The following is a 144,179-nucleotide window of genomic DNA, read 5'->3' as shown; positions in this document are numbered from 1 at the left end:
TGTCACTTCCAGTTTTAGTAGAAAAGTTAGTGTGGGGTTAGTAAATATATTTTGGACAATTCGTTGATTACAGGAAAACACTTCTCGCTATTTATTGTGGTTTCTAACCTAATGGGATCAGCACTAAAACCGGAAGTACTTGGTTTGAAAAACCAGAAGATAATAGTAATGATAGACAAGACCAATGAGTGAATAATTTGAAGCCAGAATTTATTTCTACTACCTCCGGTTTTACTAGGATGTTACTGATGAAGATGAAAGTTCTCCTTGACACACTTTATTGATTGCCAAACGTTGCTTCTATCTATTATCGTTTTCGCTTTACAGTGATCAGCAATAAAACCGGAAATGACTCATGTATACCACTTCCGGCTTTATTAGAATGTTAAGGCTGAAGATGAGAATTGTCCTTGAAACGCATAATCGATAGCTGAAAACCCTTTTACGCTATCTGTTACAGTTTTTGCTCTACGGTGATCAACGTTGAAACCGGAAATGACTCATTTCTACCACTTCTAGTCAGCAAAATCACCTGACTAACAAACTCCCTCTAGATAATTACTCTATTTATCTATTGCAAAAAATAGAATTAAAAATTTCCGCATTAGTTCAAAATTTACCGCCCGGGTACGGAATATTACGATATTATCATTTCAATAAGTGATCCTAATAAATACTTCGTACCCCCCGCCACACACACACACACACACACACACACTAATATTTGTACAGAAGGAAATATACCTGCTAGTTTCCACACGCTTACGTCAGTAGCTAGAAACTAGATACATGATGCAAGCAAAACAGATTACACACATATCATCTTGGGATGCGTTTGTTGATCATGCGCCATGATGTTGTTGGAAATTTTACCAAAAAAAAAAAAACGGAATAGAATACGTGAATATCTTACCTCAAATTCTGCAAGCGTGGTTTCCGCTCGTAGTCTTGGATAACAGGGAAAAAAAACTTCTCTTATAAGTAATGCTCCCCTTGATCTTCCTATCTTCTAGAAGATTCGACGTGATTTTCACACTGTCAGTCAGTCCTGTGCACAGGCTGGAGTCCAATGTTATACACGTCCCAATTTCCTGCAGCACTAACTTCCAGTAGGTATAAAAATCACACCGGAGCACGTAATTATACTCACTTCACTTACTATTAAACTCACTTATGTGTTAGACAGTTACGCGATCTGTGTTGACCGCAGTCTACGATAGTTGCATACGACTGCTTCCTACCGAGCAGCAAGTTCCAGCTCACAGCACTCATACAAAACACGAACTGTAACTGTGTGTGTGCATATTCGTAGTCTCCCGCTTGCTACTACAACTGCACTTACGTATTGTCAGTAGAGGGCGTAAGGTAATACACGTCACTCACTCTGACGTCACTAAACGAAAACTTGATAATCAAAAGCACATAAAAAGGTCTGTATGTACAACAGATGTAACCTTTTTTCCGCTCCACACTTGCTGCTCTAGATTTTTACCATCCCGAGAAATATAACCACGTTTCAGTCTACTAATAAACATATCCAATGAATAATACAAATCCTACTCCAAACTGCAAAATTACGGAAATATGAAGGAAAATTGAAATCCCGCAAAAAAGTTTATAAAAATATCACGGGTTGCATTTGCTATTTTTATTCCCTAAGCAGAGCACCATCTCTGGGAAACAAAAATAGTGGCTTATTTCGTCCTAATTTTCATGTAAAATTTTAAATTCGTACCCTCAAACACCACTTGCGCAGATTGTCTGGCTAGTTGGCTATCAAACTGAGCAGTCTATCTGACTAAGGATAATATTTTCTGTAGTAAAAATATGGTGATTTCGGAATAAGATAATTTAATAATGACGACACCTGAAATATTGCAGAGTATTAACTTATCTCTACACATCAGCTGTCTGTGCAGAAACGGATCCAACACTGACAAGACAACCAACAAATACAGTTTCTTTTGACCTCGCTTATCGACCTGAAGTCAATGTACATCAAATCCATTATTCTAATGTATCATTCAAATGTATACGGGTTGCGATCTTTCAATATCTCTGGATAGTAGTCAACTCAAGTGGCATTCATCACACAACTTCATACCAATTTATATAAAAAAATAATTTGTCAAGCTAGCAAAGACTTAATAAGTTTTGTTGATAATATTAACTAACTTTAATCACTCTTTTTAGAACTTTTCCATTGTTTTCGGCTTTTGCACGATTTTATTATGTCCTGTCCTGGTAGGACTGAGGGAAATCCTAGAAAACCTCAGTCAGAATTGTAGGCAGCGGGATTCGAAGCCACAACCTCCCGAATGCGAAGCCAACGCTCTACCACTTCAGCTATTAGTGTCGAATTCATATTTTCGCGGTCGTTGAAATCAATGGTGAAACTCCAGTCGCATTAACTTCCAAATTCACGCTATTAGGCTCCGGGCCGGGGATCACCGGAGGGGGGTGAGATACCAAGATATTTAAAAGTAATCCTAATGACCGATATTAGTGTCAAATTAATTTTTTTGTTTGGTTTGTTTCGTTTTTGTATATTTTCCCTCTTTTTTGGTCTCTTTTCCTCCCCTATCCTTTCCCTCCCAAATTTTCCTCTTGTCTTTTTTCACTTATGGAAAGAAAGAAAATAAAAACAAAACTACCATAGAAATCATTCGCAATGATACTAACTCGTCGGTTTTCGAATGCTCTAGGTTACCGACTAAGAGTAACGCGACTGAGCGAATGTAAAAAAAAAAAAAAAAAAAAGTTTTCGCGGTCGCTGAAATCAATGGTGACACTTCCATTAGCGATGACTTTCAAGTATGTGGGCCGGGTGTCAGCGGGGGGTGGATACCGAGACATGTAAAAAAAAACAGCACAAAATTACCCATATTAGAATCAAATCTATACTTTTCGCGGTCGCTGAGATCAATGGTGATATTCCCACAGGCGTTGACTTGCAAATACAGCCCCTGTGCGAAGCATGTGTATATTCAACTAGTTTTACAATATATGCGTTCTTTTCTCTGTTGAATCAAATGCTAACAGAACTTTCTTTCAACATATTTTTTTTATTATTATTCCGTCAACTACTGTCGGTTCTAAATGACAGGTTAAAGGAGCAACAGAATATTGTCCTTGAAATAGCATGTTTGATACTGCAAGGATGCGGTGACGAAAAGTTATGATTAAAAATTTCCAAGCTATTACACAACGTCACTTATGCTTTCGAAAACTTGAAATCTCCCCTCACTAATAGCAGGAATTCTGAGAATCCCATAACTTTTCTTGAAATTTTAAATTCCCTGATTCTTCCAGAATACCTCACGTACCTCGCCACCGTGTTGCAAGTAATACAAATCTCCTCATAAGAAAGAATAAGCAAAAGCTTCCTGTAGTTTTCTTGTTAATTTTTAACTCTGATCCTTCTTTTTGTCATTTCATTTTGTTTTATATTTCCTTAATTTTTTATTTCTGGGATCGAAGGGGGGGCACCACCCTTTGCTACCTGCCTGAGTGTTGATTACAGATTTTCTCGTGGATGAATTTCATTACACTATAGGTAAAAAGCAGTGCTGCAAAAATACATGTAATTCATATTGAGCACGATAGGAGACAATGTTCATTTCAGATTTTCCAGTGCGGGGGGATTGAATAAACGATGGGTGAATATATTACTGTGAACATTCTGTTAACTCAGATTAAGCACGCTCGGGAAATGCCCTAGATGGAATTTCGAAGCTCTAGGCCCAAGAGCCACCTCTATAATCTTCACTGACTGTCATTTCAATAGTGTGTTTTATGGTCTTATGTCCAAGTTCCCATCCTTTCCCTCACCCTCCAACTGAGTACTTGATACTTTTTCTATTCCAAATTTTTGTGCTAGTTTTCTGCTGAAACTTTGGGTTTTGTACTATCACCGGTTTCGAGTTAGTTAATTATCTACGTTTAGGATTCCCTTTCTGTTTCGAGGTTATATGAGACGTAGACTCAAAGATTATGATGAAATTTAAACACAGTAATCGTCCAAATTTTGTAAGAAACTCCCACTGGGAATCGAACGTGTGACTACATGAACAAAAGGCGCGCCTGCTAGCTACTAGAACAACGGAAATGGCGTCACCATTTTCGAGTGTCTTCAAAATTAAGTTGTAGTTACATCTTATAAGTTGTGTGTATTTGCAATATAAGAAACAAACGTAAATTAAAATTATAAGAAAATCTTAACAAAATCATTATAAACGTTTAAGAATATGTTGAAAAGGCCAGAAATCTCTCACTCTCTCTCCGTCCCATGTCGTGGTGCTATTTAAAAGCATAATTTAAAAATAATAATAATAAAAAACTCTACAGTTGCACCTACAACTTTCGATGGCAAATAGTCTAGTTTTTCTTAATGCATAAGTTTACATTAATTAAATTCAAAAGTCGCATTCTTACTTCTTTTTAAATTGTATCAAATGTACAACTATTCGTCTTAGCACTAATGAGAACTATGGATTCGCCTTAAATATCCGTTATTTTCGATTAATTTCAAAATGTCACTCTTTCTGATTCTTCAGGGATGAACTTGAACGGCATGGCGATCATTACAATTATTTTTAAAATGTCAGCTCTCCCATGCTTACTCCTTGGGATACTAGGGGTTCCTTACCCTCGCGAGTATTTCTTTCCAGATTGTAAGACATATATGTATCAAGTTTACTTGGAATTAAACCAAGTATTACATCATTATGTAGGAAAAAATGTTTTAAAATTAATGAAGGTGACTCTTGAACTGGAAGTGGCAGAAATCAACGACTCCGGTTTAAGATTGATCACTTTAGAGCTAAAGACGTTAGTAGAAAGCTAGAAGCTGTTTCTGAAAATTGATAAAACGTCCTAGGAATGCATAGTATCTCTGTTCTTAACCTACAACTAAAACAGGAAGTGGTAGCGATTAACTATTTTCTGTTTTTAACGTTGATTGTTATGGAAGAAAAACTGTAATAGATAACAAAGCGTTTTTTTTCCATTATCGATTAACCGTCCGTTCTCATCTCCATCCTTAACACTATACTAAAACCGGACGTGGTGGACATCAACCTTTTCCGGTTTTAACGTTGATCACTGCAGAGCAGAAACATTAACCCGGTTTTCTACAATCGACTAAGAATACACTTCATCTTCATCCTTTACCCTAGTAGTAGAAAATGGATCGATCTGGAACAACATAGAACAGCATCAGACAACTCACAAGCCCCTGGGAAATTGACCACCGTACCTTGTGAGCCCACGGTCTTTTACGACCTCCATTTTAGGGGTGAATTTATTCCCTTTTATGAGCACTTTTTAGGGGGTGTACTCGTTCTCTTTTATGAGCACATTTTAAGGGGTGAACTCGTTCCCTTTTATGAGCATATTTTCCAACCCCTACGAACACATAACAGAAGAGCAGATAACACATAACACTACGTAACTCACAGCAGAACATAAGACTACGTAACACACAAGGGTGTATTTGTTCCCTTTTATGACCACATTTTAAAGGGTGAACTCGTTCCCTTTTATGAGCATATTTACCAACCCCTATTAACACATAGCATAACAAGGGTATACTCGTTCTCTTTTATGAGCATTTTTTCAACATAGCAAAGGGGTACGAACACACAACTATTTAGGGGTGTATTCATTCCCTTCCAACCCCTATTACGAACACACAGCAGAAGAGATATACATAGTACAGCATGGCTTATTTTCCAACCATACGAACATATAGTAGAGCAGATAATAAACACAACAACCTCCATTTTAGGGGGTGTATTCATTCCAACCCCTATTTCAACATAGCGCATCAGACAGAGACTACGAAACATAGTGAAGATTATATAACACATAAGAGTACATAACACTATTTTTTCACCCTCTTTGAACTTGTTACCTTTTCCAACCCCTATTTGAACATAGTAGAAGTTACATAAGACAATAATGAGGGTGTATTCGTTCTACCCCTATTTTAACATAGCACATCAGACAGACTACGAAACAGTGAAGATTAGATAACACATAAGAGTACATAACATAACAAGGGTGTATTCATTCTCTTTTAGGGGTGGACTCGTTCCCTTTCAACCCTTATTTTAACATAGCAGAACTATTAAAAGAGTATGACTTATTTTCCAACCCTTAATTGAAGATAGCAAAGAATACATAAGACTACGGGGGTGTATTCCACCACTATTTAAACAGCAGAGAATAGGGGTGTATTCGTTTTGGATTCCACCCTTAATTGAACATAGCAGAGAGTACGTTCCCTTTTAAGGGTGTACTCGTTCTAATGTAACATAGCAGTTGGCCTATTTTTCAACCCCTATTTGAGCATAGTCCATTTTTAAGGGGTAAACTCGTTCTAACCGTCTATAGTAAATATAATCATTTAAGGAGTGAACTTGTTCTAACCTATATTTGAACATAACAGAGATTATTTAAAGATCGCAGAGGAATGCAAACTTCCATGTTTTGTTATCAGTTACATAATAACTTCCGCCATATGTGAATAATTCTCATTACGTCATTCATCCGGATTTTAAAAACATTGAGCTAGTTTTCTCTTTAACAGACAATACGGTCATTCAACGATAGGATTCAAAAAAAGGAATCCCTGAACGTAATGTAATCAATCACAAAGGTATAAAAAAGAGGGTAATCCCCGAGCATGACTCATACCTATTGCGCAATATGACGTAATGCGATCACACAGGTATAAAAGACTGACCGAGATGTTTTTTTGTAATCACTTCCTGTTTGGTGTTTGAAGTGTAAAGTTCAGAAATTATATTATTAGTGTGGTTTTGTTATTAGTGTGTTTTATTATTAGTGTGGTTTTGTTTTCTTTTGTAGGTAAGACATTTTATAAGAATTATTATAGTAACTTTTAGTTATTTAAAAAAATGGCAACAAAAAAGGGTAAATCAAATACTATCAATTCACCAACTGATACTCTATTTAATAATAATTTGAAAAAATCATTTTAAAATTTGATACTGTTTTAAATGAGGATAGTGGATGTCTTTTAAATAATAAAAGAAAAGACTGTTTAGATATATTAAAACAAGAACAAACTAACACATCGTTTAAAATAAATTTTTCTTTGGCTACAACTTTTGTAAAACCAGTAGATTTAGAAACATATAGATTCTTTGTAAATAGTGGTAACGAAATTATTTTACCGAGTACAGATGTGAATTCTATAATAGAAAAACTATTTAATAAAATTTTAGTTGAACAAGAAAATAGAGCAATTAAGAAATCAGGGTGGTCTTTATGTTCTGAACCAAACCATCACTTAGAAATTAAAATCAGTAAATATGATCCTCTGTCAGCTTCATCTTTTATAAAATTACCTCAATGGATTTTATCCAAAAAGAATTGTGTTCTAAATATTCAAAATAACGATAATATATGTTTTATGTATAGTATTCTAGCTGCGTTGCATCCAGTAAAAGAACAACCAAATCGTGTAAATAATTACATACAATATATTAATACTTTATTACCATTATTTGAAAAAAACTAATATAAAATTTCCAGTTGAAGTAGAACACATAAGCACATTTGAACATATGTATAATTCCGTATTTACTAAGGAACAAATTTCTATTAATATATATGGCATTGATTATGATAATGAAACAATTTTTCCGTTACGTATAAGCGAAAACACATCTGTATTTAAACATATAGATTTACTGTATTGTGAAGAAAATTGCAACAGTCATTATTGTCTTATAAAAAATCTCAATGCGTTATTGAAAAGTCATAAAGAGAAAACCTATGTAAAATTACCTCAATGGATTTTATCCAAAAAGAATTGTGTTTTAAATATTCAAAATAACGATAATAGAAGTTTTACGTGTAGTATTCTAGCTGCTTTATATCCAGTAAAAGATAATCCACATCGTGTGAATAATTACATACAATATATTAATACTTTATTAACATTATTTGATAAAACGAATATAAAATTTCCAGTTGAAGTAGAACACATAAGCAAATTTGAACATATGTATAATTCCGTATTTACTAAGGAACAAATTTCTATTAATATATATGGCATTCATTATGATAACGAAACAATTTTTCCGTTACGTATAAGCAAAAATACAGGCGTATTTAAACATATAGATTTATTATATTTAAACTCTCATTATTGTTTAATTACAAATTTAAATGGTTTAGTTAGATATCAGTTTGGTACTCATCAAACATTTATTTGTAGACGATGTTTAGTATCTTTTTATAACAAATCAAAATTAGATGAACATGACAAATTATGTAAAGAACACACTCCAACCAAATTTAACATGCCGAAACAAGGAGAAGTTTTAAAATTTCGAAATTTGAAATTGTTATTACAGAATGATGTGATAATAGTTGCAGATTTTGAAAGTTTATTAAAACCTATAAATAAACAAAGTGGATCTCATACAATACAAATTTAGCAACATATACCATGCAGTTTTGGTTATATTGTTTGTTGGAGTAACAATTATATGAAATCAGATTTAGTTATTTATCGGGGAGAAAATGTATCGATGAAGTTTATGTCTGCTATGGAGAATGAATTAGAGTATCCAAATTATTTACACGAATACCATTCTGATTTTCCGTGTGCTCCCACTAATGAAGTTCCACCAAATGGTGAATACTCAAAATTACTATTGACACTTAAATCGAAATCGAATTATATCCTGCATTATAGAGTATTACAATTTTATCTAAAACAAGGTTTAATATTGGTAAAAGTACATAAAATATTATAGTTTCGTCAATCTAAATGGCTTGCATCTTATATGCAAGAAAATACTCAACGCCGTGCAAATGCTACAATTGAATTTGAAAAAGATTTCTATAAGTTATTAAATAATTCTGTATACGGAAAGACAATGGAGAATGTACGAAAACGAATTGATATAAAATTAATTAACAATGAAAAAAGTGTAAAAAATTAGTAGCGCAAGATCAGTTTCAAAATTGGGTAAAATAGGGGATAATCTTGCATTATTCCATATGGTAAATAATCTGTAACTCTAAATAAACCAATTTATGTAGGAGCGACAGTTTTAGAATTATCAAAATTAGCAATATATGAATTCCATTATAATATAATGAAACCTCGATATGGAGATAAGATTAGTATTGCTTATATGGATACTGACTCTTTCATTTACTATATTAAAACCAACAATATTTATAACGATATAAAAGACATGATTGAGTATTTTGATACCTCAAATTTTTCTCAAACTAATCCGTATGATATTTCATGGAAAAATAAAAAAGCTTTAGGTAAAATGAAAGACGAATTAGGTGGACTTCCCATTATTAAATATGTTGGTTTGCGAGCAAAAAATTATGCAATAAAAAGTAGTGAAAATAAAGAATTGAAAAATGTAAAGGGATCAAGAAAAATGTAGTTAAAGAACAAATTACGTTTGACGATTATAAATCATGTCTATTTCAAAACGAAACGATTCATAAAACACAATTTGAAATTAAAAGTAAATATCACAATTTAACAACAAATCAGGTGACAAAATTAGCGTTAGATCCGTATGATGACAAAAGAAAAATTTTAAATGGTAATATACACACTGTTCCTTGGTGGTATCATAATAAAGATTTAACATGTTCGATTTGTATATTGTAAATATGATATAATTTTTTGGATATATTAGTATTAAAAAATATGTTACAATCAGTTCGAGAACAAATAGTTGCAGAATTACATAAACGTGCAAGACGAAACTATCCTGGAATACCCGTTATAACGAAAGGGATTCATGATTTAAGGCAAGCTGATTTAGTTGAAATCAATAGTGGAAAATTGAAAGGTCTAGCAAAAATTAATCGAAATTACAAATATTTATTAACTGTGATAGATACATTTTCTAAATATGCCTGGGCTATTCCTGTGAAAAATAAAACTGGGAAAGAAATTACACAAGCATATATAACAGTACTGAGAAAAGCAAACAAAAGCCCTAAATTTTTACAAACTGACAGGGGTCGAGAATTTTATAATTCAGAGTTTCAGAAGGCGATGAACCAAAATAACATTAAACATTATTCCAAGTACAGTGATGTGAAAGCAAGCATTATTGAAAGATTTAATAGATCATTACGTAATTTAATGTAGAGACAATTTACACTGCAGGGAAATTATAAAAGGATTGGCATTCTGCCGGAAATACTACATAAATATAATAATACTATTCATTCCACTATTAAAATGAAACCTATCGACGCTATTAAAAAAGAAAATGAAAAACATCTATTGACAAACATCTATTGCAAAAAGTTTTCTGTGATAAAAAGAAAAAGTAAATTTAAGATATGTGAATATGTAAGAATTAGTAAACTTAAGCGCCCTTTTTTTGATAGAGGTTTTACACGCAATTGGAGTACAGAAATTTTTCGAATTGCTAAAGTTTTCTTCACTAATCCTCCGACATATCACTTAGTAGACTCAAATAATAAACCTATTGAAGGAAGATTTTACGGACACGAAATACAATTAACGAAATTTCCAAAAGCATATTTAATTGAAAAAGTTTTGCGAAAGAAAAATAATAAGGCCTATGTGAAATGGTTACGTCTGCCAAAAAGTGAAAATTCTTGGATTGATTTAAAACATACTATATTGTAAAAAAAAAAAAAAAAAAGAGAGAAATCAAGAATTTATAGGTGAAGCATGTCGTCACAAGTATTTTAAATTCTAGCAATATATCTGTAATAGAGATGGAATGGAAAATTCCTTTTACATGTATGGTAGCAGGTCCTACAGGTTGTGGAAAATTATATTTTGTTAAAACATTTCTTGACCATTATAGTAAGTTATTTAAAAATATTGTATGGTGTTATGGTGAATGGCAGCCCTTGTATGATACTCTTTCAAACTGCACGTTTAAAGAAGGTTTACCTCAAAATAATGAATTTCAAGCACATGAGGGTCCACATCTTGTCATTATTGCTGATTTAATGCGTGAGTGTGACCATCGGATTGTAGATATTTTTACTAAGGGTAGCCATCATACAGAATTAGAAATTGATTTCCAGAGAAAAATATATATTAATTAAAGAAAAAAATGTTAAATACAATTGAGCTTTATGAAGCATTACAACAAAATTTGCTTAAAGATCATTTTATTGGTGTATATGCTGCTGATGAGTTACCTTTGTTTATTCATACATTTCCAGCAGCCATAATTATAAATACTGATTCTAGTGATAAGCCTGGTGAGCATTGGGTTGCTGTTTATATATCTAATATGTGTGTGGGAGAGTATTTCGATAGCTATGGTATACCTCCCTATATACAACATCATATAAGGTTTTTAAAACGAAACTGTCTGTATTATACATGGAATAATAGACGTATTCAAGGTGATTTATCTCAATTTTGTGGACATTACTGTTTTCCATATCTAGCATGTCGTGCATCTGGGTATTCACTGCACGATTTTTTAAACAAATTCTCACTCATTACTATTGATGCTAATGATATTATGCTTTATTCATTTATGAGAGTATGATGATGTTATTTTTTTAAACTCCGCCATTGCCGGTCCCAAGCCCTGGATGAGAAAGGTGGAGGGTTGGGGGTGTTCCTACCCCCGTAAAAGAAAATAATCTCTGCTGTGTGTTCGTAAAAACGAGTTCACCCCTGCTATGTTCAATTAAGGGTTGAAGTCTGATGTTCTGCTATGGTAAAATAGGGGTTGGAAAACGAGTTCACCCTTAAAATGAAGGTTGTTGTGTTTATTATCTGCTCTACTATGTGTTCGTAACTGCTATGTTATATAGTCTTATGATAAGGGGTTGAAAAGGAATACACCTCTGTAGGGGTTGGAGAACGAATCCACCCCTAAAAGGGAGGTTGTTGTGTGTTACGTAGTCTCAGTGTAATTTCTGCTATGTTAAAATAAGGGTTGGAAAATAAGATATGCTCTTTTATTAGCGGTATTTCTGCTATGTTAAAATAGGGGTTGGAAAATGTGCTCATAAAAGAGAACGAGTTCACCCCTGAAAGAGTGTTCATAAAAGGGAACGAGTCTTATGTATTATCTGTTCTGTAGTATGTTCATAGTCTCAGTGTAATTTCTGCTATGTTAAAATAGGGGTTGGAAAGTATGCTCATAAAAGGGAACGAGATCACCCCTTAAAATGTGCTCATAAATAGAACGAGTTCACCCCTGAAAGAGTGTTCATAAAATTGAACGAGTCTTATGTATTATCTGTTCTGTTGTATGTTCATAGTCTCAGTGTAATTTCTGCTATGTTAAAATAGGGGTTGGAAAATATGCTCATAAAAGGGAACGAGATCACCCCTTAAAATGTGCTCATAAAAGAGAACGAGTTCACCCCTGAAAGAGTGTTCATAAAAGGGAACGAGTCTTATGTATTATCTGTTCTGTTGTATGTTCATAGTCTCAGTGTAATTTCTGCTATGTTAAAATAGGGGTTGGAAAATATGCTCATAAAAGGGAACGAGTTCACTCCTTAAAATGTGCTCATAAAAGAGAACGAGTACACCCCCTAAAAAGTGCTCATAAAAGGGAATAAATTCACCCCTAAAATGGAGGTCGTAAAAGACCGTGGGCTCACGGTGTACGGTGGTAAATTTCCCAGGGGCTTGTGAGTTGTCTGATGCTTTCTATGTTGTTCCAGATCGATCCATTTTCTACTACTTACCCTCTACTAAAACTGGAACTGGTAGATATCAACTTCTATATGGTGGTAGATAGTAAGACGCAGTTTTCTGCAATCATTTAAGCATCGCAAGAATATAATTGTGTCACCAATCCAATCCCTCTACTAACACCGGTAGTGGTATAAATCTACTATCACTTCCTGTTTCATTATTAATTAAGAAAATATTGTGTGAGCCTCTTTAGTGTCTTCATCAGTTATTCAATACAAGCCTTCTTTTCGCTGAAGGCTTTGCCCTCAGACCCGCAAATTGGTACGATCTAACGCTTTGCATCTCAAATCTGCAATAATCGGCGTTTGCTCGGCTTACGGCCTCGCACCTCAAATACCTGCAAGTATGCTGAATTTCAGTTGAAATACCTGGGGTCTTTGCTCCCAGGCCACCGTGTTTGTTCGGCCTATAGCCTTGCACTTTATATATCTGGAAGGATGCCAATTTCAGTTCAAATACCACGTTTCATGTCTTCAACTTTACGGAATCCCGAGATATAAACATCTTAGTATAATAATAATTGTAATATCCACCTCTATTCTCTTCCAAACCGTTTTCTTCCCTTCTAGATCACAATCAAAAACGCTGAAATATGTATCTAATTATTGGGATTACAGAGTAAGATTTTTAATAATATTGTACAGTTAGTACTTTGGTCCATCCCGTCCGTTACTCTGCACGGAACTCTTGAACGAAACTGAATTTAAATTCTGTTTTTTTTTTTTTTTTTTTGTAATTGATAGCTAGAGAAATTATCTCGAAAGAGTTCGTTAGTAGAGGATAATAAACCAGGAGGTTGTGGATCGGAAGCCCGGAGTGGTAAAAAATCAACCATTTTTGCTTTTAACGTTGATCCTGTAAACCAAAAAAGGTAACAGATAGCAAGAAACGGTTTCCAAGTAGTCCATTTAGCATTCCAAGAATACCTTTCAACTCCATCCTTAATACTGTATTGAAATAGAAAGTGGCAGAAATAAACTAGTTCCCGCTTTAACATTGAACGGGGAAAACGCTAATATATAGCGAGAAGCAGTTTTGAGAAATCTACTAAAAGATTCCAAGAACATCTTTCATTTCTATCCTTAACACTTTGCTAAAACTAGAAGCGGTAGAAATCAACAATTTTCGGTTTTCTTTCCATTACTGTGGAGCAAAAGCTGTAATAGATAGCGAGAAGCTGTTTTCGGCAATCGACTGAGCATCTCAAGAATACATTTTGTCTATCAATAACACTCTAATAAAATCAGAAATGACAGGGTGTCTACTAAAATTCCAAAATGAAATTTCATGACCTTTTCTTTAACAAACCAATAAATTTTGTAACATTCTCAAAAGCGAATTTGAGTGTGACTTAAGCTAATTTTCATGCAAGAGATTGGAGCGTGCTTTACTTGTGATTTGGTAGCGTCTAAAACCATATGCCTTTTTGGTGGTGAATTTTGACATTTTATAGAACAACATTTACAAGTATGTACTTATATTTGTACAGATAAAATGAATCGTGACCCAAAATCAAAATTTCTTTTTCTGATTTTCATGACCACTTTCTGATTTCTTGACTTTCTTTAATCCTTTTCGTAACCGGTAGACACCCTGGTAATCCAGTATGACTTCCAGGTTCAATGTAATATACATAGAACTTGACCTATAAGAGACAGCGAGAAGAGTTTTTTTTTATATGACTTAGCGTTCTTAAAATAGGTACCGTCTATTATTTTACCCTGTAATCAAACGTAATTATTAGAAATCAACCACTTCCGGTTTTAACGTTCATCGTTGTACAGTCTTGTTCAAGAAATCTTGACCACTCACCCTGGTATGAAAGATGATATTCTTGCAACCGCAAAAGGAAAATATAATGCTGTATCTCCAAATAAACTTCTTAATTGACCAAACAAAATTCACATTTATTTTATTTAATTTTAACTGTAGGTAAGATTACAGGCCTTTTCAAAGAGAGGTGAGTGGCAAAGTTTTCTTGAACAAGACTGTATATGACAAACGGCAATAAATAGGCACGGTTTTTGTATTCGATTAAGCGTCCCTAGAATATATTCCATCTCCACTCCAATCTCTACTCTATAAAACTAAGTGGTAGATATCTACTACAACTTCTAGTTTCAATTTTAATTGAAAAATATTGGGTGGTCCTGTTTACTGTCTTTAAGAGATTTTGTTTTAAATAAGAAGTCCTAAAGCCAAATTTCATGTTTGTAACTTTCAGAGATTCTGAGATACCGCTATGGTATTATATGTGTAATAATTCCTATTCTCATCTTTTCCTTCCCCTTTATTACTAAGAGATAAAAGAAATGCTGAAACACGTGTTAAATTATTTTAAATTGGAAATCCAAATACCAAATTTTAAGTTGCCAGTCCTATACGTTTCGGAGATAAGGGTATCATATTAAAATAACTCTCATCCCAATTCCTCCTATTTTCGTGAATTTTCAAAAATTTTTCTTAGTGGTACACCACGTCACAAATGCTATGTAGGTGTAAATCAAAGTTTCTAGATAGTCCCTAGAGCAGCTGCTCCTAATCTAGGGATGCGAGTCTCTGACAGAACTAAATTTAAAGTTACAAATATTACGAATGTTGTAACAAACATTAAATTAAATATCATTTAAACACGAAATAACTATTGTGTAAGAACTGTAGTTTCATTAAGGACAAAACTGGTAAAATATAATATTCCACTGCACTACAATGCTATGCAGGAGTCTTGCTGGAAATAAATATAAATTTGTGAGAATATGGGTATTATTATTTACTATTATTATATGCAAGCCCGTTCTTCGTACGGGTAGAATAGGTTTATGGGAAATATTTGAAGGTTATATTTGATCACCCTTTCCCCGTTACGTAACTTACTTGAACAAAAGTGAAAGAAAACCCCTAGCTCGATTATGTTCAAACATATGTTTCATACGATGCAGTATTTATTATTTGCAAGAAATCTAAATTCTCTTCTGCTTTTACGATTCTTTTTTCAAAGTTAGTTGATAAAATAAAAAAAAGTTTAAAAATGTATTTCAGACGTTTCAAACACTTTGCCACCCTGTAACCTCTTTTGGAAGCAGAATTTTCGAAAACGCTGGGGCATTTCCACATGGTGACTTTGTTAAGTAAAAAGTTTATATATGTAGTTCCATCTCCTTGGCTTGGAAGATATTTAATTTTTGCCGTATATATTAACTCCTCTTAGGATACAAATTTTAATGAAACTGACATGGTTAAAAAAATGGCTTCAGCTAAGTGCTACCTATGTTCTAAAATTCTCAATCATTTTTCATGAGATGAGACGGAAGTGGAATTTCCTAGAACGCTGGGTTGCGTGTCTATTTGGTTTTTATATTAAATTTCATGTTCATACATGAGAGATTTGTAAGATACTGTACTTTTAGCAAATATTTTAGACGTTGACCCCTCCCCTTAGGATACGCATTTCAGTGAAAGTGATATGATGATACCATGCTCTAGAATAGTTCTAAATATGTTCAGTAATTCTCCTCGAACATTCTATGATGATGATTCAGCGAACGCCGATTTAAATGTTGAGAAATAATTAAATTAATTCCTCCTTCATTCTGCTTAAAAGGAGAATTTCGAAAACTCTGAAATACGTATTCCGTTCTTTTTAGTTCAAAGTATATATACCAAGTTTCACATTTCGAATTTAAGCGAATTTCACATTTCATGACTTTTTCTGAATAAATAGTGGTACATTTTAATATTATAGAAATCCTCTCTCTTCCCCATCTTTAAACGAGTGGAATTTCCGGAAACATACGTTCAATTATTTTTAGTTAAGAAGTCAAAGCCAAACTTCACACCTCAAACGTAAGCAAATGCAGAAATTTTAATAGGTAGACACTATCCTCCATCCTCCTCTTAGGACACAATTTTCGGAAAAGCTTTACATGTAATGGTTTGTTTTTAATTGAGTTTAATTTTGAAATTGCACGTGTCCAATATAAAGAAGTCTTACATTTATCATTTTCTAAAAATAAATGAAATAAAATACACTTGAAAAATTATTGTTATACGAATTACTCCTTCCTTGTTTAGGTGAGGAATTTTCAGAAACTGAAAGGAACATGTTCAGTTATTTTTGATTTTTAGTTTATATGCCTAGTTTCATCTTCTTTACTTCAGGGATTAGCAAGATACACTATCCTTTAAAAAAGCTATTTACGCCCAAATTGATACATATTTCCAAAAATCCTTCCTTATCCGTTGCTTTCGACAAAAAGAGTATTCTTGCTAATTATAGTATTATGGCTTGGTCGATAATGAGTAAATAACTTATGCTGCCTTATATACTGTATAGATTATTCATATTATTGTTATTATTTCACTGCTCTGCATGCATTCTGATGTTTTCAAACGAATGACTTTTCTGAAATAGACTTTTACACTGATTTCAAATATGTAATCACTTTATTTCTATCACGTCAGTTTTTTGAGAATTCAACATAGTCAGAAATCAAGGTTTAGTGGAAAAAACTACTTATGTCCATGGGAAAAACTAGTAGAAAACATGAATATATTCTAGTAATTGCTAGAATATTGACATTAATTTTGCTATTTGTAAGTCCTACGATGTCTTGACTTTCATCCTGGACAATTTTCTCTTGGTATAGGCAAAGAAAACATGAGACTATTTTTTTTTTGTTGAACATGGAGCAATACAGGTAGTTTACTGCTGTGACATACCAGGATTTATAAAATGGGTTGGTGTGACTTACAACGCTTCTGATCGGAGACATTTTATCGATTCATCGAAATCAAGTTGAAAGGTTTCCTATTTAACAACGGCAATATCGTTTGGCCTATTCCTGTTGCATATTCTACTCATATGAAAGAGACATATGAAAATGTTACGTGTTCCCTACATTCAGTGAATTACAAACAACAGCAATGGCTTTCGTGCGGCAATTTTAAAGTTATAGAGGCCTCCTGCTGGGACGTCAATCAGGATACACTAAACATCCTTGTTATCTCTGCGAAAGCGACAGTCGTCCAAAGGGTGAATATTAAGTTAGGAAAGAATGGTCATCCCGAAATGCAATGTTGGTATGTGTATAATTTGCAAGGACATATATGTGGGAAATTTCATATCAATAGAGCAACAAATAAGAAAATTAGAAAGAAAATTAATCTTTCTTGTCCATTTAGCAACATTTTGTTTTACTCATTCTAATTTTCTTATTTATAATAATTTTCCCTTGAAATTTACCACAAAAATGTATTTCCCGATTATACAAATAGTATCAGTATTAATAGTTCCCTGCATAATTATCAAATTATATTCTTACAAGAGGACAGGTATACATATGCGACAATCATTTTGAACATGAGTGTACATATATACGTTCATTACTTCCAACGATAACATTTGAAAGGATGCGAATTTTCTAATTGTTTTTGCAATAGGTATATAGCGTGATTTTCCCGAGAGAGTTCATTAATAGAGGTGATTTGACAAACAAAATGGTAGAAATGAGTAATTTCAGGTTTTAACGTTGATCAATATAAAACAGAAACGGTAGTGGATAGCGAAAGGCTGTTCTCGGCAAATGATTATACGTTTCAAGGAAATCTCTCATCTTATTTTTAACATTCTAGTAGAACTGGAAATGGTAGAAATGAGCCATTTCCGGTTTTAGCATTCATGACTATAGAGGAAAAACTATAATAGATAACGAGATGTTTTCGGCAATTAATTAAACTTTTCAAGAACAACCTTCATCTTCACTTCTATCAAACTAGTAAAATTAAAAGTAATAGATTTCAGCCATTTCCGATTTCAACGTTGATCACTATACAGAGAAAACTGTAATAGATAGTAAGAAGCATTTTCCATGGATCTATATAGCGTTCCAAGGACCCTTTCTCGACAGTAACCTTCATCTTCACCCTAACACTCTAGTAAAACCGGAAATGGTAAAGGATGAACCACTTCCGGTTTTAAGGGAACATTTGCCATTTTGAGATTTACTAATATTAATGCATTAATCATGTTCTGTCTGCATGAAAACACGATTACATTGACTATATGTATGATTAAAAGTGATTTTATACAAAATTAGATAATTAATTGCTGCATAATTAATTATTAATTATGTATTTTTATTACATGTCTTTCTCTGTTATCAATTGTCAGAAACATTTTTTAAAAAATTATATGATTCTTTACACATTTCTCATTGACATAAAATAATAATACACGTAAATATCGTGACAGATGTTAAATTATTATTAATTGAAAATGGAAAAGTGCATTGCTGATACTACTGAATTCCGTATGAGGAACAAACTTTCAGTTTTGAGCACTATTTTTGTGAAAAATACTTTATTTATTCCTATATATTGCATATCAGGCAAGTCCCTATATATTTGTCTTTTGATTGGTACCACAGTTTTGGATATAGACATATGCATTTCAAAAGAAGACATGAAACAATTTCGTAATATGTAAAATGCCACCTTCTTGGTTTGTGAGGTGGCGCCTCCCACTTTAGGCGACGTTTTTTTTCGGAACTTCTTGCAGTCTGGATAAGTCTTGACAGAGTTACCAACGCACAATTTTATTCAGCTAGTATTTTAGAAATGGGTCGTACGCGGCGATGTCCTTCCAGAAGTAGGAAGAGAAATAAGCTTTCTAAGGCTATTCGTTTATCTTGGATAAAAAAGCGTTAAATAGAAGATAGCTCCAAGTGTGACACTTCTGTTTGTGTATCTTTGGAAGAAACAAGTGAAAGTTCTATGGTTGTTCCAATTGCAAGGGATGAATCAGATCATAAAGAAAGGTGAGATTTATTTTACTTTCCATCCTGATTATTAATTACTTTGAACCAACATAAAATGATTCTTTTATAAAATTGTTATCATTCTATCTAAATGTATACAGAGAAAGAACATTGTAAATCCAGTTTTGTGGATTTTACTCCAAAACTATTTTTGTATTCTGACTGAGCGTGTTCTTTACGCAAATAGCTGCTTTTAACATCCAATTTACAGAGGAAAGATCAATTTTTTTTTTTACTACTTTGAGTAGTCCAAAACATCTTGTGCAATGCATACTTTTACGGTTGGGTGCAATCTCAAAATTGAAGAAAAAAATTTACTTACCATGTTCTTTCCCTGTACCCTTCCATGTTTCACTAATCTTTTAGTGGATTATTATAATATTGCTAGGTGTATTATTTTTTTTAAAATACAATTACTGAAACATTTGCGTGTTTAATTTTATACAGCGATACATATAATAATAGTATTATGCGCAATGTTATATATGAAGGGCTTGGAACAATATGCCACATTAAACAAAAAGTCACTATTTTTACGATCCTTGCATATCTTACGACCTGCAGTAGTCGATTTGGCTTTAAAGAAGTGGGGGAACACTCTCTAGGTTTTAATATAAAATGCTCTAATAGATTGAATAACAAAATTATTATCTAAGATTTCGGGATAACGCGTCTGAGAACGAAATAAAGTAGGGGAACGGATATTCGATTTTCTAGTAAATGGAGAACGACGTTCTCCGTATTTCCTTTAAATCGACCACTGATAACCCGTTGATCTTGACAAGTTTGCAAAAATCGAAATTAGGATCAGTAGATATCATAAGTATTCTTGTTTAAATTACTTTTTTATGAAGCAATGGCAAATTTCACTTTTCTCTCCGATCATAAATATATATTAGTTCAGCGTCCCTTGTCAGCAGCGAGGCTACATGAAACATGGTCCTACTAGTTAACATGGAATCCGAACCACAATCGTTCTATGCTCTCCCTTCGGGACTCGAACCCAGGACCCCTTGCACAGAAGCGCACGTGCTAGCCACTAGACCAGCGACATATATATACACGTTGTTCACTAACTTATACTTAAAAGTTTTTTTTTCGTGCGATTTATTTCTCTTATTTAATTTCAACAATAAATATTTTCTTTATGTATCGAAATGTTGCTTTAAAAAAAAAAAGGTTTAAAATTCAAACTTTAAATCTATACGTAATTTATTAGTGGAAAGCATTTAAAAAATCATACTTAATTTACAGATTATTCCTACTAAGTAATTTTTAGAACTACTTGGTCAACTCACACACTTGAAGGGGACTCAGCCTCCTACAGCAACATTCAGTTGTTTGTGTACATCAAAACTTCCGGCAGCATGATTTTCGCCCGCAACGTGGAGTTTTTTTTTTCGTCGTGGCTTTTGCTGCACATGATTTTCTACTCTTGGATATTCCCCGAAAAGTCATGAAACCGAGTCTAAAATTGAACTGTTTTAATCTATCTGAATTGCAAACGAAAGAACAAAACCAGTTTCACATTTGAACTTCGAGTAAAAGTTACTTTTTTGGTTTAATTTTCGAGCGACTATAGGAGATAATATAATAGTCATAGAGAAGAAAATCTAATTCGAATTTTTAAAAAGATAAACACATTTCGTAGCCCTACATACAGGAAAAAAGTAATTTTTCACCATCTGTCCTTCAATTATTCACCCTATTCACACTCTCGTGGATACCATACCGTTCAACATATAAGCACCAAATTTCTATAAATTTCATTTTCATTTCTATAAATTCTTTATATTATTATTATTATTATTATTATTATTATTATTATTATTATTATTATTATTATTATTATTATTATTATTATTATTTTATGTCATTTCAGCTCTGACACTGAGTCTCTACCATCTCTTGTAGTGGAGCCCGAAACAGAGATTGTTAGTCGCAATGACTTTCCAAATGGCTATCGAATTGTAAATTTGGAACACATTCTCAAGTGGTCCATAAAGCTCCAAGAAAACAACAAAGATATGTGTCTTAGGAAAAATGGATTTTCATAGAGAGAGACGTTCAGGACTAGTGTCTTACTTCTATTTCAAGTGCCGCGTGTGCAAACGCGAAGTATGTCACTCTACGGAGGAGGAACAACAGTCTAAAAGATCTGTAATCAATACTGCAGCTGTTTGGGGCACTGTTTCTATTGGAAGTGGGTATTCTCATCTAGAAGAATTCCTCAGTATTATGGATATCCCATGTATGAACTTCAAACTATTCAACAAGATTGAACAAGATATGGAACCTGTAAGTAATAATTGACAAATCCGTTTGATCTTTCCAGGACAAAAAAAAAATGAAAAATAGACTTTCCTACTTATCAACAATATCACAAGTGGCTAATATAATAGTTGCATTGATATAATTCTGTATAGAAGATTTTATCACAATAGAACTTGCGCTATGAAAGTAATCTTAGTTACAAACAGGCCCGCAACCAGCCATAGAAGTCTGGGGGTGCCATAAACATGTTAGGGGGGCCCAAGTCATAAAATAATTGTTACAAATATATAAATTCATGATTTTTTGTGTTAATATAGTATATGATGCATTGAGATCTGCGAGCCATGAAAAATTTAGGGAGGTCTGGCCCCTTGCCCCCTTCTAGTTGCTGACCTGGTTACAAGGGCAACGTAATAGTTTCAATTGCCAAAAATGTGGAAAATTCGAAAAACTTAAGAACATAAATCGGTGATTTCAGCTTTGATAGCGATCAAATATGACAGATTTGCAATAAATTACTTTTGCTTTTGAGGAAATCTTTTTTTTTTTTTATGCACCGCGACTAAGGAAGGCTGTAATGATGAAATAAGCGATAATGGTGGAATGAAGGAAGTGGAAGGAAATTAGAGAAATCTAAGGGAAACACTTACGCGGTGATTGTCCACCATAAAGTCCACATTGGTGGGACCGAGATCGAAGCAGGGACGCCCTCCGCTATAGGTGAGCGCTCCACCACTGAACACACTCATAAGAAGAAATATATTGATGGGTCTCCGAAGCGGCTAATTTTGAATTGTAAATAAATTAATGACAAGTAAATTCATTACTACTTCATATTGAACGGGGGAGTGTGAAAGAAAGCATGAATTCGCCGCCTAACTGCGAATATTTGAGTCGTGGTGGATGGTAGAGCTTTCACCTGGTACGTGGGTTTCCTGATTTGATCCCATCTCGCGCCAAACGGACAGATATCATTGTGTGCGTTTACTTGGGGGTTCTTTTCTTTCCTCCACTTTCTTCATTCAACCATTTCATTCATTATCATCAACCCTCCTCCACAGGATCGGTGCATAAATTTCATATCTAAATGCGAATGCGGGATAAATTTGGGTTAAACAAAATGGGGTCAACATGAGCAGCTGTTGAAGGGTGGGGTGTAGTGAGATTTTGAACTCAGCATACTTTTAATTTTGCAATTTCAACTGAAAATAATGGAAAAAATATGTTATAAATCAGAGCTGTCCAAATGGCGGCCCGCCAAACCATTTTCTGCGACCCAGAAAGCTCTCACGATTTACAATTGTTATTACTGATAATATTTTCACTTATATTTATTCATTCTTTTAATGTTTCCACACTTCTTTCTGAATAAGGCATCCATTTAGCGCTTCTGTACATCAAAAAGGCGCGGACATCCACAGCAACACTGCAATTGGTAATGTAACTACAGGGAAAATATCGTTGATGAAAGGGATGATTACTTCAATAACCAATACATCTGGTCTAGCTTAGAAAAGGAGACCCTTTCTTCCTCGAACTCTGCCTAGAAGCCATAAGGAGCCAGAAATACACCACTTCCTTTCACAAACACATAATAATAATAATAATAATAATAATAATAATAATAATAATAATAATAATAATAATAATAATAATAATAATAATAATAATAATAATAGTTGTGACCCGCCACCTTACTAGTAAAGACGGCTATGGCCCTCAGGCTCATTATAATTAGACACCACTGTTATAAATGGTTCAATAATATATTAACAAGCAAATTTTATTACAATTAACGTACATAGTTAAACTCTACTTATTTTCAGTCGCTTACTCCATTGGAGAAAATGATAAAATAACTTTAATCACAAGGAAATTGAGCGAGCGAGACCTTGATGTGAGGAGTTCGGCGCTTAGATTGTGGCGAATCAAATTTTGAATTTATTCACCAAAATATATTTTCGTTATTTTTGTAGTTTATTTCGTTTTTGTTATATGTTGTTATTTATTGGAATGCTATATGTTATTAGTTTAAAATATTTTGCAATGATGCTATATGACTAGTTGGCGTCATACGTCATTAAGTAGTGCATATTTGGGCGTATGAATATGGAGGCAGTTAGTTATCCTTGTAAATTTTAATATTTATAGAAATAATATACACGTTTCCATGGATACCGCTATGTAAACCCCAAACTCCGATATATAGTAAAGCAAAAGTAAAGTGAGTTGGGTTCGAGAGTTTGTAGAAAATGGAAATTTTATAAAAGGTCGATCCAATATAATTTAGTCAGCAGCAAATTACGTAATTTTCCAAGTTTTAAGCTGCTTTCGAAATCAATAGTTACTTAAAGGATTAAACAAAGTGATTTTAGTTTAAACTGGATTGTATTTAAATAAAAATTTGTGTGGAAATAGTAAATTATACACAAATATATTGGCTGCGAACTGATGAAAGGAAATTTGGATTTGTGTAGTAGCTGTGAATAAGGTAAATTAGATTTAGCTATATAATTAGCTCATTCAAGTGATATTTAATTCGTCTTCAGTGGAATATATTTTACAAGTGACATAGCCTTCAAAATGATCAGTACTTAAGAAACTTCAGCTCGCCTCCCTCGAAGGGGGATGGCTTAAACCTAGATTCACTACACAAATGTCTTAGCTATAACAAAATTTTAAAAGTTCAGAAATGTTGACTAGCGTATAAAAAAATTAATTTACGTAAATAAACAAGTCTTGGCTATTGTAGAATATGATGTGTAATCAAAATCATTTTCTGAGTTGAAATATAGTAAATCTGAACCTGCTCTATACTAAATCTATTCTAATTCTTCATTAATTAAGTGGTAAAAATGGATTGCATATTTGATCTCATGTTACTTTGAAATTACAGTGCGATTGTTCATGTTTATTCAATATAGTACAGAAAAATGTAGAAATTCCGATCACAGGTTAGATTAAATCACTTTCCATTTCTTGTCCTAGTAGTATTTCTTCAGTAAATGCATGTACAAGAATCTGAAGATGTGTGTAGTATTTCTTTACCAATGCATGTACAAGTACCTGTACTAATAATGAAGTGTAGAAAATACCTACTAAATTATAGGTAATACAATTAGTAACACAATCGTATAATGTTGTATGAATTGATAGAATACTAACAGCATGAATTTTTATTCTCTTATTTGGAAATTGAGATCTGTAAATTTGTGTTGGTGGATACATGCATGTTGATTGCTTAATATTATTAACCGAAACTAAATATATTAAACATCCTATTATGTTGATTAAAAAGGGATATCTATCAGCAGATGTAGAACTATTTTATGAAACATAATCACTGTTTTCGCTAACATGCAAATTATAAAATAAAAGTTGAAAAGCAAATTCTTTGGGTGTTGAAATTAATTCTATAGCTTGTATATAAGAAATAGTTAGTATTTAATGACCATAAAATTCATCAGTAGGGATTTGGAAGAATCTGGTATTATTTTGATTTTATTACAGTGTCAGATTGCGTAAATACTAATAAAGCTAAATACAAGGAATTTTATTTTCCAACATGTCTTCGAAGTAGTATGGTAGTTCCAGATTTGACCGCTACAAAACGAAGTGGCGACCTAGAATAAGCTAATTTCAATACACATCACATTTATTTATTTACTTTACTGTTTAATATTATCTCTTTATAACTACAAATAGTGGCGTTCCCAGTTTTCAGGATTTTATTTGTCCTTTTCTGATGAGGCCTGTGGTGATTAATATTACGATAATAAATTGATAAGAAAGTGTGAAATTAAAAGGCTAAGACAATAATAGATAAACATTGTGTAGTGTGTCAGGTTCAGTCTTATCTCTTTTTCGTAGGGTAGGTTGAGCTATTTTTGTGATATAGTTGCTTGATAAGCAAATATTATCTGAAGAAAACTGGTGACGTTATATTTTTTATTATTATTTCTGTTGTGAGGTGGTGCGTACTCGCAAAGGAAATAAAACCAATATGATCATTAAATGCTGTGTACAAAAGAAAGACGATTCTGTACTAATATGTGATAAATGTTCAGCGGGATTTCATGTTAGTTGTTCCACAATGACTGTGGAAGATTATGAACCATACCGATTAGGTAATGCTACATGGCTGTGTAAACAGTGTAAAAATCAAAGCACTATCAGCGATAACGAGAAAAATGGTACAGATTCAGTTGATGTTTCTGGAAGTGGACTAGAATCTCCTACTGAATCCGAGTTTAGTACTGTTAGTGGTAATTCCGTAGTAGATAATATAAGCACTTTACCACAGAATGGAAATGGGGGGAAAGGAAAGGACATTGTAAATTTAGATCAAGGTTTGGAACAGATGAAAGAATGGTTTATATCTATGGGTTTCTTTGAAATGTTAAATAAAAACACTGAACAGTTGAAAGAATTGAAGGATACCTCTGTGCAAAAGTTTACAAAGTTAGAAGAAAGCAATGCACAGATTGTCCAGGCACAGGCCAAAGTACAAACAGAAATCTCCAATGTTCATACTGAAATTTTTAAGCTACGTTCTAAAGCTGGAAATAATAGTAAACAGATAAATGAAATGAAAACAGATTTATCTAAAATACATACTGAGGTTGGTGAAGTACAAGTAGAGGTTGCTCGTGTGCGATCAGATTTAATAGGTCAGGTTACTGAACTTAAAAAAGAGGTATCAGAACAAGTTAGTAATTTGAATACTCAAATATCAAGCGTTTGTGTTGAAATAATTTCTTTGCATGAAGAGTTAAATACTGTGAAATCTGATGCAGATAGATCTGGAAATAAGGTGAAAGAAATAGTTTCAGATTTGGACAAGATGAAAATTACTGTTGAATCATTTAATAAAGTTAGTAATAATGTAAAGCTGATAGATCAGAACTGGAAAAAAACTACAGAACGGGTACAAACCATTTTAGATAAGCACAATACAAGATTGGATGATCATGAAAGGCGAATTGGTTCAGAAGTGTTACAATTCAACAGTTTAGAAAATAGGCTTTCTAAATTGGAGGATAAGGTTAGCATGTCTAAGGAAGGGGTTGCTTCTGAAAGAAATGATTCAAATAGACACGTGATTTACATTAATGCTCATGTTAGGCGCAACAGAAATTCTAGAGAAACGCGAAATCAAGACTTGTTTGTTTCGGAAGGTCCTAGTAGTGGTTCTGAAGGAAACGATGAAGACTTTAGATTTATTCCCATGCGCGCTAGAGCTAATAAGGTAACGCTATCTATGCATACTAAAATTCTTAACGACATAGACATTCAAAATGGTCAACCTTCTGATTTTGTTAATGTTTTGCGAGATTTGATGTTTAGTAGTAATGATAGGTATCCGAATGAAGGCTTGAACTCTCCAATGAGAGATTATACTAATGTTAATATTCCAACTAATAATTATCGATCAAATATCAGGTTGCCTGATAGTCATAGAACTAATGTAGACAATGATTCTCAAGGTAAAGCTTGTGTTAGGTTATCGAGTGATTTCAGAGAACTACCTAAGTTTTCAGCTAACATAGAAAAGGAATCTGCAAGAAATTACTTACGAAAACTGACTCAATGCTTAGATTATTTTAAATTAGATGACAGTATGAAGTTATACGCTATTTCAAATACCTTAGAAGGACAAGCCCAGTCATGGTTTAAATCAATCGAGTCCAGATTAAGGTCTTATCCAGATTTTATTTACTACTTCACTCAACAGTTCTTTTCTCCACAAATGGAACGATTAATGTTAAAACAGCTACAGTCTATGAAATATGATCCATCTAAATACAAATCTTTGACAGAATATACGTGGTATTTATTGGAACGATATTTCGATATAGTTAGTAAGCCATCTGAAATTGATGCCATTAATTTGGTACTTGATGCTCTCCCATACGAAGAATCCAGGTTACTGAAACTAACAAAACCTAAATCCATTAATGAACTTACATACACTCTTATGGAGTGGCAGTCTCCTGATAAATCAAATACTGTATTGATAGACGGTGGACATAGAAAAAAATCAAATATTCATAGAGTAAAAGCAGCACCTAAGAAATTTAATAAGGTTAAAACTCTTGAAATGTCATGTCAGACTGAGGAAAACTATGTAGAAAATTCAAGTAACATGTACCGAAATAACAACATCCCACGTGACAATAATAGAAATAATCACAATAGGTTTTCTAACAGAAGAAGCTCTAGATTTGGAAATAATGGAACTAATTTGAGTAATCAGAATATTAATAATTATGGAAGGTACAGAGAAAATAGAAATGGTGATAGTGATAATAGAGTTGGGAATAATTACATAGGAAATTTTAAGATTTGGAGAAATGTTCCTCATAATCAAAATATACCATACTATGCCTTTCCTCCTGTGCCATTTATGCCTAGTAATGTTAGAGATTTTCAAGGTTCATATTACCCACCTCGATTTTACCAGAATTCGAATCAAAATAGGCAAAGATCAATGTCAGGAAATCCCTCTAGAGAGACGGAAGAAATTAACACCTCAAATACAAATCAGGGAAATGTCTCTGGCAGCCGTTAGGTTGTGATGGGGGTATCGACTGCCTAGAGAAATCATCCCCATCAAATAAAATTACAGATAGGACACATGTTAAAGAAATTATCGAGGAAGAAGAAACACTTATTAAAGAAAGAATAGATGTTACCGTTGAGAATAAAACAAATTTTGAATCAAATGAACCTCCATTGAAATTATCGATTTGCTTTGTTATTAATGAAGAAGAAAAGGAAATAGATGAAATTGTGACATATCCTTCTCCGACTTTCGATTGTCATATTGCCGATATTAAGTTAAAGGCCATCTTGGATTCTGGGAGTGACTTAAATTTATTAAATTATAAAGTTTTGAAACGGATTAATGCAAAATTTCCGTCTGCTAAATTGAAGCCAATGACTTCATTGGTTCTGAAGGGATTTGCTGGAAATGAAAGTTTTACTGTGAAGGGATTCCAAATAATAAACATTAAGATTCAAGGTAGTATATTTGAAGTACCTGTGTATGTTTTAAAGAATTTAAAACCAGATTTTATATTGGGTTATCCGTTTTTCATCAGACATAAAGTAACACTTAGTTGCAAGGACAAAATTTTAAAAATTATGGATAATTTTGAAAAGGAAGTGACAATAAATTTAGAAAATGAATAGACGATGATGATGGGCCAGTAGTAGGAAAAATTTATCCCATACCACAAGCCTTACGTGAAGCTTTTAAACATGAATTAGAAAACTGGTTGAGATTAGGGGTGGCTGTTATTAGTAAGACTAGCAGGTGCAAACATATATTCAAGTATCGATATTACACAAGCGTATTATGGAATTCCCCTCCATCCAGACTCATATGAGTGTACGAGTTTCTTATATTCAAACAGACAATACTGTCTCTGTCGACTTCCGATGGGACTACGCTCAGCTACAAGTGTTTACCAAGAAGTGATAAATAAATTCTTTGGAACACGGTTGAAATCATTCGTGATAAATTTCCTAGATGACCAGTTGATTTTCAGCACTTCTATAGACGACCATCTTAGACACTTAGAAACAGTCTTTCAGATATTTGATTCTGCTAATTTTGCATTAAATTTTAAAAAATGTAGTTTCATACGAAAGGAAATAAAATTCTTATGACATGTAGTCAGTGGGAAAACGATCAAGGTAAACCCAAAAATGAACGAGCCTATTAGATATTTTCCGCTTCCGAAGACAAAGAAACAATTGCGCTCATTTTTAGGGCTTATTTCATTTAGAAGGAAGCACATAAAGGATTTCGCTGAGCTTACTGCACCACTTTTCGACTTATTAAAGAAAGACAGAAAATTAGTTTTTACCCAAGAATTGTTAGATATTTTCGAAAATTTACGTATTATAGCCAGTAATCCTCCAGCATTAGCACAACCAGATTACAATCTAAGTTTCATTTGTATTCAGATGCCTGTGCCCAAAGTCTAGCAAGTTACTTAGCACAATTTCCAGATAATCAAGGAGAACCTGAGGTCATAGCTTATGCTAGTCGAAGAATAAAAGCCCATGAGTTTTCATTGAGCATATACCAATTGGAATTACTTTCAGTGTTATATGGTTGTGAACAATTTTCCAGTTTCATACTAGGTAGGTCAGTAATAGTTCACACAGATAATATGGCAGTAACACATGCTTTTACTGTGAAAAATTTGGATGTAAGAAAGAATAAAATTTTGCTTAAACTGCAGAGATTTGACCTTACCTTTTGCCATATTTCTACAAGGGAAAATAGAATAGCAGAAATACTAAGTAGACATCCACCTGAACCTCCTTTGGAAACTGAGTATCATTTCATAAATTTTCTGACGAGTGAGGATTATCCATTGTTTGATTTCGACGAACTAAAGGAGGAACAACAAAAGGATGATTACTGTAAAAAGTTGATAAAGGCTCATTCTTCTAAAACATGCATTCATCAAAATGCTTTATATTTTAAGAATAAGATATCACAAAATTGGTTACTGGTAGTTCGAAAGACTATGGTTAAATCAATAATAGAAAAAATTCACGGGAAAACACATTTTGGTATAAAGAAATGTACGGTTTTTATTCAGAAATTATTTAAGTGGAAAAACCAGAAGCAAGACGTTCGGAGGCATATAAAGGACTGCGTAAAATGTGCTAAAATAAAATATTCAAACCAAATAATTGCAAAAGATCCATGTCACATACAGGCAGATAGAGCTCACGAGAAATTATGTATTGATATAGTTGGGAGGTTACCTAAAAGTAGTGGGTATAATTATGTATTACCAATTATAGACGTATATTCCCGATTCGTAACTTTCTTTCCTCTGAAAAAGGCAAATTCGAGAGAGATAACTTCCGTTTTAGAAAGTAAGTACTTTTATATGCTACCATATCCAACTTATTTAGTAAGTGATCGTGGAGCTCAGTTTTTATCCAAGAGATGGAAACATTTTTGCGACAACAAGAATATTAAACATTTGTAACATCACCATATTCTCCTTTTTCAAATGGTTTGATAGAAAGAGTCCACAGAAACTTAAACCAGCTAATTAGATTAAAGTGTCATGATGATCACACCAAGTGGAAGCAAATGTTAAAGCTAATTCAAGATTCCCTGAACTACTCAGTATGTGAGTCTACTGGTAAATCAAGTCTGGAATTATTTCTATCATATTCAGCTGACTTACATTTTCGCAGAATGTATCCTTGGCCTAAAACTCTAGAAGAGACAAATTTAGAAGATAGATAGTTCCAAGCGGAATACAATATACCAAAGCAAAACAAGTCCGATAATGAGAATAAAGTCAGAAAAGGAATATCTATAAAGGAGAATGATCTAGTCTTGATTAAAACACATCATCAATCTTCTGCTATTAAACAAATGATTCACAAGTATTTCTTTTGCTATTGTGGTCCATTTCTTGTGTATAAGGTATTAAGAAATAGGGCTATTCTGAAAGACTTACAAGGAAATGACATAGGAAGTCAGAACTTTTCAAACTTAAAACTTTTTAACTGCTCAGAAGAAAAGAAACAAGAATTACTGAAAAATTTTAAGGAGCATTAATTAATGAAATCTAATAATCTCAAGAAAAGAAAGAAATGTGACGATATTAAGTGTAAGTGAGAATTCAAAAGCAAAGAGAATTGTGCTTATACATATCAATTAGAGAAAAGATTAATAAATGTAAGTACGAAAAACTTAATATTAGTAAGGAAAATTAGTATAATAATCTGTTGATAAACTTTAAAGTTTTATTAAATTAACTTATAAAAATAAACTGTCATTTTTAGGTTCTCAGCTGGACAAATATGTAAAGCTGTTCACTGAACGTGTTCTATACTTAATATCTTTAAAAAATAGAAAATTAATTTTAAAAATAAGTTTTAACACTTCGTTTCAAAACTTATTTTTAAATCCCAGCGCTGGAAACCTTCTGGCGAATCAAATTTTGAATTTATTCACCAAAATATATTTTCGTTATTTTTGTAGTTATTTCGGTTTTGTTATATGTTGTTATTTATTGGAATGCTATATGTTATTAGTTTAAAATATTTTGCAATGATGCTATATGACTAGTTGGCGTCATACGTCATTAAGTAGTGCATATTTGGGCGTATGAATATGGAGGCAGTTAGTTATCCTTGTAAATTTTAATATTTATAGAAATAATATACACGTTTCCATGGATACCGCTATGTAAACCCCAAACTCCGATATATAGTAAAGCAAAAGTAAAGTGACTTGGGTTCGAGAGTTTGTAGAAAATGGAAATTTTATAAAAGGTCGATCCAATATAATTTAGTCAGCAGCAAATTACGTAATTTTCCAAGTTTTAAGCTGCTTTCGAAATCAATAGTTACTTAAAGGATTAAACAAAGTGATTTTAGTTTAAACTGGATTGTATTTAAATAAAAATTTGTGTGGAAATAGTAAATTATACACAAATATATTGGCTGCGAACTGATGAAAGGAAATTTGGATTTGTGTAGTAGCTGTGAATAAGGTAAATTAGATTTAGCTATATAATTAGCTCATTCAAGTGATATTTAATTCGTCTTCAGTGGAATATATTTTACAAGTGACATAGCCTTCAAAATGTTCAGTACTTAAGAAACTTCAGCTCGCCTCCCTCGAAGGGGGATGGCTTAAACCTAGATTCACTACACAAATGTCTTAGCTATAACAAAATTTTAAAAGTTCAGAAATGTTGACTAGCGTATAAAAAATTAATTTACGTAAATAAACAAGTCTTGGCTATTGTAGAATATGATGTGTAATCAAAATCATTTTCTGAGTTGAAATATAGTAAATCTGAACCTGCTCTATACTAAATCTATTCTAATTCTTCATTAATTAAGTGGTAAAAATGGATTGCATATTTGATCTCATGTTACTTTGAAATTACAGTGCGATTGTTCATGTTTATTCAATATAGTACAGAAAAATGTAGAAATTCCGATCACAGGTTAGATTAAATCACTTTCCATTTCTTGTCCTAGTAGTATTTCTTCAGTAAATGCATGTACAAGAATCTGAAGATGTGTGTAGTATTTCTTTACCAATGCATGTAAAAGTACCTATACTAATAATGAAGTGTAGAAAATACCTACTAAATTATAGGTAATACAATTAGTAACACAATCGTATAACGTTGTATGAATTGATAGAATACTAACAGCATGAATTTTTATTCTCTTATTTGGAAATTGAGATCTGTAAATTTGTGTTGGTGGATACATGCATGTTGATTGCTTAATATTATTAACCGAAACTAAATATATTAAACATCCTATTATGTTGATTAAAAAGGGATATCTATCAGCAGATGTAGAACTATTTTATGAAACATAATCACTGTTTTTGCTAACATGCAAATTATAAAATAAAAGTTGAAAAGCAAATTCTTTGGGTGTTGAAATTAATTCTATAGCATGTATATAAGAAATAGTTAGTATTTAATGGCCATAAAATTCATCGGTAGGGATTTGGAAGAATCTGGTATTATTTTGATTTTATTACAGTGTCAGATTGCGTAAATACTAATAAAGCTAAATACAAGGAATTTTATTTTCCAACATGTCTTCGAAGTAGTATGGTAGTTCCAGATTTGACCGCTACAAAACGAAGTGGCGACCTAGAATAAGCTAATTTCAATACACATCACATTTATTTATTTACTTTACTGTTTAATATTATCTCTTTATAACTACAAGATAATATATATATATATATATATATATATATATATATATATATATATATATATATATATTTAGAGAGAGAGAGAGAGAGAGAGAGAGTGAGAGAGAGACAGACAGTATATGCATCTGACTCAAAAAACCGGGTTCCTAAGGGTTAAAATAATAATCTAACCCATCTATTTGGAGACATATCAAAGTTGAAACTTCGATTTAGGGGTTTTTGATTACGTTTTCGGAGTTTGCACCACTCTGCGACCCAAGCATAGTCTCGTTATGATCCTCAACCTACGTAAACCGCCATATAACGAATTGTGGATCACACTTGTTTTGCTGCTCTAGTGGAATTTTCATATTGATGTTGTCAAGAATACTTTATGGTGTGTGTGATGAGATGGTTGCGCACCGGAGCCATACTAGACTTTAATCTAAATTAACGTGAAATCTAAACCATTGATCTTTCACAAAATATTACCCGAATCTCCCACACAGCAAGCGAGAACGCTATTTGGCCACAAGGAAATAGTTTTAGAAACCGTTGGTATTTCGACTGTAATTCAGCACTCTTGCAGGGACATAAGGTGCGGGGCCGTAGGCTAACCAAACATTGATGATTGTATATTTATTAGATGCGAGATCGTAGAGTGAGCATATGTGGGAGTCAAGAGGTGAAGCCTCAGTCGCTATCACATTTTATACAAAGTAAAATTCAAACTGATATTTTCTCTACGTTGCTAGTCTTTACAATACATACCAGACAAAGCATACAGAGACAAAAAATAACTATTTATCCGTATAGTTTCTGCACAATCATAGAGAAACTGAGTCACATTCTTGATGACTAGGGAAATTTATCTTGTTCGTTATTGACATCACTCAAAGTAGAAAGTAAATGGGTAATGAGATTTGTAATGAATCAAAATTAGAACAAAATAACGATATGTCATGTTTTCTAAACCAATGTATATCTTTTGTAGGTGTGGACAGATTCTCTTTGGGGTCAGATGAAAAAAGCTGGAGAGGAAGAAAGAAGAAGCGATTGAAAAGGGCCATGTAGATCCAGATGGTATACCATGGATAACTGTATACGTGGACGGAGGGTGGAGCAAAAGAACTTATGGGCATGGATACAATGCAGCTTCTGGAGTGGTGAACAAATTTAGTGACTTATATAGGAAGGAAATAAAAACTAAACCATACAGAAGTCAAAATAAAAAAAAATAGGACAATATATAGGATTTGTAACGTAGAGTACCACTAAGCAATGATTTTTGGAAGTGCGACAGGGAAAGAGGGGAAATGGTGTGGGAAATATTTTAATAAAATTGAAATATTACCGAATCTCGTGACGTTAGATACTTTAAATTTGATATTTGCATTTCTCATTGAAAATCATTTGACATGTTTTTAGCGTTTTGTGATGTTTAGATGGGACGGAGAGGAGGGAAGAAAAGGAAAATGGCGGAAGGGAAAGGAAAATAGGAAGGGGAGAAAAGGAAAATCGAATGGGAGCTTCAATTCGTATCTTGCCAATAGCTCGGAAACTCTGAGGGTTAGAAACATAGAATTTCGTATTTGAACTTCTCATTTAAAATAATGTAGTACGTATTTCAGTGCTTTTTTTTTTTTTTAAATATAGCCCAGAAGGAAGAAAAAGGGCGGCAAGAAAAATGGACGTGGATTACAATTACTATAATAAGATGTTCACTCCAGGTTAGAGACTTGAAATTTGGTATTGGGATTTCCCATTTAAAATAAATTAATACATGTTTCAGCATTTTTTGATATTTTAGTGAAAGTAGAAGAAAAGAGCTACATTGTAATTCTTATAATAAGATGTCGATATCTTGGAATCTTTGAAGGTTAGGAACATGAAATGTGGTATTTAGACTTTTCAATGGAGATTATTAGATACTTATTAAGCGTTTTTATGTATATCCTAGAAGGAAAGAAAAGAGACGGGAAGAAAAGATGCTCAAATCTCGGAACCCCGGCATGTTAGAGACATGAAACTTGGAATTTGAACAAAAATTCGGGAAATGTGCAGTTGTATGATATGAAGCACCATAGGCAGAGCAAATGTAGGGGATCTGAGCAGTGGCGTAACTAAAGGCTTGGGGGGCCCTCCCGCAGACAGGGTGGAGTGGGCCCCCTTCCCTACTTCCCACTTCGTGATTTGGGGGCCCCTGATGGCTTGAGACCGCCCGCAATGCAGGGTCTACGGGGCCCTTATTTACGCCCCTGGATCTGAAGGCGAAGCCCCCACGTACTCAACCTGACTCAACCTGCAAACCTGGGTTGGAGCTAATCCTTTGGCAACTACAACTGAAATTTAATATGCTTGCAGGACTATGAGGTCGAGTAAACGCCTAATGAGATGCGAGGCCGTACACGGAGCGAATTTCCGGATCTGAAATGAAATTCAGTGTGCTTGCAAGTTTATCAGATGCAAGGCCGTTGGCCGATCAAAAGGGATAACGGAGGCTGAGGGCGAAGCCCCAAAGGAAAGCCCCAAATGAAATTAAATAAGGTTCTAGGTTCATGAACTGAGAGGCCGTAAACCGAGCAAACTGGGAGATCTAGGGGTGAAGCCGACGAATATTTTATCTATATATACAACTAACCACATTCTTTTTAAAATAATGTTTGTAAGTTGTTATTTCACCCTACTAATCATTGTGAAGATGGGAAATGAATCGTTTTGTTTGCTATCCACGTTCTATTTGGGGTCTAATGGCTATTATGTGCGATGTGAACGGGATCCCGTGTTCGATTCCCGGTGGGAGTACATTGAACGATAATCTTCGGATTTCAGGAGTTGTATATCTACGTCTCATGTAGCCTCGCTGCTCAAAGGGACGCTAAACATAAAATCAAAAGTTCAACTTGGCATTCTTTTATGAGCACAAGTAATATAATTTTTGTTAGTATACATTCTGTGGAGATTGGGAACACCTCCCGCCAACAGGGCTTTCAATAGTTTCCGCTTCCACTCCTGGCTGTGTGAATTTTTCGCGAAATATGTTCATATGAAACACCCAAATGAGCTCCGAAACATTCCTGAAAGCTTTCACAGATGAATGGACAAAGCAACCAATAATTTTCTTCTGAAGCAGAAATAGTCTTTCGTGAAGGTCACTGCAAATGGGGGTGGGGTTTATTGACCACGGAAGAGAAGATCGAAGAGCTGTTTCCATTTGCAGACATCTTTCTGCGAACTCGATATTATCTCATTGCCAAAAGCAACAGCTGAAGTGAAGGGATGAAATTTTATAACCACAATACCTTTTCCTTTTCCAGTACATTTTTTGTACTAGCTGATTCACAATTTAGACTAGCGGCAATTATCTTAGCCAAGATTCCAAACACCTCGGTCTCCAACCCAACTGGGATAGGTGGGGGAGAATGACATTCTCTTGTTTCTGACCCTGCCAGCACAAACTATTTTTATATTCTTACACTGGTGATCTCTAGTTGGTACAAATTGCTACTTAGGTACACTGTTGTGTGGTAGGAAAGGGGGAGGAGAAAAACCCTTTCCCTGAATTCATTTATAAATAGTACTTTATACATCTAAAAAATATTTACCTTCAGACTTACTCGGACACAGACGCGCAGCCAGAATTTTTTGTATTGACAGGTGTCCAGTACTACAAGACAGTGCTTGTATATAATATTGAAACGATTCTGCACTTGAAAAAACTATACATATTTAAAATTTTATCAAACTTCCCTATGATAGAATTAGATTATTTTTAAAAAAAAAAAATAGGATTTATAGTACAGATGAAATGTAAAATCAAATTATGAGAATACACCAACAATTTATCTGCTAAGGAAGTGTGGTTTTATTACGGAAGTGTACGGAATCTTTTGAGTTATTGTTTTTGAGGGTCTGGTGTAAGCGGAGTAACCCGTGGGTGCGCTCGTGCTCAGAAATAAGCTTAGTGGCTAAGGGATAAGATTCTACAAGGCAGTTAGTGACCAGTTGGGATAATCTTTTTTAAATTAAAAATCAAGAAAATCAGTATTTTTAAATTTTAACGCTTTACTCTTATTCTATGGTGGCTGCACGAGATCTACTGCCTTTAGCGGTATCTGAACATTTTTTTGTTCTACTGTATCCTATCTCTTACCGGAATTGAACCCTGGATAGCGAGCTCCGAAGGCAAGTGTGTTAGATACTAGAGCAAGTAGAAGACCTTAAAATCAAATTAATCTCTAGTAGACTGTTACCTTGAATAGTATCAAATTAACATCTCTAGAACTGCTTTATATCCTTGTGCCAAGCAAAGGGGGTCTATGTACTCTCATGTCCAAAATTATTGTCGCATATCTATAAATACCTTCTTGTAAGAATATAATTTGATAATGATTTTGCAGGTTGCTTTAAATACTGATACTATGTGTATAATCGGGAAATGTATATTTGTGGTAAATTTCATAGGAAAAGAATTATAAATATGAGAATTATAATGAGTAAAATAAAATGTTGCTAAATGGACAAGGCAATTTTATTTTCGTTTTACTGTTCCTATTTACTGCTCTTTTGACATGAAATTTGCCACATGTCATTTGAAATTTGCCACATATACACATACTAACATTGTAAGAAATACTGGACGGATTTGTTATCAAATTTTATTCCTAGAACAACATATTTATAGACATGCGGCAATAATTTTGGACATGAGTGTACATTAGAAATTCTGATTTTTGATACCGTTCAGGAACGTAGTTAGAGTTCTGATTTTGGGAAGCCATATTAGCAAATGGGCTCCATATAAATAATTTTAAATAAATATTTGGAGGGCTAAGCCAACTTTTTGGGGGTCCGTGGGCCCCCCTGTTTTCTCCTAGCTACGTTCCTGGCACCGTTGTAAGCATGCGACAAATGTACAATTTTTAACAGTAGGCTATGACATAAATGAACATTCTTTAGGGCTTAACGAAGCGATCAACATAAAATATGTGCAACATTTCCATTAGAACAATAAATAACGCGAAAACACTGAAAACATATTCCTTAACCTATTGCCTAGAATCGAGCAGAAAACTTCAATATCATGAAATCCTTTCACTTAAAAGCGAATTTTTTACAATAAATTAAAAAAATGAACAGACGCCACTTGGAAATGTCATCGACGAAAGACAGGGGAAAAAGTCGGTAACGCCGATGTTAATAAATCTGAAAAAATCTACAAAGTGAAAAAAAAAACTGGCCTGTTCCAATTTCAGGGTGATTTACCCTGTACTTTAATGAAACTAAACGAAACCAAACCATTTGGTATGTTGAGATTGAAACACTTTGAGATGCTAGAACCAACTGAGTTCACTACAGGCGATAGAAGCGACCTACGCAGGTGACCTCTCTTGACACTGATACAAACTACGTAGTGGATCCGCCCCCTTAACGTTGATCACTATAGAGCGAAAACGAAAATAGATAGGAAGAAGCAGTTTTCGGCAATCGATAAAGCATTCCAGGAGTAACTTTCATCTTCGTGCTTAACACCCCAGTGAAAAGGAAGTGTAGAAATCATCTATAACTTCCGGTTTCAATTTAATTTACATAAACTATAAGACATAGGGAGAAGCAGTTTTATGGAATCAATTTAACGTTGTGGGAACAGGTAAGTTATTATCTCTCTTAAACACCAAACCGGAAGTTGCAAAACCCAACTGCTTTCGGTTTTAGTGTTGATCGAAATAGATTAGAAAAGATAATAGATAAGGAGAAGCGGTTTGCTATAATCATTTAGTGTCCCAAGAATATGTTCTATCTCGACTCTAACGTTTATACTAAAAGCAGAAGTGGCAGATATCAATAACTTCCGGTTATAAATTCAGTGTTATAGATTGGAGAACCAGAAGGAACTTTCTGTAATCCATTAAGTACCCCAAGAGTATATTCCATCTCGACAGTAATATCACTATTAATACCAGAAGTGAAAGAAATAAGATACAAATTCCGCTATCGGTATTAATTCAGAACATATTACGTCATCGGGGGATTACTGCCAAGATGGAATATACTCTTGCAGTACTTAATGAATTACCTAAAAAGCCTTCTCGCTATCCATTCTATACCGCTCAATGTTATAACCGGAAGCGATTGATTTCTGCCACTTCAAGTTTTAATAGAAAGATTAGAGTGGAGATAGAACATATTGTTGGGACACTTAATTGATTTCAGAAAACCTCTTTTCTCTATTTACTATCGTTTAAATCTGTTGTGATCACACTAAAATGGGAAGTAGTTGAATTTTGCTCCTTCCGATTTCATTAGAAGTTTAAAAGAAAAGATTATATTTATTCCCACAATGCTAAATTCATTCATAAAATAGTTTCTTCCTATCTCACTATGTAGATTAATTTGAAGCCAGAAATCATTGTTAATTTCTATCTCTTCCAGTTTTACCAGAATATTAAGGATGAAACTGAAAGTTATCCTTGATACCCTTTATCGATTGCCGAAAACTGCTTCTTACTATTTATTACCATTTCCGCTCTATAGTGATCAACGTTAAAATCTGAAATGACCCATTTCTACCACTTCCAGTTGGCGAATCACCTCTATTAACAAACTCCCTCGAGAGGAATCACTCTATTTATTTATTTATTTATTGCAAAATGCAGAATTAAATAATCCCATTTTTCCAAAGTTATCGTGTGAAGTAACGGCCGCATGTATATACGTACTAATATTGATAAGTTCCACTACGCTATCCCAATTAATACTTCATATATCCCCGCCACACACACATACTAGCATATATACAAACGGACGTATAGCTGGTAGAATCCACACGTTTACACCGGAAACTAGAAACACACAGACACACAGAAGGAGAGAATGAAGCGTGTAACACATGAAATTGTTCCATAATGATTGATTATTAATATGATGTATATAGGTTTCTTAATGGTAGTAGAACAAAATGCCTTCAAATTGACCACAAAATAAAAAGTGAAATTTATCTCTCAAATTATGTAAAATCGAAGTCGGTGGGCATTATTTTGTGAATGAACTTCTTCAGTATATATATATATATATATATATATATATATATATATATATATATATATATATATATATATATATATATATATATATATATATGTATGTATATGTATAACTACATCTATTTGCTTATACATTTTCACCACTCTTCCTTAACGAACAACTTTTCTCTTTTGTACATACTATGGAAATATATGATGTAACTAATTTTTACCCTATCCAAATCTCTCGTAACCTGAACAAAGTTTTTTCTCTTTTGTTAATTATTATTTCATTATTCTCCCTATCTTGTTTCATCAAATACTTACTCCCTATTATTCTGCTTGCACATTATACGATCCATTTAGTTGAGGATATGGGACGGGGAATTGATTAAAAGTGATCTTTGGTAGATTGTTTCATACTTGCGATTATGAGTAATTTATCTGAATAGATAGATGGTTGATCTGTCATGTTTTGCAATTCGAAGATTTATTGTAGTCCCATATTTAAAAGTAAGAAAGAAAATAATGTTGAATCTCATTAGTTTATGCTCTTGAAATATCAATATGATTTAAGTGCCTAGTTACTTCAACTTCACACAGCAACCGTAATATATCACCTGAAACTGTAATACACGGTCTGTGTGATCGATACATTGAGTTTTACTTAAAACCATACATTTTTTTATAATTGAAGCGACAAAAACAACTAGCGTCTTTAAGTTATTCTTTCTAAAGTTGTATAAAATGTTTAAACTTATTTTGTGAATGAACTTCTTCAGTATATATATATATATATATATATATATATATATATATATATATATATATGTTTTGACTAGCCAGTATATATAAAGTATTGTAACTCCCAAGTACTTGACGAAAGAATGCACAAATTGAATAAACCAATTAAGTATATGCGTTAAGAACCTTTATTACAAAGCCATTACAAAACGATTACAAACAGGTACAAATGCACGATGGGTATGGTGAACTACTCTCGTTCCTTTTCAATGCACCAAAAATATACTCAGGAAGGTTACTTTTATCAATAAGTAGTCCACTTACCTCCGTTATTTCACATTCTATTTCATCTTTTTCATTTTCATCTACACTATCACCCAGGTAACTTTTGTTTTTCCGTGTTTTTTCTTGTGAAATTACATAATCCGGGTCAGCACTTAGATAACTTATTTCAATGCCACTGTCAGTAAGTTCTCTGTCATATAACCTCAACCTGATACGATCTATACGATAAAATCTGTTATATCTAGCTGAAACCTTTCTATTTGTACTTGGCTGTTCCATGATGTTTCCAGAAAGCCATATGCAACTGAGATAATAACAAACTGTATATTACTATAATAAAATAAATTCAAATTAGCCTATATGGTATACAACGTAATATGCGGTACGATAGATGTGAAATTAGCGTGTAATGCAATATCCGGTATCTGAGAACAGAAGTGTTTCAAGAAGCTAACTGCAACAATCGAGTCGCCCACTCAAACTGCGAAACTACAAGATTATTTTGTAGATAGTTAAAGGGGAAAGATACTGAGACGTAGAGAAAGCTAATTGAATAAAGACTAAAACACGAAAAAAACAAATCTTTTTGAAGGTCTCAGAGACCAGTATTATGGTTAAGGTGTTATCTATGCCTTTGCTGATTAGAGCTCCGTAGGAGTGTATACTGAAAAGTAATATTTCCTTTTAAATAAGGGAAATGCATGAAAACAATAGAAACTCGTGAGTGGGAAATGGGTCGCTAGACTTTAAAACTTCAATTTGATTATTTAGTGAATATGAAATAAAAATAAATGAATTTTAATTTTTTTCCTTTGTATGTAGGTATTGTTAATCATTAATTATTATCGTACTTCCGAAGAGAAACATCAATGAAATTTAATGACCGTGTCTATAGCGAAAAATTCCAGTCACCTCCCAAATAGTGAAAACTAACCAATAGGTTTTCTTTCAGCAAATCGATTTGGAAGGTTTGGAATGTTTAATAAAACATTAAACAAACAGTAACCTTAGACCTAGTCATGTGTGCATGTATTCAAACTTACACTAATACACATAATAATTTACGTTTAAATATTTTGTTTCTACAATTTCAGCTTTACTGTAATTTATGAAATTAAACTGAATATAGATATTTAATATATGTGAAGATACAATGTTTTTATAATACAATAGAGTAACAGTATTTACATAATATATCACTTCGCCAATACGATCTGAAACTCACATTTGTTAAACACACAAAGGCATTTATATTCCTACTGAATGTTATGCTTATTTAATTTTACATCTGTTGTTTAAACAAAATCTAAAATCAATGCTTACAAATGAATGCAAATCATCACTGGAGAAAGAAGTAACTTTTACATGTGCATTTGGATAAAGACAAAATGTTTTGTTTCCATGTATCACTAAAGGAATGATTATTCAATATTTTGATAACAAAGAGCATTGTGTCAAACATACATCAACAGTGTACAATATAGATACATTTCTTGCAAGGAAATATAACAAACTTATTACCAATAATAAGGTATACATCTTTTCTTTTTATTGACACCATAGGATAATAATTGCTCAGAAAACGGTGGGTAAGTAACGATTACGATATGAGTTACTGCTACATTACGAGGGAACAATATGTTATTATACCACGACATTTTTAATACACATAAGTGTTTTATTTATTTATTTGAAATCTATATGCTGTTCTAATCCCATTATTAATATAAATTAAAATTCGTAAACAGGTTCAAAGCCACCGAAACAAATCATCGTAGACAGGTTCAGTGAATGCGTAACTGAAAACATTCAAAATATAGCTTTATACTATCATTTCAATTATTCGAGATTAAAAAATGCATGTTCTAAATTAATTTTAACAACTATTTATTGACAACCGTATGCATATTCAACTGGTCCATTTTTCCCTTGTTGAGATGTTTCGATCGACATATATGCTTTTGCTTCAAACTCATAATGAAAATTATCTTTTCATTCCTTCTTTATGAAGATGATTCAATATTAGAGTACAATAGAAATAATATCATAAATGGATACCACTTATTCTAGCTTTGTGGCTTGTATATAATAAAATTCAAATTTTGACCAAAGCTTATGTTATCTAATAAATAATACTGTTACACTTTCGGAAAAGTACCTTGGCCTTCATTGGACGCATCCCGAAATACAATTTCTGAAACTACGCCTTATATACCTCACAAAATGAGAGGAAGTCCCATCTAGGAAGCAATGAGATTTATCCTTTCGTATTAACAATTTTAAATTGAATACATATTTTCAACTTTTAATGATTCATCTTTCACTTAGGAACTAAATTTTTAATTGTGAAATCTTGTGTTATTTCGATGAACAACTTTCACTTTTAGAAACTTAAAGCTTTACTTGACTATGTTATCCAAGTCTTATATGTTGTCTCTTCTTTCTTCTCTGCTTTACACCATATATTTCTCCATACGTAAATGCAATGTTCCAGTTCATAAGTACCTCTCTTTCTTCGTTCCGTATCCATTCTACTACTTTACATTTTCTGGCAATCCTTCTTCTCTCGTCATTTTCTGAGGTATATAAGCTGTAGTCGTAGAAACTGTATTTCATAATTTGTGTGGCGAAGGTAAAGATACTTTCTCGAAACTGTAACGCATTTATTTATAGGATGATATATTTTTTGGTCAAAATTTGCCTTTTATTGAATATCATAAATACTTTTCTAAAATAAATATTGTTAAAAGTTATAACTGTATCATTTGTTCGTTCTTACTTCTAATTTGATATAACACAATGTTAATAGTATACGTTGACCTACTCATAAATATATCTGACTAGATATGATTTAGTTACATTAGTGCCAAAGAATAGCCGTATTATGCATTTTTTGGTAATCCAGTATCATTTGGGATACATGAAGTAAAATAAAATTCTATTAGTGAACAAATTATGTTCAATATCGAGCTGATTTTCAATTGTTTATGAAACTTCAAAAATTGAAATTTACTAGTTGTTTTATCCTATGTCGCAGAGTCACAGCATTTAGACTAAAGAAGATGGACGTTAGTGACGACAGCTCTATAAAATTACTGAAAGAGAAGAAATAATAGAAGTGACATTTTCAAAATAAGTTCGCCATAATGGCCTCATTTCATAAAGTTCCATCTCCAGTAGGGTGGGCCGAAAAATTTTTTTAAAGATATTCAGGATTGAGTAGTTATCAAAAGTTGTGCATTTGTACAAAATGAAGCCATGTAAAATATGTTGATTTTAAAACAAAATTTAACCGGCCCCCCGTGGCCCTAAAGTTCCTAATTTTTTGTTCAAATACAATGATTTTAGGTAATAAGAACACTTTACCAGACAATACTATTAATACATAAAACATGAAGTACATGGTTTTAATCTACGCAAATAACTATTAAGAGCTTAACTAACTTTCATAACTACCATATTAACACACCAAAACCCTTCGTGTTGAGTCCACCTCAGAACTCTCAAACTTTAAGATAATATCACGTTTTCGCATCTGGATGCAAAATACATAACACTTTCTTTCCGAAGGCGACGCTTACATTGCTGAATTCAAATAAACTAGAAACAATATGGCTGCGAGCCTCTCTTCCTGTATTGTCTTGCCTTCGAATTAAACATATGATTTTGAATTACAACTCAAAATGCAAAACGATCATTAACCCCATTAAGAAATGAGATATACCCCATTAAGAGCCAAGCCAAATTAAGAAATTTAAGAACGGTGCTGAGAAGTTATGTGATATTTTCTCTTGCAAATGCTGCGATAGATTAACCTGTAAGTGTTGTAAATCAAGTCATATACCGCTTTTGGAGTAGGAGCTCATATTAGATCAGAGAAATCAGAGACAAATGACAGGTTGCAATGTAGATGAAGCAGAAACCCATAGGCTCAAGAGAAAGCATGACACACATATCGATTATGATGTTGCGGTACCAATTACAACAGGGTTACAATCGTTAGCCTGAATCCCGCACTTGGAACATACATTAAGTGCTTCCACCCGGAATTCAGACGATGAAGAATTCACATGAAGTTATCGTTTAGAGAATAAAATCTAAAGTAAACCTAAATAAACAATAGTGAGCCCTAAACAAATAAGTACCGCAAAAGATTTAACAGGTATATCGAATAGGTCGGCTGCTAAAATTGTATCCGCTGTTTTAGAAGATATGAATTTACTGAACAAAACTAACTAAGACAAGATAGTAGATAAAAACAAAATCCGTACGAAACTAGCAAAAAAGAAAAAGAAAAAAGAAACCCTCTACAGTGTGTAGCTACTAATTATAAGGGTCTCTATTTTGATGGCCGAAAATACCAAACTATAGTTCTAATTGACAATTGCAGTAGGCAAAGCACTGAAGAATGTGCGGAATATATCGACTTGACCGATTGGTCAGAAGTAATAGTAACGAAACCTCCAATTTCGGCTAACGTATCAATAGAAGAACCAACCGAAATGATTGTGGAAAAGAGGAGGTTTCAGTTTGTCACGTTCCCCTTCCGCACACAGGCTTTGGGGAGGTGTGTAAAGGTAGTAACATAATCTTCTTCAGAAGTATGCGGTACTGTTGCACGAGACGGTTATATTCGCGCAAAACTGGAAGCACGAAAGTATCTACCAAGCTTCGGACATAAATCTCAATATTTTGTTCCAAGATTCCGTTAAGGAGCTTTAAGTAAGAGGAGGGTGGGTAGAAGGAACTCGCTGTGTAGCCATCTCCACGTGGTGAGTTCTGCGCTGGTTTGGTGTTTGTTGGACAATTCTTCAACCTTATCTTATGTATTTGTGTCCGTACTGTTATGTCTACTAAACACCAATCAGGCGAAGAGCTGCACATCAGATCAGAACATTTAAAATCCTGGGGTCAAGTTAAAGTATTAGGAATCTTAACCATATTTCTATACATACTTAAAATAATGGTATATATTAAAAAAAATAACACTTTTTGGACCCGCAGGGCCTGGTGAAATATTTTTATCTGCCTCTGTTTTGGGGAAGAAACATAACATTATACAACTTTTGCACGGTACTCAAACTTAATTTTCTGAAAACAAATATTTCAATAATATTTTCACTACTCACAACCATATATTTTCAGTATTAACGTTCTTTCGGGCTCCCAGGACCCGGTTAAATATCTTTTTATCCGGCTCTGTTTTGGCGAGAAAACATAACATTATAAATTTTGCACGGTACTCAAACTTAACTTTCTAAAAATATATTTTTAATAATATTTTCATTGCTGGCTACTTTTTTTTTTTTCAAAATTAGCGTTCGTTCGGGTCCCCGGGGCCCGGTTAACTATATTTTTATCCGGCTATATTTTACTGAAGAAACATAATATTATACAACTTTTGCATGGTGCTCAAACTTAACTTTCTAAAAAAAATATTTCAATAATATTTTCAATATTCACAACTCTTTTTTTTTAAATAAACGTTCTTTAGGGCCCCCGGGGCCCGGTTAAATAACTTTTATTCCAGCTCTGTTTCTGTGAAGAAACATATGTTATACAACTTTTGCACGGTACTGAAACTTAACTTTCTAAAAATATATTTTAAAAATATTTTCATTGCTGGCTACTTTTTTTCTTCAAAATTAGCGTTCGTTCGGGCTCCCGGGGCCCGGTTAAATATATTTTTATCCGGCTCTATTTTACTGAAGAAACATAATATTATACAACTTTTGCATGGTGCTCAAACTTAACTTTCTAAAAAATATTTCAATAATATTTTTACCACTCGCAACTATCTTTTTTAATTAACGTTCTTTAGGGTCCTCGGGACCCGGTTAAATATCTTTTAATCCGGCTCTGTTTTGGTGAGGAAACTTAATATAACATTATACAACTTTTGCACGGTACTGAAACCTAACTTTCTAAAAAAATATATTTCAATAATATTTTCACTATTCACAACCCTTTTTTTAAATAAACGTTCTTTAGGGCCCCCGGGGCCCGGTTAAATAACTTTTATTCCAGCTCTGTTTCTGTGAAGAAACATATGTTATACAACTTTTGCACGGTACTGAAACTTAACTTTCTAAAAATATTTTTTTAATTATATTTTCATTGCTGGCTACTTTTTTTTTTTCAAAATTAGCGTTCGTTTGGGCCCCCGGGGCCCGGTTAAATATATTTTTATCCGGCTCTATTTTACTGAAGAAACATAATATTATACAACTTTTGCATGGTGCTCAAACTTAACTTTCTAAAAAATATTTCAATAATATTTTTACCACTCGCAACTATCTTTTTTAATTAACGTTCTTTGGGGCCCTCGGGGCCCGGTTAAATATCTTTTTATCCGGCTCTATTTTCGGTGAAGAAACATAACATAATGTTATACAAGTTTTGCATGGTACTCTAACTTAACTTTGTAAAAAAAAAATATTTCAATAATATTTTTACTAGTCGCAACTATTTTTTTCAAAATAACGTTCTTTGGGGCCCCCGGGGCCCGGTTAAATATCCTTTAATCCGGCTCTGTTTTGGTGAGGAAACATAATATAACATTTTACAACTTTTGCACGGTACTCAATCTTATTTTTCTAAAAAAAAAATTTTTTTGGCCGTTTTCGGCCCACTCTAATCTCCAGTAAAAACTTGGGACCAAATGTATATTGATATGAATATATTGACGATTATATCCAATAATTTCGAACACCATGTGATAAGTTAATTGGTGATTGCCTAAATATTTTTTAATTTAAAATTTTTTTATACTAATAAGGTTCTGAACTTTAAGTGAAACTGAGCTTTCTAATTCAGTACTGTTTAACGATTTAAAATGTACGTGTTTAATAAATTCACACATGAATAATCGACGATAGTTAATTGTTTAAAGTTCACTGAAAGAAATATAATAGTTTATATACTGCGCTTTATGTTGTGAAAATTTCCTACTTTCCACATGTTGTTTGTGGCATGAAGTACATATATTTGCGAATTCTGTGACAGAATGTTGTATTCTTCGCTCCGTATGTATAATTTAAAGTTTTTTTTAATTTGAAGGTATATAATAAGACATAGTAGAACTGTTAAAAATATACAAGAAAAAAGCGAAAGAATATTGATTTAACTTCTAAAACATCTGAAAAAATGTTTAGATAATGAGATAGAACATATCGTAATACATTCGCCATTATAATACAAAACTTTGTGGCATATTTGAGGTTTTGGGAAATTTTTAGATTATACGCTAAATAAATTATAATAATATTGTCTTGTTTGATCGGTGGATGCAATCTAATATTTATCTCTAGTAACTTAGTGAATGCCGAATGCAAATTTACGAATCCAATCCACTTCGCTGATCGAAAACGTCTGGCAATGGATTGGAGAACTCAACCTAGAAACTACCATGCTTTTGCTTTATTTATTCGACATAAGTAAACTACATTACTATCAACTACCAACTTTTCACGGAACAAAAATCTTCATACAAGACGGACTATACTCTAATAATTGCTTTGAATAAAAATTAAAAGAAGTCAACCACTCAAAGAAAGCCCACGCTACTCTGACGTTTTCCATCTATAGGAAAATTGCTCTGTGGAGAGAATTGCGTGATACAGTGAAATTAAAACTATGTCGGCAGTAGGTAACTAGGGGTACACCTATCCTTCCCGAAGTTGCATTGGACTATGTGCCCTTTCTACAACCAAGCCTCACCAAGCTTCCTTGAGCTATCTTTCCAGGCTCACCGGAACTGGCAGGTGCCTTCAAGACTGCCTTGAGTGAAGGGGCATCGCGCAAAATACCTATTCTCATCTTACTTGGACATTAACAAGAGAAAACACTATTTTATTCTTTGTAATCAAAGACGTTTAGTATTCAACAAATTTTATAATAAATTGGTGAAGTGAATAAATCTACGTCCATTATTGACTCTACCAAAGTCATTACCTGGTGATAGGCACCGGAGTTTTCTACGGGAGACTCTTTTTATTAACTTTTTAAAAAGGTCAGTATCAGAATCTATTTTATCTACGTTTTACTAATATCAAAATATATATAAATTATTTCCCTCACCTTTTTTTCTCTTACTTTCCTTAAGTGCGATTTATGCCGGAAACTAGATCGGGTAAACAGACATATAGATCAGGAGAGAATAACACGAATATGGCAGAGGGTGCATATATATAATTTATCCTTGCATACGCCACACTTAACGAAGTATGCGGAACTCATGCACGAGGACCCGTGCAGCTTTTTCATGCTATTTGACCATATTGCATCAATACAGGCATGGTCCCCGGCGTAAGAAAAAGGAAATTTTACAAATATATTTACAAGACACAGTACTAGATCTCGTATTACAGCTTAAAAATCAAAATCAATTTAATACCATGATCTATGACAATTTAAAATCTAAGTTAGCAGCTTTATGTAGGCCAAAGGTGCCATCGTATAGTTCGAAGTACTTACCTGGAAAAGAAGAGAAACCAACAACAGAAGAACCAAATAAACGATGCAGTAACAAAAATCTGCACTTCTTTATTTCAATTATAAGCTGTATCTCATCCTATTATTCAACTTCGTTACACTTGTACTTCTGTTCGTGTCGCAAAATGCAAGATCAACATTTTTTTCTCTTTCCTTTTTAGTTTCAAAAGTCATTTGTCATTACAAGGTCGAAATGTAATGCTCTCTTGCTTCTAGCATCCTTTCTTCAATACGAGCGTACAAAAATGTTTATTACGTCATTTTTTCTCCTTATACAGGATGTTCATAAAATCAGGCTCTTCAATACATTATACAGAGTGACCAGAAATTCACATTCTCTAATTTTCTTTTTTTGAAAGAAAAGTTTACCAATTCCAACACCGATTATTCTCTTTTCATTCGTTCCGATAATAATTAAATTGTATCAAATCTTTCATAAGTTCCGTTACTAATCAAAACTTAACCAATTGGCTAAAAGAAATCTTCACCATTAGGAAAACTGAATTCTATAGCGCCTACTAATACAACGAAAGAGAGTCTACCGATATAGACTACCCATACCGGATGTGACCGATCCTTAATGAACTGATATATTTATTAATTACAGTGATATCACTTCGCCCACTTTGAGGGAAATGACAAACTGTTATTGATCCTGCTTAGTTGGGACGGAACTACAGTGTTATTACCATTATGTGTATATTTCACAACAAACTTTTATAATGAGCATAGTGTATCACAGTGTTTATAGTGTTTTTTGCTGTCTATACGATATCCACACAGGTGTCAGTATTGTAGTGCCGACAAATATCTATCATAGCAATTGTGTATTTTCTCAAAATAATCTTCCAGATTATTTTTTCCAGTGGGGGTGTAAGGATCCTCACATCTCGACAATCGCAGTGTTAACACGTGCTATTGAGTATAAACAATCAAGCAGACAACAAGTAGACACGAAAGAAACTGAGGAACTCTAAAAGAAGACGGACCTCCCGGTAGGAACGGAAGAGGACAAATAAAAGAAAGACCACCGTGGAACCCAGATCAGTCGTCCAACTGATCGAATCACCTACACCGCCCTGAGGTCGCATTGGACTAGGGGTACACCTATCCTTCGCGAGGTCGCACTGGACTAGGGGTCCTTTCTACAACCAAGCCTCGCGAAGCTGCCTTGAGCTGAGGGGGCTATCCTTCCAGACTCACCGGAACCGGCACGTAGCTTGGAGACTGCTTTGAGAGAAGGGGCACCGTGCAAAATACCTATTCTCCTCTTACTTGGACAGTAACCAGAGAAAACACTATTTTATTTCTTGTAATGAAAGACGTTTTTTATTTAACAAATTTTATAATAAATTGGTGAATTGGATAAACCTCGGTACATTATTGACTCCACCAAAATCATTACAGTATAAATATATAACATAATTGCGGTTCATAAACACTAAAATATTCTCCGGGATATTACTAGACAATAAAACTATTGAACAGAAAAATGTATATAATTAATTATGGATTACTTTGAAAGAAGAAAATAAAATAAAAACTCTATTGTGCGATTGATGGCAAAAATACAGTTATCGGTTACCTTTTTTTCTTTTCTACGATTACTATTCCTATCTTGATAACTACAGTTGGTTTATCTATTTCTACAACGCTTACCTCTATGTACGAATCTCTTCATAATGTTGAAACTCAGGTGACAATTCCTGTATTGTTTTTCATTATAGCTCTGATTACGTGACCGTGATTTACGACTGCTTTTATTCCTGTTATTCTTACGTGTATAGTTTTGGTTTTGATACCCTTTAAATTTTGTATTATTTACGATCTCAACTGGATATATTTGCTTGTAACTACAACCATTGTCCCGTTTGTGCTTTTCCTCTCTGTGGTTCATGGTAGTGAATGCTTTGATACGCTTACGATTTCGGTCGTACAAAGCCTTGACTTCTGAATGATCTCTACTCCTCCTACTAGTGGTGTCATTGGATTCTGAGTAAACAGAATACACAAAATTATTATTTTGTATATTTCGAGATTGATTCATGACGTCTGCCTCTGGTTATGATTCAGATTCCTGCGCTTTCTTTTCGTTAGGAGTATTATTTGCTAGTTCAGGTTCCAATTCCGATGTTCTGTTGCCACTAGTGTAACGACCCAACCCTAAGTCGCTTCGATAGGCTATACGGATTGATATTCCTTGTGAATATGTTAATACAGAGCACAAAATAAACAGGATATAACAAGTAATCATAAATAATGGAAAAAACAGATATCAAATTTTCAATAACAAACTTTATTCCAACAGAGATGGTTGTGTATATAGACTAATACGTTAGATTAATATATATGCACAAAGCAACAATAACAACAAAAGAAATATATATATATATATATATATATATATATATATATATATATATATATATATATATATATATATATATATATATATAAATATAAATATATAACCCGCGAAATAATTCGTAAGTGATTTCTAAATTAAAACTATAAATTAATTTGAATCAAAAGATTGATTGTTAATTCAATCGCATTACCTAATAGCAATCTCGGTACCCCAATATGAATCTAAATTCATTTGAATATAATACTAGAAGTCAAAAAGTAATTTCTCTAAATAATTGAAAAATTATTAATAATATAATAAATCTGAAGCTAATGAGCCTCAACAATATTTCATCAATTCAAATATGTCGATCAGAGAAAAATTCTTCCTTAAATATCTAGTGAAAGTTTCAATGTTGAGTCGAAATCTATGATACCATTACTTTTGCCACCGACCGTACATCAATCATTAACTGGTGACATCAAGAACTATCACAGTTAATCATATGAATTTCCCTCCAATCAAATACCAAAAATATTTATAATACAACACTCGTTACTAAAAATTATACCTAGTCCTATTATTTTTTGGACTTGACTGTACATACTTGAAGTAACACTAGATCTCCAAATGACGTAAAATACTGACTCCACAATTACTAATCTTTATGATAATCAAACATTTGCACAATGAACCATCAAATTTAAATGCTCTTTGAAAAGTTTTACTCTTTAGTGCTCGATCTAGAATATCAATGGAAATCATTCATCAGAAATACTTTTTTTATGCACGAGTTTACGAGTCTTAATAACGCTTCAATATTCATAAACATATCCACAAGGAATAGTGGCGAACTTATAACTATTCTTCAAAATAATTCGGTTCAATACTCCCGGATTATCATTCCACCAATTTCAAAATAACACTCTGGGGAGGATTTAACTAGAATATGAAACAGATCCCTACTATGGCAATTTAAATCAAATGCAATTAGCATCCCAATCAAAGCGGAAACAACTTTAATCACAACCAGACAGGATTTGTTAACAAAGTGACCCATCTACTACTTAAATTGAAAATTCACTCACCCAAATTTTCCGTCTTCTTGTTACCTTGTTTCACGGTGTTACTATATTGGAATTGGCTTCGTTGACTAACCATCGAGAAGAAACTTGAAGCCAACAAACATATTGGTCAAACGTCACTTTTTAAATAGAACCTTTTAAAAGATTCTCGCCAAAAATTCAAACTGCAATAGTTTTGGCATACGAACGGTTACTTGCAGTAGCAGTTGAGCTCATTAAGGGAAAAACTTCCTGCGTTACAACCAAAGCAAGTAACTATCGTTTCTCAGATCCTTTCTTTTCTTTTCGCAGATTTATTGTCCCACAAAATAATGCAGAATTCGTCCTTTGGGGCAAAAATTCCCCACAAACTAACCAGATAAAAGGAAGGCTATCGTAATCAAAACGACTACACTGGTTATTAGGACAAATTCGCAACATATAAGCGGGCACAAAGTTGACCTCCTTTGGTCCCCCGCACAGCTCCTGCTTCGGCTCCTATTCTCCTGTAATCTTTCTGCTTAAAATAAGAAAATAAGCTTAACAGAAATGCTTGCTTCTGAGAAACTGCAATTAATATCATAGCACAAAACACTATTTTCCACACTTTTCTTTCCTTTTGCCGTTATTCCCAATATATTCGTTGGCCCCGTTCTATGTCCATCTAGTCGTAGAGCCGGGGGAAGTCCTCAAGGCGACTCGTTACACTAGGGAGATCGGTCACTAATTGGGATTCAAATTTCTGTGTTTCATGTTCATTAGAAGTTTCTAACTCTACTTGAGGTTCGAATTCCGGTGTTTCGTAACCAGTAGGAACATCTGATTGTAATTGGTGTTCATATTCCGCGGTTCGTTTTTAGCGCTCTCTATATGTTGGTTGTTTTCACGAAACATGTTATGTAAACCGTCTATCTTGTGACCTAATCCACTCTTTGACTCAACGTGATTCTCTTTCAATGAACACTATTCTTTTTAAACTCAGTGCGGATTTCTTTAGTTTCCTTTATGCATCTATCAAAGTCATCTTTAATTATTTTCTATAATCTAGCAAAGTTTTCTCTCAACCCTTCAGATCGAGCACGGTTCGTTGAAGAAGTAAATCTGATTTCTTATTAAGTAAAGCTAGTTTTGCTTGTGTGTATGCCATCTTGGACAAAATAGAATAAACAATCACAAAACATATGATTAGAATCACATGAAAGAAAACTCATTTCTATTTTCAAATTTCTGGTTCTAAGCTGGAAAAGATATTGTATATTAAAATGTTAATCTTATGAGTATTCGAGCACCAACGGTCTCGAATCGGGTTCCTGATGTCCGATGCCATTAATTTATTACTCGCCAAGTCGTGTCGCTGATTGGGCTGCCATTAATTTATGTAACGGCTTTTCAGAGGTGTCCTTCAACGTTCTACCCAGATAAGTCAAGATCTACCGAAATTAACCATTGGCAGGACAACGGAGCGCAGACTACATAAAGTGATTATATGAGAAATGGCGCTCGAAGCTTGATTGGCCACTGAAATGTCCTCACCGCAAAGCAATGTTCTATATATATATATATATATATATATATATATATATGATAAAAACGACCAAAGACTTCTGTCTTAAATTGCGTGGGAAAGAAGCAATACCCACACAAGAAAGAACTTATATACGTCGCATAATAAATTATAAATCGAAAAATAATTACTGTCTTTACAAAATATAGAAAGTCAACAAAAAATACTTCTATATCCTGGTGACGGTTATATAGAAACTAGGGACAATACTTTAAACAATGTTGATTAGTGTCTAGTTGGCATTTGTCGGTACGACTTTGAATGTATATATATATTTAATATCACACAAATTTACAACATGAAAAGCAACTACTTGCAAGTTATTAAAACTTTAATTTCTCACGTAGTATTATCTGAACTTCATATCAAAAACGTTGATTTTTCTGATTAGTCCAGTCAGGTCTGAAACACAGCCACAGAGGTTTGGGGGCTCCTTGAATATGTTAGGAGGGCAAGTCATTAAAAATGCTCTTACAAATATCTAAACTGTGTTATTTGTATTAATAATAGTATTTTGTATTGAGATCTGGAGGAGTAACGAAAAGTTTAGAGGGGACTGCCCCTAGCACCCACTCTGATTGCAGGCCTGAGTCTAGTAGAATAATTTTCTCGTTATATGATTTTAATTTGTTATCATTTATTGTTTCTTTCGATTTCTTAAAATTAGTGTTATGATTTTTTATGATTCATATTTTATTTCATGACACACGAATTATGTTCCTCAATTATATGATAGCTGCATACGAACGGAAGGACACGGTTATGTTGCATTCTAACTTGTATGCTCCTAACAATAATAACTGTAATTCATCTTTAAGAAAAGAGTTCTATTATGGACCTAATTAAATAATTAAATTGTCAAATTTTGAATTTTCCTCCCTTTCACCCATTGGTTAAAATATAATATTCTAATATAAATAAAATAAAGAGTTTGTTTGTGTCTTTGTTTGTCTATCTGCCTGTGTACGGCCTGGGCAGCAGACAGTAGAGCGAGAGTTAAGAAATTTTGATTTGGGGTCCCTTGGTCCAGCCATTAGATCACAACGAAACTTTTTTTTTAAAATGCGAACCAGGGGCGTCTCAGCGGTGGCGTTTACCTTGACCTTTCTGGGGACCAGATAAGTTGACCGAGAGTTACTAAATTTTGGTCACGGATACCTTGGTCCATTCTTCACACCAAGGCTAAGCGTTTTGTCAAAATTCAAACCAGGGAGGGTCTCAGTGGCGTTTACCGGGACAATAAAGGTAATATAAAATGACCTATATTAGTGTCGAATTCATAGTTTTCGTGGTCACTGAGATCAATGGTGAAACTCCAGTCGGATTAACTTCCAAATTCACCCAATCCGGTTGCGGGCCAAGGGTCACCAGACAGGGATACAAAGATATTTAAAATAGCATATAATGACCGATAGTAGTGTCAAATACATAGTTTTAGCGGTCATTCAAATGAATGGTGATACTCCCAAGGGATTTCACTTCCAAATGCAGCTCCTATGCGAAGAATGAGTATATTGAGCTAGTTAATAATAATTATTAAATGAAGCATAAAAATACGAATTAAAAATATATCGTATTTTATTAATGAGTAGTACTTATATCATGTATGAGGGAAATTTAAAATATAAGGTGACGATTTATATGTTATCTAAATTGTATCAAGTCCTCAGGACTCTTTTCCAAATTGTAAACAATTAAAAAAGTCTCATAGTTCGGGACCCACATACAACGGTAACTTACATATTAACTTCCTTTATCTTATTTAGTATTTAAAGAGAACGTGCTATTTTCCCTCGCACTAGCAACATTATAGAAGGGGAAATGTTATAAATAATATGAAGTATGGCATTGATGTGCGTTTCTAGACTTTCTCTATCTCGGATACCAGACCACCTGGTTTTTGTTCAATCGCCATGCTGTTCACAGATGTGAAAAGCGTGTTTCGCATCATGTCAGTTTCTTATGAAAAATGTAATACAAAACTTTACGCAAAGTGTGGAAATGTTACTATGTACACTCATGTCCAAAATGATTGTCGCACCTCTACAACTGTCTTCTTGTATGAATATAATTTGTTAACGATTTTGCAGGGTACTTTTAATACTGACAATATGTGTATAATCGGGAAATTTATATGTGTGGTAAATTTAATAGGAAAAGAATTATAAATATGAAAATTACAATGAGTAAAACAAAGTGTTGCTAGATGGACAAGAACGTTTTATTTTCGTTTTATTACTCTTAGTTACTGTTCTTTTGATACAAAATTTGCCACATATATGTCTTTGTCGACTACACACATGCTAATATTATAAGAAATATCGGGCGAATTCTTTATTAAATCATATTCCTACAACAACATATTTATAGACATGCGACAATAATTTTCGACATGAGTGTACATATCAAACATAATGTAATATGCTCTGAATAAAACAAAATATAGATCCTCCAAATGCTATAAAACAAAATAATACTTGAATATTGCAAAATACGCAAAAAAAAATACAATTTGATAGCATTCTTACTTCATGTGTGATACATGAAAATAACATAGTTGTTCCTAGTGGTCTACTATTGCCACGCTTAATTACATGCATGGGGAGCACGCCCAAGAGCGTTTTGTCTATTTAATGGACGGGTAACTATGCACCCTGCCTGTAGTTCCTCGATACTGGAATTGTATCTTCGTGCACGTGGTGTGCCGTCAGAATTTGTCCCCTAACATTGACTCGCATAAGTGATGTAACCCCCATTCTCTGAGGGAGTGTGATACACCCACTGCGCTGCCAGACGGAAGTCCTTAGTGTCTACCAGTTAACCCACTGGTTGAGGTAGACTGTTAGAGAGCTCGTCATACCATGTTCTGCAGGCATAACGCAAGGACGTTATAAGACAAGCTCACCTCCCGCCCGTGTTCACAGTTACCAAGATTCCTCGGTTGAGCTCCCACATGCAACCGAATTTCACGGTATGACCATAGCCTGTGAAATTCCAACCTAAATCCGGAGCCCCAGGCAATGCCCAAGGGGGCTAGTTGAATCTCGCCCTGCCTATTTCTATTGTTCAACTGGCAACCGCCTTGTCGTGTAGAGGTACCACGAACACGCAGAGATACTCCCGTATTTCATCCCGGACCCAATGGTACGTGTAAAGTCGCCATTTCAGTTTTGTGCCGGCCAATATCCTACAGAGTTTCCTCCCTTTAGCGGGATCACAACCGTTACTCAGATTGCTGGGATTGGCCCCTCCCACCCCTCCGGCAGGCAGGAATCCGATTTCCCCCGGGTAGGGTCGTCCAACCATAAGGGACTTCCTCTAATAACGGCAGAGGTACACCATACATTACCAGAGCCAATGACTTATGTAGGCCGCATACTCAACGCAGACATTGTCATTTGGGAATCGTGTCTCCCCTGGTAGGCCCGCCCAAACAATACGGGGTTGCCTATTTTTAAAGAGCTCAGAGACAACGTACATGTTGGAGCTAAGCTACAATCCGAATCCCAATGGTATGTGTGAAGCACCATTAGAAGTTACACCCTCACCTTTCATTCAGTAGGGTCTTTCAAACAATACCGAACTACCCCTTCTTACGTGAGAGGTCAACCGTACATTACCAGACCCAGTGGCTGATATATACTGTCTACCTTTAAAGACAATGGCCATTTGGGAGCCGCCGCTTCCTGGTAGGGTTGTGGCCCCTTCACTCTTGAATGTCCCGGATGAAGGCAACCAACTTCGTCAGCGCTCCTGAGGTACGAGTACGCATTCTGATACTAAGTATACCATCCCGGATCAAAGGAAGCGCATTACACTCTCTTTGAGGGCAGTACCTACATCATCGTCCCGGTAAAGCGCTGGATCCGCCCACACTCTTGGACACACCAGCTACCCAATATTTTTAGCGTGTTGGGAGAACTTTGCAGCCTTATCTCCCGGACCCAAGTTCACGGCCTAGTTGCCCATTTCACGGAATACCCGAGGGCTCACCCCCACTGGCAAAGGCGGCATTCAAAGACTACCTACCTGGATGAGGACGTGACGAGGTCACTGTTAATCTGTAAAAAATATGGAAGAATATCTTTCTCACTGTTCCTGTACCACGAGAAACTCGTGCTGGGGAGAGAAGGTTATTTTCTTTTAACTCGTAAACCAAGCAGCTCTGACCTACGTTTCGATAAATCTAGCTCCCGCACCACTTCATTTAACTTCCTTTCGCTAAACTGCTCTTGTTGATCTAATACTTTTGTGTTCGTGTAATTGTCATGACTCTCTGCGCACTGGTGAACAGAGTCCTTAGATTCCATGTTTACAGGAGATCTTCGTATGGGCACATCGCCACTGTAAGGCTTAGGGCGGATAGCTGAACGTAAGTTTGCATGTTTCAATGACACTTTGTTCTTCGTGTCTCTGCTAATAATATCACTCAAAGAAGAATAACAGTCTGTTTAGTGATCATAGGGTTTTATCGCCTAGGTGGGGCGACAGTGGAGATTGACTCGAGTGCGGTCAGCAAAGGGTCACTGGTACGACAAATCAACAATATTCAAGGAATTCGGATTATTTTGGTAAATATTATTTTTTAAAAAAATAATGTTAACTCAGATATTTAAATAATGATCAGGCTACGGCTAAGTAAAATTATCAGTAATGTAAAATATTTTCTAGGATTATTGAATTGGAACTCTCTCCAGCCCTCTGTGACAGAAGCTTTTATCGTGGAAAACTTACGAGTTCTGCTACTACTTACTTGTTATCCGTATAATAGTTTGGTACAAACTAAAGAAACATCAGTACAATTCAATAACATTTCTATATTCCTATTCCGTCCAAGAAATGATCAAGTAATACCACAATAACTGCAATACTAAAATTATCTGGTTATTTTCATGCCACTTAATAATAACCGGTTAGCATCACGAATAAAACTTTACACTTACTTTCCAATCAATAACAGGATAAATATATTTTCCGTCGTTCATTCTGTGTTAACCTTATACAACAACTGTGTTAGTTAACTGTCAGGGACGTAGCCATGAAGGGAGCTCAAGGGTCCCCCCTCCACACAATGGCAAAAGAAATCTTAATAAAATTGAAATCTAGGCTATCGTTTATCGGTTTAGACTGAAAACAGTTTTTAAAAAGGCATTACAATGCAATGTTAAGGCTTACGTTTTCCAAAACGTTTCAAATGGTACTGCAGGACCTTGTGTACTCAGAGGGGAGGAGGAGGATGGCTGGCTGGGTCCCTGTAAAGTATTACAATGTCAACAATACAAACCGTTGTCGTGTCCAAAAAATAGTAATTCTCTATTTTTTAAATATTTTTCTATTTTTAAAAAATAATTTTATATTTTTAAAAAATAATTTTCTATTTTTTATATTTAAATAAAAATTCTCGCCCATTGACATTTTGGTAAGTAAAAGGTGATAAAGACGTATTTACGCTCAATAATGGCCCAGGAAAGGCTTAATTCATTGGCCATAGCAGCCATTGAAAATTATGAAGCCAGAAAGTGAAATTTCAAAGAGATATAGTTCAAAATTGCCCACAAAGAAGTGAGAGGAATTCCATTTAGGTTTGAATAACGTATGTAAATGTCATCATTGGAGCCCGGATTTCCATGCACAAACAAAACTCGAGATATGCATGAAAATATGCACGAAAAATATTTAGAATATGTACTAAAATTTGCACTAAAATTTAACATATACACTGCAATATATTCTAAGAAAGTAAAATTATCTTAATTACTTCTGTTGTTATAAACTATGAAAGTCCTCCTTAATTTTCTTCTCTATACCTTTTGCGTTTATGACTGAGAAATGTTTTGTAGATTGAAAAGTTCCTCCTACATCAGCAGAAGCTACTCGTGCATGAGAAAAACAGCGAATTTGAAAACAATCGAAAGTGAATTTACCTAGGAATGTGAGCAACAAACTCAATGCCATTTTAAAAAGAATATCTTCGTCTGTGTTTTCAAAGTGATTCAGCTCATTTTCATATAGCCTATGTTCTTGTGAAGTATGCTAGCATGCAGCAAAAAAATTAGGAAATATACAGTATCTTGAAAAGTTTACGAAATACGCACGCACATCGAAATTCACTCAAAATGTGCACTTATATGCCCTAGTATTTGCGTCTCAAACCAATTCTTACAAGAACGTCGAAAAAAGAAAATACTTTCTATACGTTACGTTATGTTTATACAAACGTGCATTTTGCATATAAATCCGGACTCTAGTCATTATGCAGTTAATTTTGCTCATTTCTATTGTAATTTATTAGTATTTCAATGTTATCATATGATCATTACATTACATGTTTTGGAACAACGCATCGTTAACATTGTCTGGCAGAATACACTTTAACTAACCATATATTTTGGTTTTGTACATAAATTATAGTTGTAGGATTGAATTGAAGCAAATGCAAATAATTACAAACGTCACCTGAAAAAGTTACTTTATTGTTCCAACGCTATGATAAATTTCCTGAAAAATCTCTGTGTTAATCGCAAGGAAAGAAAAGTTTATGATAATTAATATAATAATAATAATAATAATAATAATAATAATAATAATAATAATAATAATAATAATAATAATAATAATAATAATAATAATAATAATAATACCAAAAGTCAGAAAATTACAGTTTTGTTATCACACATTGGGTTTTAATATTTGTATCGTTGTTTGCATATTCTATGCTATTACTGTGTTGATCTGTAGGAATTTCAAAATTAACAAGAATATCACTCGATTTCATTAAATCAAAACCATGTTTTCATTAACTTTTAGGTTTTAACTACAAAAGCCCTTCAATTTGAAGAAAATGGCATAAAACAAACTTGTTTTATCTTACATTATGACGTTACATTCTATATTTAAATCTATTAGTGCAGAATAAACTGGTCGTTTTCATAGCACACTGAGAAGGCGCATTGAAATTCTTGCCCCGGGCGCTTACAACCGACGGGACGGCCCTGATCCAATACATTGGAATTCCATACGACAATCATTTTCTTTTATCATGTAGCCACTGATTAATATTAACAAGTAACGTGGGACACACTATTTTAAGTGTCACGATTTATTTTGATATTTTACATGAACATCAAAATATGCAGAATAACATTGTTTCTACTGTGCAATAATGTTCTACTTTGTTTCTTGGGAGTATAGAGTCCACAAGTGTATAACAAATATGTCATTTAAAGACCTTCCACAGCGAAACATAGTCTTATCAATCTTAACTCCTACTTAGAACACTGTCCGTATATATCACAGCACATGAACACATCACTTTCCCGCGAAGCGTGGATGAGTGGTGACGGTGCACGTGTTTCACAAGTTACAAAAGCAATGAGTTTGCCTCTAGGCAGTAACATTTGCAATTACAGTAGAGCGTCGATTATCCGATCGTCGGTCAACCGAACGACCGCTTAACCGAACTGTGTAGTCGCTCGCACCTGTTACTCTCCCACCCTACCGTCCATCATCCCCCTCACTCCCAAACCAAGTTTCCCACTGTAGTCGCCGCACTGAGCCACCGCTGGCGGAACATTGCTTCTAATGGGGCCTTCATAAGGCGCTGCTGACAGGCCAAGCCGCCAGTCGCTGTATTTCAACAATCAGCACACTTCTTTTTATGATTAAATTTACTGTACAGTACTTCGTTTTGACTAATAAACATGCACAGTTCGATTATCCGAACAAACCAGTTTTCCGAACACCCATATCCTCCAATTACTTCGGATAATCGACGCTCTACTTTACATAAATTAAACTAAGTAAGTTTTATGCAATTTAATATAATGTATAATCCTTTTTATATAGTACCAATATTTGGATTATACGATCTGTGTGGAGGTTTGATGTAATTTGTTGTTATAGAATCAGAACGAAACACAAGGAGGAAAATTGAGTACACACTTTGGTATTACAGGCTGAAATCAATAAGGCGATGCTTCCAATTTATACGGAAGTAATGAAGTTTTATGTCTTCGTAAGAGGTAACTGAAACACGATAAAAGAACCGACGGTGAAAAAGATATCACAGCGGGTTGCTTGCGAAATCCGACTAGTATGGTATAAAGCTTGTGTCCCCTACAGTATAGAGAAGACGATATTTGGAAAAGTAAGAGATTATCGCAATAAGTTTAAAACAATTTTGAGGACTCACGAAAAGTGGATAGTCAAGTTAAAGACTTTTTTATTTGTAACAAAATACATATTGTTTTATATCTGTTCGCGAAAATGTCAAGATTGGAATGAATGTCAGTAGGTAGAAATGAATGTCAAGGAGAAGAAGGTATCAGTTGAAGAGACAAAGAATTCCTCAGAGATCACAGGACTGAAAAGAAGATGATGATCGGAACTAATGAGATCTCTCCAACAACACTGAGAAGGAGAAAAACAATGCGTAAAAAGTGAAGAATGGCGAAATATGAAGGTAACAACGCAGATCAAAGAAAAGTCAAAAACTCCTGCTGATGACAGTGACGTGATATCTATTACTTCCTTCGAGTCCGAATATGAATTCATTTCACTGCCAAAGAATTTCATGGCACATAAATCTCTCACTTAACAATAAATACGCTTTCCCAAGTCTAGTTCTTGAATTTGACCGACGTGGAGTATCAGACACAGCAGCTGCTGTTGCTGAGAGTTCAGTCCCTAAAGATGATTGCGGCCTGACGAAAGATGATACATCCAGGGTGAGCTATCTAAACATGATCAGTAGGCAAAGAGAGAGAATGGGGATTGTGAAGGCTGAGCGAGGAATGTTGTAGACAGCTCTCTATTTTGACAGCCGGAAAGAATAAAAATTACTGAAGAGAAGAAAGGCACGAAGTTCTATAGACGAACTGTAAGAGGAGAGCACAAAAGTTGGTTAACGGACGGAGATCATCACACCTTGATCACGTTTACCCTGAATCAAGAGATGAAGCAAGCACAAGCATGCACTTTTCGAATATATTCAATTATCAGGATTTGAACTGAATATGTATGCTTAATGCCATTAATTATGATGGAGCAGAAGGTAAACACCGGAGTGTAGAATGGAGTTAACACTAGAACTGAAATGAAACTGGAATATCTGGTGCAATGGCTAATTTGTATGCTTCATCTAAATAAATTACCACTCCAAGATTGACTTAGTAACCTAAATAACTAACTAACTAACTAACTCTATAACCTATGGAACCCGGAGGTTCAATGCCGCGTTCACAAAAGCTCTCCACTGACTTCTATCCTTAGCTCACTGCATCCGGTTTCTATTTTGTATTCCAATCTCTGCAAGATCCATCTTAATATTGTCCTCCCATCTGCGCCTACGTCTTCCTAATGGTCGTTTTCCGATTGGTCTTCCAATCAAGACTTTGAAAGCGTTTCTACTTTCTTCTATTCTAGCTACATGACCCGCCCACCTAAGCCTCCAAGACTTGAAGACCCTAACAATGTTGGGTAAATCGTATAAAGGACTTAGTCACCTACATAGAGATATCTCCAGACTGATGTCAGTCACAGGTCCTCTGGGTAAAGTCATTCAGATTTGTGTGGAGAGACCGGTAATTGGCTTCACTCGTCTCCAGAGCTCACATCTTCCAAAATGTATCAACGTTGTAGAGTTCAACACAGACAAGCAATATTTATATTTTATGTGTAATGCACTTGCAAATGGAATCAAAAATTTAATCGTTTAATCCATGTATATATGAGATTGATAAGGTTGACTGCTCTTCGGACGCTGACTCCTTAAGCAATACACCATTACTCGCTTTTACTTCAAGTTTCTTCTCTATGGCGAGAAAGTTTGAAGACGGAAATCGTTAAATTTAACTAGTTCTGGATTAAACAATTGGTCACGGGAAGAGACAGAAGAAACTCTTAGGAAGCTGAATCGGTTGCCGAATTTCTGCCTCTTAACAACATTTACCGTTTTTGTTCTACGGAAATCAATGTTCACAGCGGAAGAAGTATTGTGCAGGGGATTAGGTGTTTTTTTAGCTTCGTACTGGGGATTGGGATGGTGTGTTCTCTTAGGAACCTGGATCGATTACAGTAAATCTCTCGTTGGTATGCATTACCGTATTTTTTCTTTGACGACAGAAGTTGAAACGAAAGTTCTGAATTAGAGTAAGTTCCGATTTCAATCTAGTATGAACTGAGAAAATGATATTTTTCTTGGAAAATTCAATCAATTGCAAGAAACACCTTTCAATATAATTTTCCGAATTTACTTAATCCATTTGAAGCCGGAAGTAGTATTTGAAATTTCAAACATTTAATGGAGAGTTGCGGAAAATAATGATTAAACCGGGAATCATTCAATATAACCTCTCCCGGTTTGAATAGAGGATTAATGGATAAGATACAACCTACTATTGGGGGCTGAGTCAATGGCAAAGGAGATCATTGCTAGATCGCTTCACGTTCATTCCCTAAAAATGAGAATTGAAACCTAAAGTAGTATTTAATTTGTACTACTTCTAATTTCGATAGATTGTTGTGCTTTGTAACTACGCTCTCTTCGTCCCCAGAATAGATTGCAAAAAACACTCGCCGCCACATATTATTATTTTTCTTCACGACGATAAGTGTTGAAACCAAAAATAGTTGATTTGAAGCACTTCCGATTTGATAAGATGGTTAATGAAGAAGGAAGGTACTCTTGAGGCAATACATCGATTGCAGGAAATCCCATCTCCATATCTCTTATCTTTTTCACTCTATGGAAATCTGTATTGACACCGTTTCTCATTTTGGTACATTTCGGGATAGTGATATCTTGCGTTCAGGCGCTGTTTTTTAAACCGATTCTCGCTATACGTTATCATTTCATTCTATAGCGATAAAGTTCAACCCGAAATGACTAATTTAGACAGTTTATAGTTTGAATAGTCACATAATAGAGAAAATGCAATCTATTCTTGGACAGTTAATTTAAAGCAACAAATCACATCTCGACATCCCTCACAAAATTTTTGGTTCTGGTAGGAACAGAGCTCTTCTATAAGACTTCTGAAGCTTATACATGCCATAGTTTGGTAGTCTAAAAATGAGTGGAAACTTTCAAGGAGGATCGGTATGAATTTCTATTGATATATTCCATTATTTCCAAAAAATTAAAATAGCATTGTTACTGATGATATTTCGAAGAGAAAGTGATTTCTTGTAACACAATATTACTTAATACGTACATCAAGTTGGGATATAATCATGTTACTTCTACTACATGTTTATCCTAAACCTGGAGAGGGAGTTTAAAATACTTGCCAAAAATATAGGATCTAATGATCTGCTCAATTTAGAAAAGTAAAACTGAATGTAAAATTACCAGTAAAAGTCAACCATCAGGTACTTAAGCGTTTTAGGAATCTCTGACTTTAAGGAAAGAAATTATAATTTTCTACAATTTTCCTCTCCAAATCCAAATTTATATTATTTACCTAAATATGATAAGTAGACGGTTCAAGTTTTTGAAATATGTTTTTAGTGTTCTGTATTGCACCTAGATTTATTTCAAAAACCCGTGAGTTCTCTGTCCTAAATGCGTTTAATTGCGAGTACATCGTATTCGAAATCAATTCATTTCTAAAGGGTTGATCGGGAAGATAAATGTATCTATCAGTTAATAAAAGTGTCATTGGAGTTAAAGGCTAAGTAGAGAAATAATAAATATATTATTATGTTCATAAATATTCTTGTACATTGGAAATCTTGTATTCGGATATATAATTTGGTGGAGATTTACTTAAAGTTTTATTTGAAATATATATACATAGACGACGATATTTTAGCATTACTCTCTGAAAAACTATCTATAGAAAAATATGGTTACTATAGTTACTGTTTTTGTAGCAAATGCTTTAATAAGTGTACTTTTATCACTAACTTCACAAAATAATATGTCTGAGTGTGAGAAGACGTATTAGTGTAACTAATATATTTTCCGAAGGGGTTTTACCAGTGTTACCTGAGAATTGAAACAGAATTTTAAATACACAGTTTCATATTGTACTCCATTCTTGAGGAGCAAAGTGTTCAAGAAGGAACCGCCCCATCTCTCACCCTCTTCAAATTATGCTTACTAGGGAGAGGGTGTAAATTCCACATTGATAATTATTGCACCTTCTGTCACGCGTCATTTTGAATTTATTGTATCCGGGAACATAAATAACACAATTCACACACTCCTTCTATACATGCATAATATTTACTATGGGGCATTCATTTATCCATGCATTATGTTATATTCTAAAGATCTAGAGTCATTAGTGTACAGCACAATATAAGTTCATAGACACTTTTAATTTGATGTTGGTGTCTGACGAACTTATTTAGGAGCTTCAATTCCATTAATTACTAAAGTCTAAGTTTATTTGATTTCATAAAGACATTATCGTCTCTTTCAGCAGCTAAACTATATGAGACTTGAACTTATAACGTAACTTGCTTCTTCAACCACATGAGCTCTTCCGGAAAACGCCAAAACCAAGTACGCTAAGGCGTTACCAAAGATAGAACTTGAACTAGTGTCTTTAATGTGAATATTACAAATGTATTAGTGTTAATATATTGTGTAACTACAGAATTTTCTTCTCAATTGCAGGAACTATTTTACTACAAAATTAAAATCATGATGCTTTTGAGACAGCATTTAGTAAATTCAGCTATTATTCTTTTATGTTTTGAAATGGGATATGTCTCCTCTACTTATTGCAATACTTTAAATATTGACACCGGAAGCATTAAGAATGAATCTGGACATTGGATCTATGAAATGAAAGCCAACTTTTTGGGAGAAACACCACATACTTGGAATGTGGATGTCCAAAGGGTGACCGAGGAATATAGTGGCAATAGGCACATAGTACTTTCAGCTGTACTAATTGGTAAGAAATGCTTTTACATGACTGAATATATAGCTTAAGGAAATCCAGTAAGGTATATGCAGATTTGGTGAGGTACCTCAAAATTATATTGTGTCTATTACTCCGATGTTCGAAAATTATATCGACTTAAGAAAAATATTTTTAATTCTTGTATTATATTGTAGGATATTTGAAATATTTTTCTATTATGCAACAGCTTGCAATAATGATCAGGAAGTATATTTACCAAACAGTACTTATAAACAGAGGATTACTTGGATCATTTAAATATTTGAAATATTTTTTCTAATGTATTATGGTTACTTGCCTCTTCTTAAAATAGTTTTAAAACAATCTACTATTCTCATAAATTCATTTACAGTTGTTTAATTAAATCAATATGGAAAGAGTCGATTAAGTTCTTAACAGTTCTCTGTGGTAGTATAGAAATGAGTTTGTACCTGGATGATATAGGAATCACCGTGTGTCTCGTTGAAAGTTTGTCCATCGGTGCGTTACTAGAACTAAGTTGCCACCAAGTACATTTGGATGGATAATATCGTCTCTATTGGTGTTCTTATTGTACTCCCAATTCGTTCCGCTTTCTCATCCCAACAATTCTTTCATTATATTTCATTTGCCTTAATTATAGTCTCCGTTAACCTAGAGAGCATAACGTAAGACGTTAAACTGAAAACTTTGACTTGATTTTCTCTATATATTCCTTTGTCCTGGCAACCCTGACACACTGCTGAGGAAATACGTAGGTGTTGAAAGATTAAAAAAGAGAAGGAAATTAAAGATAAGGGTGTGAAATAAGTTGCTTAGTTCATATGTTCATTTTGATCTAGTAGTAGTGCTCTCGGTGGAGCAACTCAATTACTTTGCCGAAATTGTTATGACTTCTCTCTTTAAAATCTTCAGAATAATTAATGATATTTGGATGGGTATGAATCTAGACTAAAATAAATACAAATAAGTATTTAATTCGAAATATATTAGCAAACTATATATATATATATATATATATATATATATATATATATATATATATATATATATATATATATATATATCATAAAATATATTTATATTTTTCGTAAACCGTCCAATACTTACAAATTATCATATTCTAGATTACGTATATCACTAAAATAAATATAACGTTGTTTCCTTGCTATCACGAATCTAGATTAATTTCTGTAAAACGAAGAGTTCCGCTCAAAACTATATAAAGAAATTTCATATCATTTTCGCCTTTTCGTAATTTGTTAGTTGTGAATTTTAAAAATATTTGGTATTTTTCTAGTGAAAAGAGTACGAAATAGAGAAAAATAGGAAACAATAACTTTCCGTAGTGGCGTGACGTGTGAATGAAAAGTTTCAGCAAAGACAATTGTTAGGAATATAAACGTTCATCCGACATGCTGACGTGAATTCCCAGCTGCTATCTTTTCGAAAAGAACGTTACCGTAAAAGAGAATACCATAACTTTTACTTTGAAATTATGGAGACTCAATCACTCTCTCTTGAAGAAAGATAATGGAAATAAATGAACTTAAGAAAATTAAGTGATGCATATACATTATTAAATCATTCTGGTAAGCAACCTTATAGAATCAAAGAGTTACTTGTCTGCGGTGCTTATGTGTTAACAAACGGAACAAGAAATTTCATTTTCTCGTAAGTCGTATACGTTTTATGATATACGAGCCAGACAGTCCTTGCTTAAAATAGCTTCCTTTGCAGCAGCGTGAAAAACTAATAGGGGAACAATGGTCCTCAACAAACATTTTTGCTAATATAAATGCAATACCATAATTAATGAAATAAAAGATAAGTATTCACACAGTTATCGCGACATATTTAACAAATAACAACTCAGAAAAATGTGCCTATAAGAAATAGCTCTGACCATTCCATCTAGTTTAAATGTATAGCTGGACAGCTACAAAACATAACTGTATTTTCATACATGTTTTACTACAATGTAGTTAACTGCCCTATACTAAGTTTCGAGATTTAGATATGAAGAAGGTTGGAAAAATCTGCTGGAAAGAGAAAGTAAGAAATAAGGAAGTTTTAAGAAGAGTGAAATAGAAAGGAAGACTGCTAAAATCATATTAATATCAGATTCGTATATCATATTAATACAAGAAAAGGAAAACAAATTGGTTAGTACAATGTCTAAGAAGACTTGATTTATTAAGATATACTTTAAAAGGATTAGCTTCTAAAAGAAGAAAAGGGGAGAAGATGTATGATATGAATGTCAAACATTCTGATGACTTAACAAAACCTAACGCTAATAATAGAAATGAATGACTTGTTCCATTGCATCATGATGGAACAGGGTTACCAGATAGTTTTGTTCTAAACAGTTCTGAATCTTTCCGAAAGCGTTCTTTACCATTGAGTGCAAGAATTTTCGAACTAGAAAAATATTCAAACCAAAATTTTAAATAAACAATTTCATTCAAAATGTCTAAACGAAAACTTTTCAAACAAAATGTTCAAACTAAATGCTTCTACCAAAAAATCCAAACAAAATTTTGAATATAATAATTTTTAGAACTAATTTTTCAAACTAAAAATTTTGACACAAAATTTCCGAACATAAAAATTACAAATAAAAATTTTGAAACTTCATTTTCAAGCAAAAATTTTGAATCAATTTTTCAAAGCAAAATTTCCAAGTAAGGCGGTATTTAATAATAGGATTAACAAACAAACAAATAAAATAAACAGTTTTGGTTATATTTATCACTGAGTTCAAAGCCAACGGAAATGTTCAAAGTAAAATTTTCGAACTAAAACTTTTCACCCAAGATTTTAAAACAGTAACGCATAAATGTTAAACGAAACTTAAAACTCAATGCAGGAAATATTTGAAAATCAACAGGTAATCGAATTGCATGAAAGATAGTGATCAGCCAATCAAATTGCATAAAAGATAGAGATCAGCGAATCATAAAGATATGAAACTCGTCAACCACTCAATTGCATGGAAGATAGTGATCAGTAAAGAACGGAATTAATGGCAAAATGCCATAAGTGCCATTTTTGCAGTTTTCATGATATTTTCAGGAGAAACGCCATTTTGCGATATGTTGCAATTGTCACAGGATTTCTCTTCCAGTATTGTTTATTTACTCATGGATGACAGTATACCACAGACGTGAGTCGCTCTTATTTGGCCAAGCGATCTCGGTGTCTGATAATAAGTGGTATATTTCATTTGGAATGTGACAAGTGGGGGGCGGGGAATATAGTGGGTATTCAATTCTTGGAATTTTGAAGTAGTGTTTGGTTCACTTTCTAGAAGTAGTAGCCAGGTGGGCAGTTATTGTGAATCTTATGCGTGTGTGATACAGAACTGGTACTTATGTGCGTTTCAGTATTTCAAGATGCCTAAAGTTGGTCTTTGTAGGCGACAGAAGTTGGAAAATTTTGTGAGTGAGTTCGGGCGTACTGTGTATTCAACAGACAGTTCAGTACTGTTTTGTAAGTTATGCGAAATTGTGGTTTCCGCTGAAAAGAGTTTTTGGTAAAACACTATATAAGCACTGCAAAACACAATTCTGCAAGGACAATCAAACAAGCTGGTGAGAATGTTAAAAATCTTCCTGCAAGAATCATGAATCCCAGTTTTGAAGATGATCAGTGTGAAGCTTTAATTAAAGTGGACATTCCTTATGTTTAAGTTAGAAAATGTTGTCTTTAGACACTTTATCGAGAAATACACAAAGCAAAAAGTTGCAAGTGAATCATCTTTGAGAATGACTTCCTCTTATACCGCGACAAAAATATATGGATTTCAATTGGTAAAAGATGCGATATTAAAGGAGGTACCATTGAAAACGTTGTAATTGGAACCTTGGGAGGGGAAGGATAATCACAAATATTTTTTTGACTTAAACAGAAGTTGTGGAGAAAGTAAATGGCTCGAGAGTTGCACAGTTTTTTTTTATTTTTTTTTTTTTTTTACAAAATCGCTGAATATTTTGTGGCCAGAATGAGTAAAATACGATAAATTCCTACTTTTTGTCACAGACGGAGCTGCATACATGAAAAGAGCAGCAAAAGCTTTTAAGCGTTTATTCCAATTATGCTGCCTCCAATTATCACCTGTCTTAAACACACACTACATAGAATATCAGAGGAAGTTCGTTCTCATTTTCCTGAAGTTGACCTTTTGGTGTCAAATGTGAAAATGGTATTTCTTAAAGCTCCGTCGCGAAAAAGTGCGTTCCGCGAATTAGTCCCTAAACTTCTGCTTCCACCACAGCCTGTCTTAGCGAGTTGGGATACATGGATTACAGTTGTTCTTAATTATGCTAACAACATTGAATCCATCAAAAGGATCATTGAAATTTTGGATGAGGAAGATGCGTCTTCAATTAAGGTTGCTCAAAGTTTGCTTAAGAAGAATTCCTTGAAACGGAACGTATCTTTATTGCAACACATTTTGCATAGTTACCAGATGCTAATGTCAATCTTAGAAAAAAAGAACACACTCTCGCTAGGTCTCTGGAAACCTTCCATGTTACTGTCAACGATCTAAGTATTGTACCTGGTGACAAGGGCGAGTACATTTGACTTTAGTGCGATCGTGTTGTAAGTGCTAATCCAGATTTGGGAAAATTGAAGGACATAGAGAGTGTTATGGAAAGTGATGCTGATTTAATTGTTGACAGTAACATGGATCCTTCCCAAACTACATGTTTCAAGTATGCTCCAATGACATCTGTAGGTGTGGAAAGATCATTTTCTCATCTAAAGCGAATTCTTTCTGGCAAGAGTCTTTCAACGTCTTTTCCTTTAAATCTTAAAAACATGTTAATAATTTCAGAGACCAAAAATACGAATAAAAATTCGTAAGTGAAGATAAACTGCTAGTGTAGTGTAAAATGACTTCACTTTAGTATTTCTTGTGCTTTGGCTGTTTGTGCTAATGTAACCGCGTATGACTAAAATGAGATAATGTTTTATAAATTATTGTTTTATCGTTACTACTAAAAAATAGCGAACGAATTGTTAGATGTCGTCCCTTCACGGATTGCGCAAGTCTCCAGAATATCAAGTGGTAAATAGAAAGTGCAAAATAAAAAAAAATATATTCGATTAGTAAACGAATTATAGCCTATTTTAGCTTTTATATATTTTTGTATTTATTTAGTTCCCCAAATTTGTGATTGCTTGTTTATTTTATTTTGCCTTTTCCTTCCATTTTTGAGTGTCCATTTTGCAATCTTGCCAGCCATATTCCATCTATTATTTCGCCACTAATTCCGCGCTTTAGTGATCAGCAATCAATTTTCATCAACAACAACTGTGCTAGTGATTAGAAAATCAGATTATATCAGCTTAGACAGTGAATTGGACTACATTTCAAAGTGTTGTAGCATATTAGGTATATCATGTGTTAAAATACAGCTTTTAGACCATGAGTCATAACTACAACTCTAAGATTAAATAAGGTTTCCTATGTTATTTCTAAATACAGTATAAAATGACATGTTTCAAGTTTTTAAAATGACACTGTAATCCCTTTAAGTAGCAGAATTCTCGAAAACGCTGTAGCAAATGCACAAGGCGACTTCATTAAGCAAAAGTTTATAAACCTACTTTCATTTCCCTGACTAGAAAAACATTTTATTTTCGGCATATATATTAACTCCCTCGCCCTCTTAGGATGAAAATTTTACGACTGACATGGGTGAAACCCGGCGCAAGCTAGTGCTAACTATGTTCGAAAATTCATTTCAATAAATCAGTCATTTTCCATGATGATGGGACAGGAATGGTATTTCTGGAAACGCTGGGTTGCATGTCTACTTGGTTTTATATAAAATTCCATCTTCATAACTTGAGAGAGTTGTAAACAGTAGCGTACGCAGGAATTTACTTCGGGGCGTATGTGGTTCGTGTCCTGTGAATCCCTATGAGGGCTTAGGGGTTTACAATGGTCCGGGATTCAATCCTCTATGTATTGAATGTCTCCTTTAGGCATTAATAGATGTTTGAACATTTCACTTAAGCCAACCATATAGCCACTGGACAGTACGGTTCAGAGTTTGGGTCAGAACATTCTGCGAAACTGACGTAAAGAGTGATTCCAATTGTATATCTCATGCCAATACAATTTAATAATACGAATCTTATTACATTAGATAGACATAAATTATTTATGCTCAAAAGAAGAGGTAAATTAAATTCTCTTAAACTATACAAGATAAATCCTAGATCATTGTGATTATTTTGACAAAAGATATGAGAAATTTTATTTTTCACTTTAATTGACAACACTGAAATTACACAAACACATATTAAATTACATTTTGGCTCTTCGATTTCAATAATGGAAAATGATAGTGCAATTATACACTTTGCACAATTATTCTTATTACTAATGTCTGGATTTGTAACTAATTACAAATTTTTCCTTCATATGTAGGTTCGACAAATCCTAAAATGTTTTTGATTCACACCTGTAGGTTGCTTCAGCTCAAGTATCATATTACAGATTTTTACATATTTTGACCAATATTACATATTTTTATTGTTTCTACATTTTTTAAATAAAACTGTCTTAAAATTTTGCGTTTACTGAAATTTTAATTTAAAATAAAAAATAAACTTTCCAACTATGCAAGGCTTGCATCTAGATTCAACTTTTTGATGTCTAACCTTTCGTTTCTTTCCCGAAAGAGAAATCTCTCTCTCTTTTTTTTTCTTATTTGCCACACATTTTTTTTTCGCAGACTTTTCGCCAATAACAAGAGAAATATTAGAAGAAACAAGTAGAAATCTTCCCTCCGGGTCCATTAGCAGCGCCCTTTATTCTCAACTCTTGGGAAAAAAGATCACGTGCCTGACAGGCGACTGACCAGGAAATTCCTAAAATGAAGTCAATTTGATTGTTATCGGAGGTCGGACGGGAAAGAAGACAAAAGCAAATCCTGCAATTCAAGTTAAAACTGTATGCTAGTCTGCTTCCAGGAATTTACTGAAAGAGTTCGCTCCAAGAAGCTGGCGACAATATCAATATCAGAGCAGGTAATCTAAGCTTTCAAAGAACTTTGCTTGTTCAACTGAATAACAGAAGAACAGTATTCTAGTATTGGATTTGCAAAACGCACGTGTTCTGTATTGACCGTCGAAGTTAGAAATGGTTCTGGTTGCCTCAACTTTATCCGCGAAATTGCAGTCGTGGGTAACTATCGATGACGCGTTTCCTACGAACGATAAAGTGGTGTTGTCCAACGTGTGTGATGAAAAATGGATGTTCTATGAAATCTCAGTTAGGAAAACATGTACGAAGCTCACTCCAGGAAGAAATAAAAATTTGCGAACTGCAAAAAAAAAAAAAAAAAAAAAAAAATTCTTGACACAAATGCATTAACATACTTCAGTGAGTGAGTTTTTCAAATACTTGTGCCAAGCAATGGTGACACAAATCCATCAAGATACTTCAGTGAGTGAGATTTTCAAATACTTGTGCCAAGCAATGATAGCACCAAACATTACTGGAAACAAAGTTCAAGTGCTAAAATAACGTGCTTTTCTGGAGAAGTACTGCAGGCGTCTAATTCCTCACGAATCCACTCTTCGAAAGTGTTATTTCGAAGTTCATTATAGGGAAGCTATAGATACCATTAGGGCAGAAATAGGTAGTTAATATATTTGGATTTCTGTGGAAGAAACAATAGACGTTTTGAGACTTTATGTAAGAAATTTAGTGATTGGAAAGTTCAGTGAAGGTGCTCCATCTAAATCCTACCTTATTGCGAGAAATTGCTGGAACTCACGAATCATTGCACGATTGCTCGCTTTGTAAACGATGGTCTTAAGGAGTTGTGGCCGGGAGGAGTTCAGGAGGGAAAAAATCCTTGTTCTCTGTACAGACAGTGCAGCGTACATGTTAAAAGCAGGCTAGAGCACTTACAGTTTTTTTACAATCACTTAATTCATTCCACTTGTATGGCCGATGCTCTTCAACGTGTTGCGGAAGAACTGAGAGACAAATTTTGCGAAATAAATCAACTAGTTTCTTCCACGAAAAAAATGCTTGTTAAGGCGACACAACGTGTTAAACTTTACAGAGATTAACTGCCAGACGTAATACTTCTTCGGAGGCTGTGCTAACCCGATGGGACACTTTAATAAATTTCTACAGCGAACATTTTCAAAAAATTAAGCCTGTTGTTCATTCATTTCAATCGGAGTCTTCTGTGTCAGTTGACACTGCTCAGAAACTGTATAATGACTCAAAAGTAGCGTGTGAAATTGCATACATAGACAGCAAATTTGGTTGGCAAGCATTAAAACCTAGAGACTGTTGGCGGTCTCTTCCGGAATCCATGGAAATAATAGAGGACGCAAAGAGGCTACTGCAAGGTGTGTGTGGAGATGTAGGGGAAAAGGTTCGAATGAAACTAAATGCAGTGCTGGAAAGAAACCCGGGTTACGACAGCCTATTGTCAGTGTGTGAGATTCTCAGTGGTGCAACAAGAACCCTCCGTGAAGATATTTCCCTTAACTACATCCCTCTGTTGAAATACGAACCTGTTACCGCATGTGATGTGGAGAGATCGTTCTCTGCATACAAGATCGTATTTTATCCGATCGCAGACAAAATTTACTTCTGATTATTTGGAAATGTATCTTGTAACCCATTGTGCAACAACACACAGTTGAACTGCAGGCACATCTTTTGTAAGTCCTTTATTTCAAATGAAGAATGTTCATTAGTGGAAATATTCTTCAATCTTAGTTAAGCTGGTTTTGTTTAAAATATATAGTACTGCTTTTCCCTGCGTGAAATAAATATATATAAAACAATACATTTCGTCCTAAGTTGCTTTTAGTATTTAAATGTGTATATTGCGTATAATTCATTTCAAGATTGGGACGTGGTGACGGATACGAATTTAGTGAATGTCTCTAGATTTGAAACGGGACCACACCACACCACATGAGATTTCTGACGTACAACTGCCGTATGCATAGCTTTTCTTGGGACTTTTCTGTTTCTCTCTAGCCGATCACATTTTCCTTCATTCGCGTATAATTTTTATTATCCTACAATCAGTCACGTCAGTGACGTATGGCTGTCTCAGCTGTTCAAGTATTTCACTTCATTGGGAGACTTGCATTAAGCAGGATGAAGAGTAGTAGAATTTCCTTCTTATTTTCATAATTCGGTTAAATACTGCATACTCATACGCCCCTTAATATTACGTTTTCATAAATTTGCAACATATCTAATATTACATATTCTTATATACTTTACATGCTTCTTACATTTTAAGCGATTTTTGTTACATATTTATGTTCATATTTAGGGGGATAATATTACATAAAAATCCGGACTATACTTATTACATTCGCGGAAGATGGGGTAGTCGCGAGCCACCCGTTGAACTTCACTACATCGTACGTGTTTTTATTATTTAGCACTTTCACTTCCCACCTACTTTGATGCTGAAGAAAAATAATTTCTGGAGCTTCCAGGGGGATGTACTTAAAGCTGGAGGGATGAGATTCCTTACTTTCCATATTATCTGCACCATTCAAACTTTTGATGCGCTAAATACTGTAATTTACTGCATTACGTAGGTGAAATAATTCGCTTAATGTTGTACGTCTGTGCATCCAGAGCTGACTGGCTGGCTCTTTTTTAATCTCGCCGTGCTTCTACCAAGCAGAGGGCCTCACAATGCCACCTGTTGATGTCCGAGCTAAAACTAAATATGGCAACCTATCGGAGGGAATGTTTGGAGACGAGGTTTGCTTTCTTTGCTGGATTTAACACCTTATTTGGAGAATCAAGTAGGTCCATCAAGACTTCCGTCGCAGACGCAACACACACACACATATCCATATTCGTTAGTTTGCTGAGAAGAAAAATTCTTAAAAGTTTCAGTTAAATATTTAAAATGTTTTAAATAACATTCGATGAATTAAACTATATAGGCGGTCCAAATTCAATATGGGGTATTTTATATTAAAAGCCCTAAACTGGCACCTAAAATTAAGCTAAATTTACACAAAAGTCGAAATTGCAGGAGGGGGGTCCGAATCCCCTGGATCAACCCCTGCGTACGTCCATCCTTGTAACAGTCTTTATTTTAGCAAGTATTTTAGACCTTGATAACCCTCCCTTAGGATATGCATTTCAGTGAACGTGACATGATGAAACTGCTCTAGAATAGTTTTAAATAGGTTCAGTAATTCTCCTCAAACATTCTTTGTTGATAAGGCAGGCAAAGTCGCTTTGATTGTAAATAAATACGCATTCTTCTGTTTAAAAAGAGAATTTTAAAAACTCTGAAATACATATTCCATTCTTTTAAGTTCAGTGTTTATATACCGAATTTCGAATTTCAAATTTATGCGAATTTGATATGCCATGATATTTTCTCAATAAATAGTGGTAAAATTAATACTATAGAAATCGTCCCTTTTCTACCACTTTAAGAGCGGAGTTTCCGGAAACATACGTTCAATTACTTTTAGTTAAGAAATCAAGTACCAAAGTTCACACCTCAATCAAATCCTTACATTCGGCATTTCCTGCATAAATAGTGGGAATAATAGTGGGTAGAACCTATCCCCCACTCCTCTCTTAGGATAAAAATTTTCGGAAAGAGTATAGTCGAGCCAAAATACGGTTTGACCTGGGCAAAATTGCAACCTTTAGTTTTACACCTGTTTTTTGTTTAGGTATCTCACCTGATCAAAATATCCAATATCCGACAAAATCGAACCACGGGAACACTCCTAAAAACGGTTTTCAAAATGGCGGACCATAGTTTTGGGAAAATCGTAGACCTTTAAGTTGGCGGCTCTAGTGGCCCTCTTAATTGACACAGAGACATGAATCATACCTCGCTGGAACGCTCACAGACCATAAATTGCAACTAAATGACTTTTGTACCCATCATGCCCAACCCTTAGAAAAAGAAGAAGAAATTCGATTTTTGTTTTTTAATTGATATTTCTTGAACCCTGGCAACCCTGTACTTCCTCATACGCCAGCAGAAAAATTCCTACGCGTAGACCAGACATTGGTAACAATAATATAAAAAAAATAAAGGACGTAGGTTCAACAGTAAGGGAGATAAAAATTCGGAACCGCTGAACAAGGAGGGTCACTGTATATTTTTTTACTGTGGTATAACTTCTATTTCGTAGGTCTAGCATCCTCTCTAATTGACACAGAGACATGAAGCATACCGCGTTAGAAAGCTTATGAAACCACCTTGCCAACGACGTATCGTTTGTGCCCTCTGTGTCCAACCTGTAGAAAAAGGAGAAGTAGAATTAAAAATTGGGAAAATCTACACTTTTACATTTCTTGGGCTCTGGCAACAATGATAATCGTTCTACGCACGAAAAAAAATCTTGTTTCTTTCTTTAAATCAAAGGTCGCTTTAATATAAGTACTATACATAAAACAAAAGACATTCTTAAGCAAAAGAATGAGAATAACGAAAGTCTTTAGGAGGCAAATTACACATCTACATCGTCATTGCCTACGCTAACACTCCTCACCAGATTTATTTAAACAATTGAAACATTCAGTTTCTTGGCATACGCCGCAAGCAATAGCAAATAGAAGGTCATACCATAATACAGTGTAGAAGACAATTCGTTTTATAGAAACATAACACCTATATATAAAGCAAAAATATTCTAAGTCAAAAGAATGGGAAGACGAAATACTTTGGGAGGCAAATTACACATCTACATCGTCATCGTCATCGCCTACGCTAACACTGTCCTCACCATATTCATTTAAACAGTTAAGACATTCAGTTTCTTTGCACACACCACTAGCAATAGTACATGGAAGGGCATGCTTTCTGCAAGTACAATACGTTCTTGCACACCCGGTAGCACAGTTGCAATGAACAATGGTGAGCAAATTCCATACCCATCAAACACGATGGTTGATGTGCCATATTTACGAACCGTATACTCAGCAAATGATACAGCGATATTGTCGTACGAACTGCCTTTACACCATGGTAGTCTATGTAACAGAGATCCTCCGTCTAAGACATACAGAATATTCTCTGACTCCGTTTCCTCAAACGTGCAAGCAGCAGACTCAACTGTGCGGTCTGCTGCTTGCTGAACTCTAGTATCGCATGGGCCAGTGGGGCTGTGTCTGCCTTACGTATCATGCTGGGTGACTCAAATAAATCTGGTGGGTAGGCACATAATTCATGCGCTAAGGTCTCCTCTAAAGATGTGCTGCCTGCATTAACGACAACTAACAGTCTTTGAAACAAAAGATTCGAATCGACGGATATACCGCTGCTGATTTTAACACAGCTCGGGGATGCTAGAGTTTTGACTTTATCTGCACGTTTCCACTTCAGAGTGAACAGGTCTTTGCCAGATAGTTTCTTCGCAAGCTCTTCTCCAACTGAAAATAAATTATGGACGTTGATCGAGGAATCTGCTGTGACGCTAGTGCCAATGTTTCTCAATCAAATTCTCCGTCAAATTGTGAAATGGGCTGCAGTCCTGCAAGAATGCGACGTGTGTCACTGATATCACGTAACATTCTTGACGTTTCGGCTTTTTTATGTTGTTCGCTGGTGACATATGCTGTGTGAATAAGAGTTTGCATCGCCAGATTATACTCGGAGCATGCTGGCATTGAGAACAAGCAACAAAGATCGTTGCATCTCCGACATTCCACTCCCAAGGGTTAGACCTCCAGTGGATTTTAGCGATCTCATCAGAACCTGCTCTATGACTAAATCAGAGGACAACCCAGCCCAATAACGGTTGCCTCTTCTAATAACTCCGAACCCATTTTGAAAGCTTTCGTGAACTGTTGGATTATCCGATGGCAGCGTTAACATTGTTTGCAGGTACAAGCACGCCGACTTCAAATAATTGAAATGTCCTGCTGCAGCGAATATGGGAATGCACTCTGCTATAGCATCAAGGTGATCCTCTCAGCTTCTGTTCGGTCTGCTGCCACAAGTTTCCTTGCTGTAGTCAACATGCGCTGGTATGCAAGCCACAACTGACTTGGTTTTGATGTATTTGACATGGTGTAAAGCATTGCTTTTATGCAGCACTACGATACGGCAAAAGTTGGCACAGGTGAGGTAAAAGACTATGTCTTAGCTCCCGTTGTCAAAACTTGATAAGTCAAAATGTCCACAACACTGAGTGGCAGAACTTGATATCATTTTTAGCATCTCGAGAAATTAATTGTTAGAGGACATGTCAAATGTAGTCATCGTGATTATTGTTAAGTTGTTGTCGATAGATTTCACAACATATTTTTGTGAGTATTATATCAAATGTAATTGGAACAAACCTGAGTTTCTCTCTGCCGAAGACGAAGAATAACTAAGAAAATAATTTGGATGTGAGCGTTGTGTTGCTGTTAGAATGTTGGTTTCTGTGTTGTAATATGCAGTAGTTAGGTATCAACTTTCACGGAAGAGTAATTTGTAAGGTATAAATAAATTGGCCGTAATTTAACTTTTTTTATGTAGTGATAACGTCTCTTAATCTAGTCAGTGACTGCACGATGCAAATTCTTGACACTATAGGCAGCGATCATGCACAAATTAAGCTATCGTTGACAAGCGGCCGTTGCCTAAAGTCCAAAACAGAATACCGTACTGTCAAACGAAAAGATTCTAGCAAATAGACTTAATGCTCATCTTAAGGCATATGATCTATTACCAATACATCATTCGACCTAAATTCTCTATCAGTGAGCAACTGCTTCGTTTAACTACAGTCATCACAAATCAGTACAATAAGGGCCTTCCATCCTGTCTAAACCTCATGAACTTTGAAAAGGCATTCGATAGAGTGTGGCATTATTGCTTACTACTAAAACTACAGTCACTCCGCCTGCCCACTTGTTACCTTCGACTCATATACCCTTTTGTAAGTAACCGTATCGCATATATTCGAATAGGAGATGTACTATCAAGGCCCATTTTCCCACACACAGGTGTACCACAAGGTTCCGCCCTTATTCCATTGTTGTATATATTAGATACTTCCTTATGCCGAGCCCACCGCCTAATGTGTACATCATTCAATACGCAGACGATACTGCCCTTTTATCGCTTGGGAAAACAATCCTTGAGGTCAACAGAAACTTACAAATAACCTTAAACAACTCTTTTACTTGGTGCAGCAATTGGAAATTAACTGTTAACTCTGCGAAAACACAAGCCCTTGTTTTCCTCCCTTCAAGCCCTTGTTTTCCTTCCTGTAAAGTACACAGAAATCCTGAAAATCTTCGTGTGTCAGTAGATGGTCATTTCCTTAGACCAGCAGTTTCTGCACCATACTTAGGAGTGGCCTTTGATTCGAAACTCGCTTGGAAACCTCACTTCCAAAAACTTGCGTTCGAAGCAAAGCGCAGGTTAAATCTCCTCCGTCGCCTTACTGACACATCTTGGGGGATAAATGCGAAGTTACTACTCAATACCTATAAAGCATTCTTAAGACCTATATTAACATTTGGTCACATTGCCTGGTGTCATGTCTCACCTACGCTATACGAAAAGCTTGCAATTTTGGAACGCCATGTTATTCGCGTTACATATCGTGTTAAATTACCATATCCAAATTACCTCATGTATGAACACATTGATTTTCCCAAAATCATTGACCATCTCTCTACACTTAGAGCACGATATATACGCTCTCGCGTCAGTACTTCTCATCCCTTATATCTCGATACATTACGAGTTGATGCCCTTACCGATGCACCGTACAGATTTCTACACTCGCCACTCAACATCCTAACAACGATATATATTAAAACATCAAATTTGGACGCAGCAGAAAGATATATATCTTTGCCATTTACATGTTTCACGAACATTTACCTCACATTCTACCATCTTAGCGCTTGTTTTTCATTCATAATTAACATCATAATTAACATTAAATCCTGTATACATCAGTCTCGAGTCGCCCCGAGACAGAAGATAGAACTCTCATGTGTTTACACTAACTTACACATTGTGATTGTGGGGTGAATGTACTTCATTTCATCTATTCATATCAGCATTTTATTTATTTACACTTTTAATTATGTATACTTTTTCACATCCAGCACCTTAGTACCTTGAAGGTATTTTCTTCACGTTTGTTTTCTCAATATTATATTATTATTATTATTATTATTATTATTATTATTATTATTATTATTATTATTATTATTATTATTATTATTATTTATATTTCTCTTATCAAGATTAAAGTATTATTGTATTTTGTGTTAAATAGTAATCTACTCATAGTAGCACTTAGACCATATACAATCCTTTAAATTTAATTAACTTGTCTTAACATCTGTTCCAAATAGAAGGCGTAACCGTCTAATGGCCGAGAGTGAAACATCTCTTCCTCGAAATGGATGCCTTAAAATGATTAATAAAGATATCTATTTTATACCTTTACTCCCTTACCTATTTTTTTTAAATCATACTCTCTCATCAGCTAGACGTGCCAAATGTCACAAACTGTTTTTGTATAAAAGCTAGCCTAGTCTGGAGGTGTTAACGGGCCTTAGACGACATTGTGTAACACGTGCTCAATCGAGACCGATACGCATACGCTCTCACTGGGGTTGACAGCGCTTTTCAGTGCTGGATGGTGAACCTATTATTACACCCTGTACCACCAAATCGTTCGCTACACATCTAAAAGCGTAACATATCCTTTCATTTGGGCATCAGCTCAGGGGCGGATTTTTCGATGCCAGACCCACGGCTAGGATCAGGTAAAACGATGAATGGCAAGCATAGAGTATTACCGCAAGTTTTAGCTGGACCAACCGAGACCAACACGAAGGTCAGGACCTGCAGGGATCAAAGCCACATCTTCTCCGCTATTGGTAATCTCATCAACAGCGGTGAGGTTGCCAAGCCACAGTTGTCTGTGTCACTTCAGTTCTCTCTTCTGGCTCTGTTCGCAGCAGATCATCACATACATCAGAAGAGACAGACTGTTATGCCGAACGCCTTCATCAATCTCCGTCTACGAAAAAGCAACATATCGCTTCAAATCCGGATGTAAACCAAGTTCTAATAGCTATATCTTCGAATCATTCTGACGGGTCTACTTCACCTTCAGTTCATTCAATGTTACTAATTAATTTGGACGTAAAATTCAGCAATTCGGAGTTTATCGCCATACAACTACGCAAGTACCTTCCTCGGACAGCTATATCAAATATCATCCATACGAGGAATGGTATCATCTTAAACGGTCCGGACTCAACTCTGCTCGCTACAATAAAAAACAAAGTGCTTCTTGACACTTTTGGTCCCAATGCGAAGATTCAATCACTGAACTCCTTTACACGTAAGCAGCCTCAACCACCGAAACGATCACTTTTGTAATATGTTGTTATTGGGGGGTTGACCCCTCTTATACAGATGAAGAGGTCCAAGAGGAGCTCAAGTTAGAAGGCCATACTATTACGAAAGTACTACGTATTCGCAACGACCAAGGCACTACCTATATGGTTCGTGTTCTTACAAAGCACCAAGACATCATCGATGAGATATTGGCATCAAGGGCCTTGGGTTTATAACCATAAACACCGAGTAGAGCCATCACGAACACCAGTAACTAGGTCTATCCGCTGTGAGCAAAGCCAGGTTTGCAATGCTCATAAGACATTCGATTGTAAAAACACAAGTAATGTGGCTACTGTGCTGGTCCGCATAACACCTGGACTTGTAACAACTTGCAATTGCCACCAAAATGCGCCACATGTAATGAGCAGCATCCTACAGTTATAAATATAAGGCAAAGCCGGGCCCTATTCCGGACCATCCTGAAGTCGTCTTTACTTTGCGACCATCGACGCCAGTTCAAATCACTCTAAATCCAATTGATGCTCCTGTTTCATCAGACTAGCTTCTAACGATTCTAACACTAGCTCTGCAAAATATTCATCCTTTCATTAGGCCTCATATTCTACAACAAATCATGATAGCAGCAAAAACAACCTTCCATGTCAATTTTACTGCAACATATTCCGGCAATATTGTCCTTTTCCATAAATCACATGCTACTACTATCGATTAATGTCATGGCTTTAACTTTTCTCTTTCTCAACATACGGTCACTACCAAAGACCAAAATTTTATTTGATCAGCTTCTTCTCAAGGAGGATGTAAAAGTCTTCTTGCTTAATGAAAAATTTCTTACAAGCACTCGTTCTTGTCGTTTACCACGATATACCATGCTTCATTCTGCAAATCCTCTACCTACACTTCGAGCTAAAGGGAAAGTGGCCGTAATGCTTTCTTCTCACACCCCTTTACACCAGCATCACTATATTGCAACAGCTGTTCCCGAATACCTGATTGCCACTGTTTCAAAAATATCATAATCACACTGGCAACTATATATATAAGACCAAACCATCTATTACCTGAGCAGTTCAATATGCATAGCCGCAGCGATGGTGGCCGGACCAATTTTGTTAGCTTTATAACGACGCATACTACTGGAATCATTATTAATCTTCCGCCCCATCTCAAACACCAGTCCTGACATAGTCATCACACTGCAATGTCGAAATCCTTGATCTTCTGGGCAGCGATCATGTAACTATCTAGCTAGTTTATAAACCATATTTACCTACAACTAGTTCTTCGTTACCAATGCGAGTGAGCATGCGTTATAATAGAGCTAAATGGGATCAATATCGTACACATATTTCAGACCTCACCAGAGATCTAACCGAACCAACCAGAAGCTACTATGTATATCAGACTATAGACAACATTACCTTTGCAATCCAAGAAGCAACAAAGTTCTACAATAAACCTAAAATCCGAGAACTTCATGCTCTTCGTGCAGCGTTCCGTATTAAGCTACCTAGTCCCACAGAGGAACTGTAGCGCCAAATTATCTTTCCTACCTTACAATACTACCTTGGAAAGCTGCGGCTAACATATATCACCAGACGTTTCGAAACCCGACATCCTTTACTTCAGGATACAATGCGTTACTTAGCACTTCACCCAACACTTAGAGTGTCCACAACTTTAACCTATACTGAGCGGAAGGCGAAAACAACAAGTTATTCTTTAATTTATCCATATTGAATGCTACGATAGCTCAATAGTAGAGCTATCAACGTTCGCCTTTATTGCGGATTACCTGGTTTGCCCTTTGTGCTGGGCAAACACTGAGCGCGTAGGTTTTATATTTCGAAATAAACATGACAACTTCTTTGTTATCAATGCTCACATTCTTATTTCAATATTTCTTTTCATATCTTTCTTTCTAATTATTTTTATTTCACATTTAAAAAATATATAGGCTAGAAGTAGCAATCGTGAGATTTAATGCAGAAATGTTTTATTTCAACGAAACGGTTCTATTTATGTGTAAGTCTAATTGTTTCGCGGTTCCGAAATATTTTATTTAAAAAAATGGAACTTGAAAAACTTTTATACAAACATTCTTGTTGGTATGTTAGTAACAAGCGCTATTTAACGTGGGATACTTGGACTTGATTCCTAACAAGGGTTTATAGTAGTGGTTTAAATTTAAATATAACTCTGCTTATATCAAGGGTGGTAAGAAGGACCAATAAACTCCAAATCAATCCTCAAGGAAGGACTGTAACCATGAAGTCGTATTGTTTATGTAATTATATACCTCTAAAGTCGGAAACACACTTAATTGTTTGCATACTTGCACAAAACATACAAACACCAAATTTTGCATACTTGTTCGTCATGGGATGTGAGTAATGGGATAATTCCGATATCACGAAAAAGGCGACATTTTCCATGTAAATGAAGTGTCGAAATTTTTCGTCGTTTCGAAATGTTGGTTTTTAGAGTAGTTCCGCACGCCATAGAAACGTCATATTTTGTCACCCAGTGAAGCTAAGAACATAGTTTATGATAGAATAAAGAGCATTAAAATTCGTTTTGGTTTGGCGGCGCAAATCGAAAAAATGCGAAATTTGTAATGGCTGTGTCTAGGACGTTGAAATTCCGAGGTGACGTTTATTCTGATGTGTAGTTTACGAATCCGCCCTTAAACTTGAAAGAAATAATCATTTTCGGTGTAAGAAAGTTCTAGGAATGTCATAAGGGTGCGTCTAATTCTAGGCAACTTGTAGATATGGTGGAATCACGAAATTTGGTTTAAGTGTATAGATTACAGCGTAAGTGAGGGGAAAATCCGACATGTTGGAAAAGCCGCCATCTTCGATTCAAGATGGCGGTTCAAAAGTTTGTAACCATAAAAATTATAAGTTGTTCTCACGGTAGGACAGTCATATTTTGCTATACTCTTAAGGATGAAGTGCAGTTTCAATGAAGAAACAAATCATTGGAGAAGTCGCCATCTTGAATGCAAAGATGCCATGTTGTTGAATTGGCTTAATCTGCCTTGTTATGAGCTATGTTTAGCATAATAGAACAGACATAAATCAACGTACTAGCATGGCTCAGAGGTATGACAGTTCACCGGTAGACGTGAAGGAGTGCGGACGTTTGCTCCTGCTCGTTGTGACTACCGAGTCGCCAGTTAAGTGCGGCTAGCTAAGTGCTATTTCAAGTGTCTGTTATTAGTGCTATCTTGCTATAGTGAACAGCTTTGATACTTGTACAGTATCTAGTTATTGTTTGAAAAGTATTTTTTTGTTTGATTTGGTGCACATCATGTTTCGTGGTTTACGTCAGAACATAGTGAAACTTGCATTCGATAAAAGTACACGACATATACGCCCAACTGCTTTGGATATCCATGTTTGGCTGGATGAACAGGTACATGTGAATTTGGATCAGATTGATGGTATTCAATTAGACAGTGAGGAATATTGTGTGTTCTTAAAATTTAGTTCTCCAGAAAAATTTGAACAATTTCACCTTAATACACCTAGTGAACTTCCCTTTTTGCATCAAGATGGCTCCCGGAGTCTTGTTTCAGTTCAAAATGTTTCAGATACTCTCACACGTGTGCGTATCACAGATCTTCCCCTTGAACTAGATGTTAGATTTCTCAATTCTGCCCTCAGTAATTACGGAAGTGTGAAAAAGATTGAAAATGAGCAGTGGTCCCAGAAGTACCGCTTTCCTGTGTTTAATGGCGTACGTATAGCGTATATGAAACTCAAGAAGCATATTCCTTCGAAATTACTCATCCAAGGTTATCGAACAAGTGTGATATACTCTGGGCAACCCCCAACTTGCTTCGCGTGCCACCAGGTCGATCACACGTTTAATTCTTGTCCCCGACGTCTACAGCGCTCCAAACATCTGAGTACTGCTCCTCTGACGCTCAATATGTCCCAGTTATCTGGAAAAACTCTCCCTCAAACTCCTCGTTACACAGCCGATCAGAGCTTTCAACCTGGTAACAGTACATTAACAACGGCCTTATCTGACTCATTACCCAGTGCCAACAGTGCTCCATCGCTACAGGACCTCAATGAGTTTCCTCTGCTGAATGTGCCTACTTCCATGGATAGACCCACGGATACCGGGATACAGGATTCGATAACTAGTGCGTCCCCCGAAGATATAGGAGATCCGCCCATGGTGCCTGATGTCAATGACCAGTGTTCGTTAACAAGTGTGTCGGCAACAGAGCAAGTTTCCAACACCAGTGCTTCTCAGATACCGCCTACTAAAGTATTTCACAATCTTCCGCCTTCTTTATCTGACTCAGTAGATGCGGAAAGCAGCAAAACTGTGAGAACGGTTTATATAAGTGAAAAAGCAGGTAAGATTGCCTTGTCAACACACAAGAAAATCAAAACAAACACAGGAAAAGGGAAGGCTGTCGTGAACCGTGACTCACGTGAGCCTGTTGTTGGTGCTTCGATTACATCATCGCAACCTAGCTTATCGACTGTCCTTGACAATTCACTACAAACAGACAGTGTAAAGAATCAACCTGAATAGTGTTGTTTTTTTCTTTTTTCTGTTTGTCAGGTCTCACAATGCAGTTTGTTTATTTTGCAGCTCTAATAACTCTATTTACTTTCTATCAGCTTTGTATGTCTTACCCTATTGTCACTGTTCGTAAACTGGGTACTTTAAATCTAAATGGTATAACTAGTCCTACGAAACAACGCTTGCTACAAAACTTTATACGATTACATGACTTTGATATACTCAATTTGCAAGAACTGAAAATTGCCGATTTAAGTTTTATAGATCGGTATAATTGTTTTGTTAATCTTGGAAATAGTGGTAAAGGTACTGCAATATTAGTGAAGAAAGGAATCCATGTGCACCACCTTACTCCTTCACCGTGTGGCAATGGGCTCAGCCTTGTATGCGATAATATTCTAGTAGTTTTCACTCAAATGCTATGAAAAAAAATTTAAACCATCTCCAACGATATTCATATTTGTAAATTATCTAGTAAATTGTAGTCTTCATTGTAAATACAAGAATAAATGTGCAGGAAGACTGAAATATTTTCCCACCCTTATATCACAGATATGAATTACTTTTCCTGCTGCTAATATGTACAATTAACTACAAGGACACTATTATAATACATTGTACTAAATTACACTGGAAAACATAATATTAAAAATGCTACGAATAAATATTTGAAAGGTTGTAAAAATCACATTTGTAAACAGTGAGTGTTTTTGCAAAATGCAAGGTTTAATAGGTAGGCTATTGGAAGACAGTGTCCGCTGTTTATGTTTGAGAAAATAAATTCTGTTATTGTCTCTAACATGTATAGGTGTGCGCAAAGTGTACATAATAAGCCATGCACATGATTGCCAGAGTAGAAGTAGTAAGAGAGTTCTTTCTAATAAATTGTGTGTTTGCTTTTCAAAGTTACATGGAAGGAATAATACCGGTTGAATTGAAGTATGTGTTGGTAACAAGCGTCTGCTGTAAAGGGAAGTGAATTCCTGAAAGAATAGTTTTCTAGAACATGACACCTCATGGCAAAGGTTTGACCGGGAGCCTGGGGGCGGAGCCCCGAGCGAGCTTTAGTGAGTTACACCTCTAAAATCGGAATAGTAATCGTGTTATGTATGCGCTTTTTAGGATGATTAAGGAAATGAAGTCTTGTTATTTGATTGTAATAAGAAATGAGACAGACACGATTCTAATACACTGTTTTACTACAATGCAGAAAGTGATGTTTTTTATGATGCTATAAACATATTTTACGAAGCCTCCAATAATATTCATATTCTAAATTACCCAGTAAATAATCGTCTTCATTGAAAATATAAGAGTAAAGATACAGGAAGACTGTATGTAATTAATCTAGTATAAATAAACATTTCAACAAGTCTTGCTGCCCAATAATTACTTTTGTACCAAAGGACAGCATTATAATACAGTGTAAAACGTTACTGTGCAAAAACTGGTGTTCAATCAAATGTTATGAACTAATGTTTAAAAAGCCTTAACAAAATTCATATTTGTAAATTACCAACAAATTTAGTGTTCATTAAAAATACAAGACGAGAGATACAGGTAGACTGCAAGAAATTGTCCAGTAAGTATGAAATATTTCAAAAAGTTCTTCGTTACCATTGCGAGTGAGCATGCGAGTGAGCATGCGTAAACCACTCCTTGTATCCGATTTGTGTGCAATTCTACTAACAAAAAAAGATAGTTCTCTGCAGGCTTTGAACTCAAGACCACCTCATTAACAAGCCCGTACTCTACCAGTGAGCTAACATGAACACGCCAATCCAACTTGAAACAACACGACTTTCAATTTCCAGTATTCCATGACACTGATGGTTATATACTTTACAAATGTTGTATTCAAATTGGGATATTCCGCAACACACACACACATAAACAAAGCGAAAGAGAGAGAGAGAGAGAGAGATAAATAACAAAAGCATATTCAACGTATTCGAATGAGACTCTAAGTAACGACCTTCTGTTCTAAAGAGAAATTGTGTATCTTCCCATGACGTTAAGGGGATCGGGAATAGTTATGTGTCTTGAAGCAGGATCCGACTTTGGATACTCTGTTTATACACTTTCTATATCCGTAGGAATATAATGTATTTCACGAATGTAAATGACATGCTGTAATGAGAATATTGAGAAGTTACATCTGTATGACAAATAGCTGCAAATAAATACACTACATAGTTTATTTATTGCTATTAAACGATTTTCCTAACTTGCATTTAACATTCTCGTATATAATACCGACCTACTGTGAAAACTGTCTGAGATTTTATATTTTAAACATAATAATTACTATATTCTGCAATGATTATATATTATATATATATATAACTGAGGTATTTTAATGTAATTATTTTATATAATTTTTCATGCATTGCGGAAAATATGTTTTAAAAGAGCATTGACCCAGATGGGAATAGAACTGATAACCTTATGATTTCAAATCCGACAACTTACCAGTGAGCTACCACAAGGACTTCTGCTAACATGCTTTTAGCGATGTATAATGGTTCTCAAGATAATTATGACATTCATATCCACTACAAACAATGTTTCTGTTCTACTTTGACTTTTATTTTAGTACTCAGGGGATAATTATATTCTATGTCTTAACTTTGAGCATTCTTTTACATATGGAAAGATTCGTTTACGTATCTAAATGTTCCATGACGTTGGAGAGCTAAATGATAAACAATCATGTGCTGACATTAATACAAGGTTTCGAAATATTGTATCATTAAGTATTTCAATCAATGTTTGTTTTTTCTATGCTTGGTAACAAGTCTTATTATATTTAAAAGAATCAAAACACATCTGCAAACTTTCCCCGATTGCAAAGGCTGGCTTGGAGATTCGAATCAGGTTTACTTTTTTCGAAGATATCCGAAGTTGGACTTAGAAAATTTTTGCCTCAAAACACCAACAAAGGATGCGCTCAACCTTTTTGAGACAAGGGGTAGATAATAGTTTTTGTCGTACTACGTTAATTTTTACCATGTCTTATAATCTTCCAGCCTGCACCCACGTTACCAAAATGCTGGAGCCGCTTACGGTTATACGTATAGTTGTGTGAACAATATACATGGTTGTATGTGTCTTTCCGTGTTGTGCATGGGCTGACCCACGTGAAACACAAAGACGCCATTTTCTAATTTCAAGAACAAAGTCTTAAGTGCATGGTCTCGACATGAACTAATAGAGAAATGTGAAGGAAAGTTTATTTACGGAGGTTTATGCATTTTGTTGATTGTAAATAAGTATATTATTATGAACCATGATTATAGTACAAATAAGCACATGAGATGACAGCACTGTTACTCTTTTAAATGCTGTCCAAAAGTTCATTTCTTAACGTTTCTTTCATGAAGGATTACAAGATATATAACAAGTTTTATCTTCCGTTGTACTTTTTCTAAAAAGAAATATGTAATAAAACTTTCCTTATAAGAAAAGAGTACGACTAACTTTGTGTATCACTTTTACTTATGAGATATTTCTGGTATTGATACAAGGATTATTGCAACTTTATAATAATGATATCCTCTGAGGTGTTAAGGCACGGTCTTTTTTGCTAGTTCTTGCAGAATGACAGGGTTTTTGTTTTAGTTGCAACCTTATTGTAAGCGGAACACCAAATAGATTGTTACAACAGCAAGTGCATACTGTACAGCAGCCATTTTGATATTTTGAGTATGGTTAAAGCAACGTGTCTTATTTTCTTGGGACAGCCATAATAAATCTTGTGATGGATTCGACAACCGTTCTATATGATATTTCCTACTATATTGCTGCTGTATAGTTGCAAATACAATAATTGGCATACTTGTTAATATCATACATATTTCTAGGACAATCATAATTTTTATTGACTCAGCTAGAGTTTTGTTTAGCAATATAATATTGTACTGCGAATCATAATTCTTGCTGGCGTTATTATAACAAACTGTATCGTTACATTCAACCATAATTATGGTTGAGATACCTACCAGTACCTCTAGTTCATATCAACCCAATTTACCTGCTCATTACCTCACAATGATCACACGTTCACATCAGTTTTATCCTGAGTATACTCTCACCCAAAATGCAGAATAATTGCGTAACCCCAAACAGTTACAGTGCACAGTACGTAACTACATACGTGCTTATAAACTTTGATGCTGTGTAAAAACTTGCAGGAAACTCTGAGATAGGAAACTCTCAGACACATCCTTCCAAGTACTGGAAACGATTCAATGCGTTGTGTAACAAATACCCTACGACGCTATATCCTCTGTTAATCCAAAACTCGCCTGCACAAGACGGTATAGATAAAACAAACGTTTTAGGTGACAATTTACAACGCATATTAACATAACAACATCCTGAGCATGCATCTCATCCCGTTGAAAAGATCTATGTCGCTGCTTACCAGTTACAACCCAGCTCAATTCACTCTCTTCCGCTTGACACACCATTAGCTTCTTATATTATTGTTGACAATATCAGAACCATAGTCACTCGAAAACATAATTCTGAACCTGGCTTTGACAACATCACGTATCACCATACAAAGGAAGCCCTCTCTTCTTATTAACCCTTCTAGCAACGATTTACACTTTTATTGTTCGCACTGGGTATTACCCAACCACCTGGAAAATGTCAAAAACCTTGATGTTTCCAAAGCCAAATAAGCCATTCGATGTTTCCTAATGTTTCCCCATATCGACCCATACAGCTCACAGTTATATTCAGTAAAACCCTGGACCGAATCTTGGTAAAACGCCTTCACCAGTATCTCGCCGAACACCGCATACTTTCTATTTATCAAGCCGGATTCCGATCTGCTTTCAACATCAATGATCAGCTGTTTCGTCTTTCTAGTCTGATCACTAGTCATTATAATTCTATAAAACCGCCTTGTTTAGTCTCTTTTCGTTCGATTTACAAAAAGCATTTGACAAGGCCTGGCATCTCAATCTCATTTACAAACTTATTCGCCTTCATATTCCTATCCTATATATTCGAATCATTTACAATTTTTGATTGGCCGATTTGCATTTGTTTCTATCAACAATAAGTTATCTCATGACATTATCTCCTCTCTGGTGTTCCACACGGTTCGGCATCATCTCCACTTCTACACCTTCTGTCACCGATATGTATCCAATACCGGAGAAAGTTCACATATTTCAATACGCTGGTGATACTGCCTTCCTTGCACTAGGTAATACCATACAACAAATTAATACGCTTCTGCAGACAGCTATAGACAATTTCTGTCTCTTGTGCCCGAAGTGGCATCTTCACATTAACGCTTTAAAAGCACAGGCCGTCGTATTTCTACCACTCAAAAAGTCAACTGGAATTCACCGCAACCCCAATAGACTAACCATTCACATTGACCAGATTCCCATACATGCCAGTAAGACAGCAACATATTTAGGTGTAACGTTCGATCGATATCTAACTTGGAAGCAGCACCTAGCATCAATTACTTGTAAAGCCTATAATCATTTAAATTTACTAAAACGTTTAACTGGCACTACTTGAGATTTAAAACCAGCCAATGGTTTCACTACTTATAAAGCATTTCTCCGCCCAACTCTCACACACGGCCACACAGCCTTGGTATATACCCGAACCAGCTCTTACAACAAAGTCCTAATACTTGAATGTCATGCCTTCCGAATTGCACATAGAATCAAATTCCCCAACCCTACAGAACATCTATACATTGCAGAATCAATCCAAAAAAAAAGAAAAAACTCAGACTTACATATCTTACTAAACGTTACTACGATCATCATCCTATTCTTATAGATGCCATGCACCATTTTGCAGTTCATCCCACGCCCTTTCGATATATGCATACCCCATTGTCATTATTATTTCCCTGTATTGTTACACACTGCCACCGCATCATCCAGACTTAAAACTCCTCGATGATTTCCATACTCATTTTCATCACTCACTCACATCTTCATCTACTGCACACCGATACTCCTCTTTCTAATATGGGCTCCCCCTTTCCACAACGTAGCCTAAAGCCGACCCTAGGCAAGAAGATACTCTAATTTGTCTAATTAACATTTCCTATGTGTTGTGGTGTGGTTTGCACCTCATCTCATCTCTCACCCCCATCGTCATGTCCATCGACACTATTTTGGCGTACTGTTAAAATTATTTCATTCTGCATCTGACTAACAACTCTCGTCATCTCTTAACCATCGCTTCTTGATTTATCATCCTTTTCTCTATGTGTTTTACATTTTCTTCTTACACTATGTACATTAAATGTTGTGTATATTATATATTATATTTGTATTATTTTCTATGTCTACCAACCCAATCGTTAAGGCTGCAAAACTCCTGTGTTTATTTATAGATTTTACTAAATGAAGATAAAATTTATATCTACCTTCCCATAGACTATCCTTCATACATGCAGTACCCATTCCATATAAAATTCTCTTCCCCAAAAGAGGGCGTAACCCTCTAGCAGGGTGCTAGTAGTTTGCTAGCTTGCACAAAAATGTCTGAACATTACAATACCGTTTTTAGAGTGCAGGAAACTGAGGTGTGATTGGTTGATCTTTAAAAGAAAATATTAGTTCCGTCTGCAGAGTTCCGGTTTTCAAAATCAGAGGATGCAGGTTCGAGTATAGGTCAGGTAGAGAGTTCTTTTGCTATTTTTTTCCTGAAATGAAAATGTTTCCCTCTTCACATCATTTCGTTAACTGGACAGAGATTTTTGGATGCTGAAATACGTATACTAGAATATAAGAAAAGGAAGATAAATTAGTTGATTGGTTTTGAAATTTTTAAATATATATTTTCATATATCTAAGACGTTTCTAAAAGTTCAGACTTCTAGATGTTCCTTGCGCTTTCCCATGTGTGTTTTAACTCGGGTATGCTAACTCGGCTTCTATAATTCTTTAGGAAATCACAAAGATCTTACAGATGTCGTCTCTTTCTCCTCTTCTTTCTGTATTCGGTCTGGAGATAAATATTCTGACAACTAGGTTAGAGCAGCGATTTTTTTTAAAAGCCAGAAGATTTACACTACTCAGTATAACATGTAACATATAAGACAATAAATTTAAAAGATAGAGAATACGAAACTTTTCAGATATAGCAGTGCACTCATGCTTCAGATCTTTTCTTTTACTCTCTATACTTACATTAGACACCTAGTCAAAATAAAACATCTTCAAAATTAATCTCACAAAATTTTTAGGAACCTTCCCTTCCTTGCAGTACATCGCGGTCACATACCCAACACGGAGATATAAAAGCACTTTTGGCGATGAAGATATCAATTTACGTGTATAGCTGGTTTCAGTGCAAACTTACTTATAACATTTAAACCGTTCATGCTGTATTCAAATTATTTCACGGACATACTAATATAAACCCTAATATCTCTAACAAACAAAATGAAACTGAATATTTCTTGTGTCACGTACTTTATATCAAAACCGAAATCCATTGTGAAATTCACAAAATGTTGACTTTAGTTTTAGACGGGATGAAATATGCATCCAGGAAAATATGCATTCTTTGAGGTCTCTCGTAATATAATACCTAAAAACATAGAATTTATGTTGGGTAACTTACCTTAAATAGGGTTTCTTGCAAGATCAGGTGTAAAAAATACGAGCCTCATACTCTCAAACGCATTCTGGTTACATTCGTAACCAGAAGTAACCATTTGTAACCACTAGAAATTACGTTCAAATCACGTTGTGCCATCTGTTGGTAACACAGTGTAGACATGTACTGGTTATTTTCTTAACCGAATGACTTATCGAAAAACGTCCCTAGAATGTGGGCGAATTGTTGTTGTAAATAGATTTAGAGTGAGCTTTGAAGTCTTTGGTTACTTAACCGACCACAAAACGTTAAAGGGCATCAATGTGCTTTTCAAAGATTGAAAATGGAGGTTATTAGTAAATTATAATTCATAAAATATAATATTCCGTTTAGTAATTATAATAAGTTTCTATTAATTGTGTGTAGCTTTGCAAAAGATACAAAACATTTGTGAAAATCAAACTAATTTAAACAAATGTTCCTAAATATTAAAACAGTACATTTATGATCACTGACATATTTACGATTTTGTTTCGGAGGGGGGCTTTGCTATTTTTCGAGGGGACTTTGCCTGGAAATGTGAAAATTCTGCAAGACATTTCATTTACTCGACTATAGTAAGATTTAGGTTTGAGTCTTAAGCCCGGAAGATCCTCCTTCGCTTCAGATACTATCAGATATTTTAGGAAGGAGTTTTTACATATATGGTTGCTAAACATTATATAAATAAACTACTCTAGCAGACTTGTCAATTATTGTCCACAAAGAAGACTTTGTTTTCAACGTACATTTTTTCTCCAAAACTAAGTATCAGAATTTACCTTTAAGCCTGCCATTTTGTTAAAATGGGTGAGATGGACGAAGTAGCATGTGTTCTGTCTTTGATAACTATTTTAGTAAAATAGAAAATAAAGTTTGAGACTAAATCATAATTTCGGATTATATACCGTTAACCGTACTACATGCGGCATTAATATTGATCTTCATAAGTGTATACTTTAGTATTTACGTCATCTTGGCATGCATTGTGATTGGCATTAAACTTTCTTTCCTACGTTTAAAAATATGGTTCCTTTTGTTATTTCCCGAAAAATATCATTTAACTTTTACTCTTAAACTTTCAACTTTTTTCATGGGAATCTTATATTAAAGGCCCATTTAGTTAAGGCACCGTTAAGTATTGATATTTTTGTTATGATGCGAGAGAAAAAATCTTTCAGTTTTCCATCCCACCATTATGCCATTTAAGGTGGGATTATTAAAGCAAGTGAATAATGCTGTAAGATTTGGTTTGAATGAGTCAATTGAAAGAATCGCGATCACCCTGAAAAAATCTATGGGCACGGTGTTATTCACAACAAACGTCACTCACCTGGGAATGAATCAGAGACACCACGCAATAGAGGTAAATGCTGTACTACTGAGCTACCGAGGTTTCCAATTTTACTTCATTTGCTTTTTTATTATCTTAACATCTAATGGCAACTACTGTATTTGATGATTTACTTGATATAATCTCACTTAAAGCCCTTCATTTCCTTTCAGTGCAGTCTTTATTTAGTGGGAACTTAAGAAATTACTTATGAATTTCTGGATAGTCGATTTAAGTCAGAATCACTTTTAGAAACAGTATAATTAGGTGCAGGTTTCTATTTAGATTATATTAGTTAACTTGCTTTTTGTTTACATATTTCTCAAATATTGTGCTCCCAACAGATTACTACAAATTTAGCTACCACTTTTTCCGTGGTTATTTATTCTAATACATTAAATTTTCAAATCCATTAGATACATCTGTATTAAAACGCATCATTAGTTTTATAAAACTCATACTTGAAACAAAAAATAAATTTGACATAAATTCAAAACGATGCACTATATTCACTCTTAAATACAAATGTCTTAACCACCAATAAATTTTGCAGAAACGCATTAATAGTTTGCATTATTTATTTAATCATTCTTTACGGTATACAATCTTGTGAACTGTAATTGAATTTGGGTATACTCGTTCACTCGTACGTTTTTAGAATGGAATAAAGTTTCCGTTTTTTCACAATTCTTTGTTTACTTCCCATCAATGACTCACTGTTATATTCAACACGTATTTATTATAATTTTACTTTAATTTTAGTGTCCTAATGAACATTCGTTTTGGTCAATCTGACAAAAATAATAATTTCTCATTAGTTCCACCACCTCAACCAAAAGGCTACAATTATGCTCCTGGCATTGGTCATTACAAGCTTCATTCGGACATAAAACCCTTTGACGAGGCTGCCTCTGTTTGTGAATGTGAGGGCACTCATTTGGCCATTATCAACTCCAAAGATGAAGCAGAGCTTTTGCGGAAGATGTTGGATAATTTGAAGGAGGTTGTTTTTGAAAATCTCACAGATAACTATGCATATATTGGCATCCACAGGAAACCCAGTACGGGAAAATGGATTACAATATTTGGTAAGGAATCATATACCTAAATATAAATGTCCTTATAATTTTCAAGCTAATAGATATAAGAAACTGATATTTTACCACGCACATATTTACAGGGTGCATTATTTGATAAAATCTACAGCAACACTATGCAAATAGCCCGGGGCGAGTGGTTTATTGGTGCGGGCAAGTTTTAGTTATCACTAAAGAGTATTATTTATTTCAAAGGTAAGTAAACGGTTTTTTGTGGGATGTGGCCTAGTAGCTTTCTTTCTTTGGCTAGTAAAATGTTGTTGCTTACATCCATCCTCGTTATAGATGCAAAATATGGGACATCTGTAAGTACACAGCGTGACATTTTAGAGAACGCAATAGGTTTAAAATATTATTTGCGGAAGAATATAAGAATTTATATATTTCACTCGTTAGTGACACACTGGAAAATTTATTTTCAATAAACATTTGTAAATTTGTAATAAAGCGAAGTGGCGGAATGAGAAATTAGTATACCTTCCATTCTACAGAGACAATATTTATAAATTACAGCTACGAAACAATCACATCTTATATTGAGTAAGTTCGCATAACTCTGTCATATTAAATAATACGAAAATGTATTCATATCTCTCCATAGGTCATAATAAATATTCTTCACATTGCTGTTGCTCCAATATTTACTAACTTTTCATAATTACTTAGTTATCCGCATGAGAAAAGCATTAAAAGTGCAAACTATTTAACATGTGCGGAGTACCGTGCGGACTATATATTGGCTGCAACCCAGTTTTATTGTACCTGTTTCATCGTGATATTATATAGTATTGCATAATATATTTTTATCAAATTTATTTAAGACATTTAATAAATTTCAATACAGGGACAAAATACGTATGATCAGTTTGAAAGTAAAACTACATTAAGTTTACATTATATTCACACTATATTTTCATTACTAGAGAACTTGAAATTCTCACCCAGTTTGCATGTTGTTACATTTCTCACATTTGAAGATTAGCTCAATTCTTCTTATGTTGGTGTCAAACGCATTGAAAGTATACTGCTCGCACGGAGTTAGTCTTGTAGTCTTGTATATTACGCCCTTTCTTCAGGATGCATGATTTCTTATTTCACGTTTGAGCTCCTCCTTGGCTAAGCGGTTAGCGTACGCGATTTTGGCGTGGAAGACCCGGGTTCGATTCCCGGTGGGAGCTCATGTGGTTCGGATTCCACGTTAATCAGTAGGTCCACGTCTCATATAGCCTCGCTGCTGAAAGGGACGCTAAAATAAAATCAACTCAACTCTTATTTCACGTTTCATCACGATATTGCAAATTATTGTACAGCACTAAGAATATGAGCATAAAAATTGTGAGAATCACTATATGAGCAACTTCGCTATTTTTCTTTAAAGTGGTAATAATAACAGTGATATTTAATTACTATTCCGACTCTTCCAAACAGGTTGCCACAAGTAAAAATTACATAAAAGTTGAAAATGCCTTATTAAATCGTTTATAAGTGGGAGAAAACCGATATTATTTTGTTCTGTAGCATCAATATTCATGAGTAGTCCGGTCAGTTTTATATGCTGCTCTTTACAATTCATTGTAGAAGTCTACTATGTCCGATATATTCTTCTCATTATCATTTAGGATTTATATTATGATGGATAGTTGACGAAATTTCAAAACACTTCTTTAGCTCTGGTAGGTAAGAAGTAGTGTCATTTGTTTCGTAGGTGATAAAAGAGAAAGATTCACATCTCTGATCTTATTACTAAAAGGGTGAGCAGAATTGTATCCTGGTTTTTCTCCTAAGGGCCCTTTTTTACTCTTTATTAATGTAGTCTATTACTTCAGTGAACTCTCATACATTATTACATACGGCGCATGTTTAGAGTTCGTGGAAACCCTTTATGGATAATTGTATATAAATACAGCAATCTTATCATTTTAGTTATATAATATATTTCAAAAACTGTACTCATTTTCTTGCAAAATTCACGCACATTTCGTGCAGCAGCATTAATCCGTTCGATAAACACTTCCTATTCACCCTTCTTCTTTCATTCTTGAAGCGGGCGATCGCTATCGTTGCTATGTCATACGATCTCCTGTCAGCAGACGTTTTGGGACTCGTGCACTAGAACTTTTAAATGAATTACTTCTTGTTTATCAGATTTTTATCCACTGAGCTTTCTTCCCGTTCCACCCTAACAGCTCCATTTTATTTATATATCATTTCAGTTTGCGTGTTTCAGTAAGCGTACCTCAACTGATCACTAATATTAGCAGAAGTTTCGCTCTCTGTTACAACACTATGCCGACTGCTTACAATTTTATACAGTTAGCTCGAAAGGATAAGACACTGTTGGCTGTGGGTTTTCTTTGGCCCTGCTCGCTATGGTTACCGACGCCCTTCGTTTGCACTCATATTCAGCGGTGAGCTGGTGGCTATTCTAGAGGTCTTACACCATGGTATGTCCCATAACTAGTGATGTGAGGTGGAAAATTTTCCGCTATATTTATCAGGAAAATTTTCCGTTCTAAAAAATATCAGTAATCAAGTAACAATTCCTCAGCAATCATAAAATTGGTTGAATTCACGGATAGAAATGTCAAAAAGTGAAAGACAATTTAAAGAATCTGAAAATTTTCATGTTTCAGACAATTTTCAGACTATATAGGAACAAATCAAACAATTGTTCATGAATCGGAATATTTTCTCTCTTATATGGAAAAATTGAAGAACTTTTTATGAGTCGGAAAATTTTCATCATTTTGAAAAAAAAAGTAGAACAATTTTTTGTGAATCAGGAAGTTTTATTGCTCTTTAGAAACAAGTGAAAGGAATTTTCATAGATCACCATGTAGAAACAAGTGGAAAAACATTTCATAAGCCTTACAATTTGGGATATTATGTATAGTGATGTTAGGTGGAAAATTTTCCACTATGTTTAACTGCACATAAAGCTACAAAATTGAATTTTTGTAGAGGAAAGTTAGTCAGCAACAAATTATAATTTTCCGAATATTTTTTCGGGAACCGGAGGATCTTCTAACGTCCCTATATATATACGTCACTATATTAAATACACATATTGAACGAATGGCACAATGTTGCATTCGTTCAATAGTGCTGCAAGTTATAGACATTACAATGTCACAATCATCCAGAAACGTGACAATTTAAAGTCTTTAAGTAACATATGACGTGGTGTGTGCATAGATATTGCTACGTAAATTGATGGTATATACGTTTCATATTTTCCTGGAAAAACAGTTGGAGGGGGCACAATTCTTTCTAATCTTTGATTACTAAATATTAGAAGTGCTAATAAATACGCGTCAAAAGTGCCTAAATGACATGGATAATGGCAACGAAAGTCTTTGTAGAGACAATATAAAAAAGCAAACCATTTTTGCTTGTGCGACAAAACTGTTGGGACTAATACATCATTCGAAAGAAGCAAATATTACCGCAGAAGCCCAGGAATGTGTGAATGAGTTGACCGAGGCGAATGAAATTGCTCATAGCTATTTTATATGTAAGATAGGACACTACGTGTTTGCCAAGTGCCGCCATTCGAATTACTTCAAATTTGTCATATCAGCAATTATCTCAAACAGTATAAAGTATTTTATAGTATTTTAGTTGGGGCTCTAATTTCCACTTTTGATATTTCATAATTCACTGTTTGGGAAGATCTTTCCCACACAACTTTTCTTTTTTTTAGGGAAATCATGAAACACGTATCCCTCCCTCCACGTGTACAATATCTGCGCAAATTTTATTAACTTGGATTCAATTCTTTCCTTTCGGTCGTCAATTTTAAAAATCATGAGCGACGTTTTTCCCCGCTATACCCTTTTTGCCTACAAACTAGAAAAAGGAGTTCATTTATTTATAGCGTATTGTAACTACAGAAGGTTTCGTTGCAATTCTTCATAGCCTGTAGGCACTTTCGACATACTGTTATTTGCACTTTTGAAATTTTGTTTGGAGGTGCCCATGTACCACCCATCCGTAGCTTCCAGGAAAATACGAAACACTTATATCTTAATTTTACGTCTACAATATATGTGAACAATTTTAATTCATTTTGGTCCACTTCTTCTTGCCTATCTGACGTTATCTTTCAAAATCGTGAGTGGGGGCTGTTGCTCCTAAAACAGTTTTTTTTTCGCAGAAAATATAACAAACACGTATTCGTTTATTTTTTTGCGTATTGTTTTTAACGTGCTCTCGTTATAAAAATAAAACTCGTTCGTGGAGGCTCTAGCTATTTTAATATAGTCTAGGACACGTTTCACGTAATAATTAAATTTGTCTATATACGCACCTTTTGTAATAATCATCCAGGTAAGACGACTCCAGAGTGCATAAAGTAGTTCAACAAATGCAGGGCAAGCATAAATTTAGGAGAAAGTATATTTTTTGAATAATAAGATATTTAAGTCCTCTTTACTAATGATTTTATAAACTTCCTCAAAATATATTCCAAAAAGAAGATACGAAAAGCTTCTCATTACACACATTTAACCAGAACTGTATACTGTTCCATTTAAACAAGCACTTAGCATAATTCATAATCAAACATTAACGTCTTCAATGCTACAATAGTCCGGAATAATTCACTTATTACTTTTAATATTACCCCTTTTAGTCAGTAAAGCTGATTTCTCCGAAACATACATGTAATTTAAAATACAAACTCACCATGATCGTGTTACATCAAGAGATTGTATTATGTGCACTCACATACTCTTTGAGAGAAGACTACTTGCTAATATTGAAACATTTAACTTATAGCGGTAATAGCACTGTGAAATATAATACTTTTAATGAATAACGGACTGCAATTCACTCCAAATCCAAGAATAACTTCTTTTCTATATATTCCAAAATACAATACTATTTTTCTATTTAGTTTGCAAATCCAACTTTTGCAAACGATTTAAACACTTTCCCAACTTCTGGAATCAAACACTCCACTTTGTTCATTTCAGTCTGAATGAGCTTAACGTCACCCAGAGGGATAGAGCAAGAACAAGTAGTTCCCAATATTGCCAGATATGGCGCTTTAAAATCGCCTCTATGATTGCATAACCGTCTCAATAGAAATGAGAAGGAAGAACAAAAATTCGTAACGTCAATACAGTACATGTTACTACACAAATTTTGTTCCAATGTTTAATGTTGTTTAGGCACTTCTAACATACTGTTATTAGCACTTTTGATATCTCATTATCAAACGTTTGGAAAGGTTCGTGCATTATCCAATCGTTTTTCTAGAAACTACGAAGCACGTATTCCCTCAGTTCACGTCAAAAATATGGGGAAACTTGAAAAGGGAAAACGAAGAAAAAGAAAAAAGAAGAAAGAAAGCTCTGTAACAAATGAGATGCATGGAGTAAGTCGTGAGTGGGAACCCTTCAACCCTGGTGGAGGTTATTCATGAAGCTATCAGCTTATGTCTAATTATATATATATATATATATATATATATATATATATATATATATATATATATATATATATATATATATTTCATTTCTTACTTTCGAACCTACAAGGTTCAACCAACATGAAAAAGACTCTTATATCGGACTTCTGAAGAAAACAAGATAAAATAAATAAATACGTTACCGTGTTTATTATATATGGAACTCCCAGTCACGACCCCCTTTTCAGTTTTATTAAAATAGAAGAAGAAGTAAAGAAGAGAAGAGAAAGTTGGGATAAGAAGAGAAGAAAAATAGAGAAAGTAAGAAGATAAAAAAAGGGAACTGTTACTGTATATTTGTGATAAATATGATAAAGGAAAGTGAATAATTATCGAATTGGGATTATTTCCAAGAGCTATTGGGTGAGTATTTGGTATTAAGGTGATCAAAGGTAGACACATGTTACCCATACCTCCCAGACCTAGATCCATGTAACTCCAACTACCGAAATATCCCAATCTAGCTCTCAGATAGATGAGAAAGTTTAATTTAACAGTTTAATCAATATTTCCGGAAGTTATCGACTAATATCCAATATTTGGAAAGAAAAAAAAATAAATACCGAAGTTGATGTCATGTTAGAATCGACCACAAAAAAAAAATCAAAGTAACACATGTATTTGTTGAAACTTTTGACTCTCGAAGTTCTCTCATGATGATCGTTCGTCAGGCTATTTCCGTCCTTTTTGCTTACTTTATAGAGCCAACTTAGATTAAGTTAGTATTGACATTCAACGACTTTAATTGCCAACTACCATTAACTATAGTAAGCCACACATATATATCAAAAGAATCGGTGCACTTAACACTAAACCTACATTTCACTCACACTCACATTCATACAGGACAATGTATACTTCAGGTTGTATTTAGTTGAATTAAACTAACCTAACTACATTTCTATAGACATTTATTACATTTCAAGAAAAGAAAACTTAGTTTGACATAACAGAAAAATTTGACACATGAATAAAAAAAATTATATTAGTAATAATACATAGGCATGCATAGAAACCTGTTACTTTCAACAATATCAAATAACACATTTCTCTTGTAGAGATATTAAAAAAATGGATTATTTTTTAAAAAAATCCATAAAACGAAAGACGAAGAGAGAAGGAAAAAAATCAAAGTTAAAAATTAAACATATTTCAGGTTCCGTACAATGAGTACATATGATGGTGAAAAAGAAAAGAAAACAAATAATTGGTTAATTAATCTTAAAAAAAAACTTTGGTAGCATTTTATTGAGCCTCTGTCCCAAGAGGAGAAACTTCGACAATTTTATGAGTCTTTGTTCTCACGTCGATAGTAGTTCCTTTTTCAACTCTCTTTATTCCCTGTGATTGGTGTCCATGAGAGTATTTAATCGTTTGTCTTAACTACTAACTAACTAACCCTATGGCCTATGGAACCCGGAGGTTCAGTGCCGCGTTCACAAAAGCTCTTCACTGACTTCTATCCTTAGCTAATTGCATCCAGTTTCTACTTTGTATTCCTATCTCTGTGAGATCCATCTTAATATTGTCCTCCCATCTGAGCCTAGGTCTTCCTAATGGTCGTTTTCCTATGGGTCTACCAGTCAAGACTTTGAAAGCGTTTCTACTTTCTTCCATTCTAGCTACATGACCTGCCCACCTAAGCCTCATAGACTTGACGACCCTAACAATGTTGGTTAAACCGTATAAACTATGTAGTTCCTCGTTATGAAGCTTCCGCCATACCCCATTCTCGTTCCTCTTGGGTCAGAATATTCTTCTCAGGATCCTGTTCTCAAATACTTTCAGTCTATGTTCTTCACTCAGAGTAAGCGACCATGTTTCACAACCATAGAGAACAACAGGCATGATTATCGTTTTATATATTTTAAGCTTCAAATTCCTCGACAGAATTCGCGACGACAAGAGATTTTGTACCGAATAGTAACACGAATTCCCTGCTTTTAGTCGACATTTAATTTCTTCGTGAATATGATTTTCGTCTGTTGATATTGATTCTAAATATTTGACTTTATCAAATATCCACTTTATCAAAAGCATTACTTAATATTTTAAGTCCTCCACAATTTGCCGTATTACGGTCCCGACGCACTTCCATGTATTTAGTTTTCTCTGCATTTACTTCTATACCCATGTCCCTGCAAGCGTTTAATAAGATCTCTGCATTTATTTCTATTGTTCTCCTATCATCCCCTATTAAATTTACATCATCAGAATATGCCACAACCTGGTGAATTTCGTTCAACTCTAGGTCCTGGTTGCTCTCTTTGATTTTCCTTATGGCGTATTCCACCACAAAGTTAAATAATAATATCGACAACGCATCTCCTTGTTTCAGGCCATTTTCGACGTGGAAGCTCGTGGACAAAAATTTTCCTACCCGGACTTTACTTTGGAATTCACTTAAGCATATCTTAATTAATCTAATTAGCTTTCTCGGTATTCCAAGTTCTGTAAGAACGTTGTATAATGTTTCTCTCCTAACCGAGTCGTAAGCCTTTCTAAAATCAATAAATAGTTGATGTACCGGGTTATTGTATTCCCACTTCTTTTCGAGTATTTGGCGAATGGTAAATATTTGGTCGATAGTTGGTCGATTTCGTCTAAATCCGCACTGATAATCTCCAATAATTTCATCTGCGTATGGGGTCAATCTTGCTAACAGAATATTTGAAAGGATTTTATAGGATGTTGACAGAAGAGAAATGCCTCGATAATTATTACAGTCAGTTTTGTCGCCTTTCTTGTGAATTGGAACAATGATTGATTCTTTCCACTATTGTGGCAATTCTTCCTTGTCCCAGATAAGGATAATGAGTTTGTGTATCTTGTTCCACAATTTTTCGCCTCCAGCTAAAATTAACTCAGCCGGAATTTCATCTACACCCGGAGATTTGTGTTTCTTCAATTTCTTTATAGCGGCTCCCACTTCTATTCGATTGGGTTCTGGAATATACGGTTCTGCGGTGTGTATCTCCTTTTCTCCACGCACATTACTTTTTGGCTGCGTGTTCAGCAAATCGTCAAAGAAATCTTTCCATCTATTTAAGAGGCTATCCGTATCGGTGAGAACAGTTCCGTCAGATTTCTTTAATATATAAGCACGAGGTTGATAGCCTTTCTTAAATTCGCTGATCCCCTTATACATGTCCCGAATATTTTTATCTTTACTATTATCTTCAAGTTCCTTAATTTTAGCTTTCAAAAAATCCCGTTTCTTTGTTCTAAAAGTTTTGGAAGTTTCCCGCCTGATATCTGCGAAATTTTGTGTATTTGTTTCATTCGGATTTTGTAGCCACCGTAATTTTGCCTGTTTTGTCTTCTCTGCTAGTTTAATGCATTCTTGGTCGAACCATGGTTTGTTCCTACGTATTTCCGCGTGTCCCAATTTTTCTATTGCTGAACTTTTAATGCTATCTCTAATTTCAATCCAAGTATCCTCAACACTAGTGCACTCCGAGTCTTCTAAAACCGCGAATCTATTCGAAACTCCAATCTGGTATTCCTCTCTTACCTGGCTCTCTTCTAATTTCTTTAAATTAAATCTCTCCGTTTTCGGACATTGAATATTACCTTTATTCAACGATAATCTCTCCCGTATTATCGCTACTACCAGGTAGTGATCAGTGTCACAATCAACCTCTCTAAACGACCGGACGTCAATTATGCTAGATTGTCTTCTTCTATCTACTAAAACGTGATCAATTTGATTATGTGTTTTTCCGTCTGGTGATGTCCAAGTGTATTTATGAACGTCGCGATGTGGGAATTTTGTACTCTTCACGATTAGGTTTTTGGATGTTGCAAAGTTCACGAGTCTAACACCGTTGTCATTATTTCCTTATGCAAACTTTCGTTCCCTATAATCGGTTTGAAAATATCCTCTCGTCCTACTTTCGCATTAAAATCCCCTAAAGAATCTTCATATGGTATCGCCCGAGTTGGTCAAATATCCGTTCCACTTCTTCGTAAAAACTATCTTTTATATCGTCACCCTTATCTTCAGTTGGAGCACGTACATTTAAAACAATAATATCACACCACCGTCCCTTAAGAGTAATAAAAGAAAGTCTGTCTTAACTACAGACGTAAGAAAAAATAGTTTCTTCATATTATATATATTTTCCGTTTCGTTACTTGACGCACTTGGTAGAAAAATTTCAAAATTTATCAAGGTAAAAAAATTATCAAATCCAGTCACAGACATTAGGAACATATTTCCATAATACTATATGATATTTCAATGGAATTTGGTCTTTGGACCTATCTAGGTCCCGTATTCACATTACTAACTTATTAACCAAAACCAGTTCAAATTAAGATCACTGAATTTATATTTCTAGTATAGCTCATGGGGTCAAGAGATTTTAGTCACTAAACTGACGAACGACAAATAGTTAGGTTTCCAATCGTAGGAGAAGGATTTGCTTCATAGTTTACTGATAGAAGGATTTGTTGGTGGGGCGCACTGTTTCGTAGTTTACTGATTTCACTATGATCTCGCAAAATAAATTTGGATAAGGATTAGGGTTACTTTTACTTTTCTTACGACCTGCTAGTTGTTCTATTTACATGCAATATTTAACATGGTATTATAAATTTAATAGTTACTAACGTTACTAACAAATTAGTAAGGTGTCGTTAATTATAAGTCACGCGGTAATACTTTACATCACAAATAATTGGTCAATGTCGGGTGTCAAAAATCTATGGCAACCTAAAACAACCAGGGTAAATAGCGAGCCCTTTACTTACATATTCGCATATATATTTATATATTCATATTACTCAATATAATAAATTTCACTTTAGTATCAATCTTAGTATTTCGTCGACATTTAAATTCTACATATCCTTTTCATATTCAACAAGTATTCACATTTTATTGGCTCAAAAACCAAATAAAAACCCTGACTAACAAAATTCTTTTTTTTTCTCATAAGGCTGCAACATTGAAACTTTATATGTAAACCCGATAATCAATAATAATTCTCAATTTACTAAAGATCCGCGTATAAAGAAATAGTTGATTGTATTTAATAAGTTGACACAAGAGCTGGAAATACAACAAATAGAGCAGGCACGTAACTTTTCAAACTATGTAAGTATATATATATAGATGTATATACAGAGAAAGAAAAAAATCAAGGTTATTCGAAACTAATGGGCCCAAACGACTAATACATACACACCATATAACCAATCAATAGAAAGAAAACCAGAAATCAGTCATCAATTGGTATAATTTGTACGATCGATGAATAGCAAGTAAGTTTCTGGGAATCTGAAATCGTAGTGTACCTTCTCGTCAGTCTCTCCCATGGTGGATTGTGTATCGTGAAAATGGTACTGAGCTGTGCAGAAATACCTCCACGTATTGCATTCCTCGATGTCTCAGTTAGTACATACGATCGAAATTAGTGAAATGAATATTGTATGTTTTCATGAGTTTCAAAACCGGGGGGGGGGAGGTTGAAAAATTAAAAAAAACTCTAGAGAAGGAATTGAAGAAGGATAGGTAAAAAGAGAGGAGACAGAACACTACAATTACGAAAGATAAGTGGTCGAATTTACGTATACAACATACTATAACCAAATATTCTCTTTTATGCCAAAAGGGGTTCGGCTTACCAAATAAATAGCCGAAAAACAAGTCTGCAACGTCGAGACGAGTCTGTGTCATCGATGGGATTTTCGGAAAGAAAAAAGGCTTTACGAAAATCCCACCACTCACCGTATCCGGTCAACGCCATTGCAGATCCCGGAATCCACCGGAAGGTTAGATAAGGCGCTAATTTAGAATTTCAAAAAAGATCATCCGATCTCTTAGAAACTAAGAGAATCCAGAATAGTAATGAAACTAGTGAAAAATAATAGCTAAGATATCCCTAATGATAATTTGCCAAAATAAAAAAAATAAAATAAAATAAATTTTGGATCGGTGATTTCAGTGACCAAACATCCCCGATGCCTACCATGCGCAGACATGCCAAAGTCTGGGACGTCGTTAATTTCCATCATCTAATTAAACTAAGAAAAGAAACGAAAATACTTAAGAGGACTAGGGGTCGACGTCCGGGTACGCGATGGGCATAAATATTAATTTAGTAGCGGTTGATTTAATCGGACAGTCCGAACTGACCTGTCAGCTATATGAACACTGCACAATAAATAAGGTAAGCAACGAAAAAAATCTCGGAGAGTCAATGAATGTTAAAGATACAAATGACCAAACCTGTACTTTTCGATGATCACAGGATATAGCAGTTATTTTTCTTAATTATCATTTCTGTCAACCTTTAAAAGTAATTCCCACATGATGCTACCCTATCTGTTAAAAGGCCTAAGATCCGGGGATGTTAATATGAGTTCCTTAAATGCGAAGTAAAAAAATCCCAACTACAATTTACTATCCAAATAGGAAACTCGGTTGGATGAATGTACTGGTGTGGAAGTCAAAACGCGAGAGATTTTTAGTAAACATATTCATATTCTCACTATATAATATACACTAGGCCTATCCATTTAAATATAGGTGTCATATCATCTTGTTCATTTCACATTGTAATCGTATTATTATTATATCGTTACATTTAATTATTATTTACTCATTTCTACACGAAGTAATATTTTACAGACACCCTATTTCATACATTTTACACGCAGGCCATACACATATTTATATTACGCACTAATAAATATATAATTATCACAATCTGTTGCGCTTAACGCCACAGATTAATCACTACCACACGATAACATTCATCGAACCACGGATTCAAAGCACCCAAATTATATTTACTTCACAGTTAATAAAAAATCATACATGTATTCACTGAAAGTTAAGTTGTCAACGACTATTTCATTTCTGACTTGCTGATAAAACTAAAGCAACAATGGAATTTTTCTACAGCCACGGGAAAAGAGAATTTAATACTACATTTTGAAACAAACAGTAACATCATGTGGGCTTTAATTCTATTAAGAAAATAGGCATTCTTGATTTCAATGTATATTTCGATTGCTAATTGATCTAGCAAGCTGTAATTTTCAGAACTACGAGATCTCATCATCAAACGAGATCTCATCATCAGAACTACGAGATCTACTATTTCATCAAAACGTACACTCATTTGAACCGAAAACCATATCCACGGGATGTAATTTAGAAATGAGAGGCCAAAATCAAACAATCTTGATCACTGACTTGGGCGATGACGTAATGTCAACAAACAATTGATTAGCGAAAACGGACACGATGGCGCTGTAGTGGAGACATAATTTACCGTGTACTGAAATATATACTTGTACATATTAATCAGAAATCTAATATTTACTCTCGTTTAGTGTGCTTTGAGTTAGACAAATGGCATTAAACTACCGCATGTGAACTTCATTGTCCTAACAGTAGAAATCACGCACTCACACAGAACTACTAGCTACACACACCACTATAAATACTACAAATAAATACTAACTAAACAAACACCATTTAATTACATGCATATTAAAGGCAAGCACCTTTAAACATATTACTCCTTGTCGGTATATATAGTTGGCTCTATTAAACTTTAAGGGGCAAAATGAGAAGAGTTAACCCTAGGTCCGATTGACTAGGCCAACTGTTTACAAAATAATTACTAAAGATTGAAGCCCTGGGGCACTTTAACGAGGTTTATTGAGGGACCCTTCCCCTGAAAGGGGAAAAGGCCCTAAATCAAACAATAACTAACCCATCCCCCGCTAGAAATGGTTCAATTTGGAAAGAGAAATAGGGGCCCCTTTTTTGTTAAATTAAGCTGCCATTATGATAATTAACATTACAACTATCAAACCGACTACGTACATGCACTTACTGAAAAATAAAAAAAAATCACATTTACTATACACACTATGTACGAAACCAAGTCGTATTTCCCTAATCCCTGAGTTTTAAGAGATTAAGAATCACTCTCCTATATCGTCTATCCTATCTGCGTAGCAAACATGGCTCCCTAATAAACAGAAATCCGCAATCAGATATTTTCCCCTGGTTTTACAATTCTTTCAACAAAAATATGGGTTTCCTGGCTACTGATTGATCACACGACGTTGACGATGACATTTAATCTAAATTTTACCTGTTTTTCACTCGAAATCCACGTCTTTACCAGCAAGTATAGCGTAGTTGATTTCCACGGCTGTGCTCGTAGAATCGTCGTGTCGGGAATGAAAACATTGCGCCGAAAACGACAGGGGTTGGAGAATTCCTCCAATCAGGGCGAAACCATTAGCCGCGGAAATTACAAAACAAATAGAAATTTGTCAAATCCAGATATAACCGGATCTGAAAATGACTAAGGACTAGTGAGAGGGGGTGAGGGAAGGTATAGGTACCTGGCCAAAATCTACATTGGTCTGAAATTAAGAAAATTTATATCCAATGACGGAACTATGTTTCGGTATGACGTCAGAATGGCAAACCTTGCAACTATTCAACTTGTATATGCGAAAATGGGGTCTACAATTAATCAAAATATAAATAAATATAATATTCAGTTAAAATATGATTATTAACGAAACCTTTCGATTCATTACATTTAATTTGGAGAATAAATAAATTTTGTAATTAAACCGAAATCGAAGTAAAAAAAAATACTAGGTACTGGGTGTGTAAAAAAGTTGTCATTACTTTCAACTGTAATGGTACATTACAAACTATTTCATTCACTTCGGTCTACTTCTTCTTGCCTTTCGGGTGTTAATTTTCAAAATTTTGGGTGCGGCTTTTGTTCCCTAAAATCGTTTTTTTGGAGACAATAAAAGAAACACGTGTTCGTTTATTTCTTTCGTTTTGTCCCTACACGAAGATTCTTTGCAATTCTCTGTGTCCTCTAAGCATTTTAGAGACAATGGTCTTAGCACTTCTGAAAATTTATGATCAAAAGTTTGGAGAGGTCCATGCACCACCCAACCACTTTTCCAAGAAAATACGAAAGACGTGTTCATTCTTTTTACATCTCTGATATCTGTATACAATTTCATTCACTTTGTCCGCTTCTTCTTGCCCTTCGGATGTCAACTTTCAAAATTTTGGGTTGGGCTTTTGCCTGGAAACCGTTATCCGGACAAAAAAACACGTATTCGTTTATTTGATGTCGTAGTATCTACCTGCCAAATTTTATGAAAATCGGAGTGATACACTTTGGAAGTGTACCAGGTTAGTTATTTTTAAAGTTTATTATTAATAGGAGTCTATATTATTTTCAAATCAGCTGTTTACTATATTTAAATGTTTCCGTTCCAGATAATTCTTCTACTCGTTAGAATAGTAGCTGTATTTTACCTGCTATAATGGTACTTTCAAGTGTTTGAAGAGAAATAGAAAAGTGGTCCAACGGGAGATATTTGAAGTTTTCATTCCTTATTTCATCTTGAGTACATATTAGGATCCCTATTTTCAGTTTAACAAGCGAGTACTCTGATAGTGGATAAAATACCAAACATAAGTTTAAGTGGTTAGCAATCATATAACTTGTACATGTTGAGCTCTAACATTGTTCTTCGCACCGTTCTAGATCTTTTCTTTCTTCGCCAATTAAAAGTAACTCACTACCTTTGAAACAACTCGAAAGCTGTACAAGTTGCTTTTGCTCCTTTCATCTCTGTTGAAGTTTCTACGTCATATATGTTCATGATCCTTCGCCACTGTGTTTGTCAGTCAGTCACAAAGCATTTCTTATATTAGTGGCTTGTAAATGGAAACAACTTGATAAAAAAAAATAGGCAACGAAATAGTTGTACCTTTCTTAGTGTTCGAAAATAAGCTATTCCCAAGGGAGATAGACTTACGAGAAAAAGGCTGTTAGATAATCATTTTATAAGTAGTAGTTTTAATGAAAATCATGGTGAGGAAGAAGACAGTTTAGAACAGAAGTTCACATAACCGTGTTGTGACTATGACGAGAGACGGCTAAACTAAATGAAGCTATTTTCTTCAAAAGAACGCTTGTAGAAGGAGAGATTAGAAGAAACATAGTAGGTGTAACATACTTATAAGAACTCATTCTTCAAGCATGATATGTTGAAAGTCTCCTGGTATTTTGGATTTGTTTTTGCCAAATTATACTCTAGTAAGGATAGTAAAATACCAACTTTGTACCAATGAGTATAGAAGGAAAGTTTCCAAAACAAGAGATATTAAAAATTTAAATTTGCCGTATTGAAAGCTCTCATTTTTCTTCTTTATTTGGCTGGGTCTCTGAAATGTTACGACCTCAAGTTAAGCAAACCAGTGGGCCAAAGGTGGCACAGGATTGGACAGGTTCCAACCATTAAAATATATATTTATAATTTTATATAATATGTGAATATTTTAACCCTAGATTACAAAGGTACCAAACGGCAGAAAAGCGAGTAATGATTCATTCACCCCATCTTCTCCCCTTCACCCCCGGCTCCACATACTCCGTGTACCTTTATTATCTAGCTAGGCAGTGTAGGGCACTAATTTTTGAACTCGTGTGTGCTTCCGTTTTGCCTCATTTTAATTCGCGTCGTCGGACAGACTACGCCTTTGTGTTTACGTAGCCAAAATTTGTATTGTTGATTGAAGTTATATCGGCTAATATTATTTAGACTGGTATCTTTGTATATGCAATCTTTGTGTTTTAATGTATGAGGTTTTGTTCCCAACTATTGTGAAAGAAAATAACCCTTGAGAAAGATCAAATTAAAAAAAATATTTAGAGGAATTTTAATTTTGACGATAGCGCAAGTTAAACTCCCCCCCCATAAAGACACAGACGATACTGATGACAACGACATTTCAATCTTCATCAAGAAAATGTGACTAGTCTAAAATTTGCTCTCTTTTTGTTTGACATTAGACTTTCGGAAGAGGAGAAAAATGTTCTTAAAAAAATCCAGTTAAATTATCACTCAGAGACAAGGAAGGAAGATATATGTTCTTTGTCATCTAAGAATCAGACGTATGACAATACAAAGCTGTGGTCTGTTCTGAAACACCATGTGTGGAGTGCATCAAACCTGTACCCTGCTGTGAATGTCACGTCATTTAGATGTATCTTGGTATATGTAGTGCTACATGCTACAGCTACTATATATCTACATGTGTCAAAAAATTCATATTACTGAATATGTTGATATTCTACTATGTTTAGAACACCTTTAATTGCTAAATGGAACGCTGCTTCATTACAGCAGTGGAACATGCCATAATAAACCACTTTATGAGAAGCATGTGTTGCTCTATTAAAATTTTACTGACTACTTCTATTACATGTTATTTCCTAATAGATGGAATACAATTCGACATATAATTGGTTTTATATTGTATCAGTTTCATATCTTTGTTGGGAGCACAGAATTTCCTTACTTAGTGGTACATTCCAATTTTTCCCAATACAAGTGAATGTACATGTGTATAATTTTATTGTTTAATTCGTAATATACATGTTAGAATGGATTTTCTATAAGTCATAATTTTTTGATTATTTTGAATTCCTTTAGGAGGTATTGTTTCGTATAGTGTTCCATACATCTACAAATCATGCACGAAAATCGTATATTTCTCTTAATACTTCATCACTAAATATTTTAAACTATTTTTCAATTTGTGAAGAATAGGTCTAGTGCTCTATCTTTATTCATATTATTGACAGATACAGATGATATAATTTTTGAGAAAGTATCTTAATTCTATTTCCTTTACTGCTTTTCTTAGCATCAAACACTACTAGTTGCTTCAGTGCTTGTTTTGCAATCAGTAATTTATGCACGGAAGAAACAAAGCAAAGCAAATCGTCCTCTTCTTTGACAAAAAATTTAACACAATCGAGAACGTTAGTTTCTAACATTATTTAGCGGTAATGTAGAGGAAAAATTGGGCAAACATATGAACAATGAGAGTGGATTATTGTTAGTAATAAAACCATAATTACTGTTACTGTACATGTCTTTTGGAATTTTTCTCACATTGTGCGGAAGTGTCTTGTTTATTAAAGCTATACAATCACCTGAATTAGATATGATTCTAGTGTCATGTTCTTTGTTCTCTCTAATGATATTATGCTTATTAGATAATTATAATAAAGGCATATCTGTTTAACATTTTCATCTGATTATATATATATATATATCGTAATCTCCACAATATATTTCGTTCGTAGACTACTTTTTCTTTGTGTAAATACAACTCATTTTGTTAAACATACGAGATATTGTACAGAAATGTTGGAGAAAAGAACATTACTTACATTTTTAACTAACCACAATGTAATCACATTCAAAGTATTCCCCTTTGTGCTTGCACACACTTACTCTACCGGCGTTTCTATTGTTGGTACCATGTCTGAAAGTCATTTTTTATGGCTGGAAAAGCTCATGTTACAGTTGTTTGAATGATTGTTTCTACTTCAAAATAGTGTCCTTTAAGAACTGCTTTCACCTTTGAGAAGAGAAAAAAATCAGACGGGGCGATGTCCGGTAAATAAGGATCGTGTGGTAGTACTATAAGTGATTTTGATTTTAAATACTGCCGAACAGACAATATAGGATGGACTGGTGCATTATCCAGATGGAGGACCCAGGTGTCAGCAATCTCTGGACGAACACTACGGACGCGTTTTCGGTCTTTCGAGAAGTTGAATGTACAAATATTGAATTACTGTCTGCCCTGGACAGTACATTTTACATTCCGCAAACATTTTAGGACAACCATACACCTGTGCCGTTGATAAAACATCATTTCTAAAGTCCTGCTGAACCTTACGGCACGTTAGCACTGCAGTCTCACCAAGATTCAAACCGAAGTAGATTGCGTAGTGCTGCTCAATATTACGTGCTTTCATTGCTGTGACGGGGGTTCATTACACGATCGCAATCTTCAACCTCTAACTCCACAATAAGTAATATTTCTTGAGTGTCGCGTGGTGTACTAGTGGAAAAGGCCCAATGTCACACACTGAGGTGGTATCAATCTCTAGGGTTGCCAGCATCGGCTGAGGAAACATTCACATTACTTTATTGTCGGACCTCGTAAGTGCAAATTTTTAATAAACATAAGTTGCTTCAGCTATTAAGAAAGACAAAATTAATTTTCTCACTTGTATTTCTTCTCTTTCAATTCATTTTTAGGTTCCACAACTATTTCAGTTTCTATACAAGTCAACGTCATGGCAAATAATACATCTGTAGAAAGATATTTTCCTTACATTTTATACAAAAGATCATTTTCTTGTACACTTACTTAACCCTGCTACTACAGGAGTGTTTTCACTACACTGAATACCGTTGGTGTGACTGGTAACCCCATTTCATTTGTCGAAGAAACTCAACATCTTTTGTTTAAGAAGCATTTAATGGTGCCCAGTTTTACATTCTACCGTGTTTGTTATGCTACTAACTTAGTTTTTTCTAGTCACATAATATGCTTAATGTGTTTATATTTTTTAATATAGTGCAATTATATAAAGTAAGGACAGTTATGCACATAACGGAATTTAATAATTTGGATTACAGTTAGTAATACAGCTGAATTTTCCAAGAAACTTTGAGCTCCAAGAAACGTAAACAAATACTCACAAAAGAACTTGCACAAAATTATACTGTGGTTTTTGTCACAAACAATAGCTTAGTGTTGTTTACACACGTATGTCTTGCATTTTTTCATATGTCTTGATGACAGACCGCTCACCAGTAGCACCTTCATATCTGGTGCCTGAGATTCCTCGTTGAATCCTAGCTAGCGCCAGGTGGACGTTGTGGTGAACTTACACCGTGTACATGTGTTTTCTGAGGGTTCACCCATAACCTCCCATTTTCTTCTATCAGCTATTCATTTATTCTCATCATCACCGTCAATTTAGTATAGATTCAGTAACCGTGGATTATTTTTCAATTCCTTTCTCTACAACATTGACTAAGAATGAGAAAAGAAAAATAACGGAAAAGGAAATAATATTATTAAATGAAGGAACAATTCTGAAATACGTGTTTCACGAAACTTCAGAAAACTAATAAATCAGGGCAAGAAATACAACGGATATTGCAAGGCTACGATTTCAACTAGGAATTATTTATCATCATTTTCATAACACCCACTTGATGTAGAGGATAGCATACTTACCGTGGACCGAGGCCCGGTTTCTATTCCCTTTAGGAGTAAAGTTGAATGAAAAAATAGTTCTGATTCCGCTACGGTGTGTAGGCCTACGTCTTCTTTAGTATCCCAGGATATTCGAGGGACGTCAAACTCAAAACAAAGCAAATCATTATTTTCGATTTTTATACTACCTGGTTGTATATCCTTTAGTGTTTTATCATTTTCATAAAATAATAAAATCAATTGAGCACAATGATTGACAAAAAAATGAAAGTAACAATAGTAGAAGTCCATTAGTATATACTTATTTGCAGTGGCGGATGATGAGGTATAACTTTTGCTTCTTTCGAGCACACATACATCATCAGAACCTAGATATGAATCTGAGTTATATTTGTCTATATCCTTATAGTCCAAAATTTCATATATTTTACCATCGTCACTAAGTAAGGCATCTACAGGGTCTTCTGACAAAAAAGTCAAAATCAATGATTTCTTCATTCAACATTTTTCTTATGTCTTTGCAAGATAGAATGTTTGATGCCATGGTGCTTCTCATGCATTTGAGAAAAAAATGAAGAGTGATTTGTGTCAAAATTCACTCCGAGTAATTAGTGGCATATATCGGAAAATACATAAGTTATTAATAATTGCTGGGGTCTTATATGACCCGAATGGTAGTGAGTGCAAGAAGTAGGAAAAGTTGCCCTCACATACACACAAAAAATCAAAATGTACCAAAGTAAAGTTTCTAAAGAAACATGAAAATCCAACGTTTTTCATTTTTAATATACTATACTACGGGAGTTATACACTGTTAAATTTAGCTTGGGTTCATATAGGAGTCCACGGTAGTAAAAACATTAAAATTAAGAGTAACTGTTTTGTTTGGTCTTTAATTGTAGACGTGTTCTCCTTCATTATTTATACTTTCTCATAGGAAGGAACTTATCATTGAATGGACAATTCGTGTAAGTCGTTCACACAGGAAGGTTTATATTGATTTTTAGTTTATTTTTGTTCACTTGCATTTGTTACAAAATTTCTTAATTTATGTAAAAAGATTTGATAATATTGTGTTTTATTTCTGTATTATGTTTGCCATCGATATAAAGTTTCTGGTGTTCTACAAAAATCTTCAACTTCTTTCTTCTGTCATGTTCTGCAAGCTAATTTATTGACCTTATTGGTTGTGTATCTATCTCGTACACCGTGCTGAGTTTGTGATGGACTATACACTATGTCAGTAAATGTTTGATGTCATTTTATTGATTTTAATTTACCTTATTACATTATACTATTTTACTAAGAGCGTAATGCAGAATTTAACAATGGTGTACTGAAATATCATTTATATAGTACTGGATTGGTTACAATAAATAATCATTTTTCATCTTTATAAAATTCCTATCAGCTCACTGCTTTGAACAGTGTGCATGATGACTTCAACTCAGACTAACAATACCATTTTTCGTCAACCTAAGGAATGGATTGATATATGTATTATTCTTGAAAATGTTATGATCTCTAAACGCTAACGAAACATTAATGTACTTTGTTCATTAAACTTACAATATATGATATTATTAAAGATCAATATTCTGAGTTCAGAAACAATTATATGCTAATTCAGAAAGTTGATTGATTGGTTTCTTAAAGTAATTTAAGAATTCAACATTTAAAATGCCATATTCTTCTATTTACTTTTCTTCTAGGTGAAGCTCTTGACTCAACTGGATATACAGACTGGCAAAAAGGTGTGGATGATGTGGGAAGAAGAGATGATTGTGGAACTATTCACAGGGAAGATGGAAAATTATTCGATGTCGGTTGTCATTTATCCTTGTATTTTATTTGTGAATATGAAATGTGGAGTTAGCTAAATGTGGAGCTAAAATATGCAACACAATTCTTGTATCGAAACAAGTTAAATACAATTAGGTAGTTACCTTGTTCATTTTGGCTGTCACCATTGTCGATCATATACATTGCATATTATACTAGTATTCCCAAGGATTACAAGGATTAACTCTTATATTCTTACATATAAGTTAGAGAACATATTTTCAGAAAATCTTTTCACAGCAGGTGAGGTTTTCACATAGAACGATTTGTATTATCATAAGTTGGGAATAAATTTTAGAATACATTTGAAATGGATTTTACATATTATAAAAATTTTGGAATTGGCAAATTTCGGTTATTTTCTGAAATCGCTTTCCACGTACCACTTTCGAAATTAATATAATAATGGATTGTGATTATTTCATTAATTACATTATCTTTATTTAATTCTTCAACTACATTCTAACATTTTATTTCTACATTTTAAATATTATATTTGTTATTATTGACTGTAAACACTGTAAAATATCGTAAATGTTTGTGCAACTTTCTTCTAAATTTTGTAACTCCATGCGCTATGATGAATGTCAAAGATACGTTATCTCAGAAAGTTTGGATTTATTACTGGACAATTAACACATTCGAGTCGGAGGCCATCTTTACGTAATTTCTCCCTGAGGACGGCGGTTTTAAAATGTTTTTGGAATTTTGTAAAAAATGTGCTACAAAGAATACAATTACAAAATATTTTATTTCTGAGCATATACACGTAGGACTATTAAATACACAAATCTCAAATCATTTGTTCATTTCTATATATCTTTATTTATTTGTTACAAATGAGCCTTTTTGCAATTATAAAAAAAAGTCCGACGAAGAATACAATTGAATACTGAGGCATATATAATAACTTTTACAGGCAGTTACATCATTGATAATGAAATACAATAACCTTACAGTGATTGGATATCATGAAATTGCAAAATATTAGTTCACACTAAGAATTTAGTGCAAGGCTGATTTGTGCTGCAAATCAATCAAACCGATACAAACAAGATATAGAAGTTATGTATGTTGATGAGGTCGAATCTCTATATACCCTATTGTATCTTGATAAGGTTCATTCTGTATATAAAATTTACAATGTTTTCCTTATAACAAACAAGTAATTCGCCTTGCCCTAAAATATTATATTCATTGCATTTACAATTACAAGGATAATTATTTATTTGGAGTCTACTTATTTTTATTCTATTAGTAATCAATGAAAACCGATACAACCTATATAAATCGGGAGGTTGCAAAGACCCGACGTGCATAAATTTCATGTGCAAGGCATTTCTTTTCAAAGTTTTAGTAATTAACCTTGCACTTCATTGCTACACGCTTCATTGCTAAAATTGGCTGCTTATAAACTAATGATATTTTACTTTTCATATGTGGTTCTCTGATGGTATATGTAGAAACAATCTTTCATACATAGAGTTACACAGCATTGACCACACTCCCTGCTTGTTTCTTTTCGTACCCTTTCACCCGTGGACAGTTTGAATTTATCTGCACTGACTTACATTCGCGGTAAATATATTTCTCTCCAAAGCTACCGAAAATATTTCTCTAGATACACCACTAACTATCTAGAGAAAATGCTATAAACAGCCAGATGCAGGAAACTCTTCTATCAATGCCTGTAAACTTGAATCACTGGTACGACAAAATATCCAAGCGGTATGTCAAAATATCAGCGACTTCAATAAAATAACATTTCTAATTCAACACCCACAAATATTTTTCTAAATACGCCACTGTCTATCCGTGTGGATAGCTCCATATTTCAACACACCATTGCTATATATTGTTGTATATTACAAAGACAGACTTTTGTCCCCACGCCAAAATGTTATTGTTCCAATTATTCCCGAGTAAATAAAAAAAGAACTTACCTCGCATATTATCATCGTGTACGTAATCCGGGTAATTGTGCCAGTCATCAATTTCAGATCCAGAATCCAAATCCATCTGATCTAGTATATTTCGTATCTCCTCTTCGCCAAAATTGTACATTACAAACGAAAACAACCTACTAAACAGCAAGAGCAATCATTCACAGCTGCTTCGGTTGAATCACAATTGACAAATTCGCGCGGAAACAGTCTCTCAAGGTCAACGGCCCTCCCTCATTCTGGACTGGTCCGACTGCCATCTCGATTTTTTTTACAAGTACTAGAGGCATCACAAAGTATAACACAAAAGTCGAAACCCGGCTACGGACATGCATTTGCCATTCAAAATAACGAAACCTTAGGCCCGCCGGGTAGGTGGGCTCCGTCCACTGAAGAAAAACAAGTAGCCCGCCTACGTGGCGGGCTCCGTCTCGAATGTGTTAAACTAAATCTGAATAATGTTAAGGAAATTTATTTTCCTTTTTGATAATTTTATCATTTGTGAACATTCGTTCGATAAATTCAACACATTAAACTGTTTACTTTTAAAATCAACAAATGAAATTCCAGATGTTTTAAAGATCTTCCTGAAAGCTGAGGGTAGTTCACAACAAATAAAAATATTATGTTGGAAAATAAGAACAATTATCGTCGAAGAGATTTATTACTTGTTGCACGTAAAAATAAGGCAATCCACGGTTTATTAAGAATAAACTAACATAATAGGTTTGATACATCATATGTTCGTTCCAATGCGGTCTCAATATGTTTGAGTCACACAGATTGTATTGCCAGGAAAGAACTCGGAACTAAGTAAAACAACACGAATCTCCGTGGGTTACCTTTTCTACCTTCTCCTGATAATGAATTTCCTTATTCCTTTCTAAAATTAAGCCTGCATTTACCTTCGGAATGGCCAAATACTCTCGAATATATATTCGGGCAATCACAAAACTTTCATCTTCTCTTTGTATTTAAACTGTTTCCTCTTCTATTCAGCTCTTTAATTCTCCTGAGGATTAAATGATATATTTTGTTATAGTAGGGCAACTAAATAACTAAAACTTGTGTTTATGATATTTTTGAATTATTTGTTTACTTACTGAAAAGAATCAAACAATTAATGGGTTTAGTAAAATATTATTCCTCTTCTTTTTTCTATAGTTACACTTTCATTGACGAAACACATTAGAAAAAATCTTCTGATTTAGTTTCCTTAAAATAAGTGTAAATAAAATGAAACTTAATAATAAACTCTCATGACAAAGTACAAGCTTCTACAAATGTTAATTTTGTTGGTAAATTTTATTGTTAATTTTCATTAATTTTCACTCTTTCAGGTTTCTATGACTTAATTATGTATCTACATTACACTGCAATTAGTATTTCAATTTTTCGATCTTCTTCCGGTTTAATAATATATTACACATGTTTTAAGTTTAACTTTTGTCAATTATTGAATTTCTTCCACTTTTATTTTGTACTGCCTAATGTTTCTCAGTGTATCCCGCTTGAACTCACATATACTCATTATTACGTTCTTCCTACATCACCACGCATATAAATACGCATATCGTTTGTCGGTGTTTCAGCTATTTATCATATGTCTAACTGATAGTTTTAAAGTTTTAATCCGTGTATGTTTGACTTCAAATTTCTCTAAACAGGAAGTGTATTCATTGTCTTCTTGCGTAGACTTTACAGCTTTTTGCTATTTGTATTATTGGTAAAATTTTATTAGTAATATTATGGTGCAATCCTTGAGAACTTCAAGGTACTATCAATCTAGTGTCTACTTCAACAACAAACATAACCTGGTAGAATTTTATCAATACGTTTAAAATTTTTATTTGTTTTGCTTACTAACATATATAATCAATAGTACATCCTACATACTCAGGGGCATCTTTCACTGCTTAAATTACAATGCTATTAGTAAGTTTGAGATGTTTTATATATTTACTGATTAGATGCCTAGTGCTGGGATGAAGAAAACGAAAATGTTCAGGAGATAAATTTGACCTTCAACGCATCATTTCAATCGCATGAAAATAACTTTATTTACAACCATGAATAGATAAAGGGATTCATAAATGATGACAATTTTAGAAATTATGAATATATTACTTACTAGTTTACATGTGGATATTTTGACAATGTAATAACTATATTTGATTAACATTGTTTGAGAGCTATCTAAGAATGGGTATATCGGATATCTCAGCACTACATTTGGGTAATTACACATAGGCTATACAAACGAAAAACAGTTACATTAAAAAGGAAAGAAAATCTTATGATAATTGTAAATGCACAAATCAGTCCCATTATTTGATTTAAAAACACTTCGCTTAAAAACTGAAATTACTCAAAATTCACTTCTGTTTTTCCAACACTACACTACTCAGACACACACACAAATGAAAAAGAACTGCATTAAAATGTGGATATTTTATATTTTGGTACTAAATACCATTTATATAGTACTTTTTGAAACTAAATTTATAGAAAGCGGTAATACAAGATTATATTATCAAAACATTTATATACTAAATAGTACACTAGAGGCATACACTCTGACATTATTTTTTGAATTACAGGAGAGAAATACATATAAGTTCACAGTCTATTTGTGTCATGTCCGTAAATGTTCTGATGGTGTTTCAGCACAATAGTTCCATGCGTCTTCATTACTATGTTCTCCTTCTTCACTCTATAACCCTAGTAGCAAGGATAACTTGCAAACCATTTGCTGTAAGCTTGAATTGCAAATTGGGCAAGCTTGCATCTAACTCGATTGTGGAAAGTGTAAGCATACTGTAAGTTGGATTCCAGTAACGAAGTTACATGGGTGCAACTTTACATTAAGTGTTCCTCAAGCTTGACACAAGTATTTTTCAAGTCAAGTCAACTCCATAGCTAATGAACGACCAGAGATGCTATGAAGTAATGCGAAGGGTTTAAGGCATCGTTTGAAACAACAATAAAAGGCAGAAAAGTATGCATTTCAAGTTCAAGAGTATAAAACCAAAAGCCAATTTGGCCGTAAACTTCGTTGTTACTAAGGAACATTATGATATTTATTAGACTAGCTCCAAACAACAAACACATTATATCCCATGCATGTTCGATAGGAGACAAATCTGGCGGGCGTGCTAACCAGGGAAGTAGGAACACACCTTGCAGAGCCCGTTCTGTTGCACGGGAAGTATGTGGCCGGGCCTTGTCTTTCTGAAATAGTACAGGACCCTCCTGTCTCAAGAAAGGCTGAAAAACCGGCTCTGAGAACCTTTGCACGCATGAGGTCCTTGTCAATGTCCCATTTACAAACACTAAAGGCGAGCAACAGTTGTAGCCGATAGCGCCCAACACCATAACACTTAGGTTGTTTCGACGGTGTCTTGCACTCACGCACTGTGGGAGCAGACCCTCAATCGCAGTTTAACATCACTTGCAAAGAGAGAGAACAGTATTTCATCTATGAACACAATGGGACGCCATTCCCTTCTCCAGGTGCTCCTTCGCTGAAACCAGGCCAACTGTGTACGGCGATGATGTGACATCAGTGGTAGACGGAAATTGGTATGTATGTCCGAAGTCCTGCCGCTATTTATCTGTTCCCAATAGTGCATGTGGAAACTTCATGGGCTACATTTGCTTGAATGTTGGACGTGGTAGCTTTGCGGTTTGCCAACGCTGCCCTCACAATACGCCGATGTAGAAGCACGTCTGTGTTACGAGCACGTCCAGAACCTTCTCTGCGGTTGTGGGAATGAGTTGTTATCCTTCGCTGCCAACACCGCTGCGCCACAGATGCATCAGGACCAACGTGGTTGCCGATTCGACGATAGGACCAACCAGCCTCTCTATGACCCAGAATACGACTCCGTTCGAACCACTCATTTGACTGTATGGAGCACGATTACGTCCTTGTGGAATGTTGTTTTGCTTGAGTTTACTTTGGAAGTTGCTTCCATGCACCTCTTGATCTTCGGCCTCTGCTGATTCACAACACAGACTCGGCACAGGTAGCCCAAATGTCCCTGTGTTGTGCTGCGATCCGTTTACCGAAACTGTTAAACAGTTGATAATCTACTTCACTATCACCAAAGAACCCAATACTGGAAGCACGTCAATATCCTTCATGTTTTACACGGTCTTGCAGTTATATTTTCCGGTAGTATATATATATACAGGGTGGTCGTGCATGAATGTCGGAAAATTCGTGAGATGAATCTACAGGTAAAAACAAGCAAAAAATGTCATATGAACATTGGGTGAGTGCGGCTTCGTTTGGACGCTAGAGGCGTCTGAAATGTCACCTTCCGAGGCGACAATTTGCAATATCGCAAGAACGAAGAGAAATACGAATGTCGGGTCAAAACATATCAAAGGAAACCCCATCCGAAGAATCAAATTATGCATAAGTGGTGGCGAAACAGTGGCGGCGCTAGAGGGGGGCACAGAAATTGAATGAAACATGGAGAAAAGTGAACAATTTACACTGAAAAATTGTAGGAGGGGATGTTACTTGGAATATGCAACAACAAATGTTAATGAACAAAGGCAACAACGGCTAGTCAGTAGGGACTTTATGAGAGGCGGATTGTAGGAATACAGTAATGGTGAGAAATCTTTGTAATGGTGAGAAATAGGAATGTCGGGTCAAAAGATATCAAAGGAAATGTCATCCCAAAAATCCAATTATGTATAAGTAATGGCGAAACAGTGGCGGCGCCAGGGGAAGCACAAAGAAAGTGAATGAAACATGGAGAAAAGTTGAAATTGGTGAAAACACAACTATTTGAAAGCAATCAGGAAACAAGGAATACAACTCTAGGTGTACTGTATGATACACGTCCGATGACAGAGGGCTACAGTAGGTGGAACAAGGAGGCGTGCAGAGCGTCGCGTAGTAGAGTTAGTTATAGGAGTAGTGAAAGCGTGGGTAACGAGAGTGTTGGCATCGAAGGTGCAGAGGACAGCGCACAGTTCATTCGTACTGAATGGGGCAATGACAGTAACAGCACAAACGTTTTAGTGCTACACTCTACAGGCAGGGCAGTAATCCATGTGTATGTGAATGTGGTTTACTTTGTGAGGTGTGAAACAGTGTTGATGTTGACAAGCGCTATGTGTAATGCACCACAATGAATAGGGTAGTATACACTAACGCCGAAATGGCAGATATGCATTTGATGTACGGCTTAGCGGAAGGTAATGCAGAAGAAGCACGTAGGTTATATGCGGAACGCTGCCCAGATCAACAAATTCCAGCACCGGGGATGTTTATTCGTATTCATCAGCGATTGCAGGACACTGGGTCATTCCTTCCCAACACAGACATTCCGAGACGACGACGCGTTCGAACACCCCCCCCTGGAAGAGAGGGTACACCGACATGTGACTCGGAACCCGAGTATTAGTACCCGACGAATAGCAAGGCAGGAACACGTTTCGCATCAAGTCGTGCTAAGCATCTTGCATAGTAATAATCTCAGACCATACCACGTACAACGAACGCATGCGTTATACGATTGTGACTATGAAACCCGGCGACGTTTCTGTCGTTGGTTATACCGCCGCTGCCGTGTATCACCAGCCTTTCTAACACAGATATTGTTCTCGGATGAGGCATTATTCACACGGGATGGCATCACAAATTTCCACAATGACCATCGATGGGCACTTAACAACCCGCATGCAATTCTAGAGACGAAGCATTAACAGCGTTTCCAATTGCATGTGTGGGCTGGTATTATTGGCGACAACGTTGTGGGACCACATTTCTTACCACAGCGATTGAACGCAATATCGTATCTCCAGTTTCTGACTCAGAACCTACCTATTCTGCTTGAAGATGTGCCACTGAGGACACAACAGTGTATGTGGTTTATGCATGATGGCGCCCCTGCCCACTCATGTCACACCATTCGTGCATATCTGAACAAAATATTTCCATGCAGATGGATAGGTCGTGGTGGAAGACAAGCATGGCCCCCACGTTCACCCGACCTGAATCCCCTAGATTTTTTCCTGTGGGGTTACGTGAAGAGTCTCGTGTATACACGGCCCCTGCATGATGTTGAAGATCTTCGCCACCGTGTATGTGCTGCATTTGCCACATTACTGCAAACGCCAGCGATTTTGGCACCAGTCAGACAATCCTTACGCCATCGTGTAACTGTCTGTCTCGAAGAACAAGGAGGAGATATTGAACAGCTGCTATAGAATGGCATTATGTTGACCATGGTAAGTACAATACCTCTTGTTTTTACAGTACACTGGGTCTCATCTTCCATACGTGTTTTTTACGATCTGCACGTTTCATCACTAAGAGTGTTTAACAGTTTCTTTGTAGCTCCCATGCGCCGCCACTGTTCCGCAGTACGTGTGCATAATTGGATTCTTCGGATGGGATTTCCTTTGATATCTTTTTACCCGACATTTCTATTTCTCTCCGTTAAAATTATACTGTTTTTCAACATTCCACCTCTCATAGTGTCCCTACAGCGTAGCCATTGTTGCCTTTGTTCATTAACATTTGTCGCTGCATGTTCCATATAACATCCGCTCCTACAGTTTGTCAGTGTAAATTGTTCACTTTTCTCCGCATTTCATTCACTTTATTTATGCTTCCCCTGGCGCCGCCACTGTTTCGCCATCACTTATACATAATTGGATTCTTGGGATGGCATTTCCTTTGATATCTTTTGACCCGATATTCTTATTTCTCACCTTTACAAAGATACTGTATTCCTACAATCCGCCTCTCATAAAGTCCCTACAGACTAGCCGCTGCTGCCTTTGTTCATTAACATTTGTTGTTGCATATTCCAAGTAACATACCCTCCTACAATTTTTCAGTGTAAATTGTTCACTTTTCTCCATGTTTCATTCAATTTCTTTGTGCCCCCCTCTAGCGCCGCCACTGTTTCGCCACCACTTATGCATAATTTGATTCTTCGGATGGGGTTTCCTTTGATATGTTTTGACCCGACATTCGTATTTCTCTCCGTTCTTGCGATATTGCAAATTGCCGCCTCGGAAGGTGACATTTCAGACGCCTCTAGCGTCCAAACGAAGCCGCATTCACCCAATGTTCATATGACATTTTTTGCTTGTTTTTACCTGTAGATTCATCTCACGAATTTACCGACATTCATGCACGACCATCCTATATATATATATATATATATATATATATATATATATATATATATATATATATATATATATATATATATATATATATATATATATATATAATGCAGTAGCTGCAATTCGTGCGACAAGGTGTGGGTATGAGCAAATTGATGATCGATAGACCCAGATTGCAGCAAAACTAGTTACGCCACTAAGGAAAACCCTATGTTCGATTCTGACTGGGAGCTAATATGGCGTAGATATAAATTGAAATTTTGGTATTTAATATTATGTTTTACATAGACGTCATATGCAGTTCTTAGTGTCAGAACTAGCTTGACTTTATTTAAACATAGGGAGGACAATAATATGTTCACTACACTTCTCTTAAAATTTTAACGGGCGAGCACCGCCACTGCTATATAATTTACCAAAGAAGAGTCATTTTTATGTTCCTGGCGCCAGCTCGTATGATTCGAATTTTAGAAATTTACCTAAACAACCTTGACGTTTTACCATAAATTTCCAAGTGAAATTATTAGTGAATACGTGCCAGAAATTTTCTGAATATGCAGCAATACTGAAATTACAAATGCGAAATATTTTACAGTTAACAAGTAAACTTTATATTGTTTTCAAGTATTCGATTTTGAAAAGAACTTTTTTTACTATTCGATTAGACTGTGAGTCGTGAGTGTTTCATTAATGACAAGTCTCAAGTAAATATCTGAAGCCAAAATTTTCAAGTCGTAACTTTAAACTAAGATTTTCCAACTCAAAACGTTTCAAACAAACACTTTAAGCTAAAAATTTAATAACTAAAAATTTATAACATAGCTAAATCTTGTCACCAAAATGTTCGAAATAAACATTTCCTTGATCAAAATTTTCAAATCATCTTTTTCGAATTAAGTTTTCCAAATCAAAGCTTTTCATATTACGATTTCCCTAACAAGGACCAAGGTAAGACCAAGGTAAGGTCAGCAGCTTTCTGATATTTTAAAAGCATTAGGATAAACAAAAGAAGGAAAAAATCCTCAAGCATTATTGAAGTCCATGTAAATTATAATAATCCAGACTTTATAGTAGAATTTAGTAGCTATGTCGCGGATTTGATTTTGAGCACTATGAATATTGTATTCCTTAACGATTAAGTACACTACCTCATAAGAGTAAATAATTTTTGGCGATAGTGTATGAAGAGTTTACCACAATACAGGTGCAAGATGAAAATTACCTTAGCTTTAAAGATTATATTTTCACTTTTTCATGTAAATGTTCAACGTTTACGGAAAACAGTGTACCTCTGCTTACTCTTCGTATACCTTTTAATAAGATGGGCATACAGTTAGGCGTGTTACCAGTGTGCGTAATGAAAATGAACGACATGATGGCTAATTACTAAGCACACGGTAGGTCAAATGGTTAAAATATATACCTCTTTTCAATCAAGTGTCTCTATTCAATCAAAAGGAAGTACATGATTTAGTTCAGTTTTCACTTCAAACTGTAGATTCACTTCTCGGTATTGTACACACTTATGGTAATTCGTATTTTATCGTCGATGTCTTATACAGCCTAGAAACATAGCACTTTCAACCTTATAGATAAAATTGAAACACAATGTTTGATCTTTATAGATTCATGTTTGGTGATTCAAATTTCAATTTGAACTGTAAATCCACGTATAGTATAGCCTCGGTACTATTAAGAGAATACAAAACAATTATGACGGTTATAATATCATTTTATACTGTAGTTTCACGTCATGTATAAACTAGGGATACACAATTTATTCAATCAATTTATTCAATCAATAAAGCATCATACATTTGACTGTTTCAATCGTTCTTGATTTGTCAGAATGGGTTGTTTTATAGGTATTAACTTTATACATATATTTGTGAGTGATAATATTCTTTATCTGTTTTCTCTGACAATGCCAACTGTATGAATTTATAATGACAACTGGTATACAGAAATATAAAATTTAAAAATAAACATCTATAATGTGACATTTCGCAGTGCGCCTTGTACCCTAAAAAGGTTCTTTATAAACAGCCACTATTTGAGTTTATTATACAAACCTTCTATACAGAACAACTAAAACCATTTATTTATAAGGTGAGGTTTTGCACGGTGTATTATGTGAAGGGCGCACTGTACCTTTAACGAGTTCCTTACCAACAGTAACTATGCATTTATTGTACAGAACTGTGATATACAGAAGAATAAAATCGTTCATCTTTGATGTGATTTCGCAAGGGCACCAATGTAATGGGCGCACTGCACGTTAACGGGCTCTAAAAATTGATTATTAAACAATTGTACCCTTATTTATACTGTGGTGCTTCGGTAGGCCAGCACGGACCTGACGGTAACGATTAGTATATTGTTAATTTAATTATTAATAAGTGACGATTTTGACTTGACAAACATATAAAGTTAGCAAGAATATCATCAATTAGTAAGGTATGAAGTAAGAACGCAACACTAAAAGAAATATTTGTACAAGTGAAGAGTTGCCATGAATTATTGCTTCGGTTAACAAATTGCTCTTTAACGGAAGCCCAACATGGAATATGCAGCAAATTTTCCACTAAGTTTCATTCCATGTTCCAGCAAAATTGAAGCTGAAATTTTCTGGCGTAAGAAATCTACTTTGGTCAATTTTATTGAGCAGAAATGTGACAGATTTAATTATGAAAGTCTTGTCACTACTGATTCCATTTTGAATTGGACCCCCTTCTAGGACCCTGCGAGGGTCCCTGGATTTTTTACTTTGAAAAATTGTACTCTTGAAATAATGACATATCCGTGTTATAGTTTTTACACCTATCCCACCTTTCCAAATTCATAAAAGTGACCATACTTTTTGCAATGAAGATTGTGTTGATATTTTGACCCATCGCTATTTTGTACAGGTTTTCGTAGAGAGCGGAGACTTAATTTATCTTCTTTCATTTAACATCAACTATCATACCTAATGCAACTTGACTGTACTTTCCATTTAAAAAAATTGAGTTTTACCCTTTCTCGGACCCTGCGGGGAACACTGGAACAATTTATTTTATTTTGATGCGTTGAATTCTTGAAATGAAAGACTTGTTTTTCTGTTTTTATATCTGTCTGCTCAGATTTTTTATGGTTGGAACGGACTTTACGGACACGCTTAAGATATAAATAAAAATGAATAAAGTGCTGGCGCAAGTGGAATGCATGAGACCTTCCCAATTTTGGTAACCGGTTTTGATCTAACGTTGATCCAAGCTTTCATTAAATATATACATCGCCCCCACTTTGTGGGTTCATGCTCAAGTAATTCCCTAGTCAGTATCACAACAGGCGGAAAAGCTGACAGAATAAGACGAGCCTTGCAGAAATTATCTTCTTGGACTAAACGACTTGCTTGTTTCATTAAAATGAATTTTAAGCAATGTAGTACATACTACATTATTTTGATCAAAAAATGTATTTATATTTTACTTATAAAATTGATAAAATAATCTTATCATATTAAAATTACTTATAAAAATGAAATACACATTGAAACTACACTGTTTCTAATCTACGATTTTCACAGCATCGAACCTTATACAATCTTAATAAGCATCCATATATCCGCGAACATCGATTTTTTCACGTATGTTTTAAAGCAGTGTTCAGATAATCAGTGCTTATTGTCTTTGTAAATTATAACTTTTTAATTTGCGTCAAATGTAGTCTTCCTATCACCATGGCATTGCGCAACTTCAGGCTGAGTATCGGAGAGAAGGCACCTAGATATAGAGGTTAGCTGCAAATATACTGAATAAGCAGTCGCGAACAGACGACAAGAAGTAGTTCTCCGGCTTTGGATTTAGTGTGAAGCTGACATCCTCATCATGTAAAGAAAGGCTTGTCCAGATACATTTGAAGAATCCTCGGATCAAAACTGATCTAGGCACGAACTCAGCAAAAGTAAAATGGTCATGAGATGCGGACATGAAACATAGAAACTTTTTATAGGGCAGGCGCGTTAAAATCCGTAATGAGTGAGTTACAGAAATAGAGGATGGAAAGAGTGCATCAAAAACTTAGATGTGAAGGAAAAAGCAGTGAAGTTCGAATATTTTTCGTTCCATTACCAACTAGGAACAGCGATATTTGCTCCAAACGATGAATATCAGCAATTTCATGAGTTGTATTTGTTAATGGTAGATTTTCTTTTACTTCTCTTAAGGCTCGATGATGTGATAATACTGATTCAATTTCACATATCCAAACAGAAAATAAGCAATACGATATAAAATAAGTTTTTACGAAGGAATACAAAAGGCATTTGACCAACTTCCGCAATAACATATGGAAACTATATTAGGAGATTTCAATGCGAAGGTAGGACGAGAGGGTATTTTCAGACCGATTATAGGGAATAGAAGTCTGCATAAGGAAAGTTATGACAACAGTGTTAGACTCGTGAAATTTGCAATATCCAAAAACATTATAATGAAGATTAAAATATTCCCACATCACGACATTCATTAATGTACTTGGACTTCAACAGATGGAAAAACACATAATAAAATTGATCACGCTAAAGTAGACAGAAGAAAACAGTATAGCACAGCTGGTGTTCAGTTATTCAGAGGAGTTGACTGCGATACAGGTTACTACCCGGTAGCAAAAATAATAAGAGATATATTATCTTGAATAAAGGAAATATTCAATATCTGGAAACGGTGAGGAAATTAAAGATATAAGAGGAAAGATAGTTGAGAGGGGAATACCAGATTGAAATGTCGAATTGAGTCTCGGTTCTAAAAGGTTCGGAATGCAATAATGTTCAGGATACTTAGGTTGAAATCAAAGATAACATTAAAATTTCCGTAAAAGAAAAATTGAGACATGCCGAAATACGTAGAAACAAACCATTTTTCGACCAGGTATGCAGTAAATTAGCAGAGAAGATAAAGCAGGTGAAACAGCGTTGGCTACAAAATCCAGACGAAATTGCTTCACAAAATGTCGTTGTCATCTGGTGGAAAACTTCGATAACTTTTAGAACAAAGAAACGCAACTTTTTGATTTTGACATGAAACATAGAAAGTTTCTATAGGACAGGCGCGTTAAAATCTGTAACGAGTGAGTTACAAATATAGAGGAATGACCTATTCCTTCAAGATAATTAGTGAACTTCAAGATAATAGTGAAAACAAAAATACTAGGGATGTCTATAAGAACATCAACGAATGAAATGGAAAGAAAACATAAAATCTATAAGTTTTACGTCCCACACTTACGCCGGCTAGGCTAAAGAAGACGGTGATGAGAAATGAATGACATTGTGAAACGAAGAATTTGGAAGGAAATGGGAGAATCCCGAGGAATCCCACGCACAGGATGCTTGTCCACCACAAAGTTCACTTGTCGGGAGCAAGAGCATTAACGAATTCAAGAAAGGCTCAACCTCGTGTTTATATGTTAAAGAAAGCTGAAGGAACAATTATACAGAAAGCACCATGATTTGGCGGAAACATTTCTTTGACGATTTGCTTAACATGCAGGCAAAAACTAATGATCGTGGAGAAAGTGAAATGCATACAGCATAACGTTATGTTCCAGAACCTAACCAAACAGAAAAAGAAATCGCTGTTAAAAAATTAAAGAAACACAAGTCTCCCGATGTAGACGAAATTCTGGCCAAATTAATTTTAGCTGGAAGGGGAAATGGTGCAACAGTATATACAAACTCATTCTACTTATCTGGAATAAGAAGAAATTGCCGTAAAAATGGAAAGGATCAACCATTGTTCCAATTTACAAGAAAGATGACCATACTGATTGTAATAATGAACTAGACATCTCTCTTCTGACAACATCCCATAAAATTCTTTCAAATATTGTTAGCTTAGCAAGATTGGCCCATCTGCAGATTAAAATATTGGAGATCATCTGTGTGGATTTAGACGAAATCGATCAACTATCGACCAATTACCCCTCGAACAAGTACTAGGAATATAATACACCGGTACATCAACTATTTATTAATTTCAGAAAAAAAACTACGACTGGGTTAGGAGGGAAACATTCTACAACATTCTTGCAGAATTTGGAATATCGAAGAAGCTAGTTAGATTAATTGTGTTTAAATGGATCCCAAAGTAAAGCCCGGGTAGGACAATTTTTGTCCACAAGCTTTCACTTCGAGAATGCCTTGAAACAAGCAGACGTGTTGTTACCGTTATTCTTCAACTTTGTCCTGGAGTTCACTATCAGGAAAATCAGAGATAGCAACAGGGCCTATAGTTGAACGGTAGTCGCCAGGTTATGGCTTATGCTGAAAATGTAAATATAATAGAGGATGAGAGAACAATTGAAAGAAATGCAGAAATCTGAATTAACTCTTGTAGGGAAATGGGCTTAGAATGAAATGCAGGGAAAACTATACACATTCAAGTTTGTCGGTATCCTAATGTTGCAAATTATGGATACGTGTAAATAACAAATAATACTTTTTACAAAGTGGATACTTTCAAATATTTAGGATCATTATTTGTAGACAAAGCCATAATCACGAGCAAAAATTGAAATAGACTGAAAGCAGGGATTTCGTGTTTTTATTCAGTTAAACATCTTCCGTCGTTGAGTATTCTGACGAGGAGTTTTAAGTTTATAATAGACAAAACGATAATCATGCATAGTTCCAAACATGGTCGCTGACTCTGACGGAAAAGTGTAGGTTGAAAGTATTTGAAAACAACATCCTCAGACGAATATTCCTACCCCAACTGAAATGGGAATGGATGAAACTTTATAACAACGGAAGGCATATCTTATACCGATTACCAAACATTGTGAGGATCATCAAGTGTAGGAGTAGGCAGGTCATGTAGCCAGAATGTAAGAAAGTAGGAACGGAAATCCTGGAAATCCAAATAGGAAAAGACTATTAGGAACATCGAGGCACAGACGGGAGAACAATATTAGGACGGATCTCGCAGAGATAAGAATATAAAGTAGAAATTGGATCCAGTTAGCTAAGGACAGAAACCAAAGGTGAGCCTTTTTGAACGCGGCATTAAATCTCCTGTGTCCATAGGCCATAGAACTATATCAAGTTGTTGTTATATATATATCTTCATCTTGTTTGCCAAAAAATTTATTACATGTACAAAAAGTGTTTTTCTAATAAATAGAATTTTAAAGCTTTCACACTTTAGCTATTTATGTTACTAAAGCAATATTGGAGATTTTGATATATATATAATATGTACGTATTGGCGTTTGTGCTAGCGTCCGTTTAGTAGACTTGTCCAGCACGGGCCTGGTTAGCACTACGTTACCACTGGTTAGTACTCCAAGAATAGCGTTAGTACTCTTTCCGATTTAAAGTTATTAATGAATTAAAGTGGCGAAATTCACTTAACGTCAAGACAGAATCCCCTCGTTTGAAAATATTGTCCAATGTATACAAAAGTAGTGTCAATCGTTAGTGCTTCGTTAGTACTGGTAAATATTATCTGTCGGGAAAGTAAACGTATACCTATTCTTCGAGTTTATCATTCCTGTGCTCCATCCATGGAGAGTATGAGAATTAAATCAATCAAATGTTTAGTCAGGAACAAGAAGAAAAGTCTAATCTGAATAAGACATTGCAGAGGGACAGAAGTTGTGAATACGAATAGTGCATAGTGTAAATAAAGAAGACACTGATAGAGAAAGCCAGAAACAGCTGCTAAACGGAGAAAAAAGGGTGAAAATTGTCGACGTAGGAACATAAAATACAAATAGAACAAATACATCGACAACCCAATGTTCACCAAGCCATGATCTGGTGCTTCTCTTCAAATTCAAAGGACACCAGTTCAAATCCCTGGCATGACATTTTTTAAATATTTTGTTAATAATACATACAGCTCATGAGAGATGGTAAAAGGGATCGTATTTAGTGTTTCGTAGCGATTATTATTGGTAATATTTAGTACTGATAATACTTTTTGTCTTTGCGTATTGCTTTTATTCTTGTCTTCATTTCGAAAGAAAAGATTATCCGAACAAATGCTACCAAAATTACTCCTATTTTGATTCTAAACTCCATTTGAAATTAGTAAAGAATAAAAATTGAACGCTCCGACGTAGTTGCAAAAACTAAAAAAAAAGCATGAAAATGGTGCAGTTCGAAACCCATACTCATGGTTATTAAAAATACAATCACTATATGCCTTAAGCCTATCCACCATGTTTCTACACTAACTAGTAAAAGGCATGTGTTAAGTTACGCTGGTCAATACGTTTTTCAAAGAGGTTCGGTGCATCTCTGACGCAGCACAGGTGCCATAAGGGAGAAGAGTCCAAGACACTTTTTCTCTCTATCTCCATCTATTTTTCTGTATATATATATATATATATATATATATATATATATATATATATACAGACATAGAAGTTGGGGCAACAAGTTTCTTGAATCCCACTTTAAACCGGACGTCATCATCATCCCATGGGAGGAAATGGCAAACCATCATGGATTTACCTTGCCGAGGGACCTTCGGTTAAAGACCTGTCTTTGGACAGAAAATATACTTCATCATTATACTTTATGAAGTTAGCAACACTGTTTTATACCATGACTAGGCCTCGATCCCGAATAATGTGTCGTGTTGTTTATGTATTACAAGACACTGTATTGTTGTAACGTTTTCTTCCATTACCACTTTCACACAAGATTTTCAATGAGTTGGTAACACTGTGATTAACGTAAGGCATTCACAAGAGCTTCTACATATTTTAGACTCAATCGCTAATCACATTTTCTATGTTGAGCATTTCAGTTTTCCCATTTCCTCTGACACCTTGTTTAAAAACTGGCCCATACTTCACTAACTAGCGCCGCCACTCCTTGACTGCTTGGTTTTGCATGTAAACTAGTATTACTACTAGATTCAGTGACCTGAAATTAGTTAACTGTAGAAATTTCATCCGGTTTCTCCTGTTCTCCTGTTTCGCTAGTGTCATTTGTGAGGAAATTGTTAGTTTTGGTTTGACTGCACTATATGTAGTTCTCAAATTATGGTGCGTACTAGAAAATGTTTGATTCAATGAAATATGTGGAACTTTTTGTATCAGGGGCCACAAAATTTGTGAATGTCCCGTAATCTAATTTTCCTATCTCTTTTCGAAATAAGCACATCATTCTGAGTTAAAAGAGAACAAAGGCCTCAAAGAAAGTTTTTGCCTGAAATATATGTCCTTTGGACCTGAAATGTGACTTGAAATCAGACTAGATAAACAGTCTGTACAATTTTCAATGTTAACACTATATTAATTATATTTGCAGAAGGAACTAACATATAATAAAAAGGATAGTAACGAATGGGACGTAATAAAACATATGTATATAACCAGAAATGTGACAAACAAAAATGTCGAAATTAAAGCAATTAGTACATCTATAACTCAATATTAAACTTATTCCAGAGCTGAGGACATCCATAACGAACTCCCACTCCGAATCCAAGAGGAAAGTAATTTTGAAAGCATATAAAACGTTAATTTTACAGTGGTTAAAACATTCAAAAGTATTTAAAAACTATTCTTGGTAAAAGTAAAAATTATATACCTCATATGTTACGATAAGAAAATAAATAAATGAAACATGGAAATCAACGTGTGAGCTTAAGCACGTTGAGTTGGGATGGGAGAATATACCAGTATGTATGTTGTTCAACTCAGGGAATTTAGATGGTGATTCCGTGGAAAGCTGCTTTCATGAGTGTCAATCTGTTATATTGGGTAGAAATGTTTAACTTCGTTTTGTATCTAATCGAAACCGAGGCAGAAAAGGGTTTCAGGGTGAGAAATAGGACACTTTTTGTTTTACTTTATTTTTTATTGAATATGGCTAACATGTGGCCAAGACGATGTTAGAATTAAAAATAATACACAATTATCTTAACGTTTTTATTTTGCTTATATGCGTTTTCGTAAATAATACTATTAATAAATTCAATATAACTTTAAACTTCTGCATAGACACCAGGCTTACTAGGAACTGCACACCCGTATCCCCAGGAAACAATACCTTACTAAACACCATCTAGGATAACAGGTCCACCACTATCACCCTGTAATAAAAAAATAAAATTATATTTTACAAACTTTATTGAATTAGGTAGATTATAAGTAACGTCTTGCTTACAGTAATATTATTAAGACTCATCTTTACCTAATTGAAGAGAGATTGAACGATTGTTCAAGTTTCTTAACACTTCACGAGTGAGCATATTTTTTTAAACTTCTTGATTATGATTTTACTACGAATTAAAATTGATTTTATGCTATGGTTTCTATGCTATGAGCTCAGTGGTAGAGCACCGGAGGTGAACGCTCTACCACTGAGCAGCCGCGTACAAACTAAAACCGCAGAAGAATTCGTGAGTATAGTGCAAGTACAAACTCCGGGTATTACTCTCGTTTTGTTGCCTGGAACTGAATTCGGCGATTTCCGGAAGAAAAAAAGAGAAAGTCAACGAAGTCATCTTTGGCTTTCGGAACATGACGAAGTTTTTATGGGAGTAACGGGTCAACATGAACTGACTTCATAGTTTATATGTTTGCTTAATTTATACGTTGTGCGGATAATAATAAATCTATGAATTAATGAAGAAAATGAATTCAAAATAGCTAATATTTATAGAAACAAATATTCGCATCATATCGGATCTGTATTAGACAATTATGAGCAATGTTTCTCTAATACGATAAATCACAAACGATAATATCAATGAATGTTCTTACCGAATGAACAACTGTATACTTCTTAAAGCTCACTATTATTCACTCGAAAATTGAAAAACAGAAAGAAGAAAGGTTGAAAAATATTCTAACTGTTAAGCGCTAGTCAACATCGCAGACAAGAGGAGATTGTGAAAGGTTATGAAAGAATAGTTAATCTCCACACGTGAAGTTGTAAGTTCTAATTTCGTTTCACGTTGGGAATCTAATGTAGACGAACAGTGCTTGTACACAGTGAGAATGGATCAAAGTTTCCACTTAAATACGGTTATAGTTTTGAAACAATTTATTGACTATATTATAATAGTGATGTATCTTCTTGTATATTGAAAATACACAATGATGGAACCAGTTCAATCTTTTGTACGAAATTAAAAATTCTGCCTAGAATTATGTTAGGAGAGATTGAGTCTGATTTCAGAGAAAAATTAAGACTTGCTAAACTCTTGTTAACCGAGTGTTCTAAAACTCATTTTTTAAAAATTGCTTTCGGAGTCCTTGTAATATTATTATATTATTTGTCATATAGATATTCACACTTGGAGTTATAAATTATCGTAATTGGTGAATCTATAGTATGCTAATTTTATACTGTTAATTAAATAGGAATATAAAGTTATAGCTTCCTTCCATCTCAATTCAGGCAGAGCATGTACCATCACAATCTCAGATATTGTTGAAACTTTTTTTTGCAACTGGACATGTTATTAAAAGACCCATATTTATTGTTTTGTCGAAAAAAAATTCCCGCCAAGTAATGTGCCACCAAAACGGGGAGTATAATTTATGAATTGTAGAAGACATGGAAAATGTTCAAATTCGGAGCCTCACTATTCGGCTATGGAGACAGGTAAAGTTATACCTCTTGTTGTGGTATGTACATAGGGATATAGATAAACTATATTTTATTATACTTTGGTTTGCGCATGTGTAGCTTTTATACATAAATTAACAAATGAAGGTCAATTTATCTGAAAAGTCGAAGTTTGCGATTTCTTTCGAAAACTTCCGGTTCGAATTTTAAAATTCTGATTTCGCGGTTGGTAAGACCTAGCTACGCGCTTTCCGAAAACGAATTTGTATCGCTTCTGTCTGCAACCGTTTTGTGAAAAAAAAATAATTTAGAAATTGTAAAATTTTCAAAAATCGCCATTTTAGGGAGCCGTTTTCTCGAAAACACCATCTTTTAAAATACTGAAATTTTGTCAAGTGGTTCACATTTGAATAAGAAACACTCCAAACACAAGTCTCGACCAATGCTTCATGAATTCACTGCAGCCTTTTAAAGTTAGCAAAGTTTCGTTAACTTTGATGTCACAGTTAGCAACACTGGGAACAATAAAAGTTCAATGATTTTATGATGTTTTTGGTTCACTTTAATTATATGAAGAATAAAAGGTTTCTTGACTGTTTTTTTATTATTTTGATCAAGAAGGCTCTCTGAAATAGTAAAATGAGCCTTCCCCTTATCCTCCGTTTTCTTAAACGGAAATAATCTAAGATGGAAATTACGATTACGAAACACACAAATTTTAAGTTTACTTGAAATCTAGATCCAATAAATTCTAATGATCTACAAAAAGCATGGACTATTACCTCAGCGATGATTTGGAATGCTCCACACAAAGTCTCAATTACGTGCGATGTCGTTACAGTGATCGAAAAAGGACAAAAAGGTTTAAAAAAATCGAAACGTTTTCTTACGCGTTCCAAAAAAATTTACAGACTTTTTAAACAGACCAATCGCAATATAAGAATGGGTCACTCGGAATTTTACAGATTTTCACTAAAGTGGGTTAGTCCGCAACCTGAGATGGAAGTGTGTATGTGTGTGTGTGTGTGTGTATTGTGCTAATTTTAAGTTAGCTTCTACTGCGTTGCTACAAATCAAAGGCACAGCCAGTATTGAAGCTGTCGTAAGTGACCTATTTCCTTTAGTAGTATGATCCGTAGAAAATGACTACTGTCTTCTTCAAGAATGTGGTGAATGTCGTATAGTGGAAGGAATAAGTCTGGAAACTTTAATTATTGATCCTGATGAAAACGAAGGTGTTACGTATGCCATGTGGGAAAAGAAAAATCTCGTTAAAAAAACTGTGCCACTTTCTGTTTTCGTATCTACATTGCAGATTCAACTGTAAGAGTTGTAATTCATGACTACATGAAGAAAATCCAAAGAGAATTAATTGCTACCGAAAAGCACCGTATAAAATTTCAAGATACAAATTCTATTTTATTACATGTGGACTTCGCTGAAAACTGGACTGTTATTCTGAAAAAGTGAAATTCAGAGTTATCACCGGAATATGAAAAAACTGACAGTTTTGTTTGTAATAAACGACGATAAAACACACGATTCGGCTCATATACTCATAGCCATAGTCAAGATTCTAAAAATACTCGAAGAAAAGCGAATATATATTGTTACACAGTTATGCCTCGAAGTCTTAAGCCGGACTCAAATTATGGGGCGAGACGCCCGCGCTTGTCAAATTGTGTGAGCAGCAAAGAAAAGAGAGAAAGGGAGAACGGAGTCAGGTGAGGCTTTGATTGTATTAGGAATCTGATGCCTCATTGACACCAACCCACACGCATGTAAAAATGGTGGTATGACCCTGGCTTTGATTTACTCAAATCACAGGGCCGGGTCGCGGGTGCAAATTTAGTTAACACCACGCAAGCGATAAGTACATGAAAACATTATGTATTTGGAGCTATGCGTGAAATAAAAACATATTAGTAAATGTAAAATAGATACTTCAACCCCGGCGTGATGGGGGAAAATCATAGAAAATCTATAAGTCTTAGCCACTATTGAGCATGCGCGTGAAAAAGCTTCTCCAACCTCGTCAAGGCTCGTGACGTAGCTCTAGAGCGACGTCAGAACTGGCAGAAATGCCTGGGACGAAGCCGCCTATATAAGCGAGGCCTGTCGCCCAGCTCGTGTGATTCTCCGCCCTGCCGTCGACTAGTGTGTTTTGCTCGTCGTCACGAACACTCGTCCTAAAAATCAGGTGTGTGATTATTTTTCTAAGTCCCCCATGGATCCGAGATCAGCACCTTGAGATTTGTTAGTGATACATATGAAGTTTAGATTCTAACATGAGACCAAATTCCCTCTTCAAGAATTATCATTTCTCCTTTCGGGCCAATGCAAGTTGCAAGTACGAATTATCAAATTCACTATTTTCAATAAATCACGGCTTAGCATAAAAACCTTCTAGCACCCATAGAGTAATGAAGGGGTTGTGCCAATAAATGTGATGTAGTAAAAAAGTTCAAGTTGTAATTCCAAGTATCTGATTTTTGAAATTAATCTGTATCCTCATTTTTATTTTTTTTTATTCTTATAAATAAAATGTACAATGGAATGGTCTCTTTAATTTAGTCAAGCTATCCCTCCCTATCTAGATTCAGCTCACAGTCTTCATATGTTACCTGGGTTTCGACTTCCAGTACAAGCTGTACCTCTGAAATACGAGTCTCCCCCCATTATTGAGACTTTTAGTGCACTTTCTCATCATCTTCGAACCAGTGAACGAAAGACGTTTCGACACGGAGGCTTAAAGGGAGTTGGACTCAGAACCAACTTTGTCATACTGGGTGGAGAGTAGAGGAGTGATCTCAAATTCGAGTTCGCAAAAGAAAGTGTATACAAATATAATGCCAACCTCAACAAAAACAACATAACAGTTTTATGGTGTTCGGTGTTCGCCGGGTAACGAACTGTGTGTTCTTGAATCTCTAAACAAATCTCTTGTGCTCGCTCACTTTATAGGGGAACCGAAAATCTCAGTTGCGTTTCAGGGCAAATCGCGAGTGATTTTCTTTTTATCGAAGAGTTTACAATAAATAAAAGTGTAAAAGTGTACGCAAAGTTTTTCTTTTGACTAGTCAAGTGGTGTATCTGTACTATGTAAAGTCAGTAAAGT

At 34.7% G+C, this 144,179-nt stretch overlaps 1 protein-coding gene across 1 annotated transcript; it reads left to right on the top strand.

Annotated features, from left to right (window-relative positions):
* The first annotated feature begins 43,059 nt into the window (after positions 1-43,059).
* LOC145683832 (hemolymph lipopolysaccharide-binding protein-like) lies at positions 43,060-120,686 on the top strand. The gene is made up of 4 exons (XM_081755428.1): positions 43,060-43,129; positions 67,692-67,974; positions 98,682-98,951; positions 120,253-120,686. Exons 2-4 carry the CDS (start codon positions 67,719-67,721, stop codon positions 120,414-120,416), a joined length of 690 nt encoding a protein of 229 aa, XP_081611554.1. The 5' UTR covers positions 43,060-43,129; positions 67,692-67,718; the 3' UTR covers positions 120,417-120,686.
* The last annotated feature ends 23,493 nt before the right edge of the window (positions 120,687-144,179 follow it).

This window comes from Thermobia domestica, chromosome 4 (genome assembly GCF_964235325.1).
Source record: "Thermobia domestica chromosome 4, izTheDome1.hap1.1, whole genome shotgun sequence".
NCBI lineage: Eukaryota > Metazoa > Arthropoda > Insecta > Zygentoma > Lepismatidae > Thermobia > Thermobia domestica.
Note: the sequence above shows the minus strand (reverse complement) of the source record. Positions and strands in the feature narration are given on the sequence as shown.

Coding starts and splice junctions, on each gene's coding strand:
- LOC145683832 (XM_081755428.1), top strand. CDS start 67,719: ATGATGCTTTTGAGACAGCATTTAGTAAATTCAGCTATTATTCTTTTA. Junction 67,975..98,681: donor ACTTTCAGCTGTACTAATTG/GTAAGAAATGCT, acceptor ATTTCTCATTAG/TTCCACCACCTCAACCAAAA. Junction 98,952..120,252: donor AAAATGGATTACAATATTTG/GTAAGGAATCAT, acceptor CTTTTCTTCTAG/GTGAAGCTCTTGACTCAACT.